We start from the raw sequence: 144179 nt of genomic DNA, 5'->3' as shown, positions 1-144179 counted from the left end.
AACACAAGAAAACTACTGTACATATACGTCCTTTGTTGAGCATTGCATGGAAGGAACACAATTCAAACTCCTATTTTCTGCTAGCTGATCAAGTAGTTAGACTTTTACATAGCATCGGTTGTGCCAACAATAAATTCCTGGGTAAAACTGTGCCATGTTTATCATCTTTTAGAAGTCACACATCATTATAAAATATGTAAAAATATTGATGAAAAACAATTTAGTTAAAAGAGTAAAAGTAAATGTGAATTTGCTATCCCAAAACACATAACACATGATAGTAAAGCAATCACTTTACAAATCTCATCACAGAACATTTCAGGTAGAAAACAGAGAACTTGACCTGTATTAAGAACCTGAGTAATCACTGATCAGTTTTGTTATAGAGTCAGAAAATATTTTAAAACTTTGTAATTAAGTTGTTTGTCAATGTAGAAAAGGTAATGAATAAGTTAGAGGCGTGGATTTGAATATTCCTTGTTATTTTGCATAATAAAAAACTATGAGAGATCTTCTGAAAATTCATAAGCTGTGCAAACAGCTGTTTGTTCTCAGTCTGACTGTTTGAAAAAAGAATGTGAAGCTTATCAAAAAGAACAGGAATTCTTAACTTCGAAAATTATTTCGGGCTTAAAAGCTGACACAATAAAGACTGACAGGAACCTCCAGGCATTGCTTCATAAAATGCTTATATTTAACCAAGTTTTTGTAAAAAGTTAAGAAGTAAGAACATTGGGGTGGAAATTGCCCTTTAAACAAATGATGTAGTACAGGTATATCCCAGGGCAAAATTTGCTGGATGATGCATACATTATACAGAAACTTGCTGGTACCCTTTTCAGACAGTGTCTATTTTAGTTCTCCTCTGGCATGGGTTGAAATACTGATCACCTCAAAAAATGGCCACGTTTACTTGAAGGCAAAAAGTGAATGTCTATGGAAAGCATCAGGGAAATTGAAAATCAACACCTGGAGCATCAGGCGAATATTGGTGACTCAGATCAAAACAAAATTACTACAAAACCTTTGCTCCTTTATGCAATGCTTTGCATATTAATTGAAAATCATGTGGAAAAAATGTAACTAATACATCAGTACATCATTTATATACTAACACCTGTTAAGATATCTGCATATGAACAAACTACCTTCATTGTGTGGAACTTTCAGCACATTCTTTCAGCATATTTCTAGTTAGAATGAATAAACATGCGCTCTTAAAGTAATTTCATGGACAGAATAGCAGAGATTCTGTTCTGAGAGAGAAAATTATATAATCAGTGAAATACCAGTCTTCTAGGAAAAATAATACAAGCATCAAAGTGTCTTGGTGAAACAGAATAAATCTTCTTTCCATAAGCTAAAAAAACATTAAAAAGAAAATAACGCTTCCATGAGGTTGTCCTGTTAAAAAATAGGTTTGAAATTGTTGTAGAGTTGATTGGAAAGCACAAACAATCATTTGCTGCTGAGGGTGATTTATGTCTCGATGTTAGTAAACTGGTTGTTGTCTCCAGCACAAGAAAACAAGCAGGGAAAAAATACTTTTTTTAAACAAAGCACCCCTTTGAACACCTGGAAATCTGATTTCTTGTAGGCCTAGAAATGTTTTCTTTTTTCATCTGTGTTTTAATAAAATTGAAATAAATAAAGGAATTAAAAAACCCTGTTTTTTGGATGCAAAGTGCTGCAATGTCTATGTAGATGTAGAGTTGAACATCAATGAAAATACAGGTGTTAAATTGCTACAATGGGTCTTTCAGTACCGTTGAATACACTGCACATTGTCACTTTTTAAATATAGTTCTATGCTCCCATGCATCAAACAGGTAGTCTGGTATGACGGTATGAAAAAGGTAGTGATATCCTGACAAGAATGGCTCATGCTCGTAGCAAACAGCGAATAGTGAACACAGAACTGGCAGAGCCGTGTTTGTTACTCAGCTTCTTTTCTGGCCCTCTATCCTCCTTTGCTGCATGCACCATCTCCAATCTAATAACTGAACTGCTTTTGGTGGCAAAAACATCCGAGCATTGGGGATGTTCCTGCACTCTTCTGTCATCACAGCTTAAAATAGCTGATGACCTTTACTTTTTTATAGATTTATGTCAGTTTATTTGTTTGCTAACTCAATTCAGAGATATAAACAATGGCTTTTGCATTCTTTAAGCATAAATTATTTGAATTATTTTTTTTTCCCCCTGTCAAACCTGACTGGAAATCACTACTCTGATGGCTGATAACAGATGCCATCACATCCTTGTGGTTGGATGGTTAAATACGTGTCCTGGAACAAAAGGAGAAATTATTACTTTAACCAGTCATAAAGTATGGTCATAAAGAAACATAAACCCCCCCTCAGTTAATTCATCTGCTTAGTACAATAATACTTATGTCACAATGAGTAAATCACTTGGGCTGTGTTCACATCATAGATTTTAGCAAGATCATGTGCAATCCAAAACTTAAAAAAATTTCATTCAAGTTCTGTTTCTGCAGATGCCCAGAAGCATTTCAGTCCTGTGTGGGCAGGCTGCTCAGCTGATCTCTCACACTTAGGACCATTTGGGATCTGCAAATCACATGTTTTCAAAAGGACTCTTGTGAATGGCAGCACTCTGAACTCTGCCTGCCAAAACAAGATTTACTTCAACGCCTGTGGTGTCAGTGACTCGGATAGGAGCTGCTGCACCACTTCATGCAAGTCTGGTGGTTGGAACCAGGAGCTGGCAGACTGAAGTTTTATTTCCAGCTCTGCCTTAAACTTTCGAATCCCCATCTCACACCTTCCAAAAGTGCCTCAAACCCTAGTTTACAGACTACGGGGAAAAGTGGAGAATGGTTTCCCTGCACCTCTTCTACTGAAGCTGGTTCCTTCTGATTAGAATAGCAGAAAAAGCAGTAGATTAAAAAAATTGGAGACCACTTTTCTCAAGTTAGTTGATTAGATCACTTAATAGGAGTAGAGAGATCTGAGGTTGGTCTCTTCTTCTCAGATAGTTTTCATCTTGAACAATAAGCAATGATATGACTGAATAGAAAAAATATTGAAGGAATATAGGAAAGCAAGAGCCATTAAATCCAGTCCCATTTTACTGCAGACAATCCCATCATATATGTCTGTGTAACATCCAGATATTTATCAGTACAAGGCATCAGTCAACATGATAACCAACCTTGGACACTATAGTCATTAAAATTTTCAGAATTCATCTTAGAAGTCACATAAAAAGAAATAAGCTGCACCAGATGGACTGTGTGTACGTGGAAACAGAACAGAAAAGTTTAAACCAAAGTCACTTATTTCTCTTGATGTGACTAAATCATCTGATAGCACTGAGCAATTCAGAAAAAGTCCCAAAGTCACACTGCTGGCAGGAATCAATTCAGACTGCAATAAAAAAAATCTGTACAGCCAAATCTATGTGGTATATTCCTCTTCAATAAGATTTTGGACATTTCAGTCTCTGTGAGGCAATGAAAAGTTCAGACAAAAATCCAGCTAAACAAAACAAAGTCCGCTTAACCAGATATATATGGACATACTTATTTGTCCCTTCTATAGTAGAGAACCATAATATATTATCTATTGTACTGGAATTTTCAAACAGAGTTTATGTATACAAGCTTTTAAACACACATAAACTATACTATCATCAAGTACATAAACATGAAAGACAATCCATTATATACAGTGGTATTTAAACCACAAGTGGAACTTTCATTGCCAAATGAATTCCTTGAGCTGTTTTATGTCTTTTCAGGTAATATTCTAGATTAGTGTATTCCACTCTTTCTCCAGTCATTTCTTCATCAGTGAGTATATCCTGTGTGCAGTTCTGCCTAGTGAACTGGTGGAAACCAAAAAATGTTATTTTTGTATCTAGTTAAAACTGCTCTAAGCATTCAAGAAAGCTGCCTCTGAGCTGTCCTCTGAATGGATAATTTTATTTCCTCATATACAAATTAATTAGGCATCTTAGGTGGGAAGTGTGGATATAGACAAGTGGTTAATCATTAACCAATGCACAAGATATGGGTTGATGCCACTTATTTCACAACCTGAATGGGAACAAAGGAAGCAGTCAATCTAACAGGAACAGAAAGGACACTTTTTGACAAGGACGATAGTAGCAGTCACTTTGATAAAGATTATAGTTCTTTCTTTGTGTGCTTGCAAACTTTGCTTTCTAGTCTTTGTTCTTTTATCTGTCAATTGATGGCTCTGTGCATGGCATGAAATATCTTAGTAATTCTTTAGAAAACCCATATGAAGCTTTTATTCCAACTCCAAGTGTAGCACTGATCATTTTAGCAGAATGCAGATATCAAGAATGCTAGCCTCTTGACTAACAATCTGCCCACTTGAAATTCTAAGTTGAGACACCACTCTAAGAATCCCTTAATATCAGTAGCCACTATTTCCATAGAAGTAGGTCTTCCTCTGGAGGATTTGAAAATCTCTTTCTCCTGTTTGCTACCTAGGCAGGAAACCTTGACACTTATTTTAGGGTCACTGCTTCTCTAGACTCCTAAATTTTAGGGAATAAATAGGCTGTGAAATTAGATAGGTTTCATTCTCTCTCTTACTCTGGAAACAATTTTTGAGAGAGCAAAATAGTACTGGCAGAGCATCAGCTACATTTTGATACTCACAAGGATGATTCAAAAATAACAAAAAGAGATTAATAAGACCACATTGGCCAAACAGCAATGAAAGCAATAGAGGAGATGACTAAGAATATCTCAGCATAGGCTTAATTTAACTACCTTGTACAGATACTTTTACTGTACCTTTACTGTACTTTACCACGCAGAGGGACCTTGACAGGCTTGAGAGGTGGGCCCGTGTGAACCTCTTGAAGTTCAACAAGGTAAAGCGCAAGGTCCTGCATGTGGATTGTGACAAGTCCAAGTACAAATACAGGCTGGGCGGAGAATGGATTGAGAGCAGCTCTGGGGACAAGGACTTAAGGGTGTTGGTTGATGAGAAGCTCAACTTGACCAAGCAATGTGTGCTTGCAGCCCAGAAGGCTAACTGTTCCTGGGCTGCATCAAAAGCAGGGTGGCGAGCAGGTTGAGGGAGGGGATTCTGCCACTCTACTCTGCTCTGATGAGAGCTAACCCAGAGTCCTGTGTCCATATCTGGAGGCCTCAGCACAAGAAAGACATGGACCTGCTCAGGTGGTTCCAGAGGAGGGCCACAAAAATCACCTGAGGGCTGGAGCACCTCTCCCATGAGGAAAGGCTGAGAGAATTGGGGCTGTTCAGCCTGGAGAAGAGAAAGCTCCAGGGAGACCTTACTGTGGCCTTCCAATACCTAAGGGGGGCCTACAGGAAAGCTGGAGAGGGGCTTTTTACAAGGCCATGGAGTGATAGGACAAGACGCAATGGTTTTAACCTAAGAGAGGGTAGATTTAGACTAGATATTAGAAAGAAATTCTTTACTGTGCGACTGGTGAGGCACTGGCACAAGTTACAAGTTTTTCCGTCTGAACATGAGGAAGAACTTCTTCCCTCTGAGGGTGACGGAGCACTGGAACAGGCTGCCCAGGGAGGTTGTGGAGTCTCCTTCTCTGGAGATATTCAAGACCCGCCTGGACAAGGTCCTGTGCAGCCTGCTGTAGGTGACCCTGCTTCGGCAAGGGGGTTGGACTAGATGACCCACAGAGGTCCCTTCCAACCCCTACCATTCTGTGATTCTGTGATTCTGTGACCAGAGAAGTTGTGGCTGCTCCCTCCCTGGAAGTGTTCAAGCCCAGGTTGGATGGGGCTTTGAGCCACCTGGTCTAGTGGAAGGTGTCCCTGCCCATGGCAGTGGGGTTGACACTAGATGGTCTTTAAAGAGACCTTCTAACCCAAACCATTCTATGATACAATATTATCATACCTTTGCAGATGGAACAAGGTGTGATGTAACTAACACACCAGAGTTCAACACCTTTATTTTGAAATACAAAAAATAAATTCTGCCATCAATGGTTCTTAGTCCCTTTTCCACCACATTGTGCCTCTTCTACTCAAATTTGTTTGAAGAACAAGAAATATGTGGCAGCAAATTTCTTGTAATATTTGCCCTTAGACAAAAGAAGCCTTTTGCACCAAAAAAATTTTGTCATCTTAATCAACAGAAAATGGTGCTGTGCGCATAAACCACTCTGAATTTTGAGTGCTGTTTGATACAAAAAGAGCAAGGAATGTTAGTGGTCCATTGCAGTGTCTGGTCACTATAAATTTCGTGTAAGAGTCTAGAAATTCAGATTTCCAGTTCTTATATTTTCTGAAAGAATGCATTCACCGAAGATCTGAGCTGATAACATGAGGACCGCATAGGAAAACTTGCTTTCTTTAAACAACTTCAGACATGAGACCTCACAATGAATCCTGGCATAAGTCTAGGGGAGAAAGATTACTATTTATATTGCAGTTAACATTCTCTCCTCTTTTAGTCAAAACTAAAACATTTATTAAATGGTTGATTTTTTAATAGTCAGACAAGTTAATTCATTTGCAGCCATTGAATTTGATAAGGACAGCGATAGAATTTTATTAAATGATATTTCAGTGCAAACATTTTCACTTTAAAATTAAATATGTTTGAAGACTTGAAGGGGAAAATTGAATACTGCAACTTTATTACTATTTTGTCACCATTTTGACACCAATGTTGACAAGTTTCTCACAAATATATAATTTGAAAGCCCCAAGCACTGAGTTTGAATGATCCTGAAGAAACAGAACAGAAGATTTTCTCCAGAACCGGTATTCCTCAGAAACATGCCCTGATCTTGAGTATATCTGCAGATATCCACATGTATGTATTTACAAAAAATAATTAGCACTACAGTTAAACCCAAATATTGTTTCGAAGTCAGCCATTTCATTGGTAATTTGCCTCAACTGGCTTTAAAATCAGCACTGCATCAATTACTGGTGTTATAACGGAAAAAAAGGACCTGCATAAGCCAATTGACAGCCATCACCACTTTTTCAATGTGATCATTCTTATTTTGTTCCAATTATAGTTTAGAGAAATAAGAATTAAGTACTGTTATCTCAGAGAGATTGCACAGCAATGCTAATTCAAGTGGCTCCTTCATGTATTTTGAATTTTTACTGAAGTACTTTAGGAAAAAAGAAAGGCCATTTATTCCGAAGAGAAGTTAAATAACTTAGATGTCAGTATGATAGCTATCTTCACTGTGCATCAGAGTTAAAACTTCCTCAACATAAGAAGAAGCAGGTCACAGATCTCATTGCAGCTGAAATAACAGACACTTCTTCATTTTATGATCTTAAGGTTGTCATTTGCAAGAACAAGAGGTGGCAGCTAGAGAGGATGTCAACATGTGCCCCAGAAATCTTTATTCTAGTCTTGAATGTTGTGTGTTTTTGTCAGATTCAAGATATCAAATCACTCCTTGATTAGGCACATCACCTCTTGGAAAATCCCACCCCAATTCATACAATTATTTCTGGGTGAACCAGTGCAAGATCCTTATGTTGTATTATTCAAGTTACAAAATAGAGACAATTCTGATGGCATGCTGCGTTAAGTCTCAAAACAGTGAAAATGGGCCTCTCTGAACTGAGATAGAAAACTATTTTAAAATCTCTTTAGCATGTACATTATTCATGTTACAGAGAAGTTATAGTCTTACTTCAGTAGTGGTGACCTTTGGGAGTAGAAAAAGGTCTTATTCTTTTCATAATGTTTACTTAATAAAGATCATTTTATTCATAAAATGAAACCAGAATAGTAATGGTTGGGGTTTTTTTAGTATATTTTAAAATAAAACCTAACATAGTGACAGTCTCTCATGACCTCTGTGCCCTGCCTAAGCTCCTCCACTAAAGAAACAGGCAACGGTCATAAAGTTTTATAATTCAATCTTTTCATGAAGTGACACATGGCTTATATGTCACAGTTATATTTTAGTTTATAAACAACTTATCTATCAATTCTTTTATTGCACTGTGAGGGGATATATCTAGTGTTATGTCTCAACTGCCATTTAGTTTCTAAATGAGAACCGGAATGTTACACATGCCAAGCCTGTCCAAGATGAAATGGAGGGCATACTGCTCCAAGGATCAGGATGCAGGCACAGTACATGAAACTTCAGTGTACAGAAAAGGAAACACTTTCTTAAAACTCTCTTTGCATTCCAATATGCAATATTCACTTAATGAGGTCAGGCAATGCTACTTGTAAGAGTAACAATAATAACTGTAACTATAACAATAACTTCATGGTGATGAAGAAGATCATAATAACGTTCCTTCAACTGCAACTGACTGTATAGATTTTCTTGTTTATTTTTCTGAAGACTTTGGGATTGGAAACTTGTTGGTGGCAATGAACACCAGACATGACAGTAACTTTGAAAATGTGTTACCAATATTTGAACCTTCAGTGCACAGTATATCTAAGAGTTACAACTGTTAAAAGAATTTGACCTAACTTGTTACGGGTTTGTTTTTGGTTTGGGCTTTTTTTCATAATATAATGTGGCTTCAAGTTCAACAGGACTTGGAAGAATTGCCCTATAAACCTTAAGCAGTTATGCCAAGAGCCTGGAAACGTACCTACAGTCAACTGCTCGTGTGAATAGCACAATTTCCTCTAACAGGATGGTGAAAGCCCTTAAATATAAACATGCAGATATATGTTTTCAGAATTGATGCCCAGCTGAAGATGCAAATAGGTTACGTCGTATACAATGGCTGGAGGTCACAACACACATGAACTGAGGGGAGCAAGCAGTTCACAAACCAGCTATCCACTCAATGCATAGGCATGTGCTTATTCTTAAAAAGTTTAAGGAAATCATAGTTATAAATGATATCCATACTTCTTGCTGCAGCACAAGTGATGCATATTCATGGAAAAGGTAAAAAGCAAGAATGTTCTTCCTAGGGAGCTAATTTATATAGGATGCTGTGCTGGTTATTACATTAAGGCAGAACATATCTTTTCTGACTGCCTGTTATACAAGTGCATGCATAATGCCTGAGATTATAGACAGAGTCAAAGATTAAAGAATGTACTAGCACAATTTCATTATACTGAACATCAAAATATTAACAAAAAAAATAAACAGCTGGGGAAGAAAGAATGCCAAAGTTATAAAACCCAAAGCACCAAGCACTCAATTTAGAGACTAATCTTTTAAAAAAGAGGTGGCAATAAAAAGCATCATTAGAACTCAGCCCCATTAACTGTTGTCATCTTTCCTTTGTTCTGAAACTGTGCTGATCCCAGAGTCCCCAGAAAACAAGGGAAAATTTATGGTGAGGATTTGAATCACATGGGTTGGTGAATAACACCATTCATTCCAAACTCATCATTCTCATCATTATCAGAATTCCCATGCAGCACTTATAACAAAGACACTTTACTGGGTCTTTACTGAGGGCTTATGGAAAAAGTGTGCATACCTGACAATCCGCAGCTTTCAAAATGGCAAAACTTTCTGGTTAACTGCAGTTTTATTTGCAGTATTCATGCATGTTTTCATGCAGGAGTTAAAAAATATCACAAAAATGTACTGATTTCACAGAAGTTTCCTTCCTGATGTGATTTTATAGGGATCCAAGATGGAATGGAAGGCAAATGGCAAGACAAAAACTTTTAGCCTTTTTCTTAAGTCACTGGGGGGATGGTGTTGAACGTTTTTTTTCATGCCAAAATGCTCTGAAGCAAACCTACACTGAATCAAACAGAAAAGACAAGACTTAAGTCAAGTCACACACATTGCTTATCACCAGGCTACATGTATACACATTACAAACTGTCAAGCACTTTTTAAAAGATATTTAAACAAATAAATTTATTTCTTCTGTAGAAGAGAGCAGAAAGTCTGTGCCTTAGAAACCACAACAAAATGGAATTGTCTTAAAGGAAACTGAATTTAAAGTTAACAATGAACACCATTTCTGGTGTCTCCCCCTCCAATAACTTCCCGCTTTGAATGTTGACCTTTCCAAAGATTCTCTTTTTAAACATTATGGGTTTGTAACCATTATTCTTCAACCTAGACTATTTATTATTACTTTTATAGTAGATGGAAAAATTCATTACAAATAACATTTGTTTCTTTGCTTGTTTTTTGTGTAATGAATCATTTATAAACAGAGCCTGACATTTAAAAAAAAAATTGTAGTTTGTTAGTATTAGCTGAAGGGTTGCATTAATAACATTCAGACTATGGTTTATTAGTAAATTATTTCTTCTGACTGTTCTGTTTTCTTTTTTTGCAATTTTGGCTGTTTGATTGTTCACCTAAGTCAGATGGTATATGAGTAACTGAACATTTTTAAACAAGAGAATGATGAAAAGCAAATGCCATGTAATGCACCTGTGGGATGACATTTCATGCTACATTTTATGAAATGTTTTGATTCACTGTATTTTTCATGAATTCCCAGTAGCCATACAAATGCTTGTAAAATAAACAAATAAATAAACAAAACCACCTGCACATCAGGGAACCAAATTCCATGCTTTAATCTGTCAACAGCTTTCAAAGCATACAATCAGTTCAGCACAAACTTAACCTACAGCCAGATTTGTTACATATATGTAAACCAGTGATGTTCCACTGATAGAATGAGTACAAAAATGTGAAGTGATTTTCCATGCTAGATTTATTAATAACAACACATACAAAAAATACATTTCATTTAATTTTACATCATTCTAGTTCATAACACTTTTCTTAACCTCTTTTTAATAGACTTTTGGGTTTGGGGGTTTTTTGAGTACTATATTATATAATCTTCCTTTAATTGGCACAGGTATCATAAAAACAAAAGACAATAAAAAGCTTTACTTTCCTAAGAAGGAAGGCTATCTGCCATGACACAAAACTAAAGCAACTGTTCTTAGGGAAAAGGCTAGAGAAAACTGACCCCAGTTTACAGAGTTCATTATTATTTATCAGTTACCACAGAACTCTTTATGGATAAAAGTCTGCTAACCCTGCAAGAACCTAACATATTTCTGTATAAGTTCCTATGAACAATCCATATAATGTAACTTATCTTTTACTATTGATGGACAAAACTGACATAAAACTATTCAGTCCAAATAATCAATGATACTTAGCTACTTATATTCTCTTGAGTATGCATGTTTTAATGCTTTTTATTTTACTGTCATTTATTTATTTCTACATAGACATGAGTTTGACTAACCACCCAAAAAATCCAGAAACTGGAGAAAAAATGTGGATTTGAACCAAGTCTCATCTAAATCTCGCAGCTAGACCTGATATATATACTGAACTTAAACAATACCTGCAAATATTAGTGGACAGTCCCAAGATGTGCCATTTTTACATGGCAGATCTGAGTCCTGATTTTGAAGTTCATATCTGTTTCTTATTAACAACTCAATATTGATTGATTCACAACTCATTCATTCTATCCTGTATGCTTGGGGGTTTTTTGGTACTTATCTACCAGAATAACAGAAGTCTGCCTATGTGACTCAAGGAGGCAGAAAGATTTTATCAACAGGATACCTCCAGAGCCTCAAAATGCACAGTCCTTGCCTTTGGACATATTTTTTAGGAAGAAGAGACAGGCTTGCCCTTCAGAGAGAACCCCTTTCCATGGTTGTTACGATAACCGTATCTGTCTCATGATACCTTCTTGCACAAACTCAGAACTTTCCCCCTCACCACACTTGAGCAGTTTTCACTTGTTTCTGCTGGGGTGGGTTTCTGTATAGCAGGAGACCTCCCTTGTGTTTATATCCGAAAGTCCTTTGAGCCTGGCTCTGCAAGCTTATGTTATTGTTCTTCCTCCTGGCATACCCAGGACAAACACATTAAAGTACATGGATTTATTTTCAAGCTATTTCTCTTTGTTATTTAGTGCCTTGTTATCTTTCAATAACATGTTTTGTGTGTTATCTACTTAGCTTAATTTCTACCTCCATTCTGTTATTTATGTGTCATGTTTAATCAGCTGTGTTTCCATCCCATCAGTACATTGGTTTAGAGTGTTTATATGGACATTACATTATTTAGCCTTCTACTATGTGTGACACTGACACAGTAGTACCTTGCAGCTCTTTCAAACTAATGTTAACATATTCTGTGAGGGCTTTAGAAAATTCTTTAGTCGACTCCTCTGGTATTTTTTTCTCCAGAAGGAGAAGTGCAGTTTTAATTCATTCTATTCGACATACTGCTGCAGGAAACCTCTCAGACTTTGGAAATACAGATTAATTAGGGTTGTTCTACTCTTTGGGTTTGACTTTCAGGCATTAGAATATCTTGTAATCTTCCTAACCTTCTTATTTCTAACATAAGGTCGATATTTAATCCAAAGTCAGTCCAAAAAGGAAAAGCAGCAATTGCAAGTATATTCAATCCTTTTTTTCCATGTTAAAAAATGGAAAAAAAGTTGAAAACGCCAAAGTCAGGGAGGAAGACTTGAGAGGTAAGATAGAAAGAACCTAGGAGGACAGGGGTGCTGTCCTTGCATCCAAGAAGTCCAAAGTTTACAGTTCCCTGAAAGGGTGTTAGATTCATGGAATGGTAGGGGTTGGAAGGGACCTCTGTGGGTCATCTAGTCCAACCCTCCTGCCGAAACAGGGTCACATACAGTAGGCTGTAAAGGACCTTGTCCAGGCGGGTCGATCCCTATAATTTCAGCAGATTTTGACACAGGGTGGGTGAAATACAGATTTAATTTACTTCTGTTAATAAAGAGTAATAAGGTGATTACAATCGTACTTCAAAAAATAATTCTTCTCAGAGGGAGTAGGATTTCTTGGGTACAACAATAAAGCATCATGATGTCTAGTTTGTAAGATGTCAAAGTGAACCTTATAGAAAGCAGGCTGTATGACAGAGAATCAATAAAAGAAGTTTGCCGGTGCTTAGTAAGAGCTAAGCAGTATTCCACTTTCGCCTGCCAAATGGCCTGTCAGGTCACCTTGAGCAAGGCACGTTCCTGGGCTGGGCTTTCTAAACTGCCTAGGGATGGTACTCAAGTCTTCTATATCTATGACGAAAAATGGCTGTTTCAAAAGAAATCCACATCGCTTTGGGAAACACAAGAGAAGACACCAGAGTTTTAGAAGCTGCTGGAGTACAACAATCTTCAATCAGCATCTGAATTGCTTGACTACTTTAAATAAAGATGTTGTCCTTGTATATCTAAACTGAATGTTTCTGAATATCTGACCTGCTCCACATATTTCTTCATCCTGAAAACTGACAATCAAACAGATGTTTTTTGAACATGTACCATTCAGCACAGAATACATTTATCCAGCAGACTTTCTGCCAAGTAGCAACAGATAGGAAAAGTGACTAAATTAAATTTTTATACTTCCTTAGAAAAGTCATTACAGTATTACTGTTCCAATATCCCACTCTGAAACCTGGAATGCTTAATTATAGTGGCTGGTATTAAAAAAAACCCAAACCACTATTTTTTCTTGTTCATGAGCAATAAACAGATTTAAAAAACTGTACTGAAGTAGTGTATAGAGCACAAACATAGCAATTTGAGAATCCAGAACAGCCGATAATATACAAAACTTTATAGCTCATGATTATACCATCAATAAACTTTACCTCTTCTGCTGCTGCTGCAGTGTTTGCCGAAATAGCTGGCCCTTCCAGTCTCCAGTTTCATTAAACCCCAACTAATATTTATTGTTACAACTGGAGACATCCAGTAGAGCTCATGGTCTTTATGATACTCTGAATATTGTCATTAATGACCAATATGATGGAAGAGTGAACATAGTTATTGGAATTTAAGTGCAAGACAGGGCTAGAATTCAGAATGATCTTGACAAACAGGAAAAATGGCCTGGAAAAAATATGGTGAAATGAATCACTGACAAGAATGCATTGTAGTTAGGCAATATGGAGTGGGAACACCTGGCGAGGAAGCAGAAAGGGAAAGAGTGTGAGAGCTATTGTGCTTCAAACTCTACCCTGAAGTCAGTGGCAGAATACTGTAGTAAAAAAACAAATGTCATACTGGGATGGATGAAAAAGTATGTCATCTGCAAGACACACAAAATAAACTTTACATTCTTCCCAGCCACTGGAGTCTCAGCTGGCATTCTGGATCTCTCTCTCTCTGTCTCTCTCTCGGAAAGAGCTATCTCTATTCGCCTCATTGACTACTTTGTATTTGCCTCTCAATTTGAGTACATTTTGCGTATGTGAAAATTGATCTTTCCAAGTGCTAGTTTAACCTACTTATCAACTACTCCAGCCTGAAGCTTCCTTATGAATCTCTTTCTTCCACAAACACACTCACATACGAATTAGACAGTAGTATTACATGGGAACAAGTTTGGAATAGGATTTAATAAGAGAACAGACTATAAAGCAATGAGGCCCAGGGCTTGGCCAGACAAGCATGCTGACCATCTGCTGGCTTACAGCCAGCTGTCTCCTTCTATACCCATTTTCTTTGGTGTCTCAAGCTTGTTCCTCCCTTTCCTTGTCTTTTGTCCTTCCACAAAACATTCCATAATAAATTTTGCACAAATCCACAAGTCCTCTCAAAAATCGCATAATAAATGGATGTTTTCCCAAGAGACCCATGAACATCTTGTTTCTCCTTCCTTCCCAGCTGCAAAGTTCAAGCTGAACCTCATCAAGCCTATGCACCACCATGTTCCTCAATAGTCCAGAAAACAACACACAACATTTCATATTTCTTACAATCTATGTTATCTCCAGTCATTACCATTTAAATTCTTACTTTTCTGATTTTCTTGTTATTTTTTGTGTTTTTTCTCTTTTTTTAAATGTTGCTTAGCCTCTAAGCAGAAATCCTTCCAAACCTGATATCCTCAGGTTATATCACAGTTTTTTCCTAATCCCTGGTAAAGACATGATTCAGATTTTATAGATGTAGACATATCGTTCTGGATTAGATCGGATGATCAAAGCTGAGCTGACCCTTTTTTGAGCAGGGTGGTCAGCGCATGACTTCCTGAAAGTCTCTGCAGCATATATGTCTGATATAATGTCCATTTCAAGCTGTGTGTTTCACTAACGCTTGTAACCTAACCCCATAAACATATTCTGCACTCCAGTAAGTTTTCAGTCTGTTCTGGCATATTCCGGAGCTGAATTTTCCTTTAGTAGATGAAAAGTATATGCATGTATGGGCACAGAGGTCTGGTAGTAACCTCATGGGGGACTAAGTATTTTCTTCTTGTACCATATAATCCCTGTCAGCAGACTCAGTTTACATATGTGCATCGCTTTGTGACATGGCCACACTATTTCTAAGCCCAGAACAAATACATCTTCTTTATATAAAACTGGATCAGATGGACATATCAGATGCCTTATTCATTGCTGTTTTACAAGTGTGACTCAGCTTTTATTGGGCAAGCTACTCCCATTACAGGCTATAAAACATTGGTATTTATGTATATATATATATAAAAATGACACAATGCCAGTGAACTTCATTGTCCATGCTATTAAACAGTTAGAAAGTTTCCTTGTTTATTAGTTAGCACATGAAAGACACCTCTCAATAAGAAGTGAACACACCAACATCCTGTTTTAGAGGCTAGGAGAGTTTAGCTGTTTGGATTTCACAATCAAAATGATGTTCATTAGCATGTTTAATGTATTGGTACAGATGTAGTTATGACTCTTTGCTCAGTACTAACTCATCTATTTTTACCTCAAGGTGCACTATTCTGTACAGCTATATTTATAGTTTGAATAATGACTGATAAATATACACAACTGTTTTCACCTAATAGTCATGTTGGAAAGTAGCATTGCAGAAAAATACCTGGCAGTTCTGGTGGACAACAAGTGACCATGAGCCAGAAATGTGCTCTTGCAGCAAAGAAGGCCAACAGCATCCTGACCCTCATTAGGCAGATTGTTGCCAGCGGTTCAAGGGAAGTGATCCTTCCCCTCTACTCCACGCTGGTGAGATGCTTGTGGAGTACTGTGTCCAGTTCTTGAATCTCCATTACAGGAGTGACATCAACACACTGGAATGAGTCCAGTGAAGGGCAATGAAGATGACTAAGGGATCAAAACATCCAGCATATGAGGAGAGGCTGGTAGAGCTGGGATTGTTCAGTCTGGAGCAGAGAAGGTTCAGGGGAGCTCACATCAATGCATATAAATACCTGAAGGGGAAGTTAAGAAGATGGAGCCAGGCTCTCAGTGGTATCCAGTGACAGGACAAGAGGCACTGGGCACAAACTGGAATACAAAAAAAATCTGCTTAAACATGAGAAAAACTTTTTTTCCTGTGAGGATGGTCAGACATTGGAACAGGCTGCTCAGAGAAGTTTTAGAGTCCCTATCAATATTATTGGTAATAATCAAGCAAAGTTGACATGCTTGTGAGCAAATTGCTGTAGCTGCCCCTACTCTGAGCATCGGAGTTGGACTAGAGAATCTCCAAGGTCTTTTCTGATCTCAACTGTTCTACAAGTCTGTTATACAAATAAGTATATATGCACTACTTTTATATTCTGTATATACTTAATAAAATATTACAATACTGATCTCTCAGCATGCCTATAATATCGTGTCATGGTTTGGCCCCAGCTGGCAACAAAGGACCATGAGGTCATTCTGTTGCCCCTCCCGTCACTGGGGTGGGGAGAAAAATCACAAGAAAAAGGCATATCTCGTGGGTTAAGGACAGTTTAACAGATCAAAGAAAGTGAACAGTAACAACAACAATACTGATAAGAAGAATATACAAAAGCAACAGAATGCACAGAACATCTCTCTCACCGCCCAGTGCCCAGTGCCCAGTGTGCTCCCCAGTGGTGATTAACCTCCCCCCGGGCCAGCTTGTCCACTCAGCACCAAACATGATGTCACACAGTATCGAATACCCTGTTTTGTTTGGCCATGTGGGGTCAGCCATCCCTGCTGTGTCACGTCCTGGCTTCTTGTGAAAATTAACCCTATCCCAGCCGAACCCAGGACATATAGCTGAACAATTAGTCAATTATTTTGCATTATTTATATATGAAGTGCACATAGTATTTGTCTACACAGTGTTCTGACAAACACAGAATCACACATACACTGAGGATGGCACTTTCCAGTCGTAGTAACTTCCAGTAGTTTCAAGTAAACTAAACTCATTTTCTGCTTTCAGGGCAGACAGAGGAGACAACTGGTGTCCTAAATTTGCCTTAGATTTTTTAAATCTCCACCAAAAAACACAAGTAGTACAGTTCACTGAAAAAACTCAAGCGATAAATTCATTCTTTCATAACAAAATGTTAAAGCAGATATCTTTGTTCAGTCTTAGAAGTGGCCCCTAACACCAATCACAGCCAGCAGCAAACAGCTATATACTGGTCTCTCTCTCCTGCACTGATCTTTATATCTCTCCAAGGACTAGGGAAAAGGGAAAAAAACAGAGCTAGAGTTTCATCTTCTGACACTGCTGCTAGAGTTTCTCCTGCCTTCTAAGCCAGAGTCTTTTTTTTCTTTTTTTAGACACGATACTACTGCAAAAAATTTGTTGTTTACTATACAAATTTCTTCATTTTGTAGGGAAGAGCAAACATCCTGTTGTACTCAGAACTTATGGTCATTTATCTGAACTTCTCTTCCCTTGTCTACATCAAATTAAAGACATGTGGGCAGATGAAAGACTTTATTTCTCTTTATTTCCATCTTTTATTCCCACAAGGATTTTCCTTCAAAAATCTTCCCTTTACCCACTGGAACAAAAGATAAATGACTATAATTAAGCAACTCCTCTGCAGATTTTCCTCTTCTCTTTAATATGTAGCACGATTTTTATTCACTGAAAGGATTTTCTTCAGTGGTAAAATCCAACTGTTTGGATAATAAAATATTCACAGAGGCTATAGGGTAATTTTCCATGAGAAAAAATTCCGGAACACATCCTTAAGCACTGCTAGTTTTGCTTTCTCAGGTACAGTCCTTTACTTAGGGGGAAGATATAGGTGAGTTGGATTTGTTCTTTTCAAAAGAGCTAAAGTGCATTGAAGCTCAGTGTTTGAGACTTTCACTCAGAAAACAGATCTGTGTTTTCTCGGTGGTGAAATCTCACTTCTCATTTGTCAAAAGTATACTCTAACTCGTAAACTACAGCATAAGGAACTGAAGGGGCAGCAAAAAGTGGTACCTACTGTGTCTCACTGCTACAGCTACAACTGAATTATTTTAGAACGAAGAATGCAAGAGTCAAAGGGTCAGAGACATGGGACAAACAAGAACAATTCCTGCAGCTTAGTGAGCAAAACATTCAGCAGGGACACGACAGATCACAGCTCTACTTCTGGCTCCCTGTATTACTGCTAGGGTGCATTTCATTGTTTATTTTTATCATTATTTATTGGCAGAGCTGTCCCATGACAAAGCTAATGCCTTATTCCACAAAGAGTCCCGTGGAGGTCGGGATGGCAATGTGTTGTACAATGCTATTGTGTTCATGTTTCAGGTTTGAGGACTGTGTGAGGAAACTTTTTCTAAAGATCAGATGTTAAAAGTTTACCCTTTCTGTTTGTTTTCCTGCTCATTCAAAGTCTGCTGGGTCATTCCTGCTATTCAGCTTTGTTTTTTTTTATTAAACTTTGCTTTCACTGAAAGTTGTAATAAATCTAGCTGGGTTGGTTTGTTGTCTGTTTGTGAAAGTACAGAAATGTTCATTTAAATACATTCTGTAAATGTTATAGATTTGCCCATTTAGATTTTCAAAAAATTGTTGAAGTTGAAGGGGACTTGAGGAGACCTTCTAGCCTAAACCCAACAGGATCACCTACAGCAAGAGACCCAGGACTGTGCCCTGTGGGTTTTGAATATGTCCAAGGATGGAGACTCTATCTCTCTAGGTAGACTGTTCCAGTGCTCAGTCACCCTCACAAGAAAAAAGTTCTTTTCTTATGATTGGATGAAATTTCCTGTTCTTTTAATTTGTGCCAATTGTGTCTTGTCCTGTCAGTGGATACCACTGAGAAGAGATTTGCTCCTCCATCTTCTTTCCCTTCCATTGATTATTTTATTTAGCCTTCTCTTCTCCAGGCTAAACAATCCCAGTTCTCTCAGCCTTGCTTCATAGGAGAGGTGTTCCATCCCTCCGATCATTTTTGTGGCCCTCAGTCCAGCAAATCCATGTCTTTCTTGTACTGGGAAAAAAAGAACTGGACCCAGCACTCCAGATGTGTCCCACCAGTGCTGAGCAGAGGGGAAGTATCACTTTCTTCAATGTGCCGGCAGCAGTCCTCCTAATTCAGGCCAGAGTGCTGTTGGCCACCTTTGCCATGAGTGTGTATAATTGGCTCAAGTCCACCAGGGCACCAAGGTCTTTCTCTGCATAGCTGCTTTCCATATAGTCACACCCCCAGCATGTTGTGGCGGGTGGGTTTGTTCCTCCCCAGAGGCAAAACTTACCATTTCGCCCTGCTGAACTTCATAACGTTCTTCTGGGCCCATTGCTCCAGCGTGTCCACCACAACTGTCTGGTGTATCAACCAATCCCCCCCGGTTTTGTGTTATCTGCATACTTGCTGAGAGTGCACTCTGTCCCAGCATTAATGACGATGTTTAATGTTATTCGCCCAGTATTAACCCCTGGGGTACACTGCTTATGACTGGCCTCCAACTGTACTTTCTGCCACTAAACAAAACCCTCTAGGCCCTGCTGTTCACATCCAGCTTTCAGTCTACCTCACTGCCTCTATCTAAACTATACTTTGTCAGCTTGCCTGTGAGGGTGTTATGGGAGACAGTCAAAAGCCTTACTAAAGTTAACAAGATCCACTGTTCTCCCCCTCCTCCAGCAAGATAGACTTCTCATTGTAGAAGACTATCAGGTTTGTTATGTATGATTTCCCATTTGTAAATCCATGCCAACTACTCCCAGTCACCTTCCTGTCCTTGTTTTCAGAAATAAGTTCCAGGGTTTTCTTCATCACCTTTCTAGGGACTAAGGTGAGGCTGACCAACCTGTAGTTTCCCAGAACCTCCTTCTTGTCTTTTTTGAAGATAACAGTTACAATTGCTTTCTTATATATCTTATATGATTTTCTCTACACTACAGCTCAGAGATCGCAATCCAGCTAGAAAAGAGCATTATGAAAATAAATTTGTCTGTTTATATGAACTCCTGTACTTTCTTGTTTGCCTGAGAAGCCAGAACTTTTCACTCCACATCAGTGAATATGTCTGTACTGCTACTCTAACAGTGCCAGGGAGTGTACACAAGCACTGAAAACTCCGTACTATATAGCTAATTTTTCAGGATGGATACAGTACTGTCTAAGCCTCCTCCTACTCTCCCAAATATTTCCCAGGCAGTATTCAAGAGGGAAAGAGCAGTAACAGGACCATTCCTGTTACTTGGTTTACATACAGCTTAGCCTGTTTTGGGGGTAAGAGAATTTAATTACAGAGTCAGACTATGCCCATTGACTTTAATGGCAGAGAAAGATCTATTCACATTTAATTTACTAATATAGATGTAACCAATGAATACTCTCTTTGAATAATGTTTTTTGAAACAAAATCCTAAAGGCAATTTCGAAAGAACAAAAACAGTGTTTCACCAGCATTGTATTCTTCTCAATACATAGATATGTTCCAGAATTGGCTAAAGCCTGTGTAAGGGTCCGGACAATACGAGGATAAATGTCTCAAGCACTCGTCTGAGGTGCTCATGTGAAGGACAAAGCCTGTGAGAGCTGGATACAGGAGCGTTGTACTTCTCTTGTGCCAATAAGAGCTGGGCCTGAGCAAAGGGCCTGCTCACCCTGGCTCCTAGCAGTCGGGTGCTAAATCAGCCAAGTAACATCTGGACCGAGGGAGAGACCCTCATAGCCTGATGTTACTCTGGTAAAGATGAGCAGACCACTTTTAATTGCCTCCGTACCCAACTTCCTTTTTACAGCTAACAAGCCAATAGTCCCACACTGGGAAGAGGTCAAACAGAGGTAACTGTGGTAGGGGGAGATCGCAATCACTGACTCAATTTAAGACTGCAAGGACTTGCCCCCCCACACACCTATAAGGAGCATGCATGCTAATTTACGTGGGAAGCAAGGCTAACTTAGCCTGTAACAGAAAAGGTGGTTACCACCAACTAATTGACTAGCACGAGAAGCCGAGAAACTCAACTAAGGGGAGGGGGTTAATTACCTATAAATGCTGTGAAAATCACTGTAAAGGTGGTGTCCCGCAGGACCTCGACCCCCCTCCTCTGCTGGCCGGATCAACACTGGACTCAGGATTGGTGATATCTTTTTATTTCTTCTTCTTCCTCTTTTCCTCTTTAACTTTTCTTTTCTGTCCCCCCCTTATGTTCCTTTCCTTCTCCTTTGAAACTATAAAAGCAAGGCTTACCATAATCGTACCACAGTAGCTTGTCTATCCTAATCATACCACAGCAGTTTGCTTGTTGCAATCGTACTACCACGGTTTGCTTGTCATAATTGTACCACCAAAATTTGCTTATCACAAACATGCCTCGGTAGTTTGCTTGTCATTATTGTGCATAATCTTGCTTCAGTAGTTTGCCTGTCACAATCATGCCACAGTAAGTTTATTTATGATAATCGTGAATAAACCTTGTAAAGTGATACAGGATCTCTGGTGTTGTTTGACCTTAATCCAACTGAAGGGATCGGCAAATCTGAGTCATTCTCATTAATGGAGTGGGGCATTTGATCACTCTTGTTATTGGGGTGTGACAGTCCGGCATATTCCAAAGATCTTGGGTATCATATGCAAGGTCAGAGATTTGGCAACCAGTCTGAATACCAGAAATTGCAAATGACTGGTGCTCTTTTGCATATGCTTCACATATAATAGTTTTTTCTTCAAGGAAACACAGTTAACAATATGCCAGATCAAAGCACAGGTATGAAATTCAAATTTTAAACCAAAATAATCACTGTGACTTTTTTTATGCTCTTCTATATGCCTAGAGTGTTTTTGCAGAAAAGACTTTACACCAAGTATATCCTTGAATACTATAGAGATCAACATCTAGGGATAGTTTATATACAGTAAAAAAGAAACATATAGCCTCTAGAGATTGCTGACATGTACACTCTTCAGGAAGGGAACGTGAAGTGTTTTGAAAAGTGATGAATACCCTACATATGTGTAGCGGATCAATAGCAGAAGTGAGTTCATTGGCATGCTCCTGAACATTTTTTGATGCCTTAATGATATTTAACAATGACTCTTCTTAACCTCTTGGAAAAGCTTAAAAGATATAGTTTACTGTTTCTGGGGAAAAAAAAGCATGCACAATTCAACTTCCTAACCTAACATTATGTTTTCAGCTAAGTTTGCCTAAACCACAAGAATTTCTTCAGTCTGTTAGGAAATTACTTTTTTTTTCTCATTTTGTTCCTGCCCAAATTTCTCTTTGCTGTTTCAGAGAGAAGTTATGCGACTGTGTAGCACTTCACTGAATCCATGCTGCAGAGTGTTTCTGACAATGCAGTCATTGGAGAATACTCCCTAGGGTTGCAAAGCAATGCAAACTACAGGGTTCCGTAAGAGATGGACAACATTCAGTAGTTTTATTTGCCAAATACAATGTATGTTCTTGCATGGATCACAAACTCATATAGTGAATTGAGATGAAAAGTAGCCCTATCACATACAAAGATTCGAGTTTGCTCTTTTATTGTCCTCAATTTTTTACATATAAACCAGAGCACTTAAATTATTGCTGAATCTAGAAATCTATGATTACAGAGGTGTGGGCTATGCAATATCCATCTAATGGAAACTGGCAAACACACTTGGCCAGAGACAGCATTTCTCTTGTTCTGAAGAGATTTGGCTCTGCAGAGCTTGCATTCGTAAGACTAAACTCTCTTGCTCTTCAAAATATGATGGCATCATCCAAGCCAACTACTGGCAATTGTTCCTGGCCCACACTAACCCCCAAGCCATTCTAGGGTCTGCCTGTGAAAGAAATAATTGTCCTGAGCCACAAAAAAACCCTTCAAAATACAAACAATTTATCAGTATGGACAATTCACTTCTGAATCTGAGAAACCATTGGTTTAAAAATAAAGGCTGTATTCTAAAAGCATATTTTACTATTACAGTGTATTAGAAAAAGTTCTGAGAGAATTCTGGAGACCATCAGGCCATTCCTTCTTATCAGAGCATGGGAATCATAGCGTAGCACTTGAGTAATGTCTCGTCTTCAGGCGGCTGGTGACGAGTGGTGTTCCCCAGGTCTCAGTTTTAGGGGCCAGTTTTCTTTAACATCTTTATCAATGATCATTGATGATGATTCTATGATACATTTTTCCCCTATGGTAGAAGAAAATCTGGTTTTCAGTGAGAAAGAAATCAGTGTCTACTGAATTCTTTTGAGTTCATAAATGGTGGGCGCAAGGATCTATTGAGCATCAAGAGTAAGTCCAAGAACATACTTAAGCTTACTATGCAAAGTCTGTCACTAGGACAGTACAGATCAGTGCAGTAATTATCTGAGGAGAAAGCACATAGTTCCAGGAGAAAACAAAGAGTTCCCAAAATAATTTCTCTAAGGTGTCTTCTATCAAACTGGACTAGACGTTATGACTTTGTCTTAGCTTCCATCTAGATGATCAAATCAGTCTATATGTTTCCCTTCCCTATTAAAGTAATTAAATCAAAAGTAGTTTGGCTTTTTTTTACATTGTATACCAAAAATAGTCTTTTGATGATCATTATAATCCTGTAGTGAAGTGTAAACACAATAAATTTAACTGTGTTGTGAAGATCATCTGAACAAAAGGTAGAATAACACTCTTTTCCTCCATGTCATCAGAAGTTGTACTGTTGCATAAAACAGGAATGCAGTAACACCCCATACAGTATTAAATGTATACATTTTAAAGCAGCTCAGATATTCACATAAATTACACTTTTTTGTAATATAAAGGATAAACAATCTGAGAAAATAGTCATGTCATTGCGTGAAGTGGGGTCAGGAGTGAATTTTCTGCAAAAATGTTTTGCATTTTAAAACATAAAACAATAAATAAATGGAAGGATAATAAGCATTCTTTATTCTGTCCTATGAACCTCGTGATACAATCCAATGTTCCAAAGAAAGTGAATGGATGATTTCAGAATAATAAAGCAATGTTTAATGCCATAATCTGTGAACAGTGGGAACAGAGATCTATAAAAATTAAAACACTGTGAAGGAAAGGAATAAGGAGAAAGAAGCATCTATGCATCTGAGGAAAAAAGTCAAAATATTCAGCTATTCTAATCTGTGTAATTGCACATTTTACAACTCCTCCTAGACAATGTTTTACTCTTTTGTACATGGATGTCCTGGACTCTTCCTGAGAAATCTTGCTTTGTTTCCAGCAACAGGATATCCAGACTGCAGAGTATTGCATATCTGTCATTCAAAAGACATTTAGAAGAATGAAATGATGTATCTGTTAAGTGAGACATTCATTCTTTCTGTAAATCCTTTTTTTTCTATGTGTTGACACAAAATAATTTTTCTTTCAGTTTTCAAAACTACTCTTTGGCTGCTGGGACTCCAATCTTAGTCGTACCTTCTTATAAAAATGTTCATCCATGGCATGGAAGAATGTCAGCTAGGAGTTTCATTATTTTCATCTCACCAGGTGTTGAGAGAGTATTAGTTCAATTTCTAGGGAGACTGGCTACTCTTGAGTGGGAACTAATAGTAAATCTGTCCGCTACAGATCCTATGAATGTGCCTGGATCTCCTGCTGCATTAGGAGGAGTATGTAGTTTGCTCGTAAAAATGTTTACATACTTCATTGGATGCATTTTATGGGATAAAAAATACTCCTTCCATTGCTTGAGGGATTACTCAGAGTGTGAATAAAAGAGTAGGAAAAAGTTGCAGAAATTATTATAATTTGAAACCTTGATAAATCTAATTATATGGATGACTGCCAGCTTATTTTCATAAGCCTTGGAAGAGCAATGCAACACTGACACTAATAAAAATGGAACTTACCCTTCAACTGACAACCATAAGGATGAGTCTGAGGTAACATCATACATATAGGAGAATCAACGATATTGTGGAATCAGTGAGGTGATGACACCACAATGACCATGAGAACTATCAGTGTTTCTTGCTGAATTGTCCCTGAGTATCATCAAGGACTCTTCCTATGCATGCTGCTAGGGACAACCTGCAGCAAAATTGTTTAAATGATCAGCCAACTCAAAAAAATGTAATCAGCTATTCTTCCTAAGGAAAGGGTGGGAATTGCCTAGACTTCATCACTAATTCATTATGTCTTGCACATGGCAGTAGAAAATCTTTCAAGTCTGCTACTGCAAGAACTATTCACTACCACATCAGTAAATACTATTCTCAAATTAAGGAATCTTTTCAGCTCTTTCTTCCCCTGTGTTAGGAATTGACCTTTACACACTCTTTGTCCTACTTTACTTTTCCCATCTTTACACTATTTTATTAATCTTGGTAGTCACCATCATTTATTTTTGTCTATTTGGATAGAGGATATTTCCTTTCTTTCCTGTAAAGTCATCTTCTGAAATAGGTTCACTACCCAATTTATAACGTTTTGATGTGATTATGGTTGCCTATGCCTAAAAAACTTAGAAAGGGAGTTGTATTATGTTTCTGTCATTGTAACTCACATTGTCTTCTTTGCTCTTGGAAAGCTAATGAGTTCATAGGAACAACTGGATTATTTCCACATGTAGATGTTTAATTTACATTTGATTTATATAATTTTACAACATAAAAAAGAGTGCACCAATATGTGCAACACCGGCCATTAGTTTCAGCTTGGCTGTGTGAGATCATCTTTCCATAATTCTTATATAGGTTAGCTTCTGTTGCAGCCTTGCACAGGGATTGCTTTTCATTCTTTCATTTCAGTAAGATGCTTACTACAAACAATCAAGTTTCATTCGGGTGTGAGTGCACCTTTTGTAGGTTTTACTTTAGGATTACAAAGAAGAGATATTTCAAAACTGAGAGATGAATGAGTAATGAAGGATGATTTCTTTGCATTTCGACTATTTGAAGAGAAAGACAAATCAACCCTGTGGAAGGATTCAGTTTGAGACACTTGGATGTAAGCAGGCACATAAGGATCTAAATTACCATTCTAGCTGCAAAACTTGATTCATTTTTCTAGTATCTACGGTCATCTGCAAAGACCTGGAGTCTCTCACTTGGCTTCTGCATGCTTGTCCAGAAAGGTATAGATATCCTGTAGTTCTTGTGTTGTATTTTCATATTCATCATCTTCACAGAGATAGCTGATTCTTCACGGCATCTCAGCCAGCATTAGATGCCTAAGTTTAGGCAAGTCAGTAGAGCTTTACAGATTGATCAAGACAGGCAGTTGACCCTACAATATGTGTAAGTATGGGCAAGTGAATGAAGCCATCAGTACCTCCAACAGAAAAAATAGTTTTGTTACAGTATAACTTTACATAAAGGAGAAAATAAATCTTATAAACCAGGAATATTTAAAACAAATGCAGAATTCCAAGTATGATGAAGAAAGTGTATCACACTGTAATTTTAATAACGCTGCACCCATTAGACATTATGAATATAGCACCAGATACAGCATTATAATAACTATTGAAGACACAGATAGTGGCTTGTGATATCCCGTACTATTAACAATGTAAGTTAAAATTAGAATTTAATATGGATTGATTTTCATTCCAGTTGATGAATCAAGTGGCAGAATTCTGAGAAGAGTCTGGGCACCTTTCTGAAAACACGTATTAACTCTAACTGTTGAAAAAAAAAGAAATTAAGACTCACTGTTTAAAATTAAAACCAGCTTTTTTGTTCAGAATTTCATTAAGTTTTGTGGAGAATGCACACACAGAGCATGTCCCATGCCAGAAAGCATAGATTATTTTATTACACATTATATATGTACATTCTCATTCCTGAAATCCTTGATCAAAATACTGCTTGGAAATGCTACCAGATTTTCAAATTATTCAGTGAAATTTAGGTCGGACCCTGTGGTTTGTTCTGCAAAACTGTTAGGGTAGTCTCAGTTATCCCTACTAGGACTAATAATGTGATAAGTTTTTGAGCATACTCTTAAGGAGTCATCACACCTAAGTTCTCAATATTTTTCCTTACATGTCTGTCTTCCTGCAGGCTTCACACCGCAGCAATGAGGGTGAAAAGCTTAGAGTTGAGGGGTAATCACAGTCTGAAGAAAAACTGCCCATACCATTCCTCAGTAAACAGAGAAATTAAGTCTCTGTGTCTGCTACCAGCTGTAAGTAAAACTTTCTGAAACATTTTTTCCTTTTAAAAGAAAAATAATAAAAATAGTTAAATTTACTATCTAGAGGCTGTGTGGATGAAGTTTTAGAAAGACAATTTGAGTTACTATCCTTCATACCAGAAAAAAGAAGTAGAGGTCACAATAGTCCTTGGTGAGGACTTAGAGAAGTAAGTCAGGGTGAAGAGGTAGGCTTAGTCATCAAGCTGAAATCAGCTCTAGAACCTAACTCTTTCAAGCTATTGATAGCAGCATGAAATACACAATAAGAAGTAAAATTTATTTTCCCTGGAAGAAATTTAAATTTAATCTCTGATTAATATAAACCAGAAAACATAGCTGGGGCATTAAGTGGAAATTAAATAAAAATAGTTATTCTTATCTGGAACATAAGAAAGCACATTTCTAAGGCAATTAATTTATCCTCTTGTAGCTACCACAGAGAATTATTTTTCCCCGGCAAGATTTAGAAAGTGTCTTTGACAAAACTTTTCTGACTACCATTTTTGGAAAACCTTATATTTAAGTACATCTAGGATTGGTCTTGTCTATCCTTTACGTAGTGTTTGTCTCTCATCTGCCTTTCCTTTGGAGTGCTTGAGCTTTGCCTTTTTGTAAAATAAGGCACAAGATTTTCAGATTATGAAGAAAAAAGTAGCTTAATGATGCCATAGAACTGAGGCTTTTCTTAAAAGACATGCACATTATTACAGAAAACTACTGGTTCTTGGAGCTTCCTCTCAGAACTGAATAACCTGTTAAGGACCTCATGTTTCTTTGAGGAGATTAGCTGCAATCCGACTGTTCACATAGCTTCCACAGGAGCCAAAACTTCTCACTTCTCACTCTGGCTACAACACACACTTCTCTGACCTTACTTTCAGTGGCCTAGACATGTAAGAGAATGAACATCTGGAAGAGTAAAACCTCAAGCTGCATCAAAACATTGTAATTGAAATATAGCTCCCTATCTCCCCAGGCAGAAAATGAAAGAGAGAGGACTACTTCTGGCAGATGGTCAGCTCACTGCTTAGTGCATCCATGTGCTGGGACACTAAGATGACGGTGCTGTCTGGAACAGACTGGCAACCAGCCATCTTTTTTTTCCCAAGTATTTGACTGAGTTTAGGAGAATCTCATCACAAAAAAACAAATTACAATATCTGCATGATAAAGGCACTAGTCTCTAAGGAGGGAAAATATTATCACGGAGTAAGAAGTGTCTGATGTGCTTTCAATAAAAAGCTAATACCTTAGCAAAATGTCCAGCAAATGTAACATCCTAGTTAGCAAAGATAATATTGATGACATCCATGGCATTCACACTACTTTTAGGTCTTTAATTTCTCTTTCATTCACTTCTTTGTTTTCTTGATGCATTTCTGAGAACGTCTGTGAGTATTTGTTTTTATTCCAAATAAAAACTGTGTCTGGTTTTAATTATAATGAAATTTGGAAAATAGTATGATCTTATTTTCTTTATTCAAAACCCTTAGAGAGACATGTTTTGACTGTAAAAGTAGTTACAGATCTGGGCTCACATTGTTTTTCTGCCACAGTATGAGACTTCTCCACCATCAAACACAGAGGGTTATACAACACATGAAATTTTAGGACTCGAATCATCAGCATTGTGGAGCAGCAAACTGGTCTGTCTTATTTCAGAGAAACACAACCAATTTATTACCTTTATGCCATGAGGTTTTTCTGCTACATGTTAATGTATTCTGTCTTCTTCCTTATCTTTAGTCATCACCACCACAAATAGAGTCAAAATTGTATAGCCTTACCATAAGGTTATTAATATTACCATATTATTATGCACTGAAGAAAAAAAAGAGTGTTCAAATGATCTGTTGTTCTGCTGCAAGAAGGCTCTCAAAGAACTGTAGGAATTGATACCGACAGCTACTTTCAGTAACCTGAAACATATTAGATAACAGAGTATCTACATTCAGGAAAGTGTAGCATTTATTAAAACTTGGATATGTTCACTATTTTTTTTTTAGACCTCCTGCAGCTACATTCATAGGAAAAAATACATCCGTTTTAAAAATTTGCTTTGAGTCAATATTGGAGAAGAAGGAGTTTGAAGGAAAAGGCTTTCAGGTGTTACTGATACTTCAGTCAACTACAAATCCCTCCCATAAGCCTTACTGCTAATGACTGCAACAACAAGCAAAACATAAGGTCAGAAGGGTCCTCAGACCTCCATAGCACTGGAATTCAACCCAGGAGAAGCTTACACAGAGGTAAGGAAGAACTGAAGCCAGGCTGCACCTTTTCCCACTTGGGGTCACTACATCCAGGCCAAATGTGCATGAGCCAAGAGAAAACACTAAACTTTCTCAAACTTTCCCTAAGTTTCCCTCTCAGCAGTGACTGGGATTTTGACCTACAACCACGTTTGCAAAAAATCCCTTTTAAATCATGGGAATGTCTTACACCAAAAAAGTTTTATTACTTTATGTTTGCAAGAAAGTAGAGACTGTATTAGCTTGTGGTTAAAGGACAAGCTCAAACACAAAAGACAAGGGGACAAGCCTGAGTTCTACCTCTGCAACCTCAGATAATCTAATTTCCTTCTCAGTTCCTGAAAAATAGAACATAAATGATAATCAATAATGTTTCATGACCTTACAGAGATACTGTGTGCATCAATGCACGGCAATGTAATGGAAATCAAGTCTCTGAAGAAACTCCTAGTATCCTTATTTCTGAACTCTGCAGGAGTTTCACGATCATAACTACCCTGAAAATTTCCATGTCAAAATTACCATAAAGTTGCAGTTGTTCCTGCTGTAGGCAGAAGAGAGAAACTAAGAAAAAGATCCTTAAAAGGCAATTTTCTAAGCCACCATCTGCTGTCGCTATGCACTTAACAAAGGTTTCAAAAGTCCAGTGAATGAAGTAGTCCATCCTCATGTTTTTGTTAGACAAGGCTCAGTGCCTGCTAGGTCCAGGCCTTGCTCCACATGATGGTAACATAGTTGAAATTGCACTGCCACAATTATGCAACTCCACAACTTCTCCTGTGTTGTATGACCTCCTGAGCAAACAGCATGAATGAGGAAAGAAAGGGGGCTGAAGGGGAAATGGGCAATATGTCCCCTGTATAACATCCAGTAAATACAGGCTAATTCAGCTGGAAAAAGGTTGAAGACACTTGAACTGTTTCAACATCTGTCTGTTCCCTGTCTACTGCATCAGTAATGGCCAGAGCAGGCTAAAGCATAAATTAAATGAAGTCTGCTGGATGCTAATAAATTCCTTTCTACTTTGATATGTTCTGAATTAATTGTGTTAGCAAAAACTATTTTTTAGGATACGACAGGTATCATTTCCCTCATGTAGACTCTATCAAAGAGTCAAAGGTAGAAAAACCAGATATACTTGCTCCTCTGTTCACGATATCCACAAACAAGCAGAGTGAATAGGCACTGCAGAATTTGGCCATGTGTTCTTAAAATTACAAGTAATGATGACTTTGAATGATAAATCTACAGTGCACAGAGTTCTTAAACTCAGAGAGGCAGCAAGGACTCTTTACATTCCCAGACAATATAATTTTAGGACTTACTTCCCAATACAGAACTTTTCCACACTGCCACTCCCAGATATGTCCCATATATCAGTACAGACAATGTAATTCAAATTTTGGCAACTTTCCAGGAAGTCTATACAGCTCATTGCTGAAGAACATAAAATATAAATTGAATGGGAGATCTTGTTTTGTGGAGCTTATTACTTTCCACTGCTGTTAGATGTATTCACACATTCCAGCTGACCTTTCTTAGCTTTCACAGCAGGAGAGGCTAGCTTGTTTTTTCCACCCTCATTGCCCCTTTTATCCTTCCCACCAGAAATTTAGGTAGCTGAAAATTACAGCAACATGAAGCTCCAGGGAATCAATTCACAAGGACTGATATTAAATTTTCCTTCAATCTGGAGGCACATGCAGCCGTGACTCTTGGATTTTAGATAAAACCATGAGAAAATGCTCTCACCAGGGGGTCGGTCCAGGGAAGAGATGGAGGAGAAGGCTGGTATCGGCTAACTCCTTCCTTATTCCCTCTACAAGTGGACTACTGTGACAGAGCAATGTTTCTGGGAAAAGACGAGGGACTTTTCAGTTAGGACACAAAGATGCAAGGTAGCTTGATTTGCAGAGCCAGCTGCATTAGTAGTACTAGAATAAACATAGATAGCTCAAGGTTTTGAGCTGAAGATTTCCAGAGCATCCAAGAATTCTTATAATCCATGAAGTGGGAGAGGACAGACAATTTATAGTAAGCCCTGGTCACTAATGTTTGCTGTCACCCATGTGCCCTACCTCAAGCCACACTTCTTTGTAAAGCTTGATACCCAGCATGCAGAACAGCAAGTGGATTGTTTTCATTCGAACCCTTGGCATCCTAATCTACAGTAGTATTCCAGCTTCTGATATCTGATCAACAAGGTCTGAACCAAACCAAAATATCTGCCTAGTCACTCAAAAGATACCCAGTTTCATCCTCACTTGAGACATCTACATAGAGAGGTTGGTTTGTAACTAAAGGCCAAGCAAGTTTATGTTTCTGAGTTTATTACAGATATATGACTGTTCTGCTAATGACATAATAACTGTGGTGGCATTTATTTGATGACTTCATAATTGATAACAGTATTGAGATACCGATATTGAGAGAATACAAAGTGTATGAACTCTCACTTACCTTCCACACTGCTTCACAATACCATCCACCAAAGCGAAATATCTTTACAAGACTAGTAGGAGTAACCACATTTTTACACTCTTGCCCCAGAGGAGTTTTTCATTAAATACATATTTACTTACAGAAATAAAGTTCAATGGTAATAGTTATTTCACAAATAGTGTCCTGCAGTTTATGTTTATTAAAGTCATCTAGTCAGCAGAGGGCACTGAAGGGAACATTATAATAGATTCTATTGATATAATCACCGCGGCCACCAACTCCTGATAGCTTGAGGCTCAGTATGAATGAGTGTCTGCAGCCCCTTGTATTTTATTAATATTGTTGTTTGTCTAATAAGAAAGTCATTTACCTGCTGTGTGTGATAAGGTTCCTTGATAGATGTTATTGCTTACTTTCCTCTTGCTCAGTGTTATGGCTGTTGCAGAAATATGGGAAAATTACATTTTGTTTTTACCTTTTTTTACTTTTTTTGAGGTATCTGAGAAAATTATATACAGTATCCTCTTTCAATATTGCTGTCTAAATAATTGCTATTGCTTACCCCTAGTTGTATACCTATCCACATTATCTTTTAAATATTGGAATACTTCATCAGAAAGCTATCTGGTTTTTAATCATTGCTGAACTCAGACAATGAATAGCAGCTCTTTTCCTTATACAAACTGTTGTATTGTTTCAGACCGATGTTATGAAAATGATTTCAGTTTTCTACTTTCCTTTTCATGTCTAGTGGGTTTAGACCGGTATTCCATCTAAATGACAAGGTCTGATATTCCAAAATTTATGATGAGTTTCACTATAATGATTCTTGATAATTCAAATGCATATTCAATCCTCTTTGGTATTTTTCATTTTGGGAGCCTAAATATCTTCTTGTAGTAATGAGCTTAACCATCTAGACAGGCAATTCTTTTCATTACCCACCAGTCATGGTAACAGTATGTTAAGATTTGTGAGGATACTTCCTATGACATTACATGTGTCACGACTGGTACATTTAGTAATGGGCCTATTGAGAATGTCATAACTCATCCTCAATGGTGCTGAGATTGTTAGTCTTAATAGCACGATTGGACATGAAATTTAATACTTCTGCAGAACTGATTTTATCTCTTGTCTGCTAATATCAGGAAAGACAGGTTTATGAAAAGCAAGCATCTGTTTTTTCTTGTTGGTAATAAACTTCCTACAATGGAAAAGATATCACAGTTCTATAGAATTTTAACCTTCTGTAGAAATATATAACACACATACATATAGATATTAAATATATATATTACATATTGCATATCATTTTGCAGTGATACAGGCTGGGCATTGCCTGGCAGGGGAGCCTAAAAGGTCCCTGGGATCATCTGGGCACAAGCTGGAGCCTTGAACCCCAGCAGCACAATAGGCTAACTGCATCCTAGACACTACAGTCATGAGCAGAGATGGGAGACTAAGAGGAGTAACCATCCTCATCCCTACTCAGCACTCATTAGACCACACCTAGAATATTGTCCCAGTTTTTGGTTCCCCAAATACAAGAAGGATGTTAATAAACTTGAAGACGTTCAGGAGGCTGGAGTACATGGATTACAAACAGAGTTCAAGGCAGCAGAAATGGAACTGGGAGTTGAAAAGTGCACAGAATAAGATGAATAAAAACAGCATGGCCACCATCTCTATCTCTTGACAAGTAGAACTGCTGAGTTTTCCACAGCTCTAATACTATTCCACTCTGATTTTGAGGAATTTGAAAAAGTCTTAAATCAGTTTGTTTATCATCCTTGCCCTACTGGTGTTTTTTGATTATTGTTTTAGAAAGACTTTAATGGTAAACCAACATTCTCTTGAGTATCCAAGAAAAAGTTTCTGTAAAAAACATAATTTTGAAAGTGATGAAGGACTGGATGAGCAGCAAAGTATTTTTCAAAACTCCTAGCAGTGTACATGATTATTTAAAATGCTCTCCCTCATTTATCAGCCAAATGTTATGTCTGTATGCTGCAACCAATCTCTTCAGTAAACAAAACATATAACAAGTTTTATCATTTTCTGCAGTTACCTTCTGTAATGACCTGTACATTTCCAGTACTTGATCATTGGTCAGGGTAAGACCATTTGGCCAATCCACTTAAAGAATAATTCTAATGTTATATAGGGGCTGTGGTTATATATTGATTTAGTTTGAAAGCCAGACCTAAAATTATCAATGTTCACTTAGAATAAGAGAGGCAGAGTATAGACTTCACACTCCAAAACCACACCTAAGTGGCAGTTTTACTAATTGTCCAGATGTGTCCAAGCCCTAGGAAAGACCATCTTTTTGTCTCAAAATCAGGAAAGAGGAAGTTTGTAAGAAAAACATAGTCACTCACTGAAAAAAGGTACCTTCTCCAAGCACCAGCCTTTTGTACTTTCTCTTATTACTCCCACAACCACACCATCCCTTATGGAGAAAGCAGTTTGTTTTGACAAATGCCAGAATATTTGGCCAGAGATTTGTAGATGTTGATGGAATATGCAGCTAAGGTTTTAAATGAAAATAGCTTTGGAAATGGGAAGTGGCATTTTAAAATTTATTACTGGGATCCCCTTTTTAGATTCTGATTCGGGATAAGAATCCATTTTTTTTTTTCCCCATATCAAAATCAGAATTGTACTGTATATGATTTTTCCAGTCTGTATTCTGAGTTGTAAGTGGCATACAGTTTTCCAAATTGAGTCTGTGATTTACAAATGCCATTTAAATGTCTTCTGAATATGTGTTAGAACACTTAATTTCTTTGCATAATAATTTTGGTAAACAGAGAGCACTTTCAAAGAAAGCATCATTTACAATAATAAGTAAAACAAATACTGGTGTAAAAATCTGCAAATGCAGTTTGTTTTGAAACCCGTTGACTTGCCATTTAGATTAAAATCAGTTTAACGTAAGCACTGTGGGGCTTTAAACAGTGCAATTAAACCTTATTATGTATGACAAATAATGCCATTATTAATGATATTTTTCAAAGAAAAAAGATTATTTGGTTGAATTCAAATGTAAATTGCTTCAGGTATAATAAAAGCTACTGTTAAGCTCTGCATGCAGCACTCAGTTCTGTCTGACAGTGCATGGATATGCCAAATAGAGGGCCAAGGGTGAGGAGCCTTCTGCCCTGCCTTTCACACAAAACACAGGTACAGCCTAACTGAGCCTCTGTAGCTGCAACAGCTGTGCTAAACTAGCTCTGCAGGGTGTCATAGTTTAAGCTGGCAGATGGCAACTAAGCACCAGACAGCCGCTTGCTCACCCCTCCCCTTCCCCCACAGAAGTATGGAGAGGAGAATGGACAAAAAGTAAAACTCTTGGGTTGATGTAAAGACAGTTTAATAGGACAAAAAAATAAATAATAATAATAATAATAATAACAACAACAGCAACAATAATAGAATAGGCAAAACAAGCAATAAAAGCAATTTTTTTCTCACCACATGATGACTGCATAGCCAGTCCCCAAGGAATGATCGCAAAACCCATGGATTTCCTGGAGCTCACAGATTTTGTGAATTATGTAGAACTCATGAATTTCGCAGAACTTGCCAAACTCATGGAAAAAAGACAGAACTCACCGGAAAAGTTTGAACTCACAGAAAAGATCAAATTCATGGAAAAACAGAGTAGTTGAAACTGTCAGAAAAGAGGTTCTGCCCCCCCCGGCCAATTCCCATTATAAACTGATCATGACGTCTATGGTATGGAATATTTCCACTGGCCAGCTTGGATTTGCTGCCTGGCTGTGCTCCCTCCCATCTCTTGTACACCTGCTCATTAGATGAATACAGGAAACTGAAAAAAAGCCCTTGATATCTTAGCAACAACTAAAAACGTCAGTGCTTTAATCATTCTTCTTGTAGAAAATCCAAAACACAGCCGTTACTGTGAGGAAAATTAACTCTATCCCAGCCAAAACCAGGATACAGTGAAAATTTGGCTCTGCATTGTGCTGCCTGATATTTGGGTATGCCCTTAAATTGTCTGATAAAAATTGTATACAAAGTGCTGCCTAAACAAGGAGCTTCTAGCGGAGATCAGGCAGAAGAGAAAGGTGCATGGCATGTGGAAAGAGGGACAGGCCACTTGGGAAGAGTACAGAAACGTAGTGAGAGCATGCAGGGATGCGACGAGGAAGGCCAAGGCTCACCTGGAATTGAAGCTGGCAAGGGATGTCAAAAACAACAAGAAGGGCTTCTTCAACTACATCAGCAGCAAAAGGAAGGCTAGGGACAACGTGGGGCCGCTGCTGAATGAGGCGGGTGTCCTGGTGACGGAGGATGCAGAGAAGGCAGAGCTACTGAATGCCTTCTTTGCTTCAGTCTTCAGTGCTAAGACTGGCCCTCAGGAATCCCAGGCCCCGGAGGTAAGAGAAGAAGCCTACAGAGAGGACGACTTTCCCTTGGTCGAGGAGGACTGTGTGAGGGATCGCTTAAGCGATCTGGATGTCCACAAATCCATGGGCCCCGACGGAATGCACCCACGAGTGCTGAGGGAGCTGGCGGATGTCATTGCTGAGCCACTCTCCATCATCTTTGAGAGGTCCTGGAGGACTGGAGAGGTGCCCGAGGACTGGAGAAAGGCCAATGTCACTCCAATCTTCAAAAAGGGCAAGAAGGAGGACCCAGGGAACTACAGGCCGGTCAGCCTCACCTCCATCCCGGGAAAGGTGATGGAGCAGCTTATCCTGGAGGCCATCATCAAGCAAGTGGAAGAAAAGAAGGTTATCAGGAGTAGTCAGCATGGATTCACCAAGGGGAAATCATGCCTGACCAATCTGATAGCTTTCTATGATGACATGACTGGCTGGGTAGACGAAGGGAGAGCTGTGGATGTTATCTACCTTGACTTCAGCAAGGCTTTCGACACAGTCTCCCATGATATCCTCCTGGGGAAGCTGAGGAAGTGTGGGCTGGATGAGTGGTCGGTGAAGTGGATAGAGAACTGGCTGAATGGCAGAACTCAGAGGGTTGTCATCAGGGGCGCTGAGTCTAGTTGGAGGCTGGTGACAAGTGGTGTCCCTCAGGGGTCAGTACTGGGCCCAGTCTTGTTTAACTTCTTCATCAACGACCTGGATGAAGAGTTAGAATGTACCCTCAGCAAGTTTGCTGACGACACCAAACTGGGAGGTGTGGTAGATACACCGGAAGGCTGTGCTGCCATTCAGCGTGACCTGGATAGGCTGGAGAGCTGGGCAGAGAGGAACCTGATGAGGTTCAACAAGGGCAAGTGCAGGGTCCTGCACCTGGGGAGGAACAACCTCATGCACCAGTACAGGCTTGGGGTGGACCTGCTGGAGAGCAGCTCTGCGGAGAGGGACCTGGGTGTCCTGGTGGACGACAGGTTAACTATGAGCCAGCAGTGTGCCCTGGCTGCCAAGAAGGCCAATGGGATCCTGGGGTGCATCAAGAAGAGTGTGGCCAGCAGGACAAGGGAGGTTCTCCTTCCCCTCTACACTACCCTGGTGAGGCCTCATCTGGAGTACTGTGTCCAGTTCTGGGCTCCCCAGTTCAAGAAGGATGAAGAGCTACTGGAGAGAGTCCAGCGGAGGGCTACAAGGATGGTGAGGGGACTGGAGCATCTCCACTACGAGGAGAGGTTGAGGGAACTGGGCTTGTTCAGCCTGAAGAAGAGAAGGCTGCGAGGGGACCTTATAAATGCCTACAAATATCTGAAGGGTGGGTGTCAGGAGGATGGGGCCAAGCTCTTTTCAGTGGTGCCCAGTGACAGGACAAGGGGTAATGGGCACAAACTGAGGCACAGGAAGTTCCGTCTGAACATGAGGAGGAACTTCTTCTCTCTGAGGGTGACGGAGCACTGGAACAGGCTGCCCAGGGAGGTTGTGGAGTCTCCTTCTCTGGAGATATTCAAGACCCGCCTGGACAAGGTCCTGTGCAGCCTGCTGTAGGTGACCCTGCTTCGGCGGGGGGGTTGGACTAGATGACCCACAGAGGTCCCTTCCAACCCCTACTATTCTGTGATTCTGTGATTCTATCCCATGCACTGAACTGCGTGCTAGAAATTAGGAGTTTCTGTGTCTTCATGGTAGAGCAGGATCATGCAAAAAAACAGCTAAGGACTATTTTGGTGTATTGCACAGGTTCTAAACAGCCTCATTTAGGCTTCATGCTTCAGGGATACCCTTCTTCTTCTTCTTCTGGTTCCAAAGCAAAAAGAGGCATCTGGCCAGAAGTTGCCCCGGTATACTAAACAGCAGAAAACCATGTGTTCTCGTGCCTGGAAGTGCCCACATCTGCTACAAGAGAGATGTGCAAGTAGAGGAGAGGAGAGCGGGTACGTGATTTTCTGTCCCACATGGCCCATGTGTATGCAAGCTGTATAGGTAACTGTGTGTGTGTGTGTGTGTGATCGTGGAGATGATTAAAATTTTCTGGCATTAGTCTTAGAAGGGTGTTCAGAGATTTGTAGGTGTTTATAAAGTTTTTAAGCAGCCAGTATTGTAGTTTAGCTGTTGTATTATTGATATTCATCCTGAATGTATAATTCAGCTACTGCCAGCTCAGTATCTGTCATTAATAAATTAATAAATTATTTTGATGTTAATGTTTTTTAAACCACATGACTTGAGAAGTTTTTCACCATGGTAAATTGGAACCTGGATCTCCAGTTTCCAAAATGGTAAAATAACTAACCAGATTTATGGGCAAGACTTTTCATGTTTGGGTTTTTCATATATAGTTTGTTGAACAGGCATATTATGGACTTGCATACTAGACTGTCTACTCATTTGCAAGATAAGCAAAGGCACTAACTTCAGGCTTAAATGATTCTACCATGTCCAAAGCTTCTCTGCTGAATGCTGAAATGCCTAAATAAGTTACTCACTAAACAATGCTACACACAGTTCTCTAGTTTCATATGTGCTTTAATGAAGGGGGTTTGCAGAGCTAATTTCCTCTTCTCTAATTGAAGTGCCTTATCCAATCTCTCCAGTAAAGCTATCAAAAGGCCCACTAATTTTCTATGAAATGTATTAAATCTGGCTTAGGAGAAGTCATTCTTTGACCACAGAAAACCTGTCCCCCAAATTCTGAGATGGTCAAAGCTACCAACAGCTGAAAAGTAATAAATCATGTCAACATGAAAAATACATAAATAAAATGGAACAAGACACATTTGAAGAGTGTGCAGAAGACATCTGGGGTTTTTCTGATGCCAGCATATTCTACTTCTACTATACATGCCAGGTATTTTAAGACCATTCCGCAGAGAAGTTTCCACAGCTGTATTTACTTGTTTTGATTAGGCAATGAAAGCCAAGATATACTTCAGGAGAGGACAAAAGAGATGAGGGAAGAAATACACCTGTTTTCAGCAGCTGGAGTGATACTACTTTTTGTAGAGCTGTTTGGGAGGGGGAAACAGCTCTCATGATGGCTGCACTGTAGCAATCTTGGTATGGCAAGCGTCCTTTTCATCAGGAGAAACATCATGCATCTCAAGGATACGAGGCCTTTTGGTGTCTCTGATTTAGTGCATATGTTAAGGTCCAGTCTCTCTTCTTTCCTTACAAACATCTAGAACTTGCTTATCTCCACAAGGCTTTAGGATGTGGACATTTGAATTTGCATTTCCATTTGATTTACTTATCACTTGCCTGGTGACATTTCCTTGAATGAGTTTATGGGTTGCTTATACAAGCTTGCATACATTTCTATATGCAAGTGCATGCATTCATACTGTGGGCATTTCAGCATTATTTTTAAAATATATCACAGGAGTCACAAGAGCATCCATTTTGTTAATGGGCTGTTTAAAACAATTAAGAGATCCATAAAGTTATTGGAAGTTAAAGCCCAATATTATGAGGGTGTATTAAAAAAGATTTTCACAGTTAGTGTGTAATATAAGACCCTCTTAAGTGCATTTTGGGACCATAATTACAATCTTGTTTGAGCTGGTAATACTTAACAAAAACAGAGGGCAAAGATTAAAGTACATCTGGCAAAGACATTCCAATCTGATGATGACAATCCTACCAACCTTTTTAAACTGTGTATCAGAAGAGTGAATTCTTATTCCGTTTCTTGCAATAGGTTTGTCTGAGAGCACATGGTAGCAGAATTTGTCCTTAGATCATGTTATGTTCTTTCAAAGGGATAGACCAGTGTAGAGGTGAAGTGGTATTTGGGGGCTTCTATAAGCAGAGAGTCAATAATCACACATAGCTGAGCACATAAACGCCATAGTTTAAACTATTCGATTCTATTTAATGATGGAGTGCCTGAGATGTGCAAAAAGTAATTCCATCTACTTAGGGCACTAAAATGTATCTTTACGGATGGATCTGATAAGTTTTCTGTTTAAGACAATCAAATTAAGAATTTAGGCAATAGTATGCAGTACAGCCTCATTTGTTGTTTCAAATGCAGTTTCTTTTTTTTTCTTCCTTCTTCCCTTCCTCCCTTCCAGAAGTATCAGAAAAGTAAATGTGTTTACTTTGTTAGCCATGTAATCTCTAAACTGGGCCAAGTCACACATCGTATCCTTACCCCAAGTCCTATGCCCAGGTTCATATACCTGTGAACAGGGTAGCAATCAAATGGTTCTGTAAGATAAGAGATGGTTTAAAGTCATGCTAGGAGAAACATTATCAAGACTAGTTAGCTTAAGTGAGTTTTAAAACCCATCTGTGATTTACTAAAACCCTTGCATGGGTCTAAATGCCTGCAACTGGTTCATGTTAGAAGCAGTAACGGGGATGGCAAGTGTATCCTAAATAGAAAGAAAAAGGACTTGGAATGTCTTTGGTTAACACAATGCTGGTGATTCCTGTCAGCAGGAGAATAAACCATTCCAAAACATGAAAACTCTCCTGGACACTTTGAACTCAGGGCAACACTTTTAAAGAAATCATTTATGATCAGGTTTCAAATTAGTATTTTTGCACATTACTGCCAATCTAAGATATTGTAATTCTAAATTTCTCACTTTGTTAATGAATGAATGATAGTCCTAGAATTTACTTCATTATGTTTTTGACTAAGACACTACTTCATAAAGTATTCTAGATAATAATTACAGCTGAACAAAGTGTTCCCCAGGTAAATAGTCTATAAATAGTGCAAATTATCCTGTGCATGTATTTTATTTTAGGATTCCTTGTTTTGGTTCCTCAACAAGTAAAGGCATTTTGAATAATTACCAATGCCATCTGTATGATGCACTATAATTTTCTTCTAGAGATTGAGTGTTTATTTATGCTGGTATGCCTGATCTTCTAAGGAAATTCTATCAGGGTATAGTAATCAGTCCTGGTGTTGACAGAAAAGTGCTCTGCTCTGCAATATTTAGGAAACAAAGAAGCTAAATTAGCCCTTCAGTATGCTGCCTTTATACTCTGATAAAAGCCTAAAGAATCTCAATATATGAGTGTGTATATATGAGAAACAGACTCAGTCATCCTTAATGAAACATACTTTTATATATTACACCGCATCATAAAGCATAAAGTATTTATTTGTAAAGAGCTCCAGTAGTAAAGTTCAAAACCTATAGTTCTCGTTTAATACAATTTCACACAAAAAATGAATTAATTAAATGAACTTGAACACACTTAACGGCTTTTTCCTATAGACTCTTCGATATTTTACATTAATTTTTTCAGATAGCTGGCTGATAGATTCTCTCACTCTAAAAACTATGATTTTATTGACTTACAGAGAATAGGAGACTCACCTCTTTAATGTTTCAGAAAGACGTATACTTTCATGAAATTATTTTTTATTTATTTATAAAATGCACAAGTCAAAGTACCAAAACTTTTCTTTAAAAACTATAGCATTTCTTTGACAATGGCTTAAAGACTGCAAAACTTAATCCTGTTGCTATGAATGTAAACTAGCATTGGGTTATAAAGTAGTTTATGGTCCTTACAATGGGTTAAGAGTGTAAATTCTGGTACACAAAGCAAGTTTAAGGAAAAAAATGCATTCCAGGAAAAAGTGTATGTAGTAATCCAAATTATACAGCGTTTGCCATTAAAGATTGAGCATAAATGTAGCCTCACACAAACTGTTATCTCATTCAACAAATTTTTTTCAAGCAACTCATCCTATGAAAAGGGCAGTGCCACATAAATATCTCCACCTCTCTTTCTCCTTGAATTTCGTATTCTCCAAAGACATTTTAAAAACTTTATAATGATCTGGCAAGTGAAATGTTGATAGCATTGCCTATCTGGCTAACTGGTAAAAGCTTACTGACTTTTTGCATTTCCCCTTCCTCTTACCACAAGTATTTGTTGTTTCAGTACTAAGATTTGTAATGCACTCATAGCAGAAAATATGAATTGTGCCATATGAGTGTGATTTGCACTGGTGATGTCTTCCTTAGTGTTTTTATTCAGAACTGGAGTGCACTTTTGAAGTGGATCTCCTGGTCATTCCTGGTCACCTACCAGTTTTGGTTCACATCACACAATGACTCTGGAGTGCCATAAACTGGATGAAATCAAATAGAACTGAACTAGAAGATGTGCTCCAGAACTGCACATGATGTGCTCCATCAGCTTGTCAGGCATTCAATCCACACGAATGGGTTAGAATTAGTCAGAAACAAAGACCTTCTGAAATACGTGCAGAGAACTCACTGGGATCACAGCATCAACTGATCACTCTACAAATCCACTCCTATTTGTCTACACCACTTGCAAATTTAGACAAATAGGAGTCCTGTCCCATGATTAATACTTTTAACTGTTACTGAAATAGAAATAAGTAATTGTTGAGGTAATTAAGTTACGTAAACATAGGTGAGTGCCTGACCACATCAAGAAACAGCATGAGTTAACACAAACACCTTGGTTGTGGTGCAGGAATACTTGAACTTCATTAAGTTCATTGGATATGTACTGACCACAAAACATTTTGATATTTCTCCATTCACTTACCTTCTTCCCATCCCCTCATATCAATTTTACTCTTCCATGAAGTTAATCTATTTCACTTACCAAAATACTTCATCAGCTATTCATTCACCACTTGCATGATACAGAGCTCTTCATTAGTGTGAGTGAACAAAAATCAGTATTTCAGAATTTAAGATGATCATTGCTGCAGCATGAAAGTATTTCTTAGGTTCAGCTGCAAAGCTGCTACATAACAGTATTATCACCTCGTTCCTCAGGAAGCTGTCCCACAGGAATTTTCTCCCACAATGGCTCTGCTGAATCATCTTGAAGCTGATCACCTTGAGAACAGAATGAATGGTGAGCCCCAGGAGGCTGAGCCGGAAGCACCTACAGAAACTAAGGAGTGTAAGATATATTGTTCTCTTTCCTATTCTATATTTTATTCTGAGGTTATGACAGGGTTATTAGGCACCAAGTGGAAAGCAGGAAGAGAAAGTGAGTGACAACATGTAACAAAAATAATTACTAACTGTGGCAGGCTGAGAGACTAGGAGATGTGATAGGAAGAAAGGAAAAATCTACTAAAGAGAAAGAAGGGAATAAATAAACTTTTAGAAAAAGAAACACATACAGAAACAACCCCCACTGTCTAGTGCAGGAGCCATAGATGTGTCAAGCCAAAACAAAATATTCGGCAGACTACCCCCACGGGTAAATCAGGTGTCTATTTTTACATTGAAATTCAGTTTTTCTAAAAGTAAAATTCAGGTTTTAATCATTCCAGCAGGCTCTGATGGTTTCTTTGACAATTCCTAACTCATAAATAAGAAAGAGATATTTGTTCATCTATTACTATTTCTTTTATCTTCTGTACCATTTATAATAGTTTATAATCCTTTCCTGAGGTACAGCTACCAAAAGTGGACACTAAACAAATAATGATTTCCACAGTGCTTACAAAGGTAAAATTCCCTTCCAATTTATATTTGACGTTTCCCAATTTATCCATGAAATAATAGAAGCACATGTGTACATGCTAAAATCCATGTTGCATACCTTATGTCACATGACAGCCTCATCCATTTTGAAGTCATTGCTTTCCAAAGCAGTGGTAGCCCTCGCAAGCTACGAATATGATTGTTTTGCTGTTTCTGGGTTGCATGACCTCATATTATTTGAATTAAAGCATAAACCATAAAGCCAGCTACTCATGAAGTGTGATGGTTCTGTTGATCTGCCCTGTCATTACTTCCTCCTCCACCTGTTTTTGTGACATTTTTGAACTTTGTCATCAGTATATTTTCTGTTCATAAAACAAACACCAAAGAACAAAAGACTGGTAACTTATCCTTAGGAATCATATAAGAAATAGTCAGGTTAGTGGAAAATATCCCTTTATTTTTTTCTTCCTAATTAACTGGTTCTATTCATCAATCACTTTCTTCCGCAGACCAGATTTTTCTAGATTTGTTCTTTGTGTAAATTCCTGCTAAAAATTCCAAATAGCCTTCCTTCTTTGCCAGTAAGAAGTATTGAGTTTAGACAAGCTAGAAAAACAAGAGAGCTAATGCTCTTCTGTCCTATATCTTGTTCTTTTATTAAAGTTGATTCTTTAATTAACTAATGAACAATTCACAAAACAACAGTTTCTTGCAGGAGCTGAACTGTATTTTTCGTAAACTGAAAAAAACACTGAAAAACAGGTGGATGTCTTATTCTTAGCCAGATCACTTTTTTTTCAGACACATATATTATGTATAAAACATAAAGGAAAACTAAAAGTCAGCCTCAATGACTCTTTCTTAGAGAATAAGAAAAAAGGGGAGTAAGTTATAAACACCCAGGTTTTGGTAGTGTTTGACTTCTATTGATTTTCTCCAACCTCTGATTTTTATCCAGCGTTGACTGTCAAAAGAGAATAAAAAAGATTAGGAAGTACTTGGCTTACTCCTACTAGACAATAAGCTTTTATTCTGTATGAGGATTATTAAAATCGGCAATGGAATAGATATGTTGCATCATATTTGATTAAACTGAATGACATACCAACAGAACAAAAATAAAAATAATTATATGCTTTCGGCAGGAAATTAATTTGTATAGACTGAATGCTGTTTATCTATGAAACACTCTGTTCTATATAATAATTATATTTTATTTTATATTTAAGAGCAACATCTCCTGATTAAATTTGCTCCTTTCTTGATTTCAAAATATACTGTGGTTAAATTTCATGATAGATGAGATGAGAATGGATTGACCAGAATAGTCAACCACAGATAGTCTTACTGATAAAGATTAAGAGTTTCTACAATTATATGATACCTCAGTAAATGTGGTGTATCCTGGGCTGGGCTGAGTTTATAGATTTACATATATGCATCTTTTGAGCACACAAATTAACAAGAAGCCAAAAACGTTTTTATGTACTTCTGTCTATCTAAATAGTCAAAACAGAACCACCAATAAAATAAAATCTGCCAACTGGTCTTAATTACAAATAGAAGAAGCTACACTACACAGGAGCAGTTAATTTATAATACTTGAAAAGCAGTTCAGAGCTATTATCAAAATGAAAAGTGATGAGCTGTTTTGTTTCAAGGTGGAATAAAACGTATTAGTCAGGATCACAGTATCATGGATCCGAGTATTGTACAAGCATTTAACATGCTGGCACTTAAATTACATTGTAAAGTAAAATAAAATTAATAGGTTTTTAAAACTTCATTTTAGGTAAAAATTTGCCCTTATTTCCCTCTTTGTGAAAACATAGTGGCATATTTTTACTTTTCTATTTAAATTGCTAGATTTTGACACTGGAAGAAAATTGAGTGTGCTAATGACTCAATTCCCAGTCCAATGGGGTATCAGATATGTTTTCTTATCTCTATCTTCTAAGCTTGTGACCAATACAGATAAAAGACACACCTCATGGCTTTTTACAAGACTCCTGACTTCAGAAAGTCTGGTCCTGTGATATAACTGTATTGTTAAATTTACTTATGAAAGCACAGATATGTGCAGTAGTTGTAATGTCATAAATATAATTATTCCTACAGAAGTCCCACTAGAGAAATAAAAGATAAAACAATACTTTAAACTTTTAATAAAATACCTTTCAAAATGCCACTGTCATTTCAGGTCCATGCAGCTGTTCAAATTTACTTTTAATGCCTGACTATTTCTGATTACCTAGATTTAATCCTTGACACATTTACTGATGCAAGGCAGACACAGGCAGACACTGCATTAATCAGTCAGCTTCAGGCATACCAGGCCTGGTCATCCATTTTGATGTTCCTTTGAGCCTCTAAGGTAAAAAAGTACATGAGTGTGTTTTGCAAGAAACCCACACTCAGCTTCCCGGAAAACTAAAAGCTTATTCTATAGACTATTTACAACCCCAGCCCATAGTACTCAAATGAATATAGTGACCCACATAAAAATACCACCAGACATGGAAACTGAACATGACCATGATGCTGATAATTGTGTAGGGAACAGCGGAATTTTTCTTCTCTGGCCTTGAGACTGAGTGGACCAACATTAATTGCATCCTATCAAAGACAGGTAATTTCCTTTACCCCTCAGAAGAGAACAGTGGTATCCAAACTAAGTGATGAAAATGGTCCCTGGCCCATGCTGAGCTCTTAAACCGCACTCCTGCTACCTGGCCCAAGCCAAAGCTACAACAAGAATCCTGTTGAGAAATTAATTATTTGGTCAGTCATGTGCCAGTGCTCAGCCTTGCTCCCTCATTATTTTAACAACCACTGTAAGTGCAGCCAATAAGGCACAAGGCAATTTGTCTCAGCCATACACACACATCTATAGTACAAGGAAAACAGTAAAGCCTTTTGCCTGCTCAGACCATCAGCAGCTTTCAGATGTCTGGATTAACCAAAAAGACATCAGGTCAGACTATAGTAATTTGAAACATGACAAAATTATTCCAGGAGTCTGAAAGGAATAGAAATTGTTGCAGTCAGAATTCGATTTAGTGGTGTGCCTTGTTTTTTGATCTATCCATTCATCTTTTGTCACTACTTTGGAGCTAGTTATACTTTCTGTACTTTGCCTTCTCCTTCCAGAGATGCTTTGCAGTGGTTAGACGAGTTTCTAATTCTGGACTGTCTTGAAATCTTTCAAACTTTTTATTTCCAGCCAGAATGATGCCTACACGTCAGCAGCTTGTCAGCTTGTTTCCAGGTTACAGGAAGCTACATCTCCATTTTCAGGAGCAAAGACAAGTGAACTTCATAAAAGGTCTTTGAAAAATGACATTTTATTTAGCAGCTGTAATAAAGTTCTGCTATGAAAAATTGTTAAAAAACAATGAACCTGCCAAAAAGCCTCCGGACACATTTAGTCTCACTTCAGTCTATATTTCAGTCCAAGCTAAATTGGGTAAAATTTCTTCTCAGGTTTTAAGAATAATTTCCGTACGCAGCACAGTCTTTCTAGATGTGCATGGCTTTCTCCCGCTACTTCTTTTCCTGAATACAAACATGGATTTTCACTTCAAAACCTATAGGGATTATTTCACCTCCATGGGAAGGATTAACCAAGATAAATATAGTTATCTACATCTGAACTAGTTGTCTAGACTTTTGATAATGTCAATGGAAAGAAATAAACAGTCTTTGCTTGTGATTCATCTCCCATGAAAATAAATGTCTAAAAAAGTCAGATAAATCATGTTCTAAGACAGGCTATTTCTCTCCATCACCTATAAAAGGACATCAGTCAAGTAGTTCAGAAGAAGAGAGCTACATCTGCTCTAATTAATCTCACTCCAAGCATTTTCTGGGTTGATGCCTCGTCAGCTAATCCAGTTCTTCACTTTGGAGGAGGAGGTGTGGGAACAGGAAACTAAAACCATGACTGCATCTGTCTAAGGGACATCTGTTAGCTATGTATGATGGTGGCTATTCAACCTTGCCATCCCATAAGATTCCATATGCAGCACTTTTTCAACAGTAGTCCTACAATTATTACAGAAATATACAGTACCATTAAAGAAAAATCAAAGAGCATTCGACTAAATCTTCACAGATTTTTTTCTTCTTTATTCTGTGTTAGTCTAAGACACCACAGTTCAGAAGCTGTTAGGAGTTCTAAGATTTCTTGGTCATATTTGTGAGGAGGAGGTAAAAATTAAGCATTTGTAACAGCTCAAAATGCGAAACAATGCAAGCTATGGTTACAAAGCTTTCAGAGCCAAAATTGCAGGCCATATCCAAAAGCAAAGGTGACCCTTGATAGTTTCCTAGCATTTTTTACTAGTTTTTACAGCTGCAATATATATAATACCATAATGAAATCCCAGCCATAATTGTCAAAGAAAGTCTGCTGCTGAATTTTTGTGGTTGGGATTTCAGCCGTGGTTTTCAAATATATGAATAGACTTTCACTGCTGCGTTTATTTTATTCTTCTGTAGTGGAAAAAATGGAGACTGCTGGGTAATTAGCTCTTATTTGCCTCAAAATGTGCTATTGTAGTTTAATGTCAACCTGTCAGATAAGCAATCACTACTCACAAAACAAGGACTGCAATGGTCTCTTAGGTATTGTTTTATCCTTTTTTCGGCCTAGTTTTCAAAAGTGTTAAGTAGCTACAGTTCTTAGAAAAGTCAGGCTTTTATGTGAATGTATGCTACAAAAAGCCAGATCATGCTACCAAAAGGGTACTGAAACAGAGAGATGATGTACAGAGGAAAGGAACTAGCTTTACACTGAAAATCCTGCTTATTTTTCAGAAAGATTTGTATGTCCTGAGAGAAACCTTTCTAATTCATTTGACAACAGCTGAGGCTAATGCAACTAGTGTAATATTTTCATAAGTATTTGAGAAGTAAAACCATCTTTTAAAAATTTGTATATATATAGATAAACACTTTATCTTGTGCTGTAAATAACACGCCTATAACTACGTTAATTTCTGTGACAGCATAAAGAAATGGATGGAGTGGACAGTTAATGTTTATCATTCCTTCAAAAAAGTTCTTTGGGAAATATTAGTCTGCTTTATATATTATTAATACTCTGTGATGAGAATGTGGAAAACTAATTTCCATAGAAGTCAACAGGTGTTTCTCTTTGAATTCATTCAGGCAAGTTTTCAAATATGAAAATAGGGCACTGGAGTCCGTCAGGCCACTCATACTAAGTTAATTGTGTCCTTAAGTACTTTGATTTTTCAGAGTTCCTATGATCAGTGCAGTGCAGGTCGGTTCCTTAGTTCACAAGAATAACGCATAGATTTTTTATCTTTTTCATAATAATAGTCCTAATAGCATGCACATAGCAGAAAAAAGATGTAATTTGAAGCAGAAATTTTCTGTGTGACCTCAACTATGATCTCCATTCTCCCTTATCTCATATCCATTTTAATTAGGAAGATAATGCAGCTAGTGTCGTTTGCTTAACTGAATAAATACACTCTGCGAGACAGACTAGGAAGGCTGAATCTCAGGAAAATAAATAAAATCTTCTGTATATAGAAGTTGTCATGGTTTTGGCTAGGATAGAGTTAATTTTCCTCCCAGTAGCTGCTGTGTTTTGGATTTAGTATGAGAAGAATGTTGATAACACTGGTATTTTTAGTTGTTGCTAAGAAATCAAAGACTTTCATCAGTTTCTTGTGTTCTGGTGATGAGCAAGCGTACAGGACCCGGGAGGGAGCACAGCCAGACAGAGAGCCAAGCTGGCCAGTGGAAATATTCCATACCATAGACATCATGCTCATTTTATGAATGGGGATTGGTCGGGGGGCAAGAATTCTTTCTCTTTTCTGAGAGTACGTATCCTCTCTTGTCCGTGAGTTCAAACCTTTTCAGGAGTTCGGTCTTTTTCAGGAGTTTTGCGAAATTCACTAAATCCTTGCATTTCAGATTCCATGATCACAGACTGGTTGCAAATTGGTCATAGGGTGGTGACAAAGTTGCATTGTGTATAGTTCATTTTGCATAAGCAGTAGTAGTAGTAGTAGCATTTCCTTTGTTGCCCTATTAAACTGTTTTTATCTCAACCCACGAGTTTTCCCTTTTGTCCATTTCTCCTCCCCATCCCCCTGGGGGAGCAGGGGAGGGGTGAGCAAGCAGCTGTCTAGTGCTTAGTTGCTGGCTGCTGAGTTTAACCATGACAAAGTTGAAGTTATCAGATGTTCTAAAATACATTCTAGGATGATCGCTTACCCCATGTCTGAATCATCTCAATGATCATGATCCTGGGAAGATGGCTTTCTTCAATACCTTTGACAACCACAGCGCCACTTTCTTTCCCTTTTTGCCCAGCATCTCAGTTTTCCTGGGATAAATATATGTATCTATCTCCTTCTTCTTGTAACCTTCTGAGGAATTATAAATCCGAAGAAGTTCAGACGCTTTCTCTAGTTAGTTTAGAGCTTGTCCAAACAAATAATATTTTCTTCTCTATCATAATTGCTGTGGCTCACAGCTTAACACTACCTTTTTTTTTCTCCAGGTATAATCTCAATATGTACAAGCAGTTCCTGTTTCTATCAGCTTATTCCTATGTTTCTAGTTCTGGTGTCAAAAATATCACTTTTCCTCAGAATGTCTTTCTGCACTTCTCTCAAAAATCTCTGTGGTCCTTTAACCAATTGTAAATCTATTTACTTCAAGTAGTGATTCAATTTTCTAAGTCTGCTTCTAATATACCTCTGACAATGTTCTCATTACGTTTTTTTTTTAAATCCTGCTGATATCCATCTGCCATACTTAGAATTATGAATTCCAATATGTCTTTAAATTTTAAACAGGGCCAGAAATAAAACCTCTACTTACTCAAGGAGTCAAGTTTTCAGTGATGGATTTCAAGCATCACAGTTTCTTAAACTCATACTGAGATAAAATAAAAACCATACAGATTTATTAGAAGGCCATATTTGTTCCTGTAAACTGACCAAAACCGTTAACATACAGAAATCACTCAGTGCAGGTTTCAAGGCTTTTTCTTTATAAAAGTCTACAAGTACCTTTTTTTTAAATGTATTATGCCATTCCTAATGGAAATTTTTAAAGCATTTTTCCTTATCCTCTAGCCGTAAGGACCGCTGGTGCTACTACTAGTCAGGTGTGGCTGGATGAAATAAAGTGCTTACCTCCAGACCATGGATTGTCAGTAAAGAAAACTTCAGTTCATTGTATTGTCATTTATCATTCATCTCTCTTATAAGCTTTCCCTTGTTTAGCTGCCTTTATTTTTCCTTATCCCTCTGAACAATATTGTTCTTTCTTCCTTAATTTTTTTAATATTCTTCCTTAACACTCAACCTGGATCACAATTAGAATTAATTTCCAGTCAATATACGGTGGATTTTTCCTTTTTCCTGTTATTTTTTTTCCCCTTCTCTATTCTAATAAGCTAGGAAATCTTGCATGTCAGTCTCCTTAGAGACCAGAGATATCATTAAGACACGCAATTAGACATTGCAAGATTAGATATGTAAATTAAGTTCAACCATGTAGAGAGGGAATTGTCCAGGTCCCAGAATAACAATATTTTGGTGACTTATATTAAAGTCACTTTAAAATAGTTTCTGAGGGAAGAGTAAGATTTAGAGAAACTGAATGAACATAAATTAAGGATTTCCAAGTGGAGTATATTTGAATGTTTGATGGTAACGAGAATATGTCATTACTTACGCATTTACTATAAAGTAAAGCAAGAGATATGGTAGAATTACATTCAGACAGGAAAAATTATAAAAAGATAATGAAGATTAGGTAAATAGCTTAGCCAACATGTAAACAATATTAGCTTGAAACTAAACAGGAAATATCATGGTAATTGATACACTGCTTCATCCTATTTGGTGATTCAGGTATTTTGTTGGAGCATCCATCAGAGTAGTGCAGAACATCTTGTATAAAAAATACATCACTAATGGTTTTAGTGATTAAAATGTAACAGTAAGATGATGAACAGGCAAAACAACCATAAACTTTTCAGTTGCTTATGGCACTATTTTCAAAACTTGGGATTAACCAAAGCCATGTGCTGTTCTGTCTCTTATTTCTTTCCGGAGAGAAGAACTAGCTGTGACTTGCAACAAGACACTATGACACTCACCCAAGATCTTAAAAATAGTTCTCCAAGACATTTGCTAGCGGGAAGGCTAACAGAAAACAGCTCTAGCTCCTCAGATTTCTAAAATTGCTTCATACTGCGGGGACCCAAAGGGTTTATTGATGCACATAACATTTTTTTAATGTGTCGACCCTGGTGAACTAAAACTACTTCAAGTTCTTCTGAATTAGTTTTGAATGCTAAAAGGATCATAAGATTGAAATAAAAATTATAAACCAGAAGATTAAAACTACTAAAATGTGATTCTAGATTAAATTTAACTGCATCTTTTCCTCTTCAGCTGTTTCTTTACTTTGGATATTTTTTAGGAAAGCAGCCTAGATCTTCTTTCTTAGTAATGACTACTGAAGTTGAACTTTGTGACCCCCTTGCTTCAGTATCAAATTCCTCCATATCAGTTCTTCCTAGGTTCAATCCCAAAACCTGAGTCACATACTGCCATTCAGTGAAAAGGTAATTAACATTCCCTGGGGGCTTCTCTGGTGTTTATTTGTTTTGTTTTGTTTTTCTTAATAGCACCAGCTTTTTAACAGGCAGGAACAGGACTCAGGAATGCACAGGTCGGAATCTGGATCAAGATCAGAGGTAGAACAAGGAGCAGGGTCCTCTTCAGAAGCCGGCCATGGACAAAGAGAGAGAGAGACCCTCATGATCCCCCAGCTTTAAACTGAGTTTGATGTGCATGGCATGGAATACCTGGTTGGTCAATACCGGGTCACTTGTCCTGTCCCCCCCTCCCCGCAAGTACGACCCCTTCCAGGTCCTAACTTGTGGGACAGAAGAGATCTATTGGTGACCTCGGCTGCTACGGTAATAATTATAAACAGGGGCCTTTTTCTGCATTCCTTTCCTACCCTTAGCTCAGTGTAACTATAAACATCAGGTTTTATCAGCTTTGGAGCGGACAGTGTCTGTAAAATATGCAGCCAGCTTCAGAAAAATGCAGTTAGTTAGAACTTAGCTGTAAGGAAGATTCACTAAAAGAGAATCGGTTCTGTTTTAATCAAAACCAGGACATAAACTTATTGTGGTTTGCAGTATTTTTGAGGCTGGTGCAACATCTTTTAAGTGATTTGTTTTTAGATGTAACTAATGTTCATCTGTCTTACTGAATCCACTGCCTGCTCTTGACAGAAACTATGCGTGGCTTTCATAATGCTGTTGACAGAGGCAGTATTCACAGAGTATTTCCTGCCTCCACCTTTTGTCATTTTAGGGTTCTGTTCTTGGAGTCATAACCCACAGCTACGAACCTCAGCTGTAATCCTGAATAATATTTCCATCATTACTGTTAGATTACGTATACAGTGTGGCTTGTAATTACTACATGTAATAAATGTACAAAGCATAATAAGATTTTGTAAGATAATGAACTTTTAATTGGATCTGCACTGTAAAAAGAGAAAAAAATAATTAATTGATGGTAAATAGCCATTTATTTTATTTCTCACTATGGATGTGCATTTGCGTTATTTTCATCTTCTGCTTTTAGTCATGACTTTTCCTTTTTTAACGTACTCAAGTAGCCAAGTTGAAACAATTTTGTTTTACTCGATTTTGAGAGGTCACACTGTTGTTGGTGGTTTGCTTTTTCCTTGGAAATACTAAATCACCTGCGAACATGCAGATAATTAGTCTGAAATATCTAATAACTTCTAGAAAAGGAATGCTGCTCCATGAAGTCAGAGATCTACTTGCCTGACTGCTTTTTCCTGTTTCAAAGAAGTTACCCTACAAAGTGTCTTGGCATATTTCAAACAGGATATTTATCTTTGAATATTACTATTGATTTTTAGTTTGTAACTTGAGACTAATTAAATAGATGTGAGTTTCTGAGTCAAGCCTTCTTAGGTTAATGGGAAAAAGGAAGTTTCATTGACTCTGCTGCTAAGTGTGGCTTTGGAAAATATATTATTATCTTTGTTCTAGTAAACACTGCTTTTATGACCTTGGAAATTCAGGGCAAGAATCGTAGAGCAACATAGTCACTTAAGGATGCAGTTAGGAGCTAGGAGTGGTAATTTGTTTATTCTTTGCAACACTGAAGAGCAATTAGGCACTGTATGACTGTTGATTGGAATTAATCTCCATGCTGTAACTCACCTACAGATATCTCTGTACTAGTAAACCAGCCAGTACTTGGTCAAAAGCTGTGACGGTAGAACATTCAATTCTACTGTGTTAAACCGATATGGTGGTCCCTGATTCAGCTTTGGCCTTGACCAATTCTTACTCTTCCAGACTATTCGCAGATGCTTTTTGGGAATTCAGGCGAGTAGGGAATCATTCTCTTGAGGCAATTTGGATGCAAAAATCCTGTTTGGAGGTGAAAATACTAAGCCAGTTTTCCCTAAAGGCATGCCCTAACACCTTCTGGACCTGATACTAATTTACTAGCCTGTAGATTTAGCCCTTTACTCCTGAAGCTATAGCCAAGTTGGAAAATGTTGCCAAGAAGGAAAATAATGCAAAAATAACAGGCTAATGAAACTTGCTGTCTTCTAGATCAGAGTGGCCTCTTGTCTGGTAATCTTGGCAGGAGAGCAGAGTGAGCTACGTTCTGTCTACCACATCCACGTAGACCTACCCCAGGTATAGGTAATTTCAAAGTCAGGGTAACTGAACTTCTTTAGCTGGCAGGAAGGTGACACTGTAACTTCAAGATCTATGGTGTCACTGAGATAGATGTATTTGACACACATCAAATGATTCAATACTTTGGAATATGTGCTTTCTTGATTAAAAGAACAGGTTAAAAATTACTCTAATTTTATTTAGTTTGTTGTTTATTTAAAACAAAAATGGATAAAAGCTGACACCAGGGTTCAACATATAGTGATTCACCGTGTTTTGTATTTACTTGTAAAAAGAAATGAATTTTCTGATTTATATAATTTTGGCAACTCTGGCAATTTTTTAGCTGTTCAAGAACCACCTTAGTTAGTTCAGAGGGTGAAACTGCTGTTTCAGAATGAACCAGGTGGAAAAACTTATTAAAGATAATCAAAGTAAAATGGAAAGTATGTGGGACAGAGAAGTCAACTAGGAAATAAAAGTTTCACAATATCCATCTTACATCTTAAACGTCACTGTCGATAGAAACAAGCTCATCTTGCAGTGGAAAAGAGAAGTTAAGAGTTAAAATGTAGCCCCACGTCTCCTTATAAGCCATGTTCTCTTATCAGTGGCCTACCATAATGCAGTTAAGAACACAGAAAACATGATCTAGATATAATAAAAAAAGAAGAGGCAACACTGTCCGAATTTTATTCTGTTCTCATCTCCAGTAAAGTCAGGCACGTACCATAGGTAGGTATTAACCTACAGTTGTATATATATATGTATATGTATACAGTTATTTTTATATATATTATATATATAGTCACTGCAATTAAACAACCAACCTCTGAAAGAATTTAGGAAAAGAGTAACACAGGAGCAGCAGTCACCAAACTTAGCAATCACCAGAAACTATGCAATCACCAAACCCAGCAATCACCATAAACTATGCTAAGGAGAAAAGGGACTGCAAATTTAAGGAAAAGCCAGCCTCAAAATATAGCTTACAGCAGCAGAAGAATGTCATATCAGAGAATAAAATGTCATGCTGCCTTCTGCAAATACAGTATATACCCAGAGAGCATCCTAAAGACAACCATCACATTGTCTATTGTGCCCACACAATCACCATCATCTTGGTTCACATGAATTTAAAAGTCCTTTGATTTCAGAAAAATCGAAGGAACTAAGACGAAGTCTACATTTCAGATGACTAACTCCCAGAGTGTCATTCTGAATCCTGAGTTAGGCACCAAAGTGTACAAATGTGTTGCAAGCAAATGGAGAATCTCACCTAGGGCTTCTAGTAGTCAGCACACAGAGAAGCAGTCACCTACATCAAGTAATGAAAAACACTAAAAAGAAAGATATTCCTGAAATGCTACTTTTCTCACGGTGTAGATACTTCATTAAGGTAAGGTTTCAGAACCATAATTTTTTCCACAGGGTGATATCATGCACTTCTCTTGTGAAAGCTCTGTGTGATGGAGGAAAAGAGAATTCAAAATGGAGCATGACTGTGGCACAACAGTTTAAAAGGTGAGTAGTGGGTTAATGTCTTACACTGAGGACTGTTACTGTCTTTCAGCCAGTGTCAACTGTAGCTAAACATTTAAGTGTTCATAATCTCTGTATCACTACAAACATAACAAATCATCAGCTTTGCATTTGGTCTTTCAGAAACAATTCCTTGATCAACTTTCTCTCTTCAGATAGCAAGTTTTACTCTCCCTGAATCTAAGTCCAAGGTGGCACTTTCCACCTTTTTCAAAGAACAAAATAAAGCTTGAAAAATAAGAAAATTTTCCTGTCATGGAAAAATCACTGTCAACCAAACATAATTTAGGGTGATAATTTAAACAAACACTGCTAAGACAGATTAATAAGAGCTTCTTATTTCACTATTGTTTACCCTGATTAAGAACAAAATTCACTTAGCTGAAGTAAAAGTGTAGTTCATAGTACAATAAAATTTCAAAGGCAGCAAATTGTATTAGACAAGCTCTAAAACAGACTTCAGTCACAGAACTGACTGAAGTCCTTCATGAAAAAACTGACCACAAATTTGCTTGTCTTTTTCACCTTTAGAATGCTCCTGACTCCTGTTTTACTGGCCTTTTTCAATATGTTCCGAGTGAGTGACAGACCACTGGTAATGTGACTAAACAGCTCTAAAACTTTATGAGCCAGTGAAATTTCAGCTACTGAAAAACATAATCTTTTGAAGAATGCTTCAAAGGATCTCAGTAATTCAATGGTTAGATGGAGATTTAGAAAGTCTAACATATTAATCTGATTAATCTCACTGCAGAAAGAGAGAAAGAAATGAAGAAAAAGTGGAATAGAGGGAGGAAGGAAGGAAGGAAGGAAGGAAGGAGGGAAGGAAGGAAGGAAGGAGGAGGGGAAAGAAAGAAAAAAAAGAAATTAAGATAGAGATAGATAAATGGAGAAAGAGAGAGAGAAAGCAAAAAAGGGGCAGAAAGAAACAAGAGCTGGAAGTTAGGTTTAAGTTATTTTAAAAAAAGAATGACAAACAGCTGAAATTAACAATTAGTAACTGAAATGCTTGGGAGTTAAAAATATACATGACGACAATGAAATTGAAGTGGACTGAATCAAAACATTTATTTTTAGCTTTCTAAAAATAAAAGTAATAAAAGAATAAACTTTATAAGCCATTACACCCAAAAAAAAAAAAAAAAAAAAATCAAGCAGAAACTCTAAACGTAAAAGTGAGGGGTATAGTCAGGATCCTAAATTTTATGAAAGCAAAATTCCAGCTCATCAAGGAGTTAGTCAGTAGGACCCCCTGGGAAATGGTCCTCAGGGACAGGTCAGAACAGAGCTGGCAGATATTCAAGGATGCTTTCCAGAGAGGACAGGAGCTCTCAGTCTCCAGGTGTAAGAAGTCGGGCAAGGAGGGGAAAAGATTGTCATGGCTAAGTCGAGACCTGCTGGTCGAACTAAAGGGCAAAAGGGAACTGCACAGGCAGTGGATGCAGGGACAGTTATCCTGGGTATCCTGTGAAGAGTATAGGGATGCTGCCCGGTTGTGTAAGGATGAGGTCAGGAGGGCCAAGGCACTGCTGGAGCTGAGCTTGGCAAGGAATGCAAAGAATAACAAGAAGAGCTTCTACAGGTTATGTCAGCCAGAAAAAGAAGGTTAAAGAAAGCGTACCCCTCCAGATGAACAAGAACGGCAACCTCGTATCAACAGATGAGGAGAAGGTTGAGGCACTCAACAAAATTTTTGCCTCAGTCTTCACTGGCAACCTCTCTCCTCGCTCCTCCCCAGTTGATGGACTGCAAGATGGGGACCAGAGGGGCACAGCCCCTCCCACTGTAAAGGAAGGCCAGGTTCGCAACCCCCTGAGAAACATGAACATACATAAGTCTATGGGACCTGACGAGATGCATCCCAGAGTCCTGAGGGAATTGGCTAATGCCATTGCCAAGATACTCTCAGTGATATTTGAAAGGTCATGGGAGTCAGGTGAACCCCCTGGTGACTGGAGGAAGGGAAACACTGTGCCCATTTTTAAAAAGGGTAGGAAGGAGGACCCTGGGAACTACTGACCTGTCAGCCTCACTTCTGTGCCTGGGAAGATAATGGAACAGGTCCTCCTAAAAGCTATGCTAAGGCACATGGAGGACGGGGAGGTGATTCGAGACAGCCAGCATGACTTCACCAAGGGCAAGTCCTGCCTGACCAATCTAGCAGCTTTATATGGTAGCATGACTAGGCCAGTGGATAAGGGAAGAACTATGGATGTGATCTGTGTGGACTTCTGTAAAGCCTTTGACACACTCCCTCACAACATTCTTCTTTCTAAACTGGAGAAGCATGGATTTGATGGGTGGAGTATTAGGTGGCTAAGGAATTTGTTGGAAGGTCGCAGCCAGAGGGTAGTGTTCAATGGCTCAATGTCCACATGGACGCCAGTGACAAGTGGTGTCCCTCAGGGGTCCATCCTGGGACGGGTGCTGTTTAAAATTTTCATCAATGACTTAGATAGCAAGATCGAGTGCAACCTCAACAAGATTGTAGATGACACCAAGCTGAGTGCTGCAGCTGACACACCAGAGGGACGGGATGCCATCCAGAGGGACCTGGACAAGCTTGAGAAGTGGGCCTGTGTGAATCTCATGAGGTTCAACCAGGCCAAGTGCAAGGTCCTGCATCTGGGTTGGGGCAACCAGCATCAATACAGGCTGGGGGATGAAGGACTTGAGAGCATCCCTGCAGAGAAGGACCTGGGGGTACTGGTGGATGAAAAGAAAGACATGAGCCATCAATGTGTGCTCATAGCCCAGAAGGCCAACAATATCGTGGGCTGCATCAAGAAAAGTGTGGTCAGGAGATTGAGGGAGGGGATTCTGCCTCTCTACTCTGCTCTGGTGAGACCCCAGCTGGAGTCCTGTACAGTTCTGGAGACCCCAGCACAAGAAAGACATGGAGCTGTTGGAGCAGATCCAGAGGAGGGCTGCAAACATGATCAGAGGGCTGGAACACCTCTCCTATGAGGAAAAGCTGAGAGAGTTGGGGCTGTTCAGCCTGGAGAAGAGGAGGCTGCGGGGAGACCCTATTGCAGCCTTTCAGTACCTGAAGGGGGCCTATAGGAAAGATGAGGAAAATCTTTTCAGGAGGGCTTGTTGCAATAGGACAAGGAGTAATGGCTTTAAACCAAGGGAGGGTAGATTTAGACTGGATTTAAGGAAGAAATATTTTTACAATGAGCGTGGTGCAACACTGGCACAGGTTGGCTAGAGGGGTAGTGGATGCTCCATCCCTGGAAACATTCAAGGCTAGGTTGGACGGGGCTCTGCGCAACCTGGTGTAGTTGAAGATGTCCCTGCTCACTGCAGGGGGGTTGGGCTAGATGACCTTTAAAGGTCCCTTTCAATCCAAAGCATTCTATGATTCTATGATTCTAATTAAGGATTTTTGACAGCATGTCATGTGCTACGAAAGACTAAAAAGCTTTGAAATTCCATAAAGGAAATATGTCAATCTTACTTAACTAGTGGTGAGAACATGGACATAGAAAACAGATTTAACAGTTACAAACCCAGATCTGTGTTTGAGGTGGGTTTTTTTTCATTATTACTGCAGGTGGCAGGTACTGTAAGCAGAATATTGGCAAATTATGTGAACAATTTTGACAATATTAAAAAAAAATTGTTTAGGTTTAAACATTTCTTGTGAGCTGTAACAAATAAACAGAGTTGGAGAATGTCCACAGACACAAGGTCAGCATCCTTAAAATCTGTCAGTCATAAACTGTAGCCCAACATTCTGGGTAGTAATATTTATTTGACAAGAGTAACACTTAATAAGAACATTTTCTTTACTAGTAATTTTAGCAGTAATTGAAATATGCATAAAATAAACTCATACTTTCTATAAGCATAAAATACATGTTAAACTTTTTCTTTTTTCACTGAAATTTTGCTAGATACTGCAGAACTGATGGCATATATGTTTATTTTGATGACAATACTGGCAGCGATTCTTTTTCATCTAAAAACTCTGAGCTTACTTAGAGTATCCTATTTGTAATGTAAACCACATTTTTTTCCTTGGCTTCAGGAGACTGGTGTGGAGATGAATATAAACATCCAGTCCCTGGACATAAAACTCCATTAGGCAAAATATCACAAACGGAGAATAGAGGTGAATGTTGACAGAATGACAGAATGTTAGGGATTGGAAGGGACCTCTGTGAGTCATTTAGTCCAACCCCCCTGCCGAAGCAGGGTCACCTACAGCAGGCTGCACAGGACCTTGTCCAGGCAAGTCTTGGATATCTCCAGAGAAGGAGACTCCACAACCTCCCTGGGCAGCCTGTTCCAGTGCTCCGTCACCCTCAGAGGGAAGAAATTCTTCCTCATGTTGAACTGATGCAAAGATTTTTGGAGCCTGTAGTGATTCATGGTGTTCTTTATCAAAGCCAAATGATACATTTACGACTTCAGTTTCAGGAAATATTTCAAGTTAATCAAAACTTGTCAGAACAAAAACTCTAGGTGGTTGTCAGTGTGTGGGATAATTCAGCTGCACCAGAGCAGGTTTGTACATTTTCTGTGTCAACTGGTGTCAGAAAGAAGATACAAATCATCATGTACTCTTGTAATATCTAGCTGATTACATTATTTTGAACTATTGAAATTGAACTCAGCTAAATGGTGACCAGAGAATCGGGAAGTTCAAAGTGCACAGATAATGTTATTTTTTCAGACTATCTTGGTCTATACGTCTGCCTACTAATACTAGCCAGATATAAGATATAACTTTCAGTTTGATGTTGTTTAGAACATCAAAAATACCAATTTCCCATTGCTTGGAGGAGCTTTGACACAAATGTTATTTTCTCCATAAAACCACAGCAAGTAGTGGGGAAATATATATTCTTTCACACAAAACAAGTCACTTAATATAGCTTTGTTTTTTTTAAAAAAATATAAAATGAGAGACAAAAATCAAGCTTTTATTTTCAGGGAAAAACATGAAACGACATTTTTTGAAATCATACTTTTGAAAGAATAAAGAATTTACATTAGAATGATCTGGTGCAATATTACAGCATAACCACAGCATCCATGCAATTCCAGCAAATGCGATTACCCTTTGAGGTAGTATCCTTTGGCTATTTCTGATGTGACTAACTAGTTTTTCACTTCCCAAAATCTAGAATTGCCATAAAACATCTAAAACTTCAATATTGGGATAATTTCTACATCAGAAAACCTAAGCTGAAAGTCTTCTTGTGCCATCACTATGTACTCACAGAACAGCTACCTACACCTGAAGGCTATACCAGTTGTCATTTTTTCTGGGCATAAGAAAGGGCAGGGACTTGTTTGTTTGGTCTTGCGGCCAGCTGGTAGGGCCAGGTGTGCATACAGCTGATTTCTTGCACCACAACCAACAGGTCACGTCCAGACTATCTCTGCTGATCCCCAGGCTACTACTGGAAGTTGCCTGAAAGTCTACTACCTGGACTGGCATGAAGTGCCATGGACGACCCATGCACCAGTGCTCAGATCCACCCCCTAGCCCTGTTTAGTTGACTAGTACAGACACAAATACAGAGCCACAGGAAAACAAAGACAAGTGAAGTGAATAATATGAGTAAGAGCAGACAGAAGACAGGTGTTCCTCTCAATCCAGTCTCCGAGACAAGGCATTCCATTCACTAACGAACTACATAAGGTGCACATAAAATCTGTGATGGCATTGAAATTATTTGAGCTGTGTCACCCTGCCAATGACACTGAAATAAAAAGTTTATGTTCCAATGAAGGGCATGTAGGCTTGAGCTTGCCTTCTGTTGACTTAGCTCAAGATCCTCACTTAACAGGGTAGGCAGATGCCAGCCATCAGGCTCCCAAGCGCACATTGAAGGCAGTGAGACACATCCCTGCACCCCTGATCTTTGAAAACTACAGCTTGTTTAGAGGGCAACTGTTAAACTGGTGCTATTATGCCTATATAGTCCTTGAAAAACAATTAGCTTAATCACTTCTGTTCAAGACCTGATGAATAAAAAAATAAATTGCACTTAATATATAATCAGATTCCAAGTTGAGCACTTTTTCCTGTAATGGGAAACTGCTCTTTAATAATCTCATTTTTTCTATTACTTTGCAGATCCATCCCATAGGGAAATAAGTTAAAGAAAACAAATAATCAATTCTCTCATGTCCCTCTATACATAGAAAGGCTGCTCATTAAAAAAGATTACGGACTATTAATTTGATGATTCTGTAGAACAACAAGATAGAGTAGGGAAAAGGGGAGGAAAATGTTTCTAAGGAAAGTACTTTTGTACTCTTTGAAGTAAATACATGTTGTTGCGATAATTATTTTTTAAGAACTACAGTCTTTGATGTGTGGGTGACTTTTCCTAATCTTGGAAAGATTTCACAGTAATTTTAACAAGACCTTTATATCTTAAAAGTAATAGATTTCCCAGTACATTTCAGAATAAGTCATTTTTTAGTTAAAACGATATAGCCAGAAGAGAATTTTTCGATTGTCTGTTTCTATGACATTTATTTTGACCCTTCACATTTACACCGAATCTTTCTTTCTTGCTGCTCTGTCATGAAGCACCCTTCTTGTGAACACCAGAAATCGTTCTGCTCATTACCAGTTCAAACTAGGTATATTTTTTGAAAGCATCTAGCTGGAGGATAATGTTAGTTCAATAATTGTATGGGAACATATTTTGATTGCAAGATGCTATGTAACCAGTCTCATACCAATTTCCTCTGGCAACTTTCTTCTTGCCTATAAACCTTGAAAAAGACTTCAAAATTTAAAAGTCAATAACAACAAGAAAGCTTTTGTGAGATGAGATGTTTCTCAAAGTGTCTCAATGGCTGTTTTATTCTTCTACACAACATGTAGTAAATTTCACTCCATCTTATACTTCCTCTGAAATCTATATTTATTCTGTATAGAATTCATATGCCATAATACACTCTGGAATAACATTCTGTTTTGTACTCTGTTTTGCTTTATTATCTTTTGGAGGGTAAAAAATTCATGGGTTGTTTTCAAAACTGTATTAGAAAGAAAAATCTCTTGAAATGCTATTTTTGCAGAAATGAAGAAAAACATGAGCTTTAAGAGATGGACATATTTTGCAAAATAGAGGAATGCATATTTTCTAAATCTTGTTCCACTTCATATGCCTTCAGTCATTTATTTTTCAATCATCTCACATGTACTTCTTTAGAGTCACTATTAAAGAGATTCATGAGAACTAATAGATACTCTGTGGGCTTTTCTGCTATTTGGTGTAATTCTTAGCGTAATGTTTTTTAGATAAAGTTTGCTTTATATACAACTACATAATTTACTTAGGTAATTGTAATAAAAATACTGCATGTACATTATGCACCTGATTACTCTGAAGTAACATTTCACAGTTATCCCCTTTTAACCCATTTGGAACCTGATATTCCCTACAAAATGTAATTAATAGTTTAGAAGATCAACAGTACGAAAAATCTGTATGTGTTGGCTGACATTTAAAACATGAAAGAACTTCACTTGCTATGACCAGACAGTAATAATGGCAACTACTAGTGGAGATTTCTACCCCACGCAGCTGGAGGTATTCCCATCTGTGTTTGACAGCTCAGTAGGTCAGGGACTGGTTGAGACTTGAAATTATTTTCTTTGTCACAGTCTTTTGGTATGATCTTAGGAAGGCTATTTTTCAGTCTCTATGCCTTAGTTTCCACTCAGTCTTGTCTATTAAGCTTGTCGGATTTAGGGGTTGGAATTGTCTCTTACTATACATTTATACAGTACATTTGGGACCTTGATATACTCCCACTACTTTGGTGACAGTAACAGATAATAGCATCCAGAAGTTCTGAAAGAAAGTAGGGAAAGATTTATGAATGACATCCTGTAGTCTGTGGTTTCGTGTTCAGCAGCAGAGATATATACCAGCATGAATAGTCATGCACTCCCATTTTCACATACTCCGTGCCATGCCCATGTCAGCACAACTTTCTGTAAGGTCATATGTTGGGCCAGAATAGAAACTAAAAGTCAGTGGTTTTGGAGCTTTTTTCCTAACACAGAACCATACAAATTTGCTGGGGACATGGACAGTGGGATAAACAGTACCGTCAGCAAGTTTGCAGATGACATCAAGCTGAGTGGTGCAGCTGATACACTGGAGTGCAGTGAAGCCATCCAGAGGGACCTTGATAGGCTTGAGAGTCAGGGCCTTGTGAACCTCATGAAGTTCAACAAGGTCAAATGCAAGGTCCTGGCTTGGGGCAATCCCAAACATGAATACAGGCTGGATAAGAAGTGAATTGGCAACAGCCCTGTGGAGTACTTGAGGGTACAGGTGGATGAAAAGCTGGACATGAGCCACCAATGTGGACTCACAGCCCAGAAGGCCAGCCATATCCTGGGCTGCATCAAGAGAAGCATGGCCAGCAGGTCGAGGGAGCTGATTCTGCCCCTCTATTCTGCTCTGGTGAGACCTCACCTGGAGTCCTGCGTCCAGATGAGGAACTCTCAGCACAGGACAGACATGGACCTGTTGGAGCGGGTCCAGAGGAGGGCCACAGAAATGATCAGAGGAATGGAACACCTCTCCTACGGGGAAAGGCTGAGAGACTTGGGGTTGTGCAGCTTAGAGAAGTGAAGGCTCTGGGGAGACCTCAACAGCAGCCTTCCAGTACTTAAAAGGAGCCTACAGGAAAGATGGGAAGTGATCCTTAATCAGGGAGTGCAGTGACAGGATGAGGATTAATGGTTTTAAACTGAAAGAGGGTAGATTTAGATTAGATATTAGGAAGAAACTCTTTACTATGAGGGTGGTGAGACACTGGAACAAGTTGCCCAGAGAAGTTGTGGCTGCCCCCTCTCTGGAAGTGCTCAAGGCCAGTTTGGATAGGGCTTTGGGCAACCTGATCTAGTTGAAAGTGTCTCTCCCCATGGCAGGGGGGCTGTAACTAGATGATCTTTAAGGTGATCTTCCAACCCGCATCATTTTCTGATTCTATGATTATATGAAATGCTTAAATGGGAAAAACAGAGAGGATAGTCCAGCACTAGGATAGAGTAGATTGAAAGGAAAGAGACAGAGATAACTCAAGTAACGTTCACAAAACTGCAGGCTCAGATGCAGCAGATATGTTATAGTTTGGCTGCAGCCAGCAACAAAAGCACCACGGGGCCGCCCCTCCCTCCGCTGGGGTGCAGAGGAGAATGGAAAGAAACAGGCAAAAACTGGTGGGTTGGGATAAGGGCAGTTTAACAGAACAGCAAACAAAGGGAACAGTAACAACAACGATACAGATAAGGAGAATACACAAGACAAACCGAGCAAAACGCAGAGAGTAACTCTCACTGCCTGCTGCTGCCGCGTGCTCCCAAGCCGCGAGTCCCTTCCCGCTGCCCAGCTCCCCCCCACCGGAACCCAGCATGACGGCATGTGGTATGGAATACCCTGCTCTGTTTGGCCAGGTTGGGTCTGCCCGCCCAGCTGTGTTCCTTCCTGGCTCCTGGAGAAAATTAACTCTGTCTTGGCCAAACCCAGGACAAGATAAAATAAAGAGGGTAAAAAAATAAGCTAAAAAGCATTTTCTTGAAGTGAGACAAAGTGAACCTCAAATGCAAAATGGGAAGATCTGAAGATCATCTCTCCATGCCTTAGTAGACATATAACTTCTCCATTAAAGAATAGTTGAGCTAACTGTTGAACTGGCTGTTTCCTGAAAGTGGACGAAAATCAGGAGGAGAGTGGAGCAAAGTCAGTAAATTCTTCCCATCAAGCCCATTCAAAGTCAGTAGGAAGATTAAATGTAATTAGAGAACCTGCTTCACTCAGGAATGAGAGTGATGCAAGTGAGTTTTTGTGCAAGAGACTATCTGTTTGTTGGAGATCAATGTGGCACATATATTTTGCATGCTTTGCAGTACTGCTCTAAACAAGATCATCCTAGGAATACACAGTACTATGTACGAATCTGATAGTCCACATATGATTTACACCTCCTCCCCCAAATTTTTTAAATTACTTTCTTCTCAATGTAAATTTTCTCCATCTTGTTTGTGTGATCTTAACCATATGTTACTGCTTCTGAATGGATGATATTCAACTGGCTACTTATTTATATACACATATACTCACGTATTTATATATATATACTCAAGCAGTTTTTTCATTCAGTTACTTAAAAAGTAACCAGCAGATATTTTAGTTACAGAAGTAATTTAAAAACAGCAGAAATACTGATATGCTTCAATCACAGAAGCACCTGAAGCTGCTGCAGATACCTCTGGCAACCTGCATGCTTTATGCCTGGACATGCTAGAAGAACTCTCTGCCAACCTGCAGGATGCATGGGCGTGTGTAGAGCTCAGCAGTTCATCTTATATGCATATCCAAATCCCATGACATACAAGCACTTCCTTCCTATGACAAGAACAGATATAATGTGCTATATATTACATACCAGATGTAACATAAAGTGCAGATTTCACCCCTACTACTACTAATAGTATCTTGCTCTTCTACAACAAACTCATTTGCTCTTGCTCTGTTTTACTAATTATGCTTACTGAGTACCAGAACATGACAAGGTACTTTATAATTTTTCCTTTGCACTATATGTGATGTTGTGAATGTCAAATTAATGACAGTGGGTGTCATGGGTTGTCATGTGCTCTAATTGTGTCATTAATTGCTGCTTAATGAAGTGTTTATGTGCATACTTTGTGTATGCAAGACTTTTTTAAGACTGTTTTCTATATTGGATGTATTTCCAATGTTAATTTTTTAAAGGAAATGAGATTATTTTCACAGAAATTTATGTTAGTTCACCTGTAAATTTTGTTGTAAGAGGCAAATTAAAATGCATCACAAGTTCACCTAAACAAACCTTTCTTAAAGCAGCATGCCTGTATTGAAGCTAACACAGAAATGGTTTCGTATACCACTGAAATACATTATCCCTCTGACTTATGTGGAGTAGCTGCTTGTAAGTCCATAGAAGCAATGTGAAGCATTTTAGAGTAAGAAGTAATGAATAATTTTGTCAGCTGAATTTCAAGGAATATTTGAGGTAAGAGGAGTATAGAGAAGCAGATTAATAGTTTGTCAAAAGATTGTAGCTAACACAACCTTAATTCCAAAGATGAGGCAGTATTTCATAACTGTAAAAGACCAGAACCTTCGCTTTAAGGTTCTTATAGATTATCCAGTCCTAATTACTTTTATTTTACCTTCATCTTCTCAATCACGAATATGCTCAATATATAAGTCTACTCAGAAGTACTGAAAAAATTTTGAAAGCATATTCCAAACAAGCCAGAATTAAATTTACTGGGCTTCTTCTCAAGAATATTTTTTCTCTGTGGAATTAACTGGAACAGTCTTGACATCTGTTATTTTTATTTATGTATTTATTTAAAATTATTACTTTGTATTTATTGCTTGCTTTTTTATGAGAATTTAGCACTGCAATAAGCCTCTTTTGTCTGTGAGTCCAGCCATTAAAAGCCAGATACAGGCAAAAAACTCAAGACAGAGCGGTTGCCTGGAGAAAGGTAAAAATGAAGGTGAAATTATAACTCCATTCAAGTCAATAGAAAAGTTCTCATTGACTTCAGTGGGGGTGGAATTTCATGCAGAGTGTGAAATAAAAGATTTATTTTCCTGAAAATAAAAATGTACACCTCTTCCAATGTCATTTCACTGTGTAAAGACAGTACCTCTATAGATTAAAGGCAAACTGCTCTTATCCTTCAAATACCTAATGAAAATACATTTCGGTGACAGAAAAGTACTTTCCGCAAATCAGTACTATATAGTATTATAAACTCTACGTTTCGTAATATGTGAGTTAAACTGCAGAGAATAATGGTTGTATTAAAGTACAGACTAATAAAAGTTGATGCCTTTGCCTCTAACCTCTGACAATGAGGCTTATAAGTCTTTTTAAACAAAAGAATTCTCGGTTTTATGATTTCCACGTAAGCTGCCTTATTAAAAAGCATGCAACATAGCTTTCCTGCCCTGTGTTATGCACAGCCTCCCAGGCTCCCCACATCTTGCTACAGGGAGTTGAACAATACTTGCTTCAGTCTTTCCAATGACTTGACAAAGTTAAATATCTTTCCTGGGAAGCTGTCAAAATTCCTTGATATCTAAGACTTCAGACCATGGGAGATGACACAGAAAAATAGTATTTTATGTTGGAGAGATAGGAGAGAGATTTTATTAATAAGCTTATGAGTGTAAGAACTGAAAGTTAAGATTGCACATTGCATTTTCTTTTCCACAGTGCTCAAAAATTCTGCACGTAGAATCACAGAATCGTAGAACCATTTAGGTTAGAAAAGACCTTTAAGATCATCAAGTCCAACCATTAACCCAACATTGCTAAGTCCACCACTAAACCATGTGCCTAAGTGCCACATCTACCTGTCTTTTAAATACCTCCAGGTATGGTGATTCCGCCTCTTCCCTGGACAGCCTGTTCCAGTGCTTGGTAACCCTTTTGGTGAATAAATTTTTCCCAATATCTATTTTAAATCTCCTCTGGAGCAACTTGAGGCTGTTTCCTCTCGTCTTGTCACTTGTTACTTGGGAGCAGAGACCGACACCCACCTCACTACAACCTCCTTTCAGTTATTTGTAGAGAGCAATAAGGTCTCCCCTGAACTTCCTTTTCTCCAGATGAAACAACCCCAGTTCCCTCAGCCTCTCCTCACAAAACTTGCACTCCAGACCTTCACCAGCTTCGTTGCCCTTCTCTGGACACGCTCCAGCAACTCAATGTCCTTACTGTAGTGAGGGTGAACTGAACACAGTACTCAAGGTGTGGCCTCACCAGTGCCAAGTATAAGGGCACGATCACCTTTCTACTCCTGCTGGCCACACTATTCCTGATGCAAGCCAGGATGCCATTGGCTGCCTTGGCCACCTGGGCACACTGCCGGCTCATGTTCAGCTTGGCTGTCAACCAGTACCCTTAGGTCCTTTTCCGCTGGGCAGCTTTCCAGCCGCTCTTCCCCAAGCCTGTAGTGTTGCATGGGGTTGTTGTTACCAAAGTGCCAGACCCAGCACTTGGCCTTGTTGAACCTCATACAGATGACCTCGGCCCATCAATCTAGCCTGTCCAGATCCCTCTGCAGAGCCTTCCTACCCTCATGCAGATCAACACGTCTGCCCAACTTGGTATCATCTGCAAACTTACTGAGAGAACACTCGATCCCCTCATCTGGATCATTGATACAGACATTAAACAGAACTGGCCCTGATGCTGAGCCATGCAGAACACCACTTGTGACTGCCTGCCAAATGGATTTGACTCCGTTCACCACAACTCTTTGGGCTCAGCCATCCAGCCAGTTTTTTACCCAGCAAAGAGTATACCCATCCAAGCCAGGAGTAGCCAGTTTCTCCAGGAAAATGCTGTGGGAAATGTTGTCAAAGGCTTTACTAAAGTCCAGGTAGACAACATCCAGTCTTTCCCTCATCCACTAAGTGGCTCACCTGGTCATAGAAGATCGGTTAGTAGAGCTGGATCAGCCTTTTATAAGCCCATGCTGACTGGGACTGAGCACCTGGTTTTCCTATACATGCTGCATGATGGCACTCAAGAAGATCTGCTCCACAACCTTCCCTAGCACCAAGGTCAGACTGACAGGCCTGTAGTTCCCTGGATCCTCCTTCCGGCCCTTCATGTAGATGGGCATCACATTTGCTAACCTCCAGTCAATGAGGACCTTACCTGTTAGCCAGAACTGCTAATAGAAGAAGGAAAGTGACTTGGTGAGCACTTCCATCAGCTCTCTCAGTACTCTTGGGTGAATCCCATCTGGCTCCACAGCCTTGTGTATGTCTAAGTGGTGTAGCAGGTCAGTGACCATTTTCCCTTGGATTATGGGGGCTTCATTCTGCTCCCTGTCTCTATCTTCCTGCTCAGGGGGCTGGGTACCCTGAGAACAACTGGTCTTACTATTAAAGACCGAGGCAAAGAAGGCATTGAGTACCTCAGCTTTTTCCTCATCCTTTGTCACTGTGGTTCCATTTGCATACAATAAAGGATGGAGATTGTCCTTAGCCCTCCTTTTGTTGTTACTGTATTTATAGAAACATTTTTTACTGTCTTTTACAGCAGTAGCCAGACTAACTTCTACTTGGGCTTTGGATGTTCCAGTTTTCTCCCTGCATAACCTCATTACATCCTTGTAGTCCCCCTGAGTTGCCTGTCTCTTCTTGCAATGTCAGAATCTCTTCTTTTTTTTCCCCCGAGTTCCAGGCAAAGCTCTCCATTCAGCCAGGCTGATCCCTTTCCCTGCCAGCTTGCCTTTGGGCAGAAGGGGATGGCCTGTGCCTCCAAGATTTCCTCCTTGAAGAATGTCCAGCCTTCCTGGACTCTTTTGCCCCTCAGAACTGCCTCCCAAGGGACTCTGTCAACCTGTTTCCTAAACAGGCCAAAGTCTGCAGCTCTGGAAGTCCAAGGTAGCAGTTCTGCTAACCCCTCTCCTTACTTCTCCAAGAATTGAAAACGGTATCATTTTGTGATTGCTATGCCCAAGATAGCCTCGAACCATCACACTACACACAAATCCTTCACAGTTTGCAAACAAGTCCAGTAGTGAGTCTTCCCTAGTCGGCTCCCTCACCACTTGTGTCAGGAAGTTATCTTCCACACACTCCAGGAACCTCCTAGACTGTTTAATCTCTGCTGTATATTATTTCCTGCAGACATTTGGTAATGCGAAGTCCCCCATGAGAACAAGGGCTAGCAATTGTGACACTTCTCCCAGCTGCTTATAGAATATTTTGTCTGCATCTTCATCCTTGGTGGGTGGTCTATAACAGACTCCCATGATGATGTCTGCCTTCCCACTGATTCTTACTCATAATTACTCCACCGCATCATCACATCATTAAGCTCTAGACAGTCAAAACACTCCCTAACCCACAGGGCTACCCCACTGTCTCTCTCTCCTTGCCCATCCCTTCTGAAGAGCTTATAGTCTTCCATTGCAGCACTTCAGTTGTGTGACTCATCTGACCTTGTGTCCTGGTGGATGACAGGTTAACCATGAGCCAGCAGTGTGCCTTGGCTGCCAAGAAAGCCAGTGGGATCCTGGGGTGCATCAAGAAGAGTGTGGCCAGCAGGACGAGGGAGGTTCTCCTTCCCCTCTACACTGCCCTAGTGAGGCCTCATCTGGAGTACTGTGTCCAGTTCTGGGCTCCCCAGTTCAAGAAAGGTGAAGAGCTACTGGAGAGAGTCCAGCAGAGGGCTACAAGGATGATGAGGGGACTGGAACATCTCCACTACAAGAAGAGGCTGAGGGAGCTGGGCTTGTTCAGCCTGAAGAAGAGAAGGCTGCGAGGGGACCTAATAAATGCTTATAAATATCTGAAGGGTGGGTGTCAGGAGGATGGGGCCAAGCTCTTTTCAGTGGTGCCCAGTGACAGGACAAGGGGCAATGGGCACAAACTGAGGCACAGGAAGTTCCGTCTGAACATGAGGAAGAACTTCTTCCCTCTGAGGGTGACGGAACACTGGAACAGGCTGCCCAGGGAGGTTGTGGATTCTCCTTCTCTGGAGATATTCAAGACCCGCCTGGACAAGGTCCTGTGCAGCCTGCTGTAGGTGACTCTGCTTCAGCAGGGGGGTTGGACTAGATGACCCGCAGAGGTCCCTTCCAAGCCCTACCATTCTGTCATTCTGTGATTCTGTGATTCTGTGATGGCAACTGTATCGTAGTTTTCCTGCTGCACATCTGATGCTTATGGTGTGAGTTCCAAATAAAAAGAGTGAATGCTGAAGCTTTACAAGAAGAAACTTTTCTGATAGTGCCATTATAATTCTACAGTGTTGTATGGAAATCTGGAAGAATCTTTACACAGAATTTTGTGGATAGATGCTCTAATGAAGGGGTAAAAGGGAATAAAAGGAAAAGGTAAAAAAAGTCAAAACTAGATGATATCCTCCCGTGCAAATTACATCAAGCAAACTTAGTAAGGCACCTCTAGAAGTCAGATGGTTTAGAAAAAAGGAAAAGTGAACAAAAAAATATTTATTGTAGGCGGAAAACAAGGAAAAGTTTAAAGCACATATCTTATGCAAATGCCAGGAAAATGTGCAAGGAACTAGCAGATGCTATTAATCCCTCCCCCCCCTCACCCCAAGTGAAGACAAAAAGGAGAGGAAGGAAGACTTACAAATTGAGTGTGAAAAGAGTTTTACTAGTAGTACTAATAATAAGAGAAATAATAATGCAAAATATACAAAGCCAATATGGAGTTTCCCAGACTTGTGTGCTGTGGGGGCTGGTGTCACACCAGCGGCTGCCAGGCAGACATCAGGAAGTCTTGGACTGGACTCAGCACTAGATGGGAACTGGATTCAGGAATGCACGGATTGGAATCTGGATCAGGATCACAGGCAGGACAAGGAGCAGGGTGCTCTTCAGAAGTCAGCCATGGATGAAGAGAGTGAGACCCTCGTGGTCCTCTGCCTTTAAACTGAGTGAGACTTGTATGGCATTGGTTCTGTTTTAACCAAAACCAGGACAAGTACTTATCTGTGCTAGGAAGCAGCTTATGTTTTTAGCAAAGTGCTTAAAGAAATAAAGTTTTCATATACAGCCATGTATTTTGAAAAAATTTTCCATTATAATAAAAAAATTCTCACACAACTTTTAAATAAACATTTTGCAGTGTATAACTTTGCTGCTTAAACAGAACACAATTGACACAAGTATGTTGAGTTAGTTAAAAAACAGCTGTTCCACTTACTATAGTATGTTAAGGGCTTTGACTTTCCCTCTTCTTTGTTCTTTCATGCTGTTAATAGCTCAATAGAAAACTTATTTAAAACAATAAACATGGTCAGTGGTGCCCATTAACAGGAAAAGAAACAATACGCAAAACTGCAATATAGGAAATTATCTTTAAACATCAGGAAAAATTTTTTTCTTACTGTTAGATTTGTTGAACATCAGAACAGGCTGCTCAGAGAGCTTGTGGAGTCTCCATCCTTGGAATTATTCAAAGCCCAGCTGGACACAGTCCTGGGTAACCTGTTTTAGCTGACTCTGTTTTCAACAGAAGAATCAGACTAGACAAGGTGAGGTGCTTTCCAGCCTCAGCTGTTTTATAGTTCTGTGGCCTTGAATAAGATAACATGTAAAATCCTGAAAGAAGATGGTCTTTTTGGAAGCTTAGCCTGAAGAAGCATCCAGTTTGACTATTCTGAAACAAAAAGCTGTATTGCTGGGTAAGAACTGCAAAATCCATGGAGATGCATACTTTGGTGAAGAATACCCCATGACATTTTTTTCTGTGTTTCCCTGGGCCACTCCAAGTGTTGACCCTAGGAAAAAGAGGGTTGGTTTGTTTCTCTTAGCCAAGAGTGAAATTGTGAAAAGGCAGAGAACTATCACTTCTTGTTCAGTTAGCAGGTTTCCTCATTGCAAAGCAATATTTGACTGAGTAAATAGACAGCCTGATTCTCACCTAGCTCCATCCTATACCAGTTAGTCAAGACTGAAAGCATCACTAAGCTCCACAACCACGTTTTTGTTTTTCTTTTTTTTTTTGCCTGTAGGGCTTGAAGAGGAACACCTGAGTAAGAGTTCCCCTTAACTGCAGCAACAATATAACTGAAATGCTAATAGGGACTGATGTTTCTTTCTCTGTTTATGTGTTTCTTGAGCATGAAGGATCCTAGATTGTGTTTTCAGGAACCTACTAGCTTTTTCTCTTTTCAGTTTTGTTAGTAATCCACTAACCTTTAACTACCACCTACAGCGTCTCAAAGGTGTTTAACTGTATATTGCACTGCTCTGCTGGAAGAACAGCAGTTCACATATGCTGAAAGCACTGGCATTCCAGTCCTTGTCCTTACTGACCCTATTTAACCACTCTGACTTAGCAAATCAGTCAGCTGCTTCTAAACTTCTTGGGTAACAAGAGTCTCACTTCCGTCACACAGCGTCTCAAAAGCATAGAGTTTCAAGTACGCCTGGAAATGAAAACAACCTATCCATCCCATTTCATGTATTTTTCAAGATATTTGCCTAGCTCAGTTTTAAGACATTCAGGTAGGACAGCTTCCTCTGGTTTCATCTGGTGAATATTCCACTACTCAGACTGACCTCATTGACAAGGGAACTCTCAAGTTGTCTCACTCCAACCTTTTTCAAGTTTCAACTGGTTTTCCTAAATGTATCACCTTCACTATCCTATCCTCCCGCATATGGCATTTCTAGCTGTCAAACAATTACAAATTATTACCTTGCAAACTACTACCCTACACAAAATAAAAATAAAAAAATAAGAGCTCAACTGCTCAGTGCAAAACATTTTTTTTTGTCTTTTCAAGCACATAGTATTTTCCCATTTAGAGTATTGCCTGACACAATGTATACTTATATACCCTTGTAACTTCTTTCTGGAATTACCTTAGGTAGATCAAATTAGGCAGGTGATTGCTCAGAACCTCGCAGCTGAACAAAGAGTAAATTCTGTTCTCACAGAATGAATATGAAATATGCATCTCAGCACACTGAAGGGTAAGACCATATTTCAGACATGTGAGCCTAAAGACAATCTCATAAGTCTGTTTATTATGACTGTCAAGAGAAGTCAAATCCAGGACCACAGGGATTTTCCTTCCTAGCCTGTTTTCTGCTCTGTTCCCATGTGCAAGTTTGGTCTGTAGCAAGGTTGAGCATGTGTTCATAAAATCCAGATACACATACACAAAATACATATCTGACCACACCACCTAGAACAGGCAGAGAGAAGTCCCCTCTTAAAAAAACCAATAATACTCACATAAAATTGAATGCTGAGGGCCTGATCCGGCTCTTTCTTTAGCATTTAATCAGGATTGAAGGTTATGCGCACACTCACACATTCTCTTGATTCACAGGCATATCCACATTCAGAGGTTCCTTGAAAATACCCTTGAAACTCCCTTGAAATCTTCTCAAAGGCCAGCTTTAACTGTCCAGTATCTGTGTCCAGCCCTCAGGTGTTTTAACCAGCCACTGGCTCAGACCCTGGGTCTTTCCAGACCTGGGTTTCCTCCTACTTGCCATCTAGTTCAGCTTGCAGATTGCTAATGAAACACATGTACACATACAGAATAGAGAGTGTGGTTACACAGAAAATAGTTAGAAATAAGATTTAGTAAGACAGGATAGACTGCAGTGATGAGGCACACGGCTTGGCCAGACAATTGTGCTGACCAGCTGCTGGTTTACACTCACTTGGCCCCTTTTGTCCCAGTTCTCTCTAACCTACCATGCTTGTTCCTCCCTGATCGGCTACACTCCCTCTCATTCTTAGTCTTTAGCTCTTATGTCTTTCCTTGTCTTTAAATCTTACAATATCTTATTTCAACATCCCATAACAAGGTTTGCACAAGTCCACAAGCCCTCTCAAATATCCTATAGTAAGTAAGTGCTTTCCTGTGAGACCCGTGACAAGCTTGTTTTACCTGCCGTACCAACTGCAAAGGTCAGGCTGAACCTTGCAAACGCTACACGTGAGCAGGTCTCTGAATGGCCCAGGCATCAGTGACCTGAGAGGTCTCATCTTCATTATTGTCTCTATTATTTCCATTTATTAGAATTTATGTATCTGGGAGTTTATTACTTTTCTTGCCTTTTGTTCTTGTTTTGCTTATTTGTTTTCAAGTGGAATAACTTCTAACATGATATCCTTACATCCTTGTATCTGAGTATAATACAAAAAGACATCAAAATATCTATATTCATATTATATTTTGCTTGAAGAAGACAAATGTCATTTATGTAAGTGCTTCAGTATATATATTTTAAAATATTTTATTTGGAATCCAGTATGAATGTAGAGAAATACCACTGGAAAACCAGCAGCTGTGAGCTACAGAGATACATAGATGTGAGATGAGTAATTTTTCCCACTCAATAGGTAGGAGAACATGTGCTTCTGAACACTACATACAGGCAAAATCTAGTCACCCTGTAACAGAAGGAGTTTCCTGACTTTCTGGGTATATCCCTTAATTTATTTTAAAAAATAAAGGAGGTTGCTTTGTACTTAACTTTCATTAAATTTCAGTTCATAGAACAGGGCTAATTGAAATTTTGTAATCCCATAATATATTACAGGGATAAATTCATAAGAAAAACAAACAGAAAAGAATGTTCCCAAAATGCCACAAGGAAAAAGCACAGAAAAGCTTTTATTGAAAATTGCACATGCTAAAATCTGAATATTACTATACATTTCAATGATAATTCTCCCAATGTCCCATATAAAATCTGTTGAAATCATTGATCTTTTATAAATCTTAGGCCAAGAAAATAAAGGGAACCCAAAAGAAAGGAAATGAAACATATATCTATACTTTTCCTTTAAAAAATTAAAATAAAGAAACATTTATCAGGCTTGACAGAATCCTTTTCTACAAAATTGAACAAAAGCTTAAAATGAAATTATCATTTTTCATCTCATACCAGACGATAATTAATTTCCAATCTGAAGCAATATTTACAAAAGGATGTATGTAGCTTGAAATTATATTTTTCTGCTGAAGATAAGCAGTAGTAGTGCAGTCTATAATACAGCCAAAAGTGAGGTTTTTACTATAACTGTTGCACATGTATCATCCAAAAGAGAAGCTGGCTTAGTACTGTATAACAATTTGGGCAGTCTAAAAATCTCATTTTGTAGTAAAAATCTGTCTATCTCTTTGATTCATTTTTCTGCCCATGTTAGCCAACCAAAGAACATTTTAAGGCACAAGAAAGAAATATCGAACTCAAAAATCAGTAAGCAAGTAATTTTACTTGCAGGGAACCACATAAGGACAGTTACAAATATACCTAGCAAACAGGAAGATATAGTAGCAAATTACAGCAAGATATTTTAAATTATCAGTGAAAAATATGTATCAATATAGTATTTATTTCTTCTGGTTTTGTTTTACTTTCTACTTGCTTCAATGCAACCTTATTCACTGGAAAAGAAATCAAGCAGAAGCCAAGTTCCTATTTTCCTGTCTACTTTTTGTGGTGTAAACTTATGAGTGAGAATTGCATGTCTGAAAGGGAAACAAGCGGTGAAGGGTGAGGAAGAACTTTGTACAAGCTGATATTACAGCTACTGTTACCAAGGGAAGGAGCATAGGTGAGTTAATCAGATACTAAAGTAGGGCTCTGGGAAATCTGGTCCTATTCCCAATTCCGCTGCAAGGCTGCTTGGTGACTTTGAACAAGTCACTTCCCTCTAATCATTGGTTTCTCCATATACAGATTGCAGATGCTCTCTTGTGTATCCTGTGTTGAGATTCACAGATAGAAGAAGTATTACTATAATACTAATAATCTTTTTCCACAAGGCCTATATTTCAGCCATGTGTCAGTTGGTGCCAATTGACTGACTGATGGGTTATCGATGTTTAACACTGACACTAGGGCATAAAATCATCCAAACAACCAAATGAAAGAAATACTTATTGCTAAGATTATAAATACTTTCTGCAAAATATCTAGTAATACTTTATGTGAAATCTACCCTGGAAATACCTTGTTCTAAAAGAGTCATCTCAGCACAACATGTATAAGACACTAGTGAGAAAAAAAAATGTTTATTACTGAACTATTGTTCATTCTTAGACATCACTGACAGATGGGCAAAACATGACCCTCAGCAGATGTTGAAGAACTGCAGAATTCCCCAACCCGTTGGAATGAGTTTCCCATACAGCACAAATGTATGATTCCCTTCTGCAGGGAAAGAAAGAAAGAAGATCTAGGAATATATTTTGTCCGTTACCTAAATTTTCCTTCCAAGCATTATACTCCCACTGAGTAACAGTTCACATACACAAGCAGTGTCAACAACCTTGACACAGTTCATGCACATATAAAATAGACTCATTGCTTAGAAGTGGCCTCAAGAGGTTATATGATTATCCCTCCAGTTCATGGCAGGATCAGTACATAACAGATGTTTGCTGAACCTGTTCTAAAAGACCTCCCATGATAGAGATTCCAAAAGCTCCTATGCACTTCAGTGCCCATTTTCTGTAATAAAAATCTCTTTATGCAGAACTTACATGGCAAAAGAATGGGATGTTTAGTCAAAATGGGAGTACGAGCTTAATATGTGGAGAATAATTTAAGGTAAGAAAGAATTCACTCCAACAACTAATTTTTCAAGGTTCTTAGGTAAACTTGCCCAAAAATGTAATGTGTTAACTAAACATATGCACTACCATTACATGGGTGAAAGCCTATTTGTATTTTTCATTTAAAGTGGACCATTATCACTAGAAGAGAAACAAGGACAAACTTTAATAAAAACCTGCTTTTATCATCCCCAAAGGATAGCAGTTAATTGGGCATTACATAAGCTGAAAAAATCTATTAAAATAATTATTTTTATTGTAAACATCATGCACCTCAGTACATGTTAATTTCATGAAGTCTAAGTCACTTCAACTTCTAAGACTTTTTAAAGTGTGATAAAGTATTTGTTCTAGCAAGAATCAGCAAGCTTACATTTGACATGAAAATTTATGGAGTGGAAATATGAGAAGCTTTACATAAAACAGGCAAACAGTACAGGAGACAATGAGATGAGGAAAACGAACATCTTTCATTTTTAACCTTGCAGATTATGGACAAGGTACCAGGCATATTAATCTTTCAAAGTATTTCCTCTCTCATCTCCAGGAATGCTTCATGTCATCAAATTTCAATGGCATGCTCTGCGATTTAATGCATTTCATTTAGCACAAGGAAGACCTTCTCTATCTGTCCACAAGGAAGTTATGAGAGCTAGAGATGAGACATGTTGTGATTCACACCAACTCCTCTCTCCCTAAGCAATGAAACCTAGTCAGTCTTGACACTGTGCGAGAGGGAACAGCAGACACCTGGACCCAGAGAGCAGTGAGCAAGTGGACATGAACAGCCCAGTGATTCAGGACATACATCTGAAAAGTGGAGTCTGTAAGTTTGGCCCTAGGACTATTTTTTGAGTTGCACTTCACAGGATTTGCAATGCAAGAGAAACTATGGAGCAGAAAACAGGACCTTGAGGTAACCTTGACCCAGAAAACCACGCTATCAGGCTTCTTTTCTCTTGCTTTCCTTCTAGCCCCTATAAGCTTGTTAACCCTGTGAATTCTTTGTTGGAATGCCAACAGACTGCATGGAGAATACCCTCAGCCTGCCTAGCCTTTTAGCTATTGCATGCTCCCGAAGGATCTGATTAAATTCCCTCAGGTCAAGTAAAACATATGACCTGAACCTCTTATTCTCAGTAATCGCTCTAGTGGGCATCAGAGAGAACTATGTGTTGCTCTGACTCATATGACCAAGATAGCAAATGCTCAGAGCTCAGATGTCCCTATAATTGGTATGTTTCACCAGTTCATATCCACTTAACTTCCAGGTTTCTTGTGCACCAGGCTTGTAAGGAGCATTTCTAGGTGTCTCAGTCTCTTAGTCTGAATCATCATTCTGAAGCTAGGATGGTGTTGCTAAGCCTGGGAGACCCAAGAGGCTTTTGCAGATGTAGCTGAAATGTACCTAACTGGATCCAGGTAGTTAAAAGTGAAGTAAAATAACAGTGGCTCTACGTGCTCTGTAATGTATCCTACAGTTTTGGTCCCAAGTTCATGTGCTGGTTAAATTCTGCTTCTGGAGCAAGTATCCTGGTGCTGGTCTTGGACTCCCAGTTACACCAACTGGACTTGATCTCTTTCCTACCCTCCCCGCACAAGTGCCGGGCTTTCTTTCCAAAGAGAGCTGGAGCATGTGACAGAGCCAGTGCACAACCTCCACATCACCAAGCAACCATCAGAAGCAAGTCTGCCGGGTAGTACCCAATTGCCCCATAGTACCCACTACAGTTAGCCCTCTTCTCCCATCACCCTTCAATCAGTTATAATTGTGTATTGATTCTTCAAGTCATGTATATTTGTTCTGATCTGGTATTGCTACACCAGTGGAAGAAGGCAAAAATGATTTTTTCAATTCTGGGTGGGAGGTACTGCTCATAGGTAGTGCTGGATAGTCACCAGTTCACCTAGGACAGAAAATCCAGCCTCCACTAATTGCAATTATGTGTGCAAGAGGAAACAGATTATTTTTCTTGTGCTTGTATAATCCTTTTATCTTGTTCTTGTTCAACTCTCTTCTTTGGTCTTTTTTTTTTTTTAATTTTTGTTCCTTCCATGATCATTCAGTTAGGCCCCAAGGTGGGGGGTTGCTCATAAATATTTAGAAATCTATCTGTTTGTTAGAAATGAATTTCTTTCCAGCTACAACACTGAACAAAGTGGAACTGTCACAATCTGAACCTCCTACACTCTGTAATGCTGTTCTGCCATGGCCATTATTGTACTTGTCTTCCTATACTATATTGCATCTTTCAAAACCCAAGATTTAGAGGTTTTCATGTGGTATAAACTGCTACACAGGTTAGCAATTTTAAAATGCATGTTTTAGAATATCTGGTAGAATTAGTCTCTAACAGGACTTCAGAGGAAAAAAAGGATGTATGTTCTGCTAAAACCAGCATCCTAAAAAAGAGTACAAACTGCATATAGAAAAGTACAGTGAGGATTTATATAAACTACACTTCTCATTATGTACAGTTCCTTGAAATTAAAGTAATTATTCTGTACAGTTAGCAATTAAAATGAATACACAAATGTTTAGAAGTTAGTAGAAACTCTTCAGGTACAGAAATTAATGATTTCTGCAATATATTTACTTGTCATAAAATGTTTATAGCACATGGAAGAATTAAAGGCACATTTTTATCAGAATTAAAAATAGGCAAAAAAACTGGCATTTGCTTTCCTCCAGCTGCAATTTAACTTCAAGAAATACAATAATCCACTATTTAATGTTTTAGAAAACAGCAAAAACAATAATATTCTCTTATTCTTATCAATTCATGGTTTAACACTCAGAGTAACTGCTAATAACCTTTATTCATAGTAAGGAAAAAAACTGCTGAATTTTCCACTGAGGCTGCCAACTCATTTTAAATTCAAACTTTTTTTTCCATTTAGTGCAGAGGATACATTTCATACTGGATACCAAGAGAAGAATAAGTTACAAAAGTTTGCTAAATAACAGTGTTCTTTGAATAAGTTCTATACCTGCTTTTGAAACAGGTCTAATTTTGTTTTTCCTACTTACTGAGATTTAAGTTTCAAATATACTGCACTCAGTATTATTTATCTACTTAGAAATCTCAGTGAGATCGTTTTCTTTGCTCATTTTGACCACTAACAGTGGAATTAAGTTCAGAGTAGCCACTTAGGTAAGTAGTCTCAATTAGTTTTCTAGGCTTTCTTCCTAAAAATTCTGCAGAGAAAAAGTGTGTTTTATTTGATTTCATCCTAAAATGTGTACTTAAGACACTTCTGATGGGTACCTGTGACCACAGTGAAAGATTACATAAGTTTAGATGACAGATTTTTATATAGCTGCAATCAGGAGACATGAATATCAGTTTGTGTGAGCCTTTGAGACAGGATTTCTCCAAGACTAAACACAGGACACAAACCCACATGCAGAAAATGAAACTCTTCCTTGAAAATCCCTTCCAGTCCTCCCTCTGGATGAGTACAGCAATACAACACTGCCCAACTGATTTCTCGAGTAAGCAACTCTGTTAACTTTCATGTCTTCATTACTGGTTTGCTCTATAATAGACTCGGAAAGGCTGATTTTTAGGAAAAAATATTTGCAGTGCTTTTGCCCACTGTTTGACAGAAACATGTAGAAAGAGAAATGACATACAATGCCTCTTCTTTCCATAACACTGCAAAAACCCCTGATAAAAAAATTGTTTATTTTTTGAAACAAAACAAAACAAAACAATCCTTTGACCCACTTTTGCAAAAAACCTAGGTGAAGCTACACAAAGGGTAAGAGTGTGAGGCGCAGTAGAGTTTATGGGGATCACAGGCAGAACGTGCATAGTAACAATGGCTCTGGTGTAGGTCTCACTGTTTGTCATCCAAACAGTTGCATCAAGAAGCAGTAACACTGAATGTTGGCATGGTTTGCTGCATTTTAAAGCAGAAGCTACAGGCTACACATGACAATACAGCAAGCTTTTATTTTCTGTACTAGCTGCTTTAGTATATGTATTTTTTGTACCTTTACTAAATATTTTTCATTTGTACTGATTTTACCCATGTGTAGCTCATCTTTCCTAATATTGGCAGATACAGAGCAGACCAATACAGAATGCTGAACTATTTTTACCTGTTACCGGGCATTAAATATCACCGAGCAAAGAAACTCAAGTTTCAGACATCACGTGAGAAGCACATATACATAACTACATGTACGTTTTGCTCCATCCCTGTAAACATTCAAGACCAGGTTGGACAGTGCTCTGAGCAAACTGATCTAGTGGGAGATGTCCCTGCTCACTGCAGGGGGGTTGGACTAGATGACCTTTAAGGGTCCTTTCCAGCCCAAACTAAACTATTCTATGATTCTACGATTCTGCAACACTCACAGTCGCAACATTAAGATGTGCTATTAGGAATTTAATGACACTAAAAAAAAGTAATTAATTGAGCTACTGCATTGTCCAACAGCAGGAACTATTTTATAAAAGTATCCAAACACTAAAGTAACATGAAGTAGAATGTGACAGCTCATGGAAAGGGATGTTTATTGAATAAGGACAGTCAAGTCTCCCTGAAATATAGTGGAGTATTTGTCAATATGCAGCTCACAGTTAGAGGCAGTGCAGAGCTCTAAAAAGTGTCACCACAGGAGACACTGCTGGTCTGCCTAATCCTCACTGCTGTGAAACTGATCTTCAGAGGGCTTTCAAACTAATAAACAAAGGTTGCAGGGACTGGTACCAGTTGTTCTTCCCAGATCTCCCTGAGCTGAAGCACTTGCATTTACAGTTATGGCAATGCAAAACACCCCGTGCACAGCACCATGGAAAGTCACTGTGCTCTTCTGTAAACATCAGCTATGCTAAGCCAAAAACAATATAAGACTTCCTTTTGGAGAATAAGGGGATAAATGCAGATTCTACTTCTCTGTCTCCACTATGCCTATCAAGTGGTCTTAAAGAAGTTATACCTGGCACTGAAAGAGAGAACAGAAAACACCCTGTGCTGCAAGCCCCACTGTAGCGATTTTCTTCACATGCATTCACGGTGCCACATACGTTACAGAGAATAGCGCCAGCCCCAGCAGAATTTGGCCCACAGTCCATGAAGCGGGCGAGATGCCGCTGGCTGCACAGCTCAGCCAAAGGAGAGAGATGACCAGCCCTGCTTGCTGGGGCTCTTCAGTTGGCCCCACACAGACGCCTTTCTCACAGCTGCCAAGACACCACAGACATATCGCTTTCAGGATACAAGAGACAGGATATTTTTGCGTGTCTCTGTGTGTTATCTGTGGAATACCAAGTGGAGACTTCTATTCACAATTAATACAGGTGACAAAGAGTCTTCAAAGTCAAATCTTTCTGGGTGCCTAGCAAAAAGGAGTGTCAAGTTTTGTTACTGAATAGCAGTATTCCTACCGTGATAAAGAGATAAATAGTGGTGTACACTAAACCGAGCTTTTTTCTCCCTTTTTCTTCCCATACCGTATGAACAACCTCATGAAAGAACATTAAGGAGTGTTTTTTTCTGCATCCTGCTGCCATTATTTGCCAACCACTGCTCTAAACACTCCATCCTCAGCCTGAGCAAGCCGAAAGCTTCTCCCTCCATCACAGCAGAGTGAACTCCACCTGATGACAAAACTGAAGGAAAGCTTTCTATAACACTGCCACTTCAGAATAATAAATATTCAAATCCTTTTTAATTAAATATGTGTTTGACTTTTCTTTGGGAAGTGATATGGTGAATGTCAGTGAGTCATCATGAAGGTTAAATGAATTGAGATTCTGCTACTATAAGGATCCCTGTTTCCGCTACTGGCAACATTGTTAAGGGTAAACACATCATGAACTGTCTGAGAGACATGCAAAATTACTTAAATGAATCAAAGAGACAGACATAGAGAAAATGTTAATCTAAACCTTTCTTTTATTATTCCACCACACTAATTCATTTTACTAATGCTTCTATATAATCTGCAATGATTGCCAGTCTGCAATTTGTCAGTTAAACAAATGAATACTGCAAGTTTTCAAGTTGATATTTTGCATCCCAGTGGAGCTCTCTAATTAGCAATATATATATCTTATATTTGGGGAAATATGCCATCATGACGTACAGTCAGTGAACAAGAGTGCACTTAATAATTGGTGAGAATATATGCATTGCAAATCTATTTCACAGCATTGTACATCTTAAAAAATGAAGACTCAACTGATAGCTATGACTGAATACGTTACAACAACAAACTAAATACATTACAATAATAACAACAACAATAATACATTGGTAGAGGGAAAAAAAAGAAAATATTATTGGACTAGGAAGAGGCTACTCTTCTTATTATTTCCAGTTCAGAGGCAGGACTGACATTTGAGAACTATTGATTCCTAATGTCCTGCTCAACCTACCTATATTACCCAATTATAAACACATCTATTCCTCTAATTTATTCTCAAAGTATTGGTGTGATTTTATTTTTAAACAAACATGATACTGCCCAGTTTCCTGAAAGCTGGTGATAAAGTGCATTCTATACAGAGTATGATACAACAAGAACTGATCTTTTAAGGCCAAATTCTGTTATTAGTCTAGTTTAGTATTGTTGCAGTTCTCTCAATGGCTCTATCTAAAGCACATGAAGCTATATGCTATGAGCTAAAGAACTGTGTAATGTATTAAATAATTTCATCTGACTGTAATTTATTTTTCATTAAACTAATTTGTGTTGGAAAATGCCAATTTTCAGTGGAAAGCATTCATCCAACAATATCCATTAACTGAATGTTTGAGGGACTCCCTAAGTTATAGTCTACTAAAAGCAACTTCAAGAAAGAAATTATAACCTTTTACCCATGCATGCAGTAGAAAGCTTAAATTACAAAGAAGAAATATTTACATTAGAAGTTAGGAAAATTGTCTAATAGTAATAATAGCAAAGCTCTGACATGACCTACCTGAAAACGCTGTATGGTTTTTCTCATCACAGGTGTTTAAAAAAAATTGGAAAAGTATTTGTCAAGAATGCTCCTGTAGGAGACAGGCTGCATGATTCGTTGAAAGCCCCATCAGCTCCGCTATGGGAATTTTATTTTATAAGAGAAAAGAGAAGGACTAGGTTACCCAACTTAAGGTGCAATGAGAATGAAGATCCTCTTTATACTCCAAGGCAGAAATAAACTCTTTGGAAGACAACAGAACATCAGCTCCTTACTACAACTGAGCACTTGTACTCAGGAATAATATACCTTAGATGTGTGCACTGGCTTTTAGAGCAGATACTCACTGTGGTATGGAGGCACATGTAACATTACCACAGTAGAAGTACATCATGTAGCATAGAGCTTGGAACAGCCAGTGTCAGTGAAGTCATTTACCTTTGCATCTGTTGCTTCATAGTGGTACCCAATGAAAAAGTGTCATTGTGACTTTGACTTTTCTGGACTTTCTTATGTACGATTTCAAATGCACATGCACCTATATAACCAAAGCAAAACAGAAACATTAAAATATTTTTTGTTTATTTCCCTATAATTTTCATGAAATGCAGAGAAAACAACAGCCACCTAGCTCTCAGTATGTTCCCCAGATTGATCACTGATTTCCTGGGCATAAGAAAATAAAACATAACATAACAGAATAATGCTAGCAGGTGGAATAAAAAAATCAACCAGTAAGTTCATTAAGACTTTTATAACTCTATTAAAAATAAAATGTCATTAATTACTGTGCAAAAGAAGCTTTATATTTTCCATCACTTATTTGCTGATGTTAGCCACTTTAAAATATACAAGGACTAAAGTAAAAAGAGATAACAAGATCTTTCAGAATAACACTGCTAAAAAGACTTTTTAGTGCAGAAAATCCAATAAACCGTAAAGGGAAGGATGGGCTAATAAAAAATAAAAAAGAATCAGCATGAAATTTGATCATAGTGGGATAGCTGGGAAGATTAACTATCACAAAGTGAAATTAAAACATAATAAAATGTTCTAAGCAGGAACTTTCTGCTGGAAAGTGTATTAAATTTCACCTGCTTTATCCATGCATAAACAGATTTTGGTGACCTGACCTTCTACATTTCTTTTATGGCTAGCATAAACCTTTGAAGCGTGCCAGCAATTAGGGTCATGAAGAAAGAGAAAAATAATAAAAGTGTGGGAGGACAGGTTCTCTCAAGAATGCATTTTCACAGCTCTGAACACAGAAAGCAAGTGCTAGTTGAGCAGAGCCTTGTATTTTTAACTTCAGAATGAAACAAAGAAACAGGAAAAAGGTGTTTCACCTTTGATGAACTCCTATTTATTGCCAATTTAGAACTCTTCTAAGTAGCAACAAATGCAAAACCATGATTATGTTTATCGACAACTTTTTTTAGTTGAGAAAACCTCCTAATAATCTCCCTTGTCTTTTCACAAGATTTTTTTTTTCCTGTTACTCTTTTATTTATTTTTATCAAACCTATATCACAATAGCTTTCTTTTTCAAGAGAGGCAGATCTTCACTCACTAGATATGTGTTTAAAGCCTTGTTGAAATAATTTCAGATCTTCTGTATGAGAGGAGATTTTCTTTGAAGACTTCTTCTTGGTCAGATCCATCAGCCAGAGAAAACCATCATGTCTACTTCAACTCTTATGGACTCATGCGGTCACACACTCAAGATTTGTCTCTCTTGAGGTACTGTGTAGGAACTTCATCTGAAATAAATTATAAAGTTCCTGTGACTTTAACAATACTTCATCAATTTTCAATTTAGAATATATCTGGCTTCATTATAATCAAGGAATGATACCTTTCTTAAGGAAAAATACGAGTACTAATCTAAGCAGAGTATGGGTACCATGGTATACCAGCAAGTGATAGTCTCTAGATTACAAAGGTTTGTTTAATCTTTGGCATTTTTTCCACTTTAAAAAAAAATGTAATATTTTGCCACAGAAAGGAACTAAATTTTGTTCTTGAAAACAGTCAGTCATGGTGGAGACGTACAGCTGTCAGGCAGTGGAATGTCTGTTAGCTAATAGCTGCTGCACTGTAGCATCTGTAGGAGAGGAAATAATAAAGCCTGGGATTTTGTTTTCTGTCTTTCGATATTTCTGTATACTGTTACTGAGCAATAACCCAAAGTTCTCCTTTTCCCTTTGAAACCTCACCTTCATCTATGATGCTTCTGATCTCCCAAACTCCCATGTAATTCCTAACTACTCTTTCCCCGCAGTATTAATCTGCTTCTCCATCCTTTGTCTCTCAGCTGGAAGCTGACAGACAAACAGACAACCTAACCTTTAAGAAAATGCTGCCAAAAACAGAGCCAAATAAATCACCGGTTTGTGTGACATAACATTTGGTAGCAAGCTGGACGAAGTTCTACACATTTAATTTTGAAAGATAATTCTACATTGGTAAAGGAAAAGTCTGTGCCACCTACTATGTAGCTGCTATCCTTAACCTCACAGATTCCTTCATAATTTATAATCATTAAAAAGATATATGGGTAACTGAGTAATTCAAAAAATCTGAGATGCATATTAATCTGCATGCAAGGCAAAGTGGGAATTATTTATTTAAAATTAGGTGATGAACCTGGAAAAACAGTCTTCTCAAGACCTACAAGGGGAAATTTCACATTCTTTCAGCTGTCAACTGTTGTGAAGTACATTTGGGAAAGGACCAGTACTTGGGGTAGGGCAGGACTCTGTCATCCACTTGCCCAGCTTAAATCATAGCCTGTGGTTTTTGCATAGAACACTGTAAAGAGGTAGCTTCTTTGTCCACAGAAAATATAGAGACTACAAAATATTGAGGGTTTATTTCTTCTTTAGATTACACTACTTACTTTTATTGCTGTGTATACACTGCTGGTGGTTTGTTCCTGAGTCAGGTTCTTCAGATCACTTCTCTGGGTTTTTTTATACTTCATCTATTGACCCATGGCTAGTGTTCTCCTGAATGAAGTTCAGAAGAAAATTTTATTTCACAAACTTCCATCACTTGGTGGTGCACAAGGGTATTTAGCGGGTAACCCTACCCATGCAATGTTTTGTGAATGAGGATTTACTCCATAAAGCTATCCTTAAGAGTGTGATTTGTTTCTAGAGGAAGATCTTGGAGGTGTTAGTACCTGCCCATTTACCTTCTGGAAGCTTGTTGTCATGCCATGCACCGTGGTTTCCGGCCTCTACATATTTTTTCACCTTGGGGCAGCGTAGAAACTGGTCGTCAAACTCTGTAGTGGAGCATTCTGAGAATCCCCCGAAGGAGCATGTTTCATTTATGAACAGATTCGTTTTAAGGCCCTTTTCAAGGAAACAATATAGCTAGAACTTTCTAATTTGCATTTATCTATTTTCTACTGGCAATACTGAGACTCATACAGAAGCTGCCAAGCAGTCTTTGAAGGAGGAAGGGCCCAAGGGCCAATTCACAGCACTATAATACGTGAATAATCCTTCATTTACATGGTAATATTTCCATATGGTGCAGGATATTTCGTCACTACCTGCTATAGTAGAAATACTCCAGGGTAGTGCTAGACACATTTTATTTTTGAAACATCTGTTGAATATTGATTTACAACATATTTGTATGTCTTCTGACACATTTTGAGATCAGTTTTCTTAATAAACTGCAAATAGTATTCTCAATATTTGTAAATAGATAATCTCAAAAGCCCCTGCTGGGTAATTGCTTGCCTTTTACAGTGTTATGGGTCAATATCTACCTTTGGAAATAAATGTTGACTATGTAAATGTGTTTGCCTTATGAGTTAATATTTTTGTATTGCAAATTCTTGGCAGAGAAGAACCAGCTGCACTGGTTTCTTAAAGGCTGTCTTACTGTTCATCCAGTGTGTGGAATCTGACTTGAACAGTGTTCTTTACCAGTTTGCTTCGTTACTTGCTTTTTTTTCCTTTTTTTTTTTTGCTTTAGTTCTCTGAACACTTCAGGAAAATTGCTGTGGTTGCTGAAGCATTGAGTCCTTCTCTAGGTATAACTTGGCTGTAGGGTGTCACAGTCCTTCAAATGAATACTGCAGGAGTTCTGCTTGCAGGTTACCGCAGCACATTGGTTATTCTGAATGCTTTTGTTCCGCCTCAGTGTCTATCATGTGAATCATTTGTCCTAAGTTTAGTGTCAGTAGTTCATGAATTAACTCATTTTAGCTGAACAGCATGGCTCCTTCACATTCCATAGCACCTGAAATTTCAGACTGTGCATTTTCCTTGCTCTGCTACATCTTATGTACATTCTTCTATGGGTAATATGTTCTTACTTAAATTATAATTTGGCTTTGCTTAGATGTGGTATGCTTCTTGAATAAAAGTGAGAAAGCTGTTTCAGGCTAGAGCAATCATCCATACACCATTCTCTATTTGGCCTTCAATTACCTGTTTGTTTTTTTCTGCTAACTTGTGCTTATACTTTGTGCTACTGCACACTCTACAAACCTTTTACGTTTCTGCACTAGTTACATTTATGCAAAATCTCATTCTTCAACTAATTGCTCGTGTCTCCAGTGTGATGAATTGCTTTCCTTCTCTTTTCTTGTCTGCCTGTTCTGACATAATGGTTTTTAGGCTATAATTACCCTAGAGATAGGACATTTTCCATTAGTTTTCTCCATACCTTCACAGGTTTCTTTTGCATACTGTCATTGCTGCTTTATACTTTTAAATTTTCTTCAGCACAGATGTTGATGTCTTGTCCCTTTATCTTCATCTTTTCTTTGTGCCTCTCTATGAAATATATTTGTGTCTATTCTCCTTGTGCTTAACATACAGATATTATTTTTTCTCTGCTTTGTCCTTTGTCAGTAACTTTTGGATAAGCTACTATAAGAGCTGAACATTCTTATTTGGGATGTCACTATTAATTTATGCTGAATTCTTTGCTCTTTATAACACTAGTCAGTCATTCCCATAGTTTGTCTGTATATAGCAGTAGTTTTTCCCTGGGTTCTTGCTTATTCTTTTCAGAAACCTATCTGTTGCAGACACATCTTATTGTGGTCTGAAGATGCTCTCACAAATCTTCTGGGCAGAACTAGCCTTTTCTCCACATAGGTTACTGACATGAGAGGCACCTTCAACTGTCGAGTCTAACAGTAGAGTTTATTATGCTTTTCCCGGATTAGGCAGACAAGACATATGAAGATACAATCAGTATGTCGCATGAACTGTGGTTCATATTCCTTCACTCCAAAAAATTTTCTGTGTCCACAGGGATTCAAAGAATGAGGGAGACAGGAGAGAGCACACATGAAGATCTCCACAGGACAGGAAAGTACACAGGAGAAACCAGAGTTCTAGAAAATAATAATTCAAAAAGTACCCCATGCAATTCCTTTGATACATAGAAGTGAAGATTCTGAAGTGTAGGAAAATGCTACTTTGGCATAAAAAGTGTAAGAGACAGTTAAGAGAACTCACATGATCACCTGGCAACTGGAATTATCATAGAATGGTAAGGATTGGAAGGGACCTTAAAGATCGTATGTTTCCAACCCCCCTGACATGAGCAGGGACATCTTCCACTAGACCAGGTTGCTCAGAGCTCCATCCAACCTGGCCTTGAACACTTCCAGGAAGGGGGTAGCCACAGCTTCTCTGGGCAACCTGTTCCAGTGCCTCATCACCCTCGTGGTGAAGAATTTCTTCCTAACATCTAATCTCAATCAGTCCTCTTTTAGTTTACAGCCATTCCCCCTTGTCCTATCACTACACACCCTTGTGAACAGTCCCTCTCCATCCTTCCTATAGGCCCCCTTCAGGTACTGGAAGGCTGCTATAAGGTCACCCCGGAGCCTTCTCTTCTCCAGGCTGAACAGCCCCAACTCCCTCAGCCTCTCCTTGTAGGAGGGGTACTCCAGCCCTCTGATCATCTTCGTGGCCCTCCTCTGGACCCGCTCCAACACATCCATGTCCTTCCTATGTTGGGGGCTCCAGAGTTGGATGCAGTACTCCAGGTGGGGTCTCACGAGAGCGGAGTAAAGGGGCAGAGAGCATTTTCTCAGCACCAGAGAGAATTTCTCACCTTCCTGGGAAGAAAGCATCTGTCAATACCATGAGTACAAACCTTGTGCTGCCTTGGGCCAACACATTGGTTACTGATGACAGGTCCCAAGACTGAAAAGTCACCAGTGAGGAACAAATAAAAAATTGCACAAGGCTAATATCTGCTTCAATTTCTGATATGAAAGCAAGTCTTCCTCAGATTTGGATCTGACTTGGAAGCAGCAGAAAGAATAGGGAACCTTACTTTTTCTTCTCAATAAGTGAAAAATGCAGTAATATTTCGACCCAGTTTTATATAACTCTGCTTCTGTTTCCTACTTTTGAACTGAACACAGCGATGTTTGCAGCTTGTACACTGCCACTGTTTTCTTTAGAAAGATTATATCACTTTGCCAAGAGCTTAGTTAACTGTTAGCCAGTCAGAAAACACTGCAGTCTATAAAAACAATAGAAAAAGAATGAGGTGTATAAAATTCCTTCTCAAGGTTTATTTTTTCCCATCAGGTTAAGAAAGAGAGGGAGCCAAAGAGATTGGGACCATTCCAGAAATATTCCTTTGGTTTATTTTTCTGTTATTTTTGTTTGTAGCTAACACGCTATCTTTATGACTTTAATGCCACTCTATCATCCTTGAAGGCACACAAATAACAGCTGAAGTTGGCCAATGAAGGTTTAGCTGTTAAAAGCAGAAACTTTGTGCTATATATGGAAGCAATGCCTGTTGTTTTAAAACATGCAGAACACTCTGGATCATTGCCTTCAGAGATGCCAGATGCAAGTCCAGGTGGCAGCAAACTTGGAAGCTCATTCTCTTTAATACCTTTGCCAATAGCACAGTGATCTTACTCAGCATAGATCACTTTAAAGGCCTTACTGAATTGCACTGTTTGTTCCAGCTTCCAGGAACATCATTCTATTCAGCAAAAAGAGAAGATCTGAGCCAGTGTTAACTTCATTCAAGTCGTGTTGTCATTTTTAGATGTTTAGGTAACATATTTGAGGACTAAGTAGGACCTTTATACAGGTGAGTACATTATTCAGGGCCTTCAGTGGTACTCAGATGTCACTGATCATTACTGAAAACTGCAGAACAGAGATATAAACAGTCAGAAGATGCTAGTGAATACTCTGAAGGTCTAATTTTACAGCAGACCACACTTGCATGTAACATTTCTATACTCTTTTTCAACCAGAGATCCAATCAAGAGAGGACAGAACTGCCCAGAGACATCACAGTGACAATTCAACTCCTCCAAGAGTCACCACATGTCAAACTCTCTTCCTTGGTAAGCCTGATGCAGCTTCTCCAAGGAAGTCAAAATAGATTTCTACATCTGGAATTTAACAACATTTGGAGTGTCAGAAGAGAAGTGACTTTGAGAGAAGGATGAAAACAACTTTCCTGTTTTTCAGCCTGCTTTACAGAAACCTCATATTAGAGCCTCCACCACAGAAATCACTCTAAATCTGTTTGTGCTGCATTTTACTATGTCCTACTGTGTTTAAGCAGTTTGTACTTATCTTTGAAAATTAAGATTATAAATGCAAGTGAAGTTTCCTACACATTATTTGTACAAGAAGATAGTTAATAATAATAAATACAAGAGTATCTTTCAGAATGAAAAAAACAAGCTGACCTTGATTTCTTCTTTGTCTTTTGTGGGTTCTAATTTTGTATAAATGATTTTGTACCTGCAATTTACTTAATTTTAAGATGTCTGACAAATAAAAAGGCAAGATGACTAAGTCAGTTAAACAGCAGGCAGAAGTAATTGTGGGCACCAGTGGCAACAGTAGCCCTGAAAGAAGAAAGTAAAAATAACAACAGAAAAAGGTTTACTTACGGAGTTTCAAAATTCCTGGTGTTTCTTTCTTGCAGTCACTAGCATATTTTGGCAGCCTTAATGGTATTACTATTTAAAATAGGTTTTCTTTGAAGAAAAAAAAAAATCTCTTTCCTAACTAAGTAATGAGTTAAACCGCACAGAAATGGGGCTTAATTCTTCAACCTAGAGAGACTCTAATCCTGAAACGGTTTTGTGATTACCAAGGTTCTACCACTGGTGTCCTTTCAGAAGGTTTTTAAAGTATTCTTTAAAATTTTCTATCTGAAGCTCAGAAGAACCAGAGAACACAGTATGTTCACTCCTGTGTTAGCAGACACAGTGGTGTTGGGCTGACAGTTGGACTTGATGATCTTAGAGGTCTTTTCAAACCTTAATGTTTCTATGATTTTATAGATCTAATCACAATCTGTTACTGGTGGCTAGTGATGAGCAGGGTACCACAGAGACCCATATTGACTCCTGTACTCTTTGATATCTTCATTAGTGATTTGGAGAGTAAGACACGGGACAAAATTTAAAGAGAATATACTAAATGAGGGGGAAGTGGTTGTCAACACATGGCTGAAATTCCACTCAGAATGACATGGACAAAGATGGGGATTGGGCCAACAGGAGCCTCATGGGGTTCAATAAGGAGGTGCTCCCACTTCTGCACCTGCGGTGGGGTAACCCCACACATCAGTGCAGGTTGAGGGGAGCACCCTATCAACACCACTCTGGACACAATGTTGAATGTAAGGCAACAAACAGCAGGCAAATCTCCTACTGAAATACATTAGAAAAAGGGTAGAAAGCAGTCTGAAGGAAGTTGTCATCCTATTCTACTTCCATTCAGAAGGGGTGTGGAGAAGTTGGAGAAGGTCCAGTGGAAGGCACTATGTAATGAATCTAGACCAAGAGGGGACAGTTCGAAGGGGCTAGGCTAGCATAATATGGTGACAAGAAGGACTAAGGGTACTCCTGACAGCAAGCTACAACCACTTGAAAGGAATTACAAAGATGATGGAGAAGCAGATGCACAGCAAAGAGCACCAGTCACACACTGCAGTTTCTGATGTTCGAACTGGATTTTCAGAAAATCTTCTTCACCAAGACTGGGCTGCAACACTTTGACTTAGAAGGAGCAGGTTTTATATCCTTACAGATTTCAAAGACTCATCTAAACAAATCCATGGCTGACCTAGCGTTCATAACAGTTCTGCTTCAAGAGAATAGCTAGACTAGGTGACTTCCAGAGGTCCTTTCCAACCCACATTATTATTCAAAAACAGAACACTGCTGTGTAAGAAGAAATACATTAAAACATCTCTGAAAGGCTCCATAATTACTGATGTTGAACTTTATACATTGAAAGACCATAACCATTGGGAAATATCATTGAAAGTCTAACTTAATCACAATTCACACACACAGTAGAAGCTGTGACTTCTGGTAACTGTCCTAGAAATACTTGCTTCCTAGATAGTAATTATGCAGTTTCAATAAGCAAGCTAATAAAATAAAGCACTTCTGACAATGTTCTTCTGAAAATTCTTCAGCAAGGCTTCAAGAATGTATTTTTGTAATGCTGTTTAGTGGCTTGGTTTCTGCTCAAGGCTTGATTGTGTGATAAATGACAGCTTGACAGAGATGCATATCTACCAGTGAGATTTTGAAAGCTCCATTTAGTTCTCATTATATACTGTGCACTTCACTTTGGTTTTATTGGACTTTTCAGGAAAGGGCTACACCATCATTCTTTAATTCTAAATAGAAATGGAAAGCTGTAAATCTCTATAGAGAATGACAGCTTACAAAACGTGTTCACTTCTCCAGTTCACTTGCTAAGCACACATTTCAAAGTTGAAGAAGTAAGAGAAGCAGCAGGTCAAATCCATAGCACTTCTGATTATTTTTCATCCTGCAGAGGTAGGCAGAGAGAGGATTTTAAATCTAAACAAGAAGTACTTCGGCACACTTGTGCAGCTTCATTACCATAAGTTAGAATTGGTAGCCTCAACAAAAAAAAAGCTTATTTAGGCTCGTATAATTTCACGCTGAAAGAAATAAAGCCCAATCCTTTCACTACTGGTACATTATATGAAATGCAAATACAGTGACAAAAAAATGTCACTGCTTCTCTGACCTAAGCCCCTTGGTTGCAATTTGTGGCCTTGAAAGGTTATTTCAATTGGAATGAGAAAATCACAGACATCAGTCAAGCACAGCTTCAAGTAACTTTGTTTGCTTAAAAAAATACACAATTTCCCCAAAGCACAGCATGAATAGAGGCAAGCAGCTCTATAGCTCCGAATTCTCTACATCTGCTCCTCAAACTACCATCTACCCTCAGAGCCCTGTCTCTTTGTGTCCTTGTTGCTCATTCCCAGATTTCTGTGTTCAGTGCATGCATATCGACCATTTCCAGCTGACAAGCTAATCCCTTGCTCGCAGTCAGAGACATAGTCATATTGCCCTGCATCAGAGTTTCTCAGGGAGCGCTCCTTCTCCCCCACTCCCACCACCAGATGCTTTTATGGCATAGAAAGGCTTCATTATTCCTTTTATGCAAGCCTTCAAGGAACTGCTTGGCATACCTAAGGTTTAATAAGGGCTGTGATTGTCTTTACAGTCAAGGTATAGCAGCTGGTAGCCATCAACCTTTTTTAGGAAAAAAAAAAAAAAAAAAAACACTTTAAATGAAATTATTACTATTGCAAATTGTTACTATAGACTGGTGAGGTCTTTTCATGGTGTGATATATTGTTAAAAGGCATGGCACAGTGAGACATGGGCATAAAAACAAGATGTGTCTCTTAATGTCTTTAGAATTTTAAAATGCCCAGTGGAACTTCAATAGGATCTTTTTTGTCAAAGATGGACCTGGAAGAACTGTCATAAGAGCAGCTTGACAGGGCTTTATTCTATTCCTTTTTGTGCTGTCATTTCATTTTCTGTTCATATGCTGTTTAAGTGCTTAGACCCTTTTCGTTAGTCTCATGTAATTTCCGCTGACCAGTCAGAATATTTATCATCATTTACTGCTATTACTACTACTGTTTTTTCGTTATTACACTTTGATCATTTTTCTGATAAAACCTTATTTTGATTTCCTGATGTAAGAATCTTTTCGTCATAAATAACCATTTACTTCATATTTTTCCTTGGAAGCTAATAATTCTGCTGAGAAAAAATATAACCTGGAGAGCCCAAAGTTAGAATCCTGGTTTTATACAATTTGCAAAACAACCTCAGAAATACTCATTCTTTTTTTGTGTGTGAACTATTCTCAGTTAACTAAATGCAGTGCAGCAGCAGAGTTTTGCTAATACAATATATACACATCCAAGGACATAATTGAAATTAATCATAAAATTTTGATTTGTTTTTTTCACAACCCTTAAGCTATTTTTTTTCACACTGGTGAGTAGGAGAAGCTGAGGAAGTTGATGTTTTACCAGGTTGTTATTAACTAAGAGCCAGCTCTGAATTTCAGGGCCTACTTAGAGTAGTCATTGAGTTTGCTTGAGAGGAGCACAGGAGGAAAGAAAAAACCTCACCCTTTGATCCCGTACTGAGGAAATATTAAAGAAGTGTTTCTTCTTCCACCCTCAGATTAGGATCCACAGGAGCCACAGCTGATTTCTGAAGACCAAAGGGACTGCTGAACACTACATTACACCCCTGTCATCTGTCTCTTCAATGAATGGCTGGAAAACATCACTTCACTCATTAACCTGATCATCTTATTTGAATTCCTCAAAATCAAGTTAGGTTCATGGCATGAAACAATTTACATCAACTGGAAACTGGTAAATATTTTGAGGGATTTGGCAATCTCTGAAAATTTCATGTTACATAAAAACCTGCTGAAGCTTGTCTAGAGAAATGCAAAAATGTCAGTCCATGGAGAGTCATGTAAAGCTCTCACTGTAAAATATAACATCTATAAAATCAAATAAAACCCCTCTTTAATTTCTTTGGATTTTGCTTTAAAGAACCACTAGAAGAAGAAAATAAGACAGGATTGTCACTCATCTCAAGAGGAAATTCAAGAGATATTTCAATCAAAAAGACAAGGGTAAAATGTCTTCATAAATTGATCTTGACAGGCCTAAATGAGGCCCTGGAGTAAGAGAAATAATAAAACACGATGTAATTACTCCCTTCCCTCACTCTCTTTTCTGAACATAGTTAGATTCTTTTAAACTATCTGTATCTCCTGGCTGATTTTTCATTCTCAAGGAAACCAGACTTAGGGCATAGTTTAGTAGGTTAATTTTTCTGCTGCACTCAAATTTGGTTGATATTCATCAATACATTGTGAAGTTATTGGGTGGAACTTACTTTTAAACCCCATTCCTAATTTCCTGGAATTCTTATGAAAAGAGAGACCCAAGTAATAGGAATCTGGTCTTCTCTTCTCCCCCACATTAGCTTCGCACATTGAAGGAGAAGACAAACTCATAGAAAAAAACAAGAGAAAATGAGGCAGCACAAGTTCTGCTTACAGAACAACTTCCTATGTTACAACTACAAGAACACAAATTATCAATATTTCAAGAAACCAGACAAATAGATGTAGAAACATCAAAGTGGAAACCAGGGTGATATTTTCTATTAAGTTGCTTTGGCATACTAATTTCAAGGGTTTTATCTCACAAGATCTTTTTGACAAATTCATAACTGCCTCCAGACGCCTCAAGATTGCCGCTCAATATACTTTTTGAACTTGGGAAAAATAACCAGAATAGCCACATTTACAACTCAGAGATCATTCATGGAGAAATTATATTTAATTGTTGATATACTATGGTATCCAAGAGCCTTTAGGATTCTAGGCCTCTGACTCGCACTTCCAGTGAAGAAACGCAAATATTTTTTAAGATTTTTTACAGAATTTTCCCCAGAACAACCACTGACAGAAAATGCCATGTTAGTAATATTAGTGTGCTCCTGAACAACACCCAAGAGAGAAGACAATGTCTGCTCACCACTTTCTTTTATTGTTGACCTTGTACAGAGCCAATAGTAAGGCTTTCTTTCAAAACACTTATTTCTGCTTTCCCAAGATTACTAGTCTTTCCCACTCCATGATTTATAGTCCTTAAAAATAGCTGCCAATAAACCAAATCCCTCAACACACTCCTCTTAGATTAAAACCTTCACTTAGAAGAAAAACACAAAAAAACACCCACCAAAAAAACAACCACCAAAGAACAACCTTCCATCCCTTAATTTCACCAAGCATTTGACTCTTTTTCTTCTAAAAAACACACAGCAAGGCAAATTTGAAATGAAACAAACCTGCAGAATTCATGAAGGAACTGCTATTTCTCAGTGAGGTAGCTTGGCAACCCAGACTGAAAGAAATAACTATTAGCTATTGAATTCTATTCACCACAGAAAGACTTGCAGGGGCAGGTGTTTTCTCAGTCTTTCTGGATTAACTCTTTCTTTTCCAGAAAGAATATCAACCTGGAGCTGGACAGTTTCTTCAGGTTGCAATTTCAGGGATTTCTGAGGTCCATTCAGCTGCATCTTCCTCAAACCTAGATAGCTGATCTTGATCTAATCCTATAAAAGTGTTATCTTTTAAATCCTTGGGTTTTGTCTACATATACATGCCTAGTGCCCTAGAGTATGCCAGTCTAGTGCCAATACCTTGTATTGACTTTACCTGTTTACACTGCAGTTCGGGGGAAAATGCAAGATGAAGTATTTCTGCCCTTCCTCTGGCATGAAAAGAGGCTCTAAATTCAACCGTAGGTCAGCGTAGACATAGACCTCAACTTTCAAAATCAAGTGGTGCTTTTTCACTGTGACTGAGACTGATTCTATTGGGATAAAATTGATTGTGACAGTCTAGTTTAGTAACTCTGAGATGCTTGTTTATATCTTGTTTATGGGCAGTATTTCACCAAGCCCACTATTGGTTTACTTACATTATAACTGTATTGCTTCTCATATGTTTTTCCTGGAATATTCCAAGAGTCTGATGGCAGAAGACAACTTATTATTACATAGACATCGAAAGTCTCCTTTCTGAGATAAAAATGTGGAAGGATTTAGGATTTTATTTGTTTTTTGAACACTTTCCATTCACAAATGGAAAAATATTTTATGTTAGTAGAAATTGGTGAATGGACATCAATTCAAAAGCAAGTTTACTCCTTTTCAGAATTCACTCCAAGAGAAAGAGTGGCATTAACTTCCAGCATACATATATCTTTAAAAATAACATTTTACAATTACTGGGTTTTATTTTCACTTCTTTAAAATAAATTATTTTCTGGTCAGAGAACAAAGAAGTGCAAGAATAAATACAAATATTTAAACCCTTATCCAACTGTTACACATATGCAAACATTTGAAGGTCCATTTAACAGTGACAGGGATGAGGGTAGTTGCCACAAACTGATCAAAAAAAGTTTGGTGATAGTCACCTGTATGTTTTCTTGTCCCATAGTGCATTTGACATTTTATGTATCTTATGGGAACAGGGGATCACAATAGAATTCCCGATAGCTGACAAGCTAAATATGAATAAGATTGGGATAGACACTAAATTCCGTACCAGAGCCTTTTTTTAGTGCCAAAAGCTTTTGCCCGCTCTGTATAACGGACAAACAATTTTTCATGTTGTAAATCTGAGAAATACTTCTCATAATTTTGTTAACAAAGGAAAGCTGGTCTTGGGAAACTATCAAAAAGGAAAACCAAACAAAAAAGCCCACCTTTTATAAGGCCCAGACCCACTTCAAAGTAGTCATCATACCAAGCCTTTTAAATCCGAAGCAGACTGACAGTGTTCCTCCACTACAGAGCAAAAACAGTCACATCCAAACTGCAGTTCTGCTCATTTAACCTCTGAATCACCCTCGGCAGAAACATCTTTTCCTCTCTCTCTGTACCTACTATACGAGAAAATTACAGGGGCTAAGGTCCTACCTTAGGCATCTCACGCTGCCGTTGCAAGACAAATAAGTTTGAGTGCTTTTACTCAACATTTTTCCACTTTCTGTAATACATGTACATGAATCATACATATAATTTGTGGGAATTAAAACACAAAAATATAGCACAAAACCATAGCAGTCTTGCACTACAATCCACAACACTTTAATTACCATATTACTCTGAGTACACAGCTTCATTGCAGTAAATCCTCTGGCACAGGAAGAGTAAAGCTATTTAGAACTCCTATATTATTATGCAGTTCAGCAATGTGTCACTTCTGTCAAAAACCAGCAAGACTCTTTAGAGCACATCTGTGTTAATTCAGGTTCTGTAACAATTTTTTTTGTTCCTTAGGTTGCTTGCACTGGCATAAATAGTTTCAAATCCTTTCTGGGGCCAGAAATTTATGCAGTAATTAAAGCCTTGTTTATTATGGAGTGGAACACAACACTGAAGTTGAAGCTCAAAGTCCAAAACACTGAGTCAAACCTTGTGCTGGTGTTATTCATTGTTTTTACAGAACTGTTCCTGTTAACAGTGAGACCAAATGTTCCTATGTGTTTTGCATAATTTCCCACTGAAACCATTCAAAATTTGTTTTTCCAAACATACCAATTAACAGCAAGTGTCTCCTACTGATGCTGTCACATAAAACCTTCCAAGGCTTTTCTCCCTGCATCCCAAGCAAAAGTTGATTCTTGGCACCACATACTGGAAGCTACTGAAAGTGAGAAGCTGTGACATACTGAAGGAAGATTTACCTTCTATTTTAATTTATCTACCCACAGTTTGAGGTCCCTTTACTTTCTTGGAACTTGTCATGGAAGAGAGGGCAAGAGTTCAGAAATGTTTGTGATTTTGTTCCTGAGCCAGTCCACATGAGTGCAGCTAAAGCAAGCAAACTGCACCCAGGCTATACCCAAACCTCCTGCCATTGATTCCGCTGGGAAACTAAGCCGTATACAAAGCGCATCTGCTAACCCTGAGCGGCAGGCCAACTATACAGAATCCTGTCATTATGTATTTAAAACGAAACAAGCAAATGTCAGTGATGCAAACTTCATCTCAGTTAGATGCTGCAGAAAGTGATAGCTCTGTATGACCTTGGTCTAATCAAACCATGCATAGAAAATTCAGTATTGCATAAGCTTTCACAAGTGTTTAACAAAAAGATGTGAATACCAAGAAGGATGAAGAATTGTCAATCAAGTACAAAGCAGTATTTGAAAGAGTAATGGTGTGAAGCCATCAGTGCAGACTCAGCATGACCATTAGCAAAGTTCTCTTATTGGCAAAACCTTGAGCTTGTTTAGTCCAGCAGAAAAATCTAAAGGGATCTTACGGTTCTCTGCTGTTAATTATTAGGCATTAAAACACCACTTTCCCTTCCAACATTCATGGATAATGCGTACTTTAAAAAGTTATTAGCTAAAACCTCTCACGTATTCATTTCTTACCATTCTTTCATGCCTGTGACTCTGACGAAGGACTGGCACTGGCACTCCTGTGCACTTTGCCCTTTTTTCTCAATGTCTCATAAGCACTGTTCCCCTTTCCTGGTTTGAAAGCATCCTGTGACATCTCGGGGAGATGTGTATTGTTTCTGCAGAACACTATATTCACATGCTCATCTTCAGGAGTACCAACGAGCTGAAGTGTGCTCTATAGATTAAAGCACAGCATGCAGATTACTTTCACCCTGGCAGAGGCTATGGGGCACATCTTGGGAGAACATTATACTGACTACATGCTTGTCTAGACTAGGACAAAAGGTGCATTTTAGAAACATGTGCCTGACAAATTGAAGTTATGTCAACAACAACTAGTAAAAAATGCTAATAGCTAAGGCAACAGCTAAGGACCCTGAGATTTATACTACTGTTTTTTTGTAATGTGAATGCTCTCTTTTGTGGAAATTTAATTAAAACGCTATTTGGGGAATTAGGGGACAGCTTTTCTTTGTTTCTATTCTTTGCTAACGATTATGACTGCTCAACATTTTAAGTCATGCAGAACGAATGTTAATGCTAAATTGCTGGAGTGCGATAATTGATTTCTTTATTAATAAAGGAGATTTAATGCTCCATGGAAAGCTTGATCTAACTCACCGTTAGAGATTTTGTTTTAAGAGTCAGCTACAAAGTGCAGTTCTTCACCTTGAAGGGTGCTTATTCCTCTTACTAAGCATAACTGCATTTGCACAACTGCTCATCATATGTGGGATGTGATATTTTGGAATCGCTAAGTGCTTAACACTGTCATTAACTTCCTGTGGGATTGTGCTCAGCACTTCTGCGAGCCAGTTCTGTGGAAAAAGAATCTGTTCTGCCATTAAACATGTGGATGATTAAAGTGCAAGGAGACCCACAGCAGACTTATGATGAAGAAAAGCAGAAGGCAGGTCTGTCTTAATTTGAATATGCCTGCAATAAGCCCTTGTGGCAGGTATGCCACAGAACGGAGGCAGAGAGCACAGCAGAAGCCTCCAGAGGACAGGCACAGGGTAACACTGGAGACCCAACAGTGCCGGAGCAAATCACCAACACTCAATTACTGGTCACTGAAAGAGTACAGCCCGGAGAGATTCATAAGCACTGTTCTACCCTAGTATAGGATGTCATGAAGAATGCATATGCCACATATATAAAACATCACACATTTAGTGAAAACACAGAGGGGATAACAAGCACCTATAAAAAAAATACAGTCACCACCTCCAGGAGAAGAACAACGAGTTTGCTCCACCACTGCCCCCGCCCCGATTCAGGTCACCAGGCCTAACCATTCTGTCAGTTCTCCACAGCACCTTCACCTTCACTGGACAAACCCCACTGTTTTCTGATTTACCCGTCGTAACATTTTGCCTCTGCAGACTCAGCAGTTGTACATACAGCATTATCTTTTACTATCTCTTGTAGTAAATGCATTAGAATTTTAAAGAGCTCTGTGTGTGTGTCCAGAGGAATAGCTGATCAGTACTGAAATGTGGAGGAAACACCCTGTCTTTTCACTCCTGTGTAAGCAGTTGCCACACTTTGAGCAGTACCACAACAGAAAACATGGCAATAGAAATACTAGGAAGAAAGCATCCATGCCTTCCAAACAAAACAAACAAAAAGAAGTGAGGGCTTCTGAAATTCAGATACCTTCAGATGCCAGTAGAGCAACCTTTCTTGTTTAAAGGTGTATTTCCAAGATGACATTAATGCAAGCCAAACTTTCATTCTGCTAGACGTTATCACTACCCAAGCTGAGCTCTGTGTACACACTCCAAGGCTGTTTGTTTAAATCACCTCAAGCTAATAAGAGGTGATACTAAAGTGGGACGTGTGTGAAAATTGCTTGAAGACAATTATGACTGCTATTTAGGCAATAGTTTTTCTAGAATACTCCAAAGGACCTCCATAAGGATGTCACAGAGCTACTCCAGAGGCATATGTAGAATGTCAAAATGTTTTTAATATGTGTTATAATATGAAATATTTCTTCCCTGCTATGTTACTACTTGTGTGAGCATTATTAAATCTCATTTTAGATTTACTAATGACTCATATCAAACAGACACAAGAAATGTTAAGGACCAAAACTCCAGCTACAGCCATTTGACAGATTCTGAATAAATGGAGCCTCAAGTGCCATCTAGTGTAGACCTGACTTTACAGCTCCAGCATGAGTTCATTCTTCTCATGTTACTTAATTGCTTGTCTGTCAAACGAGAAGCTGTGTTGTTGCTGTTTCTACAGACCTTTAAGGATATAGTCAGTATTTCAGAAACCTTTTCTGACATTAAATTCTACCAGTAATTTCAGCAAGATGTTATTTTTGGTTAAATTATCAAATCAGAAAAAGGAAAATTTCCTTAAAACTCACGTAGTCTGTTGTTAAACAAGATGAATTTGTAGCACGGGAAGGTATATTAATTTGATCTGATTAAAACCCAAGGATTAATGCAAAACTGAGAATCCTCATATCCTGTGACACAGTCCTACGAATTCTGATGTCCAGTATTCTGGTAAGTGAATGCAGCAATCTCTGCTTGGCAGCAGCACTCATTTGCGTCTCCACAGAGGAACTTGCTGTCTTTAAGATTGCTTCATACTTTATTAAATGTAATTTAAATTGTTCCACAAGCTCAACAAAATACTGAAGGAAAGCCTAGCAAGCAATACAATTAAAAAACAAAACAAAACAAAACCAAAACTAAGTCAATCACATAATGCCCTTGAAGAAGGAAAGGCTACAAATATAAAATAATTTAAAAAAAAAAAGTCAGTTCTAATTGTGCTGTGTCAGAATTGTGGAACTACAGCTGAAACAGATTCAAATGTTATCAACACCACTATAACCTATAAGGTACCAGGTATCATTTCAAAGAAATAGTGGCAGCTTGCTAAGCTCATTTGACAGAACAGACTATTTGATATTTGAGTATTTTACTGATAACATCAGATATTGACAGTCTTATATCCATTGAAAATAGCTTGGGCACTTTGAAATCACATCTTATCATTGATACATCGACGTTTTACATCTTGCTTTCTCTTTGTTGTACAAATGTGTGAAAAAAATATTGTAAATACATCCATAGATGACATTAAACATGACTTAAATTACACAAACAGAGAAAAAATTGATCAGAAATTTTACTGTTTGTTATTTGATTTCAGCATGTACAGACAGGCTTTTCTGCAATAAAAAGTATTTTCTATAAAATTCACTAGAGATAGAAAATATTTCTCAATAAATAGATCTTTATTCCAAATTCAAGAAGAAGACAGGGAATAAAAGCAGAAGAGCAATCAAGTGCAATATTACCTACTCAATATGCATACCAAGTTTCCAGACCTTTTCTTGTCTTCATTTTTTCTTGCCTTCATTTTTTCTTGCCATATTCATGCTTTCCTGCCCGTATAAGAAGGCTCTGTTTGGCCTTCTCCAGACATACAAGCAAGAGAGAAAGCCTACAAGGCAGAAGAAAGTGCCAGGATCTAACAGCTCATCCTGAGAACTCTTTTCCTGCAGACCTTCAAATTTACACAATGCTTTTTGGCTGATTTCTCCTACTTCATCTTACACAGCTCAAAGCACATCAAGAATTTAAAATTATAACTTACCAGTTGACTTGCTCCCTGAAACAAAGTAGAAGGCAGTACAGAAGAAACGTGAAACGTCAGCTCAGTGAGCTGCGAAAGCCACGAAGCGTTCTGCTTCGAATGCCTGATTCATCAGGTAGTACATGTACATGCCAAACTCCAGCTGTCTTCGGTGGGAGTCCTGTGCCTGGAGAAGCAGAAAAACGCAACTATTCTTTTCTTGATTAGATTTCTTCCGTTCTTATTCTCTAAATATATGTAAAAAATTAGAATCTCTTCTAGATTTCCTCATTGGGCAATCACTCCTTGTTAGAGATACAATAGAAAGCTCTAAATCCACCAGCTTTGTGCCCAGAAGCAGTTTCTACCTTAAAATCAGCAGGATGCTGCTTAAGTTTCTCAAGAGAATTGAGACATATCTACAGGTAGAATAATTATGATGATATCTCAAATCTTCATGATATTGGTAACATAGGACTGGATTCTGAAACGGAACAGAAATATATGTAACATAGGAAGTAGGCAAAAACCTTTTCAAATACGAATGCTTTCAGTACGGGTAGGCAAAAATTCATCCGTAGCTCTAAATGTTATATTAGTTAATAAACATACTGATTATTCTAAAGGCCAGAGTAGAAAAAACATGGCATCTGTTCCGTGGTAAGTGCTAACAAATAGAGGTTTTCTGCAGCAACCAGATATACTGCATGCAACCAGGTTTGCTTATAAATCTTCAGCTCTCTAAAGCTGTCGTCATTACTTGCAATGCAAAGACAGGTGGCAAATTAACAATAATAATAAAAAAAAACATTGATTGGGTCAGATGATTCTGTGTTTTATTTATACTAATGAGCAAAACAAACAAGTTAAGGTCATGCTACTCATAGCTATAATTTTGCTCCTGAAAAACATGGAGTTTTCTGGTAAACAAAATAAAGCATGTTAGATAAAAATTTTCCTTGTAATTTTTCCTATGGCTTCTTTACAGCAGTTTTCATGTCTGATTTAGAGAGCTAATAATTTGAAATAATCTACTCATTAACACTGCCCCTTTATGCGGCCCCTGAAGTGCTCTACCATTGCGTCACATAAGACTCGCACAGCCCATTTCCCATGGAAGCAGCAGGCACGGCTGCTGTCTGAAGTAGCTCACTGCTCATTTCCTATGCATGACAAGAAACTTCATTATCACCTTATTTAAGTGAAAGTATACATCTCTGCATTGATCTATTTCAGTAGCTGAAGGTGTCAAAATGCTTTTTGGTTATTGACGTACTATGTGGATGGTTAGAATTAATACTAATAACTTCATTATTATCACTACAGTGTGTATAGCATGTTTATATGCATACATACATATACATGCTCTTCATCAGATGCAGATTAATGACACTTTCTGAGCTATACAAGAAGTGAAAGTACAATATGGTATTTTCTTCTCTGCAGAATGAATTTCTCTCTGAAAGTAGGCCCAAGAGCCTTGCTAGATTTCCCCTTTCTGTGAACTCTGTTCTTACAAAGACTTACTAATTGGTCATATCTTCTTGAATCAGCCATATATACTGCCTCTTGTTATGGCAAGAGTATATATTTTTTATGCTCATTACAATGTGCTTCTTTTCCTCACAGCATCCCTCTTCCTTATTACACTTTGTATGCACACTGTAATTCGCTAATATTAATATTCCACTCCAGAACTCTAAACTGATAGAGTAAAAACATCATTATTGGGACACTTTGCCAACCAGAACAAGCAGATGTCCCTATGAAGAGCAGACTACAGTAAAAAAAAAAAAAAATCAGTATTGGCTAAAGAGGAAATTAAAACAAAAATGCCCAAACCAACCAACCAAGCAAGCAAAAACTATACCGTGCTGAAGGAAAAGAAATGCTCTCCAAGACAAATTCATTGCAGGCACAACTTCAATGACATCAGTTGTCATTATTCAAATTCCTTTACATGGATGATTTTTCTTTTTTTTGGTTAAAACTATCCCAGCTCAGCATTCATTATGCTTATCAATGTCAGATTAAATTGGTTCTTATAAAACAAGCATCTGAAAAATGCAATGCAGATATCCAAGAGCATTCATACCTTTCCATATTTACCTTACCAGATCATTACATTCATATCTTCTTGAGACTTCCTAGACCACACTATGCTTTTTTGTCTTATAACTAAATCTCTTCTTGAAACTCTAGATGTTCCACGTTATTAAAGGTTCCAAAATGGATGAAGATGGATAGAGGTTTGTTTGCTTAGACCATCACTGTACCAGCAAACTAGCGTGAAGTTTAATAATGCATTTAATCAAATCTGAAGTGTGTCTGTTGCCAAATGAGCTACTGCATTGCTTCTTTCTCTGTACTAGGTCATTCATTTGCCCTCAAGGTAACTCAGTTCAAAAAGCTATAACCAGTCAAAACTAATCTTACAAAAAGAAAGAATAGTTTTCTGTTGGTGGCAACTAGTCAGAAGGTTAATCTCTCTCTACCGTCAGACTATACCTGTTGAATGTGTTATGTGATGTTTCTATCTCCAGCTGCACGCTCCCATCTCTTTACGTAGCCACCCAGGAAATTGTGTCCTGATGATGGAAAAGACAAGGCAAGAGACAGCCACAGCCCTCTCAGCCATACCTCATAGGGGAGGTATTCCAGCCTTTTGATCATCTTTGCGGCCTGCTCTGGACACACTCCAACAGGTCCATGCTTTTCTTGTGCTGAGAGCTCCAGAGCTGGATGCAAGTAAAAAAAAATCCAGTGCAAAGCCATTTCTGAGGTTCTAAAACTAGAACTATTCCAAAAGGGATTTAAAATTTACAAAGTGGAGAAGTGGTTTCATTCTCAACATACACAAGTATATTGGGACACTGAAAGAGGTGTCATAAAGTGAAAACACTTCTGCAGACACTTTTTAAGATGTCTAAACCAAAAAGTTCTAGCATACCTTTTTGGTGGTTCAAGTTCAAAATTAATTTTAATATATCAGGTAGTCCATTAAAAATTGTACTCTGAATCAAGATTGTATCCTTAAAAAAATATTTATTGGCCAGATAGGTCAAAAATAGATACACTAGTTGCAATTTTTTTCTAGTTATTGGTTGATGAGAGTTATTTATTCAGTTACCTCTTACTATGTGTTCTACAGTTAACAGAGTTTTACTCATTTTGTATGGTAGTTGTGGCTCAAAATTCCCTGCAGGATACCTGTCAAGAAATATCACTTATTTTTTACACAGCTGAACATTTACATGAATAAAATGAAACCATGTTAGTTTGCCTTTAAAATCAGCTGAATGTGGATCGGGGGGAGGGAGAGGAAGGTGCATGGATTTTTTTTTATGCCTACATTGTATAATTAGCTATGTTATATTCTGTTTCACACTGTACTAAATTTAAAATAGCAATTTAAGATGGCCAGTTGGTGTTTTCTGTAACTTTTTTGTCTTCATTTCCAGAGTTGACTTTTATTGCAATTAATTTACATCAGTATTTAGTGTAGGCCAGACTTCATGCCACACCCAAAAGATTTCCAGCCAGATTTCAGCAGGAGATGTACATTCGCTCAGATACCGTAAAATATTTAATTTGCAGTAAATTAAATAACCTTATGGAAGATGATGGAATCCCTTAAGGATATTGTGAAATACTGCAGAAAGTTTTTACAGTTTAGGTCAGCATATCCACACGCTCCCATTGAAGCGGATGGATAGATCACTACAATACAAATTCAAACGAATGTTAAGAACACCAGTCTGCAGACGTAACATACCAATGTTACGGACACTCTTATTTAATTATTTTTCTTCTTAACAGTATTTAACAAATCTATAGTAAGCATTATTTTGTATGTTGGTTAGGGCAGTACTGGAACTTACTTTTCCCCTCCTTCCCCTTTTCCCCAGATCTAGATCAGGGCCTTACTGTGGGAATCATTTCACTGAATTTGTAGCTTGGCCATAAATTCCTTTTGCAGTCAACAGAGGGCAAAAGGGATCTCTATGTTACAATTCATCTGATCCATTGAAGCTGAGGAATCTGAATTATTTTAGAAGGAGGTGTTTCACCCTCTGGAGGTGCTAGACCACATTTAGGCTTTTCAATGCCTAAAGACAATTGATTCTCACCACACTTTGCTAGCACAGTAGACTTCCAGAATTAAGTGAAAATGGAGATATTTTAATAGCTTGACTGAATCTGAGTTATGATCACAAACCCCTAATACAAATCATCCACAAAACCCAAACCTACAAAACATGTGTAAAACCTAATGTCTCTTTAAATGTCTGTCTCCAGCAAAGTCACCTTCAGCCCAGGGTACCTTTGTAGACTGAGACTTCTACAGACTAAAAGCACAAATAATTTCTGAGTATGCAGGTATGGAAAGTTTAGACTGTTAGATTTAAGTATAATTTTGAGGAATGGGAGAAGCATTGATCAGAAAAATTTAGTGACACAATTCACGTATTTAAAGCTCGGTTTACAAACAGCAGCATGTTCATCTGCTTCCCAAGTCAAGGTGAAGTCACACAGCACAGTCTTTGCAACACAGCAGTGCAACTATTGTGAGGAAAGGGGGTCAGCTACTTACCCTGTATGTTGTCATCAATTTGTAATCCTACCAGCCTTTAGTATGATTAGAGGTTGCTAAATTCAAAAACAGCTTTTCTCACAGTACTTACTATAACTTACAGCCAACACATTAGATTTTTTTTTTTTTACACAGGACCATGGTTAATATAGCTGTATATATTGTCCATGGGCATGTCACCAAAGTTACAGGTTTCCAGCAGGATCAGAGTACTTGTCGGTATGCAGTAAGTATAGAGCAAAGTCACAATGAAGGGTGACGATGAATGTAATTAATTAAACAAACTGTATTTAGTCACAGTATTGTGTATGTGTATATATAGTTGTGTACTGTTCATCTCTAGCAGCTTTTTCACAAAGCAGGTTCACCATCTAGAGCAGTTACAGAAACTGTACCAAAGAAAGCCATAGCATTTTTTATTTTTGGAGGTGGGTGGTGAGAATTTTGGCCTTAGTTCCCCTGAAATGTGAGAAAAATATATAATACCTGCCTCTTTCGCAAATAGTAAGAACTTTTATGTGACATGAGTATCAGTATCACATAAACAGATCCATCTTATCTGAAGGTAAATTAAATCTTTCATGTACTCCAATGTAGACAGCAGGCAGGGAATATTAATAAGAGAATATGAGTATTACCAATGAGTCATGGGAGGGCCGTAGTTCTGAAATAGATATGAAGTAGCATGCACATGTTAATGCCTGTCCATATTGTTGGAAGAACACTCAGTTGCCTACACTAAACACACAGTTTTCAGTCCAAAAGCCTGATATGCACAATGCGATATAAATGCAATAGCAGCACTATGACAAATTTACTCATAAAATCAATGACAACCTGCTTTGTGAGTCCCGTATCTGACTTGTGGCAGCATAAAGATACAAAGCTTCTTTTCACAGTTAATAAAGAAGTCCACCTTCCCTAACTATTTTTACTTCAAATTTAGGCATTAGCAAACATGACCTAGGGGTAAAAAACCAGAGCTTGACTGCTTCTGCAAACATTTGCTTTAACTGCAATCAAAATCACTAAACTCCAGGTGATTTACCTACATTTTCCTCGCAAACATTGTGTTTTGCCTCTCATACTTCGCCTTTCTGAAGAAATGTTACTTTCCTCTTTTCATGGACATGTGCCAAGAGAAGGGGTTGGAAGAGGTAGGTAAAGGAGAGAGACTGTAACAGAACTGCTCTAACAGCACATGCAGCCTACTCTACCAAGTCATCCTTATCTGCTCTTATGCAGAGGAATGAGGTTCGCCTTCTTATCAAGCCCAATGGCCTAGTACTGAGAAATGGCACAGAGCCCATAGACAGCGCAGGCTGAAGTGGTTTTCCAGAAGTGCCTATTAGAGAACATGCTGTCATTTTATGGCGATTATTAGAAATGCATAAATTGTGAACAGTAAATGTCAACGGAATCTTTAAGGAATGTTGCCTTTGTTGGCGTGGCGACCTGGTTCAGGAATGGCACGGCGACCTACCCCCCGGCCGCTCGGGCCATCAGCTCGCAGACACCAATGTGGTGGACAGCAAATGGCGTTTATTGATGGGTAGCACAGTATTATATAGCTTAGGTTTACAGCGTCACTTCCGTCTGCTTACACCATGGGCTAAACGCTACTGGTTATCAGGAGAGGAGGGGGGGGCCTACCTTTCCGTACAGCACGACATCTTCCGACCGCCAGGCCCTAACTATCCACAAAGGAAGAGTCTTAGGAGAGGTAAGCAAGGAAGTCTTTGCTTTTATTGTCCCTTGATCTCAAGATTGGTGGTCTTCTAAACACGCATGCCAGTTACAGATTATCCATTTATTTAACTGGGGAAAAAAAAAACCAAAACACAACCAACTTTCAAAGATTCTCATCCTCCACTATGAGAAGACCTTCTAATATGTAGAAACATATAGTTTGCAAATTCTAGTTCATCTACCAAGGTCACAGACTGTGAATTTTAAGTAGACTATATATCAACCCAAAATCATTCTAGGAAAATGACATTTTCATTCACTTCAGAAATTGCTCCCAAAGTAATTGCTGACTAAGATCTGTATGAAAAATGATATTCAGATTTTTAGGAGAAAATACATCCATTTTAACTTTCCTGGGGTCCTGTTAAGCAGTACCTTCACGATTAAACTGAACTTCTATTCATGGATTTTTAACTATGAGCAGACTAACAAAAATGCTGATAAGTAAACAGTAGCGTACATAGAAACAGATTTTTACAAGAAAAAATTTCATTTACTATAACTGTGTCTCACACAGAACAGTATTTAGAATATCATTACAGAGTCAAATACAAAGAGTCACCAGGGATAGACTGTGCACTAACCTAACCTTAACTCTGCCATTTAGACAAATTGTTTGTGTTATTAATTAAGAGATTTTGAATTTTACATGTGACCTAATGCCATTCTCAGAAGTCACTTCATTAGGAATCATAAGATTAATAAGAAACTAATGGTAACTCACTTGCAAAGCTGTGCTGCTTAGGGGTTTTAACTATGCTATTGTCAGCCAAAAAAGTACTGTAAGTTCAAGTTGAACTTCAGCTTGAACTAGATGTTGAAGTTATTTACACACACCTGCTAAAGCTTTTTTATTAGCCGCAACTTTCTTCCCAGAGAAAATGATTGAGAAGATAATTTTATCTGGGACACGGTCTTCCTCAAGCCAAGGAAGAACCAAACCAATAACATTGTGAGAAGGTACCAAAACCTAACAAACACAAAAAGTGAAGTTACATGAGCAGGCACGTCACACATTTGCAGAAGCAGCAAGGCAGGAAGGAACAGTGGGAGAACACTCTGGCCAGCTAAATGCTGAGCCTATAACTGTGTCATACATGAAAAAGGGTGTCACATAGGAAAGGATGGAACTATACATTGAAGGTATGTTGAAGAAAGCAACCATTCAACAGTGGAAAAAGGACTAACTTCAGCCACAGCAGACAGATAAAAAAAAAGCCCAACTTAAAAAAAGCATCAGTATTGCCATTAGAGCACAAAATGGACAGAAGCTCATCAAAATGCTTCAATGAAATTCTGATTTAAATGTCAATGTAGTGCCTGCAGAAGCCTAGGTGCATGCAGAACACACTGCTCCATTCCTCACTTCCTAACAAAGCACCAAACTAATTTTGCCATTGCATGTAATTTGCCTCTCTTCTTCTGATGTATGTAGGAAGTTACTGAGTAAGGCTCAGTTCTGAATGCAAAGATGACTCATAAGTAGCATCCTCTTTAAATATGAAGAAATTATGGCCTAAGCAAATAAAAAAAAGAATAATTTAATACCATTATGTGTTGTGATCCTAAAGGCGTACGTGGAGGCACAGGTAATGAAGAGCACAGTCGTTTTATACTCAGATGTTGCTTCATCAGTTGGATTACAAGTTTAGACTGTACACCACCATCAGATTGAGGTTTGGTGTTTTTGTAGGTTAACATAACTGTAAACAAAGACATTTATAAATCAATTATCTTCAGAAGAAAGAATTTACAAAACCTGGGTAAGCCATATTTTTCTGGATTATTGCTCTTCTCTTCCAAACACACAGCCTAGGGAAATGATATGCAAAACATCTACAGTTAATGAACCAATATCAACCAGTAACAACAACAACAGAAGTCAAAAGCATTAATGCTAGAAAGTTCCAAAATCACACTTTCTCCCACAGTTTTGAAGTAGCAATATTATCCATCTGTGGAGTTCCAATTTTAGTTTCTGTGTTAACTGTTCACCTTCATAATGTCTTATTGTTTATTAAAAAATTCCAACAGATACAGTGCAGCCATTTTTTAATGCACTTGAAATGCTAGCAGAACTACAGCTTTTGGAAATTCTCATTACAAACTCTTCAATAATCATAACATTTTGAAGTTTGAGTTCATACCATATCCTTCTTCAGTGCAATGAATTATCTATGCACCTTCTCCCTCTCTGGATTAGTTACCATCCTGAAGACTGAGAGAGGTATTGTAGTTTAACCCAGCAGCTGGCAACCAGGATGTGACAGCTGCTTACTCACCCCTCCCCTTCCCCCCAGTGGGATGGGGATGAGAAACAGATAAAAGGTAAAACTTGTGGGCTGAGATAAAAACAGCTTAATAAGACTATAAAGTAAATACTTATAATACATTTAATACTGCTGTTAATATTAATAATAATGAATATGCAAAACAAACTATGTACAATACAATTTTTTCACCACTTGATGACCGATTCACAGCCAGTCCCCAAGCAGCGATCACAGAATGCCAAATTTTGCAAATTTTGCAAAATTCCTGAGAAAGACCGAAATCCTAGAAAAGTTCAAACTCCCGAACAAGAGAGGATTCGAACTCATGGAAAAGAGAATTCAGGATTCCTGCCCTGCAGCCAACCCCATTCCTAAACTGAGCATGACTTCTATGGTATGGAATATTTCCATTGGCCAGCTTGGCTATCTGTCTGGCTATGCTCCCTCCCAGGTCCTGCACACCTGATCATTAGCTGAACACAAGAAACTGGCAAAAGTCCTTGATTTCATAACAGCTAAAGAAATCAGTGCTATCAACATTCTTCTCATACTGATTTCAAAACACAGCAGCTACTGGGAGGAAAATTAACTCTATCCGAGCCAAAGCCATGACAAGAGCATCACTCCAGAAATAGATTAGTATCACACAACCACTCTGTCTACAAAGCCAATTTAAACTACTTCAGGTGCAGCCAAGTAGAGCTCACATATCCCCAGGCCATCAGGTGGTCAATCAGCATGCATTTAACTCCAGCGGAGTGAGACACTCTCCACTTGGCCAGGCTACCATATGCAGTAGGCCAGCCCTGAAGGAGGCTGCTTTAGCTTCCCAGTCAGGAGTTTCACCTGCTGGCTGATTTAGCCAGGACAGAAATAAAACATTGACTACTTGCAAAGGCAACCAAACCAGCTGTGAACAGCTCTGCTGTAATAATCCTCTTTATAAGCAGAAAAATAGCCTCTAAAAGTAATAAGACAACCGGTAGCATTTGAAAATCTCTATAAATAATGCACACAAATAATATCCCATAAATGTAAATTACATTGCTTCTTGGGGTGAAACTGGAGTTGATTTTACTCATTACTCATCAACTGCTAACTCCAATGTTTATGAGTTATTTTGGATGTGAATATGTAAAGTAAACAACATTTATTATATTATGCATTGAATGACATTTACAGACATCTGCTTCTGTTTTCTGATTCAAGAAGGTGGGTTCTGTCAATATCAGTTTACTTTAATACCTGCAAGACTCAAATTCAGTGCAATTGGGTGGTTTTGCCATTTTATTATTCTGTATTTCTGTCAGCCTTGAAGTGTGGCTTCTGTAGCAAAACCTGAGTGGAGGAGTGTACAAATATGCCATAGTGAGTTTTAGAGAAAATATAGACAGGGCTAAACACCAAGGCCAAACTCACAGGCAAGGGACAAATACCATGTATGAATGTATGAATTAAGTCTCTCCAGAGTTTCCGTCATGCATCTATTTTTATCATGAATGCTGCCAGTGTTCTAACAGTCATTTTTAAGGATGCTCTGAGGTGGTTTCGTCCCTTCCTGTCCAATCACTTCTAGGCCATAATGATACAAAATTGCTTCTCTTCTTTTAAGTGCCATTGCCTCTAATCTCTCCCTCACCATATTGTCTATGTTTAGCTGCTGAGGAAGAACTAAAATCAGGGATTCTTGCTTTGATACTGAACAGCTTATCTGAATTTTGTGTTTGCTTCTTTCACACTTAAAAAGGCACCTTTCAGCTGCCACAAAAATATGCACTATTACATGTGCAATGCAACCCACGTGCTGTTGAAATGATTTGCTACAATGAAGGCCCTCAAGCCTGAAGGCTAAAAAAAATCCAACATCAAAAGGTATGACAACAAATAGCCAGCTGGTATTAGTCATTATATGTGACTTTTGCCTGGAATACATCTGTGAGAAACGGATCTTGTTTTGAGAATTCACGTGTACTTCCTGTTGTGTATAAATATTACTGGTATTGTATCATAGAACTAATGCTACTTAAAACAGCTGAATTAAAAAACGATAAGGGAAATGCATTCTGCTTAATCTGCATGGATAATTTGGTGGCTAAATGTTAGGCACTTCATAAAAGAGTCCTTTAAAATAAGTACTTAAAGTCACAGTCAATGAAGAGAGGTAACTTTGAAGATATTTAGAACAATATGCCTGCTAACATCAGGGCTGGGACCACTCACCTACCTTTAGCGAGGTGATGCCTATGTCAATGAGTTAGGGTTCATCTGCAGTCAATGGAGAGAGATGGGCAGCTGGCTTCCCATAGATTAAATACCACCTATCTCTGCTTAATTGTTAAAGAAACTGTTTCTATGCTTCTTTGCTATCTTCATGGATATCTAATTGTTGCAGCTTCATATGAAATTGTGATTAGTTCTGTCAGATGTGCAACAACTCACTACTCTGTCACTACTCAGTGAGGTGCTGGAGAGTATGGACTACTGGGCTTCCAAGCAGAGGTACAAAAACTGGGCTGTCAGTGACAAAGTAGATTATAATTATCCCAGTGATGGTATTTATAGATATGTAGTGTAACACGAATATACACGCTATTGATTGCTTTACTTTTACTTACCTGTGCATGTCAGTGATGTGGAATGACAGCACAGCTATTACATTTTGCCATCCCAGTGAACAGTGCATCTCTCTTCCGACTGTTACATATTGTTCTTAATAACAATTTTGCAGATACCAAATTCTTCCCTCTTGAATAAAAAGAGGCAACAGCTTGTCTTGCCAGGAAGACATTTTCCTTAGAGCACAGCTGAGTACAAATCATCTTTTCCAGAAATTGAAGACCATTACTATCTCCTAGTGCAAATACTAGGAAAGTTTACAATCTTTTATCCTCAAACATAAATACCTAGCAAGAGGCACATATTTGGAGGGGGATGGTGCTTATTTTAAACTGTACATGTACCAATGTTTCACTGCATATGTTTTCTCCCTCTGATGACAGGATGAAACAAAAAACAACATGAAGGATCTTTTTTGAATTATCAGCTCACACATCGAAGTTAAAATGATGAAAGTTATATAAGAATCTACAGAGAATATTACCGAACCCAAAAGGCGAAAATTATTTAATTCTACCCAGCAGTCTAAATATTGTGGTATTTTCCTGAAATTTATTTATTTTTATGTTTCTTCAATTTGTATGTTTATAATAGCTTTCCATATTATCGCAGTGCTCTGTACAGATTAGTAAATAGAACAATACATCAATCAGAATTCAAGCTCTTCCAATGATCACAATGTTTATTAATGTAAGAAGCCTACTGTGCTTCTGAAGAGAAATTAACTTTAGAGATAACACAAATATTTGAACACAAGTTTTGAATTTAAATTGCATTTGGTAGGCAATATTTCAGTCTTAGTGAAAGAGAGTTTTGTTATTAGTTTCCAATACTACCATGACTTTAACCACTGTACTGCACTGACGTATGTATTAGAGTAGGTAGGACGCAGAAGTAGTGAATCACATAGTCACAGGCTGATTTTGATATTTTTGTTCATTACATTTAGCGCAAGGATGACAAAAAAGCAAGAAAACAACTATGGAGTTCTACGCCAACCCATAATTGCACTACAATAAAACTGTTTTAAGTTGTTAAGTGTTATAAGCAACAGAATGAATGTGGTTTAAGTGTGGCAAAATACATATCAAAAAAATTGACACTCTCATAAGGCTGTGATTTTTTTTTGCTTGAGTTGTGATTTAAAGCACACCATTCAGCCAAATATGAAGAACATGAAGAATGGCACAATTTGGGCATATATAAATCAGATAGCACTCCATACCTCTATGCTGTAAATTTAAATAGATTTTCCTCTGTAAATTTTTAATCTACATTAATTTCTGTGAGAGATGAGCTTAAGTGATGCATTTTGGATGTGGATTTGGACACACTTTCCCCTAAATTTTAAGACTGACATCTGTGCGTGAGAATGGCCTGATTTTTCATGCTGATTCTGAACTTCCCACTTTTACAGCTTCTTTGTTTATTCCTTTGTTAGTGTGCAACCCCACTTACAAAATGTTGCTATTGTTTTCACATTTTATAGAGTCTCCATTGTGCCTTTGAGAGTATTTTAGGTTGTTTTCATTCCTCCCTACTCCAGTCTGTGAACTACAGGAGGTTTGATTGCTATGCCTTATCAACAAGTTATTTCACTATGTGTTTCCTATTTTATCTTCACATCTGAACCTGTTTATGTTTGCACAAGGGGTTTTTACTCTTCTAATACGCTTCTTGTTCAATAAAACTAAGAAGTATTAAAGAGAACTCCTCGAATTCTGCTGCTTCTGATGTCTTCTGACTGGCTTCTCTCTTACCTATCAGATTTCACTCTTTCATCAATGCAAGTCATCTCAATGATGTATTGCCTGTGTGATCTATAGTAAGTAGCTTTAACATTGTTCTAGTATTCTACGTTGCTTACTTCATCTATTAATCTTTTTCCTGTATTACTGGCAAGGTCCCTTTGTACAATTCTTTTGTCATGACTGGTAAAAGGCAAATAAGAAGTCAGTGATTCTCGGGTAAACTGTTGACAGTGAAAAAGTCCGAAGAAACTTTTCTGAACAAAGACAGCAATACATATCTGAAGCATATGGCTGAATTTAATAGTTGTAAAGAGTATATCAAGAAAGGCCAGAAGTATAAAGACTCTTGAAAGAGTGGAAATTATATACTCTTTTTGATGAGTACTTTTTCTGAATCTTAAAACTAAGGAAACTTCTCTCTATATAACTTAGAGGTGTTTAGAAATAAAGATCAAGTAATTATTTCCTCTTAGACCTAGATGGTAAATTTTCAGAGTGCTAATGTAGGCCTTCACATACAAAGTCATGAATGTCATGTGCATAAATTCAGCCCGAGATCCTGAAAAATCCTTACCCTTTATTGCCCAACACAAAATGTTTGCTAATAATTTCCTTAGACATCTGTTTTGTTTTTATTTTACAGCATCTTAATCTTGACAACACATGGCTTATGTGGCAACGTTTTGGTAGCAGTGGGTGTTGCATGAGTGGCTTCTGTGAGAAGACAACGGAAGCTCTCCCGTGTCAGACAGAGCCAGTTCTGCACAGCTCCAGAATGGACCTTCTGCTGGCCAGAGCTGAGCCCATCAGCAACATGATAACATATTTAAGAAAGGTTAAAAATCTGTGAGAGTCAGAATATGTGAGAGAACCCTGCAGACACCAAGGTCAGTGAAAAAGGAGGGGGAGGAGTTGCTCCAGGCACCACAGCAGAGATTCCCCTTCAGTCCATGGTGAAGACCACGGTGGTGCAGGTTGTCCCACTGCAGCCCATGGAAGACCACAGTGGAGCAGATATCCAGCCTGCAGCCATGGAGGACTGTATGCCAGAGCAGGTGGATGTGCTTTGAAGGAAGCTGCAACCCCTGGAAAGCCCATGCTGGAGCAGGCTCCTGGCAGGATCTGTGGCCCATGCAGAGGACCCCACAAAACAGCTGGTTTTCTGGAAGGACATGTGACTCATGGGGGACCCATGCTGGAGCAGTTTATTTCTGAAGGACTGTACCCTGCAGGAAGGACCCATGCTAATGTAGTTCTCGAAGAATTGCAGCCCACGGGAAGGATCCATATTGGAGGAGCTCATGAAGGACTATCCCATGGAAGGGACTCTGAAGCAGGAGAAGAGCATGAGGAGGAAGGAGTCACAGAGACAAAGCGTTGAGCTGACAGCAACCGCCATTCCCCATTCCCCTGCACTGCTCAGGGGGAGGAGGTAGGAGAGTTAGTAGTGAAGTTAAATCTGGGCAGAAGGGAGGGTTGCTGAGGGAAGGTGTTTTTAGTTCTATTTAATTTCTCACTATTGTGCTCTTTTACAATCAATTGGCAATAAATAAAATTAATTTCCCCAAGTTCAAGTCTGGTTTTACCTGTGACTGTAATTGGTAAGTGATCTGCCTGTCCTTATCTCAAGCCACGAGCTTATCTGTAGTATTTTCTCCCCATCTTGTTGACGGACGGGGAGTGATAGAGTAGTTTGGTGGGCAGCTAGAGGTTAGTCAGTGTCAACACACCACACGTGGCCACACAGTACCTATCTCACTGCCAAACATTCCACATGGCCAAGAGTGCATTATCATATCTCACATCTGCTGAGTATGAGAAGGATCGAATTTGGGGCAGCTAAGATAAATGACAAGTATATCTCCCAATTGGTTGACCCAACTATTTTTCAGACCAAAAAAAGTCCAGATGTCAAACTTCTCTTATTTCTTGTAAAGGTAAAATAACCTAATTCTCACACATTTGTTCTCCCATTATTTTTGTAAAACTAGTTTGAGGGATGGACATTAGTGGTATGGTACGTTAAATGGTACCAAAGTCCTCTGTGAAGTCTGAAAAAAGTGTGCAGTGTAGTGCTGAATCACTCTGGCAGGCAAAACATCAAAGTGTGCTCAGAATATATGGGAAAAACAGGCCAATTTTTATCACTGACAGTTAAGAGAAAGGTACTTCTGAAGGAATGTCCAAGTAGAGTGAAGTTCAAGGATGAAATTTAGCCAGAGGTTTATATTGTAAAGATATTTTTTTACATTGAGTAATTTTAGCATCTTTATGAGGTGTATTGAGGGTGTATAGGTATTTTACATACTAATAGTATGGAATGTAAATAACTTTGGATCTCTAGGAACTGTGGTAACTGTTTGCTTAAACTTAGATTCACAATTATATTATAAATGTACCTCTAATTACTATGTTAATGACTAACAGTCTTGTACAGTTGCTCAAAAATGTACAGTCATTAACCATAAATAAATTCAACAGTGACGAGGGGAGGTGGAGAACCAAACAAACCCATTCTTCCTTTCACAACTTTCTTCTTTATAGAAAAATCTAACCTAAATTTAAAAAAAAAAAAAAAAAAAAGAGATTGAGAATCTGATATTACAAGGTAGTAACTGTGAGAGATGCTTCCCACTCTGCACTTTCAGGCCACTCTGCTGAACAAAACAGATAGTGTTTGTTTCAGAGTAAATGAGTATAGCATAATTGCCTGAGACTTTAATTTGATCTTAGATGAAGTACTCGATAGAAACTCTAAATCTTCCAAAAGACACTTAAAAGTGACAAGTGTTATTAAGATTTGGCGGGAAACAATGCTATAACTGATGTTTGTTCTCAGTTTCAGTATCTTACTGTGTTGGATAGATAGAGGTTATGCATTTTACTTGAGGCTCATTAGCTTTGCTCACATATGGATTTGTTCTAGCTCAAACCTAATATAGGATAGAAGTGAAACATTTGATAGAAAGAAGACTTTTATTGACTGTATTCTGATTTCTAACTTGCAATTTGAGAGAAAAATAAATTGGCATAGAGATTAACCGCACCTATTCCAAGAGCAGAACATTTTACAACCTTTAAAAAAAAAGTTATTGAAATATGGGTAGATTAATACATATTCTGTTTGGCCTTCTGTTATATTTTAAAATATGAGCAGATGTTTAATTACGATAAGAAAAATCACCTATGTAATATTTAAAATATGAGCAAATATTTGCTTGTGATTAGAAAAATCTGCTATGTAATAGTTAAAAAAATTGTTGAGGATATAGATGGAGTCAGATAACCAAGAAAGGGCATCTAGAAAAATTAACACAGTCTTGAATCTTTCTGTTTCATTTGCCATATTTATTCATGTTAGATACAAATCTCAAAATCATCACAATAGTAAAATGTACAATGAATCTGTAAATATTTTGCCCAATAAGATTAGAGAAAGGTTTTCTTTGGAATTTGAACCAAAGAACGTGGAAAGGACAGAAACAAAGAGATAGGGCCTTAAAACAATATGATGTTGCAGAATGTTTGCCAAAAGATAACTCACTTGTTCTGGAAATCGGTAGAGAAATGCAAGCACATAGCAGAAAATGTGTTCTTCTACCATACTGTTTCAAAAACTATCCTGGACTTTTAAAGCTGTAATGATATCTTATAAAAAGCTCTTCATTACTGCATTATGTACAAAAGCCTATATATCTTCTTCAGTCTCTTTATATGCTATTACAAAACTACAGGGAAATGAGAGCAGAATTTGGGTAGTGAATTAGGTTAAAAGAATGAATTGTTACAACAAAAAGGGTTTTTATGAAATTTTTATATGTAAAAAAAGTCCTCAAAATGTTGTCTGAGTTGTATAGATGAATCCACAGAGATTTTGAAGCCTTTTGCACACTCCCAAATTGGCCGCACTTCAGAGTAACCATGAAATTTTAAGCTACAATTGCTCTTCCATTTCCTTTGTCTTAGAGAAAGAGAGGGAAGTTATCTTCTATTGATCTTAATCAGCAATAAATTAGCTTACCACCTAGCCCATTCTGTATCTCTGATACATTGAAAAAGACAGTGCTTGTTAATCTTTCCACTCTGCACAGCTAGATGGATATTATGCCAAAGTCCAGGTAGAATACTCTTAACAAATTCCTACTGTCTTTACTATTTTGCATTCGTTTACAGTCCAAGACCTACCCTTGGATTGAGCAGGAATTCTCTCCTTTGTGGCCAATGCATTCATTATCCTAATAATGAACAATTACAGGGATACAACTGTTCAAAAGGACTTTGGAATTCTGGTAATAATATTCTTTGACTTGGCAAACCCATGTATTTAATGCTGTCGTCAGCATAAAAGTGAATAAATAATATAAACAAGAGCACACTCACTGGAATGTTCATGGTGCCACATGTATTATTCGATAGAATTACTCGGTGCAAATACTAAGTGCTCAGCTACTGATGACCCTTTACAAAAGCAGGAAATTAAAGGTGAAGTAGATAAATACCTTTTGTATCCAGGTTATTGACTATAATAAATAAAGATCACAATGTAATTTAATGCAAATGGTAAGCTGAGCTATGAATCAGTCTTTAGAAGCCAAAGATATGAAGGAATTAGGCTGCATTGGAGGTCAGACAGAATGGAGAAGTTAGTTCCCTGCATGGTGGTAATGCCTCTTCTTCATAACCATACAGAAGCCCTGACCTGCACCACATAAAACCACCCCGATAAATCCCAGCAGTGAAACTATGTAGATAAATACATAGTATCTTTATGAAACACGAGATTCCTGGATTTACTAAAATACACATGTTTATCAATGACACGTCCTTCTGCATCATTCTAAAAGTTGTCTAACCATTTTCCTCTCCTTCCATTGTCTACACAGCAATCCTTTGTATAGAGATGTACTACCACTATGAAAAGTCAGATATATCTTTCTCTATGAATCATTAAAATCAAAATATTTGCAAGCTGTCAATATCCACAAACTCCATATAATTGGAAGGAAGTTTTGATTCACCTCTTAGACTGAGATTAAAGAAACAAAGTACTTTGTAATTCAATTATGCAGGACTGACAATCTTATTGTAGACGTTCTGCATTTAGTTAGTTGAAAGAAATTAGGTGAATATTTTGTTTCCTTTACATCCGGTGTTCGATATTGACTTTTCACAGAATGTGAAAGCATCTGACTGTTAGATCTGAATTAATTACTCTTCATTCTGTGAGTGTACCTATATCCTTATAGACAAATAGATATGTGTTTATATTTATCTCTGTATTCGTATGGAAAAGAATATGAATGTGGATACAAGTATATTGAGGAGCAAGCAGAATAATATCAATTAAAATTGGAAGACCAGACAACAACTCATTTACAGGGGAAATTGTACACAAACAGGAATTGATGTAATCATTACAAAGAATCACAGAATAGTTTGGGTTGAAAGAGACCTTTAAATGTCGTCTAGTCCAACCCCCATTGCGGGACATCATGGGACACCATGATATCATGGGACAAAAGTAAAAGTGGATTCTAGATAGGTATAAGTTTTTAAAATAATTTGAAAAGGCATATTTTAACTAAAAAATGTCTAAAGAAAAATACAAACTCTATTTTTTTTCAAGATTATGAATACAACCCTGGGGAAATTTGTGAAATATTTAAAGGTCATTCCATTAAAAAATTAATACATATCAGAGAGGATATTCTGATCTCTACGTCTGATGTTATAAGCACCCTTCTAGGTACCTCTCTGTTATTAGCATGCCTTGTGATAAAAAAGTGTCAAAGGAAGAGTCACTTTGTAAGTCATTGGATGCCTAACGCTCCTATTATAACTGTAGATACATTTTCATGGACTTTGGTTTGATTTTGGTTCTTGTAGAGGAGTGGTAAAAGAGTTTTACTCTGTCTGCAAAAGATAAGATTAAATCTTAGAACCTGTGATGTGTCCCAGTTTTCAAAACTATTAGTGTTACGACATAAATTTTGTCCAAGAAGAGCAGTCTTACTTGGATTGTTCAACACCGTAGATATTAACTGGATATTGGCATCAGGATCCTCAGAGGAGAGAGGAGGGAAAAAAGCAAGATTATAGTGCTTGACTTCAGGAGAGCAGACTTTGGCCTCCTCAGACATCTGCTTGAAGAGTCCTGTGGGATATAGCCCTGGAGGGAAGGAGGGCCTGAGAAAGCTGGTTGATATTCAAGGGTCACCTACTCCAAGCTCAGAAACAGTCTATCTCAATGAGCAAGAAATCAAGCAAAAATGCCAGGAGGCCTACATAGATGAACAAGGAGCTCTGTCAAAACTCAGATACAAAAAGGAAGAGTAAAGAGGATGGAAGTAGGGGCAGATGACCTTGAAGGAAAATAGAAACACCATCAGCATGCATGGTTAGGAAAGCCAGCATCTGCACCTGGAATTGAATCTGGCAAGGGATGTCAAATTCAACAAGAAGGGCTTCTGCAAGCACACAGGTGACTAAAAGAAGACAAATGTGAGGCCATTGCTGAATGAGAAAGGGGACCTGGTTACACAGGACACGGAGCTGAGGTACTGAACGCTTTGGTTGCCTCATTCTTTGACAGCAAGTCTAGCTTTCATGAATACCAGGCCCTACAGATCAGAGAGAAAGGCCAGAGCAAGGAAAACTTACCCTTGGTGGAAGAGGATCAGGTCAGGGAATACTTAAGTAAACTAGACATACGCAAGTCCATGGGCCCTGATAGGGTGCATACACAACTGCAGAGGGAGCTGGCTGATGTCAGCTCAGGAGGTGTGGGCTGGATGAGTGGTTGGTGAACTGGATTGAGAACTGGCTGAATGGCAGAACTCAGAGGGTTGTCATCAGTGGCGCTGAGTCTAGTTGGAGGCTGGTAACTAGTGGTGTCCCCCAGGGGTCAGTACTTGGCCCAGTCTTGTTTAACTTCTGACCTGGATAAAGAGTTAGAGTGCACCCTCAGCAAGTTTGCTGATGACACAAAACTGGGAGGAGTGGTAGATACACCAGAAGGCTATGCTGCCATTCATCGTGACCTGGATAGGCTGGAAGGCTGGGCAGAGAGGAACCTGATGAGGTTCAACAAAGGCAAGTGCAGGGTCCTGCACGTGGGCAGGAATAACCCCATGCACCAGTACAGGCTTGGGGCGGACCTGCTGGAGTGCAGCTCTGTGGAGAGGGACCTGGGAGTGCTGGTGGACGACAGGTTGACCATGAGCCAGCAGTGTGCCCTGGCTGCCAAGAAAGCTAATGAGATCCTAGGATGCATTAGGAGGAGTGTGGCCAGTAGGTCGAGGGAGGTTCTCCTTCCCCTCTACACTGCCCTAGTGAGGCCTCATCTGGAGCACTGTGTCTATTTCTGGGCTCCCCACTTCAAGAAAGAAGAGGAGCTACTGGAGAGAGTCCAGCAGAGGGCTACGAGGATGGTGAGGGGACTGGAGCATCTCTCCTAGGAGGAGAGGCTGAGGGAGCTGGGCTTGTTCAGCCTGAAGAAGGGAAGGCTGCGAGGGGAGCTAATAAATGCTTATAAATATCTTAAGGGTGGGTGCCAGGAGGGTGGGGCCAGACTCTTTTCAGTGGTGCCCAGCAACAGGACAAGGAGCAATGAGCACAAATTGAAGCAGAGGAAGTTCCATCTGAACATGAGGAAGAACTTTTTCACTCTGAGGGTGACGGAGCACTGGAACAGGCTGCCCAGGGAGGCTGTGGAGTCTCCTTCTCTGGAGATATTCAAGACCCATCTGGACAAGGTCCTCTACAGCCTGCTGTAGGTGACCCTGCTTCGGCAGGAGGGTTGGACTAAATGACCCACAGAGGTCCCTTCCAGCCCCATCATTCTGTGATTCTGTGATTCTGTGATGTCGCTGTGAAGCCACTCTCAATTATCTTTGAATGATCACGGTCACTGGGAGAGGTGCCTGAGGACTAGAGGAATGTGAATGTCACTCCTATCTTCAAAAAGGACAAGCAGTAGGACTCAGGAAAACACAGGCTGATCAGCCTCCCTTGATCCCTGGATTGGTGATGGAGCACCTAATCCTGGAAACCATTTCCAGGCACGTGAATAACAGGAAAGTCATCAGAATCAGTCAGCATGGATTCATCAAGAAGTCATACTTTACCAACTTAAAGTTCTACAGTTAAATGACTGGCCTGGTACCTGAGGGGAGAGCAGTGGATATTGTCTGCCTTCATTTCAGTAAGGCCTTCGGTAAGGCCTTCACACTGTTTCCCATAAGATCCTCACAGAGAAGTTGATGAAGTACAGGTTGGATGAGCAGACAAGGAGGTGGATTGAAAACTGGCTAACAGATGGGCCCAGAGGTGGTGATCAGTAGCACGAAGTATATTCGGAGGCCAGCAACTAGCAGTACACCCCAGAGGTCAATACTGGGTCCAGTCTTGTTTGACATCTTCATTAATCAGCTGGATGATGGAGCAGAGTGTACCCTTTGCAAGTCTGCAAATGACACCAAATTGGGAGGAGTGGCTGATATGCTACAGAGTCATGCCACCATCCAAAAGGACCTTGACAGGCTGGAGAAATGGTCTGACAGGAACCTCATGAAATTCAACAAAGGGAATTGCGAAGTCCTGCACCTGGGGAGGAATAACTTCATGTACTAGTTCATGCTGGGGGCCAATCTGCTGGAAAGCATCTTGGCAGAAAGGGACCTGGGGGTCCTGGTGGACAACAAGGTGAACATAAGCCAGCAATGTGTCCTCGTGGTACGCAGGCTGCATTAGGCAAAGGATTGCCAGCAGATTGAGGGAGGTGATCCTTCTCCTCTACTCAGCACTGGTGAGGCCATGCCTGGAGTACTGTGTCTAGTTCTGGGCTCCCCAGTACAAGAGAGATAAGGACATACTGGAGAGAGTTCAAACACCAAGGTGATAAAAGGACTGGAACACCTCTCATGAGAAATGTCTGAGAGAGCTGGGACTGTTCAGCCTCGAGAAGAAATGGCTCAGGGGGGATCTTATTCATGTGTATAAGTACTCACTGCCAGAGGAAGTAAAGATGATGGAGCTGATTTCAGTGGCGTGTAGTGACTGGACAAAAGCCAGTGAGCACAAACTAAAACACAGGAGGCTCCATCTGAACATCAGGAAATGCTTTTTTACTGTGAGGGTGACTGAACATTGGAACAGGTTGCCCAGAGATGTTGTGGAGTCTCCTTCTCTCGACATATTCAAAAGCCATCTGGACATGGTCCTGGGCAACCAGGTCTAGGTGGCCCTGCTTGAGCAGGGGGGTTGGACAAGATGATCTCCAGATGTCCCTTTCCAACTTCAACCATTCTGTCTCATTTCGTACTTCATAAATGTTGAGCTTATATTAAGTGTATCAGTTGGTGAAAAACAATCTGTTTATTGCACTTATTCAAGGGATTCCAGGCATTCTTCATTCGATGTGATAAGCAAGAGTACGAATTGTTTGGAAAAAAATATTCTCAACTAGAGTTCATCTACAGAGTTACGCATACATAGCTTCTATTATCTGCCTCAAAGGATTCAGCTTCTTCAAATAATAGCATTGCATCCCATCTGGACTGGATGAATACAGAGTCGTTGACTTCGAACAGATTTTCCTAGTTTAAAACCACAAAATATTTTCTTGTCAAGTTAAGAGCATCCATCTTGCTAATGTGTATTATAGGGATACTACTGAAAGAACAAGAGTTCACGGAGGTACGCTACAGAGATGCAGTAGAGAGGTCTTCTTTCTATGCTAAGCTCTCAGTTAATATTACAGTGTCAGCTATTATTGTTTCTGGAATGGTGTAATTATTCCAGAAGGTACCAATTCTCTATCTTGAGGCTATAGCTCCACAAGAGTCATCCAAACATCTTATATCCACCACGGTTCGCGGAGAATGTGTAAAGCAGAAACTTCTCTGAACATTAAAATGTCATTGGTGGATAGTTTCTGAACAGATTCAGTATTGCTGGCCCTAGCAAAATGTAACAGCCGAGTAGAACATTTTGGACTGTAAGATTTGATACACTTGAGATGAAAGAATATTTTTTCTTCATTTTGAATTTTCTACCTCTGTGATATTTATAGATTGTGCAGCACAGGTGAATGAAAACTCCCAGATGGTGTGAAATGAGAAAGTAGACTGCAGGAGAGAAAAATGCCTAATTGTGAATAAGCAGAGTCTCCCAGCATGGACTAAACAGTTTGTGCAGCAGACAGGACCCTGCAGAATAGAAGGAATTCCTATACTGTTCAAAACCTAATATTATCTAAACAGTGCAGGAGCCAGCTAATTATGGGCAAGTCTCAAGATTTTTCTTTGGCTTTTGAAAGGGTTTTTAAGCATATGCAGGGATGCACATTCCAAAAAATGCAGACTATAAATTCCCTATTCCACTGGCCTCTGAATCCATGCAGTGCCTAGGTTTGCACAACACCTGAATTTTGTTCCCGAGTGTTTTGTAGGATCCTTGTAGGTATTTAGATTTCTGTCACAACCAAAAAGGCTTCAGGGAAAGTGGCTAACTCCTGACCAAGTTGCTTTATGAAGCATCCAGAGCGCTGATCTTGGAGCTGTATTTGGATCTATGTCTAATACTCAAAAATCACAGTCAATTCAGGAAAATTAGACCCACCACACTCACTTAAGGTCAACAACCTCCTGTTGCACAATAGCTAAGTGTCTCAGACTTGGGCTGAATTTTCTCCTCAGATTAAAGACTACAATTTAGTAGCAAGGCTAAACAATTAATTTAACAGTGCTCTTTAATTATAAGGGTCTTAATAAGATAAACATGGAAACTTTTATTTGCTGCTGTTCCAGAAATTGAATTGAAATGGTGAATAGCATTTTGCTCTTAATGACTTTCAATAAGATATAGATCTCTGTTATAAAACTTTTCAAAGATGGCTTCAGCTGTTAACATTTTTCAGGCTAGAAAACTTTCTAAGAGTCCTGGCAGCCTGGAGTCCTTCAGACCCCCTATCTCCTTTACTGCTGATAAACCCCACAGCCACAGACCATGGAAGCATATGGAGATGTCACACATAAGAAGAAATAGAGTGGACATCGTTTAATTATTTAATTTCTGTCTACCATTAAATCAAAGTGCAAAAATAGTAATAACCAGCAATGCCTTCTAGCACTTTGCTGTCATCTGCTTTGACTCTGCAAACGGTGTCTGTGTAGCTGCTTCAGACCATGATTCATGATGAAATGTCTTTCCCAGCACTGTTGAGGAACCATTTCAACAACTGACAGTGGCAAATTGAAGGCTTATCATCACTATAGAGAGGCTTCAGGATAAAAATAAGAGTTTATTTTGAGGAAGGTTTTAGAACCAGATTAGGATCAGATAAAGATCTTGCTTTGAAAACACTGAGAAGTTGATTAAACACTTTTTTTTTTAAGTTCTTCTAGATGTTTTATGTCCTAATCTGGTCCTAATGTACCTTTTTGATCATCTATTAAAAAAAAAAAAACATGTTTTTTTTGCTTTTCCCCCACATTATAAGGTTAATATAGACCCTGCTTCGGCAGGGGGGTTGGACTAGATGACCCACAGAGGTCCCTTCCAACCCCTACTATTCTGTGATTCTGTGATTCTGTAACTTTATGCTTAAAAGACATCTTGTAATAACCAATCATAGTACAATGTGACATTGAAATTATACAGCACATAAGAATTAATTCCTCATGTTCTGACAAAAATAATATATATTAAAAAGAGCACTCTTAAATGTGCAATTGACTGTGATGTTCCTTTGTGTATTTTACCTTCTTACATTTTGGGTATTTGTCTCTCTGGCATCTAGTTTTTGTCACATACCTGGGAAGTATATCTTAGTTCTCTGATGAAGATTATACTTTCTTTTCACAGTAATCCCTAAATTCTCTATTCTGGTCCATTTTTGGTGGTATATTACCTTTTCCAGACACTTTTTTTTTTCAGGTGTTTTGTTCCTCACTTTATTGCTTTGCTTTTTTTTACACTAAATCAAATAAACTAGTTATTTGCTCATGCTGTTAGTCTATTTTCTTCTTTTGACTTTGGTTGTCTGTCTTTGTGGTGACCTTATCTGCCCTTCAAACATTTTGCTTTCCTTTAAATTTAGGTATTTAATAGCTTAATCTGTTCTTGAGGCACAAACAACTTCAGTTATAATCCTTGAACTTAATTTGATTTTATCTACAATAAAGACTTTTTTTTATGCTTTCAGAACACATCTTGTTTATTTAATATATCAGTGCATATTACATTCTTAATGGTTTATTAGATTAGTCTTTTGCATGGTAGAGAAAAAAAATGCAAAAATAGTTTTTTGGCAGCTTCCTCTATTTTCATAAATACCACAATATTCTACTAATAAGAGGTAACAAAATTTTTTTTTCTAGCATTTTCCTCTTCTATTCCATCCATACCCTAGTGAAGATACTTGTTCATTATTATAGCCTTAATGAAACTTTTTTGATTGCTTAGTGTTATTTCAGAAGTCATTCACGAGGACAAAGAGTGGTTGAGTTGAGAGTCAAGCATATGAATATGCTGTGAGAGCTGAGGGTGGCAGAAAGCATCCAGCAATATATCTTATATTACTGAATCACAGAATCACAGAATGTTTGGGGTTGGAAGGGACCTCTGTGGGTCATCTAGTCTAACCACCCTGCCGAAGTAGGGTCACCTACAGCAGCATATTCATGAGAAAGAGTATTAAACTCTTCCAAAAGTCTTATTTTCTCAAGGTGGCCCAGGAAAATTCAAGAGAAAACACACAGATATATGAAGATGAGAAAGATCCATGCATTCTCTCTTCTCAGTACCTTTCATATGGAGGCATTTAAAGGTATTTAAAATTAGCAGACTTTCACAATTTTTGCCTTGGTAAGATTACAGGCTGTTTTTCTTGCTGTTTTTTATTATGTACGTAATAATCTTATGGTATCCTGTTAAAAGTGTCTACTTACATGGACACTGTTTATCATGTGAGAGTAACCACGCAGAAGCACTTTGATGAAGCAAAAAAATAACTACTGTGCAAATAGTTTCTGCCATTCTTGCTGTAGTGGTAAGGTAGGAGGTCATTCCATCAAGAGAAAAGTACTGTAATGCAGGTTAGAACTATTTTCTCCTATTTGCTGCTAGAGAATAGAACATTCTGATAGATCTTCCCATATGCATTTTTCAAAACGTGTAGCTTGTTGTTAGTTCAGCTAAATGATAACATTTGCAAACAAAAACTACAGGATAATACTTCTGCTATATAATCCAGCGTCACACCTGCAAGACTCTTAATAGTCCTCTACTGTCCCTTGAAACTCTTCATGCCACCAGGCAGTAATAAAAACAATTCCTACTATCCTAAATCCTATGAGATTTTCCTCCTAGTCCACTGCACAGTGTGATAGTACCAAGTTGCAGCTTCTCCTCTTTAACTTCACTGAAACAGATGGCGCTGGATCAGTCTGTCTCTATTTTGTTTCAGTGGGATGACTCTCTTATGTCAGTAGAAGATTTTTTCTACCATATGCATTGCTTGGAGCTACAAAACTTCATACTTGAAGTCTATGTTTTGTTAAATGTTAAACAACACTTACTAAAGTGAAAAATGAAATGAACAATAAGGGGGTTTTATTTATTCCAGTAACCTCAGCCAAATTATTTCAGTAACCTGTCATTAGCTCTGTCTTCGGTCAATAGATCTGTACCATTTTTGGCTGGGATAGAGTTAATTTTCTTCATAGCAGCTCATATGGATCTATATTTTGGATTTGTGACCAAAATAATGTTGATAACACACTGTTGTTTTAATTCTTGCTGAGCAGTGCTTACACGGCATCAAGGCCTTTTCTGCTTCTGACACTGCCCCACCAGTGAGTAGGCTGGGGGTGCACAAAAAGCTGGGAGGGGACACAGCTGGGACAGCTGACCCCAACCAACCAAAGGGATATTCCATACCAGATGATATCATGCTCAGCAATAAAAGCTGAAGGGAAGGGGGACATTTGGAGTTACGGCGTTTGTCTTCCCAAATCACCATTATGCGTGATGGAGTCCTGCTTTCCTGGAGATGGCTGAACACCTGCCTGCCAGTGGGAAGTATTGAGTTAATTCCTTATTTTGCTTTGCTTGCATATTACTTTTGCTTCACCTATTAAACTGTCTTTATCTCAACCCATGAGTTTTGTCCCTTTTGCCTTTCCAATTCCCTCCCCCATCCCAGCTGGGGGCAGTGAGCGGGTGGCTGTGGGGGGCTGAGCTGTCAGCCAGGGTTAACCTACAATAAATCCCTACCTCAGCAGAATCACAGAATCACAGAATCACAGAATAGTAGGGGTTGGAAGGGACCTCTGTGGGTCATCTAGTCCAACCCCCCCGCCGAAGCAGGGTCACCTACAGCAGGCTGCACAGGACCTTGTCCAGGCGGGTCTTGAATATCTCCAGAGAAGGAGACTCCACAACCTCCCTGGGCAGCCTGTTCCAGTGCTCCGTCACCCTCAGAGAGAAGAAGTTCCTCCTCATGTTCAGACGGAACTTCCTGTGCCTCAGTTTGTGCCCATTACCCCTTGTCCTGTCACTGGGCACCACTGAAAAGAGCTTGGCCCCATCCTCCTGACACCCACCCTTCAGATATTTGTAGGCATTTATAAGGTCCCCTCGCAGCCTTCTCTTCTTCAGGCTGAACAAGCCCAGTTCCCTCAACCTCTCCTCGTAGTGGAGATGCTCCAGTCCCCTCACCATCCTTGTAGCCCTCCGCTGGACTCTCTCCAGTAGCTCTTCATCCTTCTTGAACTGGGGAGCCCAGAACTGGACACAGTACTCCAGATGAGGCCTCACCAGGGTAGTGTAGAGGGGAAGGAGAACCTCCCTTGTCCTGCTGGCCACACTCTTCTTGATGCACCCCAGGATCCCATTGGCCTTCTTGGCAGCCAGGGCACACTGCTGGCTCATAGTTAACCTGTCGTCCACCAGGACACCCAGGTCCCTCTCCGCAGAGCTGCTCTCCAGCAGGTCCACCCCAAGCCTGTACTGGTGCATGAGGTTGTTCCTCCCCAGGTGCAGGACCCTGCACTTGCCCTTGTTGAACCTCATCAGGTTCCTCTCTGCCCAGCTTTCCAGCCTATCCAGGTCACGCTGAATGGCAGCACAGCCTTCCGGTGTATCTACCACACCTCCCAGTTTGGTGTCGTCAGCAAACTTGCTGAGGGTACATTCTAACTCTTCATCCAGGTCGTTGATGAAGAAGTTAAACAAGACTGGGCCCAGTACTGACCCCTGAGGGACACCACTAGTTACCAGCCTCCAGCTAGACTCAGCGCCGCTGATGACAACCCTCTGAGTTCTGCCATTCAGCCAGTTCTCTATCCACTTCACCGACCACTCATCCAGCCCACACTTCCTCAGCTTCCCCAGGAGGATATCATGGGAGACTGTGTCGAAAGCCTTGCTGAAGTCAAGGTAGATAACATCCACAGCTCTCCCTTCGTCTACCCAGCCAGTCATGTCATCATAGAAAGCTATCAGATTGGTCAGGCATGATTTCCCCTTGGTGAATCCATGCTGACTACTCCTGATAACCTTCTTTTCTTCCACAAGCAGCAAAACCTTGTGTCTCAACACAGCTCTCACGCTGCTGCTAGGTATATTATTTACGGCAGTGGAACAGCTCTTAGTAAAGAGAACTACATGAAACTGAGCTGTCACCTTCCCCTTCTGTGGTGTTATCATTGCTGTTAGAAACTCCTGGAGCTCAAATTATCAGTTTTATAGTTAGACAGAGATATTGTGATCCTGACAAGTAGGTTTATTTAAGCTTCTTAGAGAAGGTACTGTATTACCTATATAATTTGTACCAGCACAGAAAAAATCCTTACTTAAATGCATATATGTTTTCCACTGTACGAGTGGACTTAGGTAGTCAACTCATAAGTGTGAATTTCCATTGCTAGTTTGAAATTGTTTTCAGACAATAAGCCAAACCAGTAAGGTTACATTATTTTTTATGTCAAAGTTTCAATCTTGACTATTTGTGTAAAAATAGGACTGTGTTGTGATAGAAGTATACTTTCACATACAAGCAGTGACCTATTTATCTGTTCTCTATGTGCAGCTTCAAGGAAGTGATACACCACTCAGCCACACTTACTACGAAACATCACAGAAGATCTGTGGTAGAGATGGCAATGGAAGAAGAGTAAAGAATTGGAGATACTGCAGGTTTGTTTTTTTTTAGGTTATTTCTTCTTTATAGTTTAGGGCAAAATAAGTTCTTTGTCCATAAGGGAAGAAAAAATGTGGGGAAAAAAGAGTAAGCCAAAACTGGCCTCTTTCTCTAGCATCAACAATTCATCAAAAAAAAAGAGGCTATTCTGCACCTCAGTTTCTTCCAGAGGAAAGTCAAATTAATTTAATTTATGTTTATGGATGTTTCAAATACCACAGTGGAGAAACATTCATTCAAAGTGATACAACAGACTTTAACTGGGATAGCTAAATAATCATTTTCTCCCTGAAATAAGCAACACAATCCTGAGCCAGATGCACCTAGATATTGAAAATTACAGAAAATTAATTGTTCACAAATTGATTGTTCACACTGTTTTGCCCCTGAGAGGACATACAAAAAGGTTTTAGTTCTCAGTGTCTGCATAACTCAGGCTCTGGAGGATGTACTGCATAATTTTCTGTTACGATATTTTTTTTGGCTGAAAAGAGTTGGCATATGCAATTGGGAATGTAGTGGAAAGGAGGTCAAAGTAGAACCTGTATAGCCAAACGAGCTAAAATCAGAGGCTTTTCCACCCAGCACCAGCTGAATAGTAGGTGAGAAGTAAATATCCAGTATTCTGAATCATTACTTTCTGTTTAACTAATTACTCTGATTTTACAAATATTGATGTTTGTTTGTAAGAATGATTAAAAGTCTTCAGATATTTTTGCAGCACGAATAGTAAAAAAGATCATACCAATTTGGAAATACTTTGTGACCTGGCTAGGAGGGAGCATGTTGAAACTACAATTACAGCTCTGTTAATCTGTTATAAAAATGAAAGAAATTTCAACTACCTTATGTATGTAAAAATATCATGCTTTTTAGTGTGACTTCTTATCGACAATAAGCCTTTGCTATGGGTTTGTATGGCAAAGTTTCAGTAGCGGGGGGGCTACAGGGGTGGCTTTTGTGAGAAGCTGCGAGAAGCTTCCCCCATGTCTGATAAAGCCAGTGCCAGCTGGCTCTAAGACGGACCCGCCACTGGCCAAGGCCAAACCTATCAGCAATGGTGGTTGCGCGTCTATGATAACAGATTTAAGAAGGGGAAGGAAAAACTGCAGTAAAACGGCACTGAAGAGAGAGGATTGAAATGATGTGAAAGAAACAACTCTGCAGACACCAAGGTCAGTGAAGGAGGAGGGGGAGGAGGTGCCCGAAACGTCAGAGCGGAGAGCCTTCCCCTGCAACTTGTGATGAAGACCATGGTGAGGCAAGTTGTGCTCCTGCAGTCCATGGATGTCCAAAGTGGAGCAGATCTCCACCTGCAGCCCATGGAAGGGATCCCACACCGGGGCAGGTGGATGCCTGAAGGAGGCTGTGACCCCGTGGGGAGCCCGCGCTGGAGCAGGCTCCTACCAGGACCTGTGGACCTGTGGAGAAATGAGCCCATGCCGGAGCAGGTTTGCTGTCAGGGCTTGTGACCCCTGGGGGACCCATGCTGGAGCAGCCTGTTCCTGAAGGACTACACCCTGTGGGAAGGACCCACACTGGGGCAGTTCATGAAGAGCTGCAGCCCGTGGGAAGGACTCACGTTGGAGAAGTTTGTGGAGAACTGTCTCCCATGAGAGGGACCTCACGCTGGAGCAGGGGAAGAGTGTGAGGAGTCCTCCCCCTGAGGAGGAAGGAGCAGCACAGACAACATGTGATGAACTGACCGAAACCCCCATTCCCCATCCCCCTGCGATGCTCTGGGGGTGGGAGGGAGAGAAACGGGAGTGAAGCTGAGCCCGGGAAGAAGGGATAGGTGGGGGGACAGTGTTTTAAGATCTGGATTTATTTCTCACTATCCTACTCTGATTTGATTGGTAATGAATTAAACTTCCTTTTCTCTGCAATTTCAGTCTGTTTTGTCCGTGACTGTAACTGGTGAGTGATCTCTCCCTGTCCTTCTCTCGACCCTTGAGCCTTTCATCATATTTCCTCTCCCCTGTCCAGCTGAGGAGGGGGAGTGATAGAGTGGTTTTGGTGGACACCTGGCACTTATCCAGGCCAAACCAGAACAGCCTACAGCTCTATCTCCTCTTCATCCATTCATTCCCATCTTGCTATATAAAATTTTTAACCTCATGTTCAGTATCAATGAAATTCAGCAGAGTGCGAAATGCAAAAAAGATAGTGAATGGTTATAAGCTTTACAGAAATCAGCAGTTCTGGTATCTCAAGAGTGCTCCCTCTCATGAGAAGGTGATAGAAATTCAGGTGTATCCTTCCAGCATGGTGGCTGGTGGCTTCCATGTACCTTGACTACAGCTCAAGCTATCCTTGTCCCACTGAAAGTCCAAAGCAAGACAGATAATTGTGGGGATGGGTGGAAACTAGAGGTACTGCAGTGATGACATGTCAGAAATCCTTAGGGAAATAAACTCCACTAGTTCCATTACTCACAAACCAAATTCTATTACATTATTTTTCCCATCTGCTTTTTTGTTTGTTGTCTTCCTCAAATGTGTAGCTGTCACCTAGTTTCCTAAGGAAAAACACGACATAACATCTTCAACAAACTGCAACATAAGGGGGGGAAAAAAAAAAAGAGAGTGTTCTTGGAAGGAAGTATGTTCGTGAATCTGCCATTTCTTTCTCAGTTTTGCCATACAATTTATCAATTCATCTAAATCCTTCTTTATTGCCCCCCTCAATTAAATACGATTAATAATTAGCACCTCTGTGAGAAAGGTGTTTAGAGGTTTGGTTCTTTGGCATTTAGGAAGCAGTTAAAGAACTTCTCTAAGGAACAGTGTTTCGTGACTCCTATATTTATTGTTAGCATGCATACATGGGCACATGCACTGGCCTTTCAACACATCAAGACATAATTTAATAGGATTGTAAACTACTGTATTTGGAGCATTGTTGTACAGAACATAAAAAAAGTACTTTACTAAAAATGGCTAAATATTTTAAGATCATGGCCCACTGAACCTTGTAGACAAGAAAGAAATAGTTAAAAAGAATAATGAAAAACAGCTAAACAAGAAGACAGATTATCACTGGAATGGCCATATGGAGATAACAGAAAGAGTATTTGTCCTTCATCTCTAGGGGTAAGGTTAGGGATAGCGATTCATGGTTAAAGAACAGGAAAAGCAAACCATGCACAACTTGCACAAAAATATCATATTTATATGACTATAACCCAGAAATGCAGGGTTTTTCTTTTGTACTTAATAAATTTTTAGACTCAAGAGTAACAGTAGCAAAAAGCACAGTGAGAATTTTTCCTAATAACACATTAACACTTTAAAATATTTCTTCACTGAGTGTCTCACTAAGTTTTAAAAACAGGTCCTCTCCACTTGTTTATCTGTGAGATGCTTGCAACACACTGCTACAATAGCTGTTTACCACCTCTGTATAAAGCACAGACTTGGCATACCCACCTCAAGGTCCTCTGGCTGTAGCTGTGCTAGCTCATGGTTTCATCCCGCCTTCCCCATATCTTCCCCATAGAAAGAAGCCTGGAAAAGCAGTTTAGAGGAAACGATTGCAAGAGCCTCAGATGGCTCTCATAAAAGTCTCCAATTTATTTATTAAGGGAAAAAGACTGCAGCCATGTTTATACTGATGAAAAGTATCAATGATATTCAGCAGAGTACTAGATATCAGAAAGACAACAGCTCTGCAGAAGGGAGGGATCAGCAGTGCAACTGCTGAGAGGGAGATGATAAAAACTTACCCTTTGTTTGGTAGCAACCAGCTTTACTACAGGGTATATACTCTCACTTGCAGAACTGCAGGTGATTTCTGTCCTTGGCAGCTTCCATGAACCCTGTCCCAGGAAAAGCCCAGCTGAACTAACATGTGCCAAGTTCTATATTGCCACAGCAAGAATGTAACTACTATAGTAATGTATTTATTTTAAGCCTAGCTTGGCTACCTCTAATCATTTCCTGTGCATAGCTTAAAGAACACCTCTAAGATCAGCCTTCTTGGGTTAAATAGGAAGGATAACAGTTTTCTAATAGCTTTTCAAGGTCTTTGAACAGTATTTGGAAAGCTTTGTGACTGCTGGATGAGAAATATGATGTCTCTCACTGACAGAACTCTTTTAAGGATACCTGTGAAAGCAAACAATGGATTTCTATACCCCCAGAGGAAGACAGGAGTTTAAATGCCTTTGCACATCTGACTCTCTGCGCTTCTGCAGAAGTAATCACCTGCTTTGTGATCCTCTAGGATCTTTTTTTGGTCAACTTATTATTTTATGTAAATATCAAATTTCCTGTCCCATTGTCTCTAAACCCTCATTTGCTCCTGCCTGCCTTTGTGGACTTCAAGTCATTTCTGAGCACGAGTTCATGTTCAGCTATACGTGTTCTTCTGTGTCTTTCCCCTTTTTACAACTGTGCTTATCTTTCCTCACGTCCCTCTCTTTAACCTTCCAGCATCACATTGTCTAGCTGGGCTATGAAGAACTAGAAAGCATGCAGAAAGCATCTTTGCACTTAATATGCCTTTACGACTGCAGAGTAGAACATTTCCTCTCTTCTTTGCCAGTTAGAAGCAGCACAATAATCAACTGTATAAGATTCCTGGATATTCTATAATCTTTAGAGCCTTTAGGAGGTAACAGTAATTTTATCTTTGCTAATGAGTGCAAAGCTACCTAGTCTTTCTTTACACATGATATAATGTTTGGCTGAGTTCAACAAAAGAGATTTTTGGGGAGGTGGAGAGCACTGCTTTCCTTGCTTAGATGCAGACCCACAACTTCAGAAACTCCTTTACAGAGAATAGATGAAATTCTTAGAATTTTTAGGTAAATTCTGCCTTTTTGTACACATTCATAGTACTAGAAAGAAAGAACACAGATAAAAAATCTGCTATTAAAAGGAAAAAACACACATTTTCAATGACAAACTACACTAGTACAATTTTCTTAGAAGTCTAATATACACATAAGTTTTTGAAATCATCTGCAGAGATTTTAAACATCATATTCCTTAAATTTCTGTCTTCCTATCAACGATTTCTTTACAACTAAATAATACATAATTCATTGAATTGTCATCAAAGTCACTAGCTGGATCTTTGATCAGTGAAACCTAAGATACTACATTTATTTATATAGTACTTGAGGGACCAGGATAAGTGAACACTTTCTACCTCTCTCCTCAGATTACCATAAATCTTATCACATTTATTTTTTATCTCTCTAATAAAGTGATTGTTCATGGGTTGGTTAATTTTAAGCACAGGTGCACAGCACTTTAATGAGGGAACATAGAACAATGTGTTAATCAATTAATTTTTGTGTGTGTCAGATGACTGGGACATTGTTCTTGAGAGAAGCAAAGAATGAGATAGATCGCCAGTTTTGTAATACTATATGTAATTCAGGCTTTTTGCCTTTAAAACTATCTTTTAGTGGAAACTGTTTTGTCACCTAAAACAGTTTCCATGAGCATCAACGTTAGCTAGAGAGTTAAAAGTTTCATCTACCCAGATGATGAGGTCTAGCAATGGAATCATCACTGTGCTGAGGAGCTTCCTTTAGTTCAATATCTGTAGTCCGTATCTACCCACCCTGAACATTACATCAAGCATATCTATAACATAGATATATTCTTAAATATGTTTCTCAGAGGTCTTATGACTCTTCCCTGCCAAACTCATTAATTCTTTTTTATATCAGTTCCCCTCTGATACTGCCAGTCTTCACATACTTTTCCTTTCTAAGCCTCTTGTGGCTTATCCAAATCTGATGTTGCTCCCACTAAAAATTTTAATTTATGGAGTGTTCTCTGCATTAGCCAAGTATACATCAGGAGATCCTGTCTTTCTTGTGTAGTATTTGGATTTTTTCTGCTCCCAAAGAGCTCTACCTTTAAACACTCCCTGTGAAATATGCAGGAGAAAAAACAATAATGAAGATGAACAATTATCAAAATTAGTGTGACTAAGGGATGATATGGATAATTGATTTCCCTGTCCTTGAGATGGACCAGCACCATATAATGCTAGCAGTCAAAGAAATTTGAGAAAGTACAGAACATCAAAGAACAATGTTAATTTGAAAAAAAATTTTTAATCAATAAAGACTTTATCAAAATCATTCAAAAGACCATTTTTAAGCTCCTATACAAAAATATCTTGTCACCCATATTAATTTATATTTCTTCCAAACATTTTAAAATTTGTTCTTTGGAATTTAATTCAGATACATCTTTCTTCTTACCTAAGAATATTCGATTTCCTTACTCTGAATGTTCAGCTCTTTGCCTTATATTCAGTTTCTCTCTCCGCAAGCAAAAGCCTTCAGCTACATTAACTTTTGCTATTGAAAGATAAGGCTGCAGGATGTTGCTTTCTTTACATGATTCTCAGCCCAGCCACATTCAGATATGACAGGAGATATACAGGACTGAAAGAACTGAGAAGTCCTGTGAAAAAGAATCATAGAATCATAGAATCATAAAAAGTTTTGGGTTGGAAGGGACCCCTAGAGGTCATCTAGTCCAACCCCCCCACAGCGAGCAGGGACACCACTAACAAGACCAGGTTGCTCAGAGCCCTGTCCAACCTGGTCTTGAATGTTTCCAGGGATGAGGCCTCCACTACCTCTCTGGGCAACTCGTTCCAGTGTTTCACAACCCTCATTGTAAAGAATTTCTTCCTTATGTCCAGCCTAAACCTACCCTGTTTTAGTTTAAAACCATTACCCCTCGTCCTGTCACTGCTGTCTCTACTAAAAAGATTGTCCCCATCTTTCCTATAGGCTCCCTTTAAGTACTGAAATGCTGCAATCAGGTCTCCCTGCAGCCTTCTCTTCTCCAGGCTGAACAAGCCCAACTGTCTCAGCCTGTCCTCGTAGGAGAGGTGCTCCAGCCCTCGAATCATTTTTGTAGCCCTCCTTTGGACCCGCTCCAACAGTTCCATGTCCTTCTTGTGCTGAGGGCTCCAGAGCTGAATGCAGAACTCCAGGTGAGGTCTCACCAGAGCAGAGTAGAGGGGCAGAATCACCTCTCTCGACCTGCTGGCCACGCTTCTCCTGATGCAGCCCAGGACACGGTTGGCCCTCTGGGCTGCCAGCGCACATTGCCGGCTCATGTCCAGCCTTTCGTCTATCAGTACCCCCAAGTCCCTCTCAGCAGGGCTGCTCTCGATCCTTTCATCCCCCAGTCTGTATTGATAGCGGGGATTACCCCGACCCAGGTGTAGGACCTTGCACTTGGCCTTGTTGAACCTCATGAGGTTCACACAGGCCCACCTCTCCAGCTTGTCCAGGTCCCTCTGGATGGCATCCCGTCCTTCTGGTGTCTCGACCATACCACTCAGCTTGGTGTCATCTGCAAATTTGCTGAGGGTACACTCAATGTTGCTGTCCATGTCATTGATAAATATGTTGAACAGCACCGGTCCCAGTACGGACCCCTGAGGGACTCCACTCATCACTGGTCTCCATCTGGACATTGAGCCATTGACCACTACCCTTTGGCTGCGACCATCCAACTAATTCCTTATCCACCGAACGGTCCACCCATCAAATCCATGGCTCTCCAATTTAGAGAGAAGGATGTTGTGGGGGACCATGTCAAAGGCTTTACAAAAATCCAGATAGATGACATCCATAGGTTTTCCCTTGTCCACCCTTGTTGTTACAAGAAGGGATGGAATCACGCTAGGAAAGGGTAAAGAAAGAAATTGCTTCTTGGGAAAAGAATGAACAAATTGAAAAGGAGAAATAAAACTTTCTGGATTTAGCAGCGAGTTACTGTTTTCCCATCTTGTTCTTGAAAGTTGTTACTGATAATGTAGTGGTAGCTCCAGAATGATTATACAAACACCAATGTTAGTTACTCAGACTGCCCAGTGTGACCCAGAGGTAAGCAAAACTAATCTTATCTCAGAGCTCTTGTGTCTTTGATCCATTGCAGTGTCAGAGTGCTGTGACTGTGTACAGTGTTTTAAAATTCAACTGTAATATCAAATGAAAAAAAAAAGGGGAAAAAAAAGGTACTTTAAAGAAAGACGTTTCTATCATTTGTTTAGCAAAAGCCCTAAAATTGTGGTAAAGTTTCCATATTCAGCTTTTCCTAGTTTGCTTAAAATGAAAATGTCTATGATTTCCGATAGTGACAATTGAATGGAATTCTAAATGTGTCCTAGAGTCATCATCACCTTAGCAAATTTTCGCACTAAAATGCATGTCTGTTCATCAGAAGTGCAATACCTTAATCTTTATTTCTTTAAGTAGATGTAGACTTACAGACAGTGCAGGGACACTCGATCAATAAGGTGAGCTATTTCTTTCTGTAATATTTAAGTGAACGAGCTTTTGTACAGGACTTCAATTTACTGAGATAAATGGAAGCTGTTTCAGACATCATGGAAGAGAAGGTAAAGGACTGAACGAACTCATTAAATATCGGCCAGTCTGTAACAGGGCATGATGGGCACGCTCTGAATAAGTGCTGGAACAGAAATCTGGAATGAAACCTAATTATTTTTAACCATTCTTCTTTCAGGCTTCCAGCTTCTTTACATTCAAATTCTTTGGATTAGACTGCATCCAGTCAGTACAGCTTGTAATATTTACTTCCAAGGACAGTGGATTAGATGTACTCCTTGATAAGGTCTAAATCATTTTCAGGAGGGAATAATCACATTCTCTGGTGCCAGATACTAGGTGATAATACAATTTGAGGAATTTGTTTAGTGTGTATAGGAGCAATAGTATAGTTAGCACAGTGCCTTTCCCAAGGTGCAGGGTCAAATATGAATCTAGAGACCAGACTGGCTGCTATTTTTTGCTTTGTGGTAATGAAAGGGCCTATGTCCAATATTCTAATTTCAAATACAGATGACATTCTTTCAGACAGCAATTTAAATGAATTCTACTAACCACCAAGATAGGGTGAGGGTTTTTTCCACAGTTTTGTACACGGCCATCTAAATAGGACCTAAAGAATTGCTCATCTGTGTTCCAATTCAGCAGAGTGCTAAAATGCACTAGTATTTTCGTGTTGATATTTAATACCTTTCCTGAATAGGTATCCTAACAGGTGCCCACTCGTAAAATCAGAAAACCAAATTCCAAAGATCTAAAATGGACATCGCACTGTATGGACTGGTCTGAGGGCAGTTAACTCTATCCCACTCAAACCTAGTTCAGATTCCAAAGAAAAATAATCTTCTTTTCCGCTCACACTAGCTTCCTAACTTATAAGTTTCTGGGTTTTTTTTCATTCTCACTTCCAAATTGTGACTCTATTGATGTAATACTAAAAATATTGTAAATACAGTTCATAGAAAAGAGTTTAAATAAAGATACATTGTATTGCTCATTTGGAATTGCTATTCCTAGACAACTTCAAAATTTTGTAAAATTATTGAACAATTGAAAAACTTTTAATAACATTTGATTTATCTATTCACAAATTGATCTCACCAGTAATACTGAAGTACTGGATAACATTTAAATGTATACTGCTGTCACTGATTACAGAATCACAGAATCACAGAATCACAGAATAGTAGGGGTTGGAAGGGACCTCTGTGGGTCATCTAGTCCAACCCCCCCGCCGAAGCAGGGTCACCTACAGCAGGCTGCACAGGACCTTGTCCAGGCGGGTCTTGAATATCTCCAGAGAAGGAGACTCCACAACCTCCCTGGGCAGCCTGTTCCAGTGCTCCGTCACCCTCAGAGAGAAGAAGTTCCTCCTCATGTTCAGATTCTCCAGAAGTACTCTTTGATTAAGGACTGCACTATCTATCCACAAGTAGTGTTGTTTCCAAAAGAACAAAATATGATTCCTCATTGTTTTAATGCAAGCAGGAGATGAGTCAAAGAATGCATTTCCTTGGTAACGG

Source organism: Opisthocomus hoazin, chromosome 2 (assembly GCF_030867145.1).
Source record: "Opisthocomus hoazin isolate bOpiHoa1 chromosome 2, bOpiHoa1.hap1, whole genome shotgun sequence".
NCBI lineage: Eukaryota > Metazoa > Chordata > Aves > Opisthocomiformes > Opisthocomidae > Opisthocomus > Opisthocomus hoazin.
Note: the sequence above shows the minus strand (reverse complement) of the source record.